This window comes from Scleropages formosus, chromosome 1, assembly GCF_900964775.1.
Source record: "Scleropages formosus chromosome 1, fSclFor1.1, whole genome shotgun sequence".
Taxonomy (NCBI): Eukaryota; Metazoa; Chordata; class Actinopteri; order Osteoglossiformes; family Osteoglossidae; genus Scleropages; species Scleropages formosus.
This window is the reverse complement of record NC_041806.1, coordinates 6033751-6176512: the sequence shown is the minus strand read 5'-3', so window position 1 is coordinate 6176512 and position 142762 is coordinate 6033751. Positions and strand designations below refer to the sequence as shown.

The 142762-nt window shown below is 43.8% G+C and overlaps 1 protein-coding gene and 1 pseudogene across 1 annotated transcript; one reads left to right on the top strand and one right to left on the bottom strand.

Moving 5' to 3' along the window:
* Nucleotides 1–20421: 20421 nt before the first annotated feature.
* LOC108925559 (dual specificity protein phosphatase 7-like) lies at nucleotides 20422–29608 on the bottom strand. The gene is made up of 3 exons (XM_018737593.2): nucleotides 28793–29608; nucleotides 27027–27455; nucleotides 20422–22949 (listed from the first exon to the last, which is right to left on the bottom strand). The coding sequence occupies exons 1-3, from the start codon at nucleotides 29187–29189 to the stop codon at nucleotides 22642–22644; spliced, it is 1134 nt and encodes a 377-aa protein (XP_018593109.1). The 5' UTR covers nucleotides 29190–29608; the 3' UTR covers nucleotides 20422–22641.
* A 24785-nt stretch (nucleotides 29609–54393) lies between these two features.
* Nucleotides 54394–122799, top strand: LOC108925547 (plasma membrane calcium-transporting ATPase 2-like; annotated as a pseudogene).
* The last annotated feature ends 19963 nt before the right edge of the window (nucleotides 122800–142762 follow it).

Below are 142762 nucleotides of genomic sequence, written 5' to 3'. Positions count from 1 at the left end.
GATTACTGAAATCTATTGGAATTCTTGAATTCGCTGCAAAGCGATTCATGCCGAAATAACTAGGCCACCCTCGGTGGTCACCAGCTGGGGAGAAGGTAGACGTTGTTTCCCAATCCTCTGTAATGGACTTCATTACCGTATACTTTGCCACCCGTGCAGCAGGGTTGGTGTTGTGCAGATGGAGGATAGAACTGCGGAGAGATGTATGAGTGGAAGGTGCGCTTAGTGCTGACATGGTGGGCTGAAACTCTTCTCCTTCTGCCCTTGCCAGCTTTCGCAACAAAGACAACGACTGCGTGAACATGAGCACCTTTCCATAGACAGGATTGACATTTCTGGGCCAAGAATAAAATAACCTCGAGCGAGTTTCGCTAGATCGGGTCGACGGCTCGAGACCGACATTTCGCTTCGGAATCTGCTCTCTTTCGTATTTCTACGGCGTGCGCCAGCTTTTCTCGCTGTCGAGCCTTGATGCGATTGCCGTTACCCTGAATTACTTGCGGGAAAAAAAATATTGACAGGTATTTATTTATTTAGTTTACGTGTGAAAATGTCCCAGAGATCTGAAGCTTATGCTTTTAAGTGAGGAGAGCTGGTAGTGTAGTGGTTAGGGTTACCGCTTTCACATCCGAAGGTTGCAGGGTTGATCCCCACCTCCAGCTGTAGTATTCTTGAGCAAGGTACTTACCCTAAAATTGCTTTAGTAAAACTACCCAGCGGCAGCACAGTGAGTACTGCTGTTCTCTCACAGCACCTCTGTGGTATGAGAGAATAGGGGTTCAATCCCTACTCAAGAGTGTGTGGAGTTTGCATGTTCTCCCCCTTTCTGTGTGGGTTTCCTCTGGATGCTCTAGTTTCCTCCCACACTCCAAAGACATGCTGTTCGGATTTTCTCATAATGTGAGTGACCAAGAGCGTGTGTTCCACTGACGTATGGATAAGTGACCCGGTGTAAGTTGTGTATCTAGCAGTGTAAATCACCTTGGTGAATAAGGTGTGTGGGTTGCTAACCCTACATAGAGCTCACTGGAAGTTGCTTTTGCGAGAAGTTTCAGATAAATAAATGCGAACGCTACATAGAGTATGCTAGGACTGTGTTTCGAGTGAGTTCTTCATCAGCTGTCTGTTATATGCAAAATCTCCTACAGGGGGAACCCTTGGCTTTTGGGACCTATTTCCAGAGCAACGCAACCTCCTACATTGTGCACCGGGGAGGCCAAAAACCCAGCAGGTTTTTTTTTTTTTTTCTTAAAAATAGCTGCGTTTCAATCTATGACTGACTGAGACCAAAGACATGGTCACATTTAATGACCCAACTGAGATCTGAGAGACTCAGAAACATCACACCCTGTGGTCTCTCCTGCAAACAGACATCCCTATAAACGTAGGTTTGACACAATGCTTGAATTTCAGAAATTCCTGCGTTCCAAAAACACAAAGAGCATACTAGTCTGACTACTTTAACATATATATATTTAATTTTATTTTTACTGTAGTTGTAACATATTTGAATAATATAGATTCGAATGTTAGTTTGGGGTCATGTTATGAAATACGTTCACAGTTGAATTGCTTTTCCTCCTGTTTGCTTTCCTCTAAAATCACTGAGTGGGCTGTTCATTGGCAGCGGCTGTCTCTCCTCCTACACAGAAACATCCAAAATCCCAGATAAAATTTAAAAGCCATGTATTTTTGCAAAGAAGCCCAAGCTTGTCCCTGAGACCCAATCTGGTTTCTAAGCCCTGTGTAGTTTGGAACATTAAAACTATGATCCAACAACAAAACCCATCTTCAATACCCCACTTAGTGCCTCTGACCTCAACTAGATTCTAAGCAGGGACAGCTGGTAGTGCAGTGGTAACATCTACTGTGGGCCTCAAAGGTTGTAGGTTGTAGTACTGTGGAGCAAGGTACTTACCCTGAATTGCTCCAGTAAAGTTACCCAGCTGTATAAATGGGTAAATAATTATAAGCTTATAACTGTAGTAGTAATTATAACCTTAACATAGTAAATCACTTTGAAGAAAATACTCAGCTAAATGAATAAATGTAAAACCAAGCCAGTGTCCTCAATTGCAAGACATTTTAAAAATCAACTCTACTCCTCATGATCACCTGCTGGGCTCCAAAGTTTAAGGTTTCTGATTTAAGTATGAAATTCGAATTCTAAACCTCATAATATGCTGTATCTATACCTAATATAGAGTGTGGTGGTGCAGCAGGTTTGGTTGGGGCCTGCTGTATGGCCAATGTGGGCTTGAGTCCTGGTGGGCTCACCTTGAGGTGGACTGGCGTCCCTTCCAGGGTGCTTCCTCTCCACTTCAGCCTTGTGCCCTGTGTTGCTGGGCCAGGCTCTGGCTTGCCATGACAGCCCCCCCTCCGGCTCAGGACAAGTGGTTGCACACTATGTGTGTATGTAATATATACACACGATCCAGTGAAGCTTTAAGATTAATACTCACATTATGAAGTCCTAAGAAATCACTATGAATACACAATTACTGTTTAAATACAGAGGAATTAAATGGACAACAGAATCAACAAGGGTAATGATACGAGCCCCAGAAGGCGTCCCCGACAACAAGAGAAGAACTCTGCCTCTGCACATACCAGCTTTGCATCAGCCCATCAAGGAGAACTTGGAAGCTGAAGGACAGGGTCACTGTGGCATATTGCCCAGTGTTCTCTTGCTTACCTAGCTGCATGAGATCTTCGATCTATTTGTGTCTCCTAATGATTCATGAGAGCGGGGGGTGTGGTGGTGCAGCGGGTTTGACCAGCTCCTGTTCTCCGGTGGGTCTGGGGTTTGAGTCCCACTTGGGGTGCCTCGTGATGGACTGGCGTCCTGTCCTGGGTGTGTCCCCTCCAGCCTTATGTCCTGTGTTGCTGGGTTAGGCTCTGGCTCCCCACACCCCCTGCATGGGACAAGCAGTTTCAGACAATGTGTGTGTGATTCGTGATCCCCTTTCTTGTTTTGTGCTTCTTCAGCATCTCACACTGGTCACTTCAAATAAACTCTGCGCTTGAGTTCACCTCAATGAGCTATGTAGCGCAAATTAAATGACGCGAATAAAAGAACTGGTATGAAATTCAGAGAGAAACTAATAGGAGGAATGGAACAATTTATTCATGGGTATGTTTTGGTGTTGCTGACATAAATTTGAAGAGGCCTTTATGCAGTAATGTCAAGATCACGATCATAGAAATGTCTTTTCCTATAGTGTGCTGGAGCTCCGCATGAGGCCGAGGCAACCTCAGTGCATCGGTGATGTGATTTAATGTCAAAGAGCTGAGCAGCAGGGGATCTGTACATGCAAAATAGTCCACCAATATCTGGAGTGCCAGGGAACAGCAGTGTAAGTGGTTAAAGGACCAACTCGTATCACTTCCACTTCAGCATTATGGAAGGCAAAAAGCGAAAGTAATTTGTACGAAAGAAGACGTTATGCGCTAATGTACAGCTGGTTTTATAAGAAATATTTCAGTTGATAAGACTCAAGACTTATTTTTATAATAATACTGCAATTCAGATTCGGGTTACTGGTTTATTATCTGTTTTTAAATTGGAGTACTGAGGGTCATTTTAAAATGTGTAAGGAATTTTAAACATTAAACAGATTTTTAATGTGTGAATGTACTGGAATAAGAGGGATGATTATTTCAAACAAACTTTTCTAAATAGTATGTCTCGAAATTTGGTATTTGAGAGGCAAAGGGTGCGGTTTCATTTCCGAAGGGTGTGCCATTTCGAGCGATGCTGCGGATGAAAGCGTACCCTCCATTCTTGGGGTGCGCTCTCAGTTCCGAGGGCATCTATGTGGTAAGGTTTGCGAAAAACACCGTCACAATACATGACCTCTCTGAGGTTCCCTGGGTGCCTCTGTTTCACATTTACATTTATTTACATTTACCCTGTTTTAAAGACTTATATGTTATCATTAAATATAGAGCCTCTTTGATGAGCCTTTGACTTAACGTGCAACTGTTTGGCTCATTTCTCACTTCCACAGAAGTGCACCTCAGCTGAACAACCGTACCAGGTGGCCTGGGTATGATGAGGTAATTTACGAGAAAGAGCACATCTGCCTTCTTCCCTGCTGGCCTTTCAAAAAACACCCATCATAAGGAAGTTGAGCGGCGCATTGTCCTGTTATGATTGTGGTTCTCTCAGCTCGACACTTTTCCCATCCTTACTGGCAGTTCTCTGGCTCCAGCTTCTATTCAACCTCATTTATTTGGTCTGCAGACACAGAGACTTGGCACACAGTTTCACACAGCTGGAACTTCCCCAAAGCAGTCCAGGTTTGGCACCTTGAGCAAGTCTACTTCCTTGGGGATTTAAACTTGTGACAAGTCATTGCAAGCCTGATGTCTTGGCCACCAGATATTCTGAGTCTGGGATTTTGCAAAAGACCGGCTCAGCCGATTAGCCATGGAATAGTTCTGTGTAATTGCATAGACTAACTCGTTCTCTTTCGTAAATATTAATTTGAGCCTGATTTACACCTGAAACTCTCTGTGATGTTACAATGAATTTATGGTAAATTCTTTAATAATGTAGGTGAAAGCACTGGCAAAGTGTATTTTGTGAATTCCCGTTGCAGAAGTTGGGCCACCCCAAGTAGCACAGACTTAACAACTGCTGAACCTTCTTGCGAGACATAAAGAAATTCTCTATGATGTTAACACTCAGCAACGTCCGAGTTGTCTTCTGCTCACTGATGAACTGAGGTCCGGAGTTAGCGATTCTTTGTAAACGCCATGCACTGCACTCGCTGAGTTCGTTGACCTTCATGTGGAGGAAGGTCTGAAGATCAGAAATGAATGAAAACCATTACTGAGGAAAACAGGAAAGCTATATTATAATTGTACTAGTGGCCTCAGACTGGATCCAAGAAAAACTTCTCTAAATTCCAGATGGCCTTCAGCAATGGGAAGGTCCACACATGAGGAACCAGAAGTTTGACACTATGGAGCAACTACCAGTGATTTTATTCATGAACTTCTATGAGTAACTCTACATAACAGCTGGTAGTGTAGTGGTTAGTACTGTTGCCTTTGGACTCAAAAGTTACAGGTTCAATCCCTACCTCTGGCTGTAGCACCCTTGAGCAAGGTACTTACCCTAAATTGCTCCGGTCAAAATTACCATGTTATTTAAAGGGGTAAATGCTTGTAAGCATGTAAGAGCTATGACCTTAACATTATGAGTCACTTTGGAGAGAAGTGTCAGCTAAATGAATAGAGTCACACTTTGCAAATACATCTTAATTCTGAAAAAATGAAACTGCATCAAAGTCAGTAGTCCAAAGAAGTGTAAAAAAAAATACATTTAAATGTATATAATGGTATTTTTATCTTAGAGAATCGGTAGCATCTGTAACACTTTCTGGGATCTGTGCCCATGGCACTGATCATTGTTTCGGAGTTGTGTGACTTGGCACGAGTAGCTTCACGGCAAACTTGTGGAATTTGTTACATGATTGTACGCCTCACATCCAAGAGTGAGCCATTTTAGGAAATGTCTCAGGAGAAGAGTGTTCAGCTAGAGTCTTACTAAAGCAGATGAAAGAGAGAAATTATTAAATATTGACTGAAAATATGGTTTGACCCCCTACCCTGCAGTCCCTGTGAGTTTGAATTATTCAAGGTGTTTTCACACACGGTTTTACTTAAAATTTTCTATATCTGAAAGTTTATTCTTTACCTTAGGCAGAAGCAACACTGCTTAGGAACCTTTCTCATGAGAGCAGTGGCACAGTCACTTGAAAGACTTGAACGTATCATTTTAATATCTAAAACAATAAACATTGTGATTTTTTCCTTTTACTTCACAGCGATTTCATGATCAGGTATGAGGTGTGTACAAAGTTCCCATTTACTCTCCTTCACTTCCAAGTTGAGTTTCCAAGCCAACATCCCGATTCGCCGAAGGGTTCCAACGAAGAGCACCAAGGCTGTCATATCCTCGGACAGGCAGAATCTGAGACGGGTGACCCAGACCTGGGTCCCTGGCCCAGGAGAAAACATCCTCTTGGTGATGCAACCATCGTCATGTTGCCTAAGCCTGGGTCCCACGGCCTGTGCCAGGGAACCGGAGGAAGCCCCCTTCTCCCTGCATTCTGTCCGCTAACACCATGCGTCAGCGTCCCGCCTAGGATGAGTCTCAGGAAGGGAGTTCACACGGAAACCGCAGACGTGATCCATCTTCACTTAGCTCAAAGGGAAATATCAACGAGCTCTTTTTTGGTCAGCATTACTGGAAAACTAGGACTTGTATGAAGCTGAATAAAAGGATTCACTCACTGAGCAGTTTGATGGCTTTGCGTAAACGAAGTGTTGCGCAGACGTAGCGTTGAGTCGTGCTCATTCCTAAGAAACTGCGGTCTTGAACAACTGGGGAACAGGATAGCATGACCGAATTAGCGGTTGTGCGGTTCATAAGCAACGGACCATTCCTCCAGGCGGTTTCTGCCCTCTTGCAGCTTCCCATGGAACTGGAAAACCAACCAATCCAGGTCCCCAGAGTGTAGCTCTTGTTCATAGGCATAATCTATTTATCCATGACGTGTTGCATTTTCCTGGAAAGGTGCCTTAGATGCCTTAGATGGGATAACCAACATACCAGATATCATCAGCATGAGGGAAGCCAACATCTACATGGGCTGCATTTTATGTTGAGGCCATCATTAGTTTCAGAACACCACAAAAGATAAAGCACGATGAAAACACAAGCAGGATCTTGGATGTGATAGTAAAATGTGATTAGTTGTGTGATTTTATAATCACCAAGTGCTTGGCTGCTTTGAGGAGAACTTCCACAACTTGTTTTAACGGATGTTTACCGTAATTATAGTAGCCTGGGAGTCCCCTAACCACTAAGCGTCAAACTGCTGTCCCTTGTCATCATAGCGATACTCATCAGAGAGTCATGGTAAAATCTGAAAATCCCAAAATGCGCAGAGAAATGAATACAATCTGGTATGGAGAAACAAGAAAATAGGGAAACTGTGCTACAACATCAGTTTCGTCCACAATGAGGGTACATCTCTTGGGGTGGAGATAATAAAACCATTCCGGTGATACATAGTGTGTGGGATTTAGTTCTCGTTTCTTCTTGTCTAATACCTGCTCCCTGTGTTGTATGCTAACTGCGCATGACCACGTCCAGGACTTTCCTGTTCTTCCTTTGAACCTGATTCATGTAAGTGTTGGATCGCGTGCTGCGTGGATTGTCAGAGGCAGAGTTTGATTTTGGGGGTGGAATTTAGGCCTGACGCCCCGAGAGCATCCAGCGAGAAGCTCCACTCAGTCCATGAAGTCGTCCCACTGACCAGTATGCTCCCCTCACGCTGACCTCTGTTCAGAACCACCAGTTAAGGCGTCCTTGACTTAAGGACTTGGTTCTGGTCATCTGGTATACCGATGACTGTTTATATACAATTCGTTCGTTCAGTTTAATCTCCCAGCTGGCCTTTCCATTTCAAATGACGACCATATGGAAGCGGTTCAAGTCTGTTGTGCTGCTCGCCTGTTGCTACCAGTCTTCAGAGATTAATCATCTTGCAACTGAACCTTAAAAAACGAAAACGTTGCCCCGCGATTGCAGTCAGTTCATTCACCGTATTATTTACGGTATGTGTTTACAATGGGCCTTTGTGACAGTAATCGGTTCCCAATGCATCTCAAACCATTGTAAAGGCTGATTGTGTAGAAGTAGCAGAACATGTCTGTGAAATGTGAACAGACCTCACTAGAATGTATGTTTTGTTTAGTTCTGATAATCCTTCCATACTGTGTAGATGGAAATGTCTATATTCACACTTTCCCCAAACTCCTTGGCGCTCGCTGAGAAAACCAATAAAGCATATTTTCAATTACACTGTAACCACAATTTGCACAGTGCCCTTCCAGAGACCTCAAGAAGTGTTTGGTTTCATTATTTATTTGCTTTTCACAGGCCTTTATCCAAAGTAACTTGCGTAGCTTAGACTTTTATAAAGCACTCACTTTTCAGGCTGGTTATTGTTATTATTAACCCTCATTTCTTGTATAATTCAGCTTGTAACATTTATAAACATTTACATTTATTTATTTAGCAGACACTTTTTTCCAAAGCAACTTCCAATGAACTCTATGTAGTGTTACCAACCCACACACCTTATTCACCGTGGTGACTTACACTGCTAGATACACTACTTACACTGGGTCACTCATCCATACATCAGTGGAACACACTCTCTCTCCCTGTCACTCACACACTATGGGGGAACCTGAACAGCATGTCTTTGGACTGTGGGAGGAAACCAGAGCACCCAGATAACATGCAAACTCCATGCAGACTGAAGGGGGATCGAACCCATGTCCTCTTGCACCACCCAGGTGCTGTGAGACAGCAGCGCTACTCGCTGTGCCACCCATCTTATATATTGAGGCTGTACATTAAACTTTACAATGGCTTACCCGTTTAAACACAGGGTATTTTTGCTGTATCAATTCAGGGCATGCACCTTCCTTAAGGTTACTGGAGCTGGAGAGAGGATGTGAGCAGGGGACCATCACATCGCAAGGTCTTAACCGCTGCTCTACAGGGAAAGGCAGTTTTGTAGCACAGCTAACATGAAATTAATTCTCTGCCCATTATGCTTGACCGTTCACATGTAAGGATAAATCGTTTCATATGTCTAACGTTCTTCAAGGGCTGATGCCTCCACGCACTGAGAAACTGGAGAGCTCCAGCGATCCAAGAACAGTCTGCAACAGGAAATAGCACCCTGTCTACTTTGAATGTACACTTTGAATACTCTGGCTATTTTCAGCTTTGGTGGTGCAACATGATCCCTCTTCTCTGCCACGCGCAGGAAACCAGGACGTCCAAGCCGTCCATCTGATACTTGAGGAATTTGTCACTGTGCATATCATAAATAACGTGGTATTAAAGGCCATAGGCCATATTGTTTGCCCTTCTTTGGGAGGGGGCTGAAGGTGGTCTACAGCTGCGATCGTTGGTGGCAGGACTTTCCGGTGCTGAACATACTGTGAAGGTGAATCGGGAGCAATGAGCTCAGTAATGAAGTGTGCTGAAAAGTCAGTGGGTGAGCAAGCCAAAGCTGTGAGCTGCTGGAACCATAGCTACTGTTGCATAATTATGCCTTCGGCTGTGAAAGGGATGTGAGGCAGGCTATGGTCCAAATCATGATTCCAGTCCTGTCCAAAACATGACTCTTTTCTGTACATCTCGGTCTGGATTACAAGCTATTCCCCAAAATATATAACAATAAAATAGATGCTGTACTAAGAAATTGGATAGAAATTGGATGTGGTGGATAGTTCTTGTAGATGTTTCATTTCGGTGAAAGAGCCGCTTGACTAGACGTGGGTTCGGAGACAAAGCAGTATTTCGTTTACAGGGGAAATGGTATTATTGGTTATTGGTCTGAAAGAGGAGAGTTTAGGAACAAAAGGATGTTGACAGTAGACTCACTGAAATATTCCCGTTGGAATATAGTTGGATTGGATTTGTTAGATCCTGCCATAACAACTGGTGGAACCAAATGAAGGGCCTTGTGGGAGGTGGGAGGATGGGGGTGAAGTTCTGTTTCACTCTTTCACTCCATAATAATTTTCAGTGTTTTTTTTTTTTTTTAGGACGGGCAGTTTTGTACACATTAGTTCAGCAATTCGCCCTAGATTTAACAGTGCTGTCATGGGATCAGCGCACCTGCAAGTGCTATGCTCTTAACCACATCACCTGAGGTTGCCTATGATTGAACCTGATTTTTCTTGCTATTCTGGCCTGTAGTTTAGTTAATTTATTCTCATGAGAATGGTGGGGTTGCTGATAGCATAACAGATAGAGTTGTTGGCTTTAATAATTAACCAGGTGCATGAAAGGATAAATCACTGTAAGTCACTTTGGAGAAAGCATGAGTTAAAAGCGAGAAGTAGAATTTGTTTGGAATGCAGTTCTCTTGGCTCATGGCTATAATGCGGGTTTATTACACCTTTTAGTTTGAAACCTAATTGTTAGCCTTGTATGAAGTAAAGGTCATTAAGGTCGTCTGTATGCATATATCAAACGCGAGGATTTGCTTCGGGGGCATACTGTGAATATTGTAGGAGGAGCAAACGCACTTGTACGCATCTTTGCGATTTTCTGAAGCTTTTCGTTGGATGCTAAGCCTCCTCGTTGGGTGTCGAAGGCGTAAATGTAGGTGTCAATTAAGAGTTGTAGCGGTGTGTGTAGTACTATGTAAACGACGTGCCGGGTGAGCGAGCACAAGGGTGTTGCGATTCAGTGACTTGTGCGATAGATCACTGGGAACAGGAGGCTTTCTGAGGCTGAGCTAAATCCATTCAGGCAGCTTTAATGAGGCTTATTAATTATTCACTCTCTCCGTGTCAACCGGTGTGAAAAAAGCCCGTGGTTTAAATTTAGAAATGCTCCCTTTTTTCAGGAGCCAGGGCACATATGTGAATGAAAGAGTGGGGTAAATAGGAAGCAGTATGATTGTAACACCATCACCTTTCAAAAGGATTAAAATTCACATTGATTAGTTCTGGAAGGTGCGGTAGCACAGTGTGTTTGGTCAGGTCCTTCTCTCTGGTGGGTCTGGGGTTTGAGTCCTGCTTGGGGTGCCTTGTGATGGACTGGCATCCTGTCCTGGGTGTGTCCCCTCCAGCCTTGTGTCCTGTGTTGCCAGGTTGGGCTCTGGTTTACTGCGACCCTGTTTAGGACAAGCAGTTTCAGACAGTCTCTGTGTGTGTGTGTGTGTGTGTGTGATTCCTTCCTACTTGCTTGCTATGACAGAGTAGTTGAAAAATTGTAAGAGTTACAGGTTCTTTTCTAAACGGGGGTCAGGGAACATAGCCAGGAGTGTAGTGGTTAGTGCTACTGCCTTTGGATCCAAAGGTTGCAGGTCTGATCCCACCCCTGACTGCCGTACCCTTGATCGAGGTAATTGCTCTAAATGGCTGTGGTAAAATTACCCAGCTGTAGAAATGGGTAAGTAGCTTAATGATGTAAGTTTCTTTGGAGAAAAGTGTTGGCTAAACAAATAAATGTAAATATGTTATTCTATGGTTTTCTAAGAACAGTGCACCATGTTTTTGCGGTCTGCTGTCCATGCCAAGGTGAGGGATGCTGGAATAGTGGGAAGAGTTCCATGGTACAGCACTGCTGTTTCTGAGGAGCCAAGTTCAAAAAGAACTCGGGCTTGGATCCCCTTGCTGATCATGAATATAGGAAAACAGGTCTTACTGGGAGAGGCAAGGAAAACGAAATCCAACCAAATTGGCGACCGTGACTCTTCGACAGGCGGAAAAGTTGACCGATTTTATTTGGACATCATTCGTTTGCCAATTTATCAATTCATTTTGTCGAGTTTCAGGAAACGCACTACATTTGGCTGATGCTTTTCTCCAAAGGAGCTTACGGTGTTGAGGTTACAATTATTTACCAATTTATACAGCTGGGTAATTTTACTGGAGCAATTTAGGGTAAATTCCTTGCTCATGATTACTAGAGGTAGAAGTGAGGCTTTGAACCTGCAACCTTTGAGTCCAAAAGCAGCAGCTGGAGCCACCGTCGATTGTTTGAACTTATCTACCAATCCACACACTAGGCATTTTTTGTTGTATTGATTTTTGGTCTAAACTGACATTCATTACATACATGTAATTTTTAATTTTACTTAAAATAGCCAGTTTATAATAAAGAGGGAAAAACCGCCACATTAAGATTTATGTTGCACAATATTGAAACACTTAGTTATTTCAGTAGAACATCTTTGCAGTATTGTAGAGTACTTATGGTGTTCTTAAGAAGCCAGCCGACATCATTTCCACAAAGGCTTTCATTCTCACAATTGCACAACATTCATAGCCTTTAGCGGCTTATTTTTTCTCTTTAAAATGAGGTTATGCCCACAAGGATATTTTGAGAAACAGGGGAGGCCAAAGTAAAGTGTATTTCTCCCCACTTCACTAGAAGTGACTTTCCAGCAGAATGACTGCATTGGGATGTCCACCCACATCCTGAGCATAGATATGATTGCAACAGATGTGTGTCCTGGAGTAACCTGAATAAAATCTCTTTTTTTTTTTCTCCCTCTCTCTCTGAATTATGCCCAGAAATGAGCCTTCTCTTTCTCTCTCTCTGTTTTCACTCTCTATAGATTTTACGCATTTTACGATTTTATTCTCCATAGAATTTTACGCATTGGAACGAACACAAAACAACATCTTTCATAGACACCAGGTAAGAGGCACAGTTCGCTTCCCTTTAATGCCTCTTCAGCCTTTTCATTGTTGAAAAGAAAATTCAATGTGTCGTTAAAAGGTTTCCCTTCTTCTCGGTTTTCGCGGAGAAAATCACGTATGGCGTTAAATATGACGTTAAAAATGGAATTACTTTTCGACAGACCCTCAAGACTCCCAAGCCTGAACCAGAGGTCTTGAGGGGCTCAGGTTTCAGGTGTGTGACTATCTGAGCTCACAGCCCTCACCTCCCCCTCAACGAGGTCCAACGAGGAAGGAAGTGTTAACTGATAGCTGTGAAAGTATTACTTGACTAAGATATCGTTATTATTATACTTCCTCTTGGTGTACTGGCGAAGAGGCCAAATTTAACCCTCCCACTTCGCTTCTTCTGCAAATTACTCATTGTCACATCTGAGATCATCAGGCCCGGATGGAGAACATCTGCAACAGAGCAGGGTTGGACCAACCTGTCAGCGCCTGCACTTGTAACGGGTGGTTTCTTCTGCCCACTTTCCCACAAAACAGCAGACGCACTAGTAAAAGTGTAGCCCTGGAGCACCATATACATGAATGTACTCACCTTTCTCTTGATTAATATGCAAGGAGTGGATGAAACAATAGAATTCACCTTAGATTTTATTAATTATTAGAAAATTAGCTACTTTACTGGGGGGGGGGGGTCATGCAAAGTTGGGCCCCAATTAGAAAGGTGTAATGTAATGAACAAATTGTATTTTCTATGAGATGTACGTCATTTCGAAGAAAAGTGTCCGCTAAATGGATACATGTAAATGTGAAATGTATTGGTTGTAAAATCACCACAATTTTTTTTTGTTTTTTTTTTTTTTTTTTTTAAGAAACCTACGATACCTGCTTTAAAAGGTTCATTTGCTTCTGACAGAAACATTAATAGATGTTTCCAGATTTAAGGAGTAGATTTCGCAGTTCTTTATTTTTGTATCTTTCTCTTTGCCTACACAACACAAACTTTTATGTGGGAGACAGTTGGTAGCATAGTAGTTAGGTCTACTACCTTTGGCTCAAAAGGTCATAAGTTCAAATCTCATATTTAGCTGTATTACCCATCAGCAAGGTACTTACCCTAAATTGTTCCAGTAAAACTACCCAGCTGTGTAAAGTCGCTTAATGTTGTAAATTACTTTGGCGAAAAGTATCAGGTATATGTAAGTAATGTTATATTTATTATATCTAAATTTTTATTTTATGGGGACGCAGTGGGTTGAACCTTGTCCTGCTCTCCAGTGGATCTGGGGTTCGAGTCTCGCTTCGGGTGCCTTGTGACGGACTGGCATCCTGTCCTGGGTGTGTCCCCTACGCCCTGTGTTGCCGGGTTAGGCTCTGGCTCCCCCCGACCCCGTGTGGGACGAGCGGTTCAGACGATGTATATTTTTATTTTATTTTCCTGTACAGCTTGGCATTACAATGAGGCAACTCAGCTTTTGGATTTCATTGGGCTCTATACCCACTGGGGTGTAACAAGGCTTGGGATGTCTCGTATACAGTGCGAGTCAAAGGTACCCTCGCTGGAGAGTAGTTTTTATTGTGAGATATTTGGTGAAGGAGGTTGGCCAAGGGACCGTCCAGCGTGTCTTCCCAGCAGGACACTTGTGTACTGCTTTACTCACTCTTCCATCCCATTTCGTCCAATAAAAATGCTGCCCGGGTTGTCCATGTGTGCTCACACTTGTCACAGGTACTGGACATAAAGGTGCATTTGCTTTTTATTGTAGAGGTGTACATGTGAAATGCTTTTAAAAAAAAGAAAATGCTTTATGTGGGGAGGTCATGAAAGTACAAGCCATGTTGTACATTACACAATGGATTTACTTCCCCCTCAGCAGCGGGGAACGTGTATTTCTCAAGTTATATTTGGCATGGTCAAACCATGACTTCCTGATGCACGATGAAAAAAGGAGATGTACTTGAAATTTCGCAACTGCCAAGGAAAACTAAGCCATTTTACATTTACATTTATTAATTTAGCGGACGCTTTTCTCTAAAGCAGGGGGCACAGTGGTGCAGTGGGTTGGACCAGGTCCTGCTCTCTGGTGGGGCTGGGGTTCGAGTCCTGCTTGGGGTACCTTGTGACAGACTGGCATGCTGTCCTGGGTGGATCCCCTCCCCTCCCCTCCCCCTCTCGCCTTATGCCCTGTGTTGCCAGGTTAGGCTTGGGCTCCCCGCGACGCTGTAGGGGATGAGCGGTTCAGACGGTGTGTGTTTTCTCCAAAGCAAAGTACATCTCATAGAAAATACAATGTATCCATTACATTAGGAGAAAGAGACACTTAGATGCAGACGTGTGATTCTTAAGTACAGTGAGTTTCTTTCCACCATATGAACCAATGCTCATCACACGAGTCGCTGCGTAAACCTTTATCCGAATGATTTTAGGTGACTTAGATCTGACGAATTTTTGGTCCAAAAGATCTGAGGTGACTTAGATCCATGCTGTGCTGTTGTACCTGTTTGCTTACCATGTTCTCAAGCTTTATGGCGTTAACATTGGATATGCTGTGTAAAGTGGGTTTTAGGCTGTTTTCATGAACGCCACAAAGATCCATGTATCCGTCCATTGTCAACAACCACTTATCCAGTGCAGGGTCACAGTGGTCTGGAGTCTATCCCAGAAGCATATGGTGTGAGACAGGGTATAGCATCTAAAACCACTTGTCCTGGGTGGGTGGTGCGGCAAGCTGGGTCGTAACCCAGCAACACAGAGCATAAGGCTGGAGGGGGAGGGGACACACCGAGGACAGAACGTCAGTCCATCACAAGAGACCCCAAGCAGGACTCGAACCCCGAACCTGCCAGAGAGAAGAACCTAGCCAAACCCGCTGCACAACCACACCCCCTTACTAACATTCACAAAGGGCAATTTAAAGCCTCCAATAAACCTGAAACACTTTCCTTTGGATTGTGGGAGAAGATCAGACCACCTGGAGGAAATTCACAAGAACATGCAAAACTCTGCAAAGACTGAACTGGATGTGATCCCACAACCCAGGACCTACAGGACACCCGGGTTCACCGAGCCACCCCACCGGCTTGATGTCAGCTGATACTTTCCATGTCCAATCACAACATATAAATATCAGTTATCCTTTACGGTCAGCCCGAAAGTACCTACGGAGGACACTTAAAACACGGTATTTATTGTGTGAGGTTTGTATTATTTTTTCTCCCCAGCTCACACCTGTAATTACATGGGTAGAAAATATGAATGAATTTTTTCCAGTATATTTTCAAATTCAAAATTTAAATTCCTCATAATATTGTTATTTCCTATTATATTTTTTCCCTGATCTTACTTCTCGGTCTCCAATGCTGCTGTCTCACAGCGCCTGGGTGGCGCGAGAGGACGCGGGTTCGATATCTGCTCAGCCTGTGTGGAGTTTGCGTGTTCCCCCCATATCTGCATGGGTTTCCTCCGGGTGCTCTGGTTTCCTCCCACACTCCAAAGAGAAGTTGTTCAGATTCCCCCATGGTGTGAGTGACAGAGTGTGTTCCACTGATGTATGGATGAGCGACCCAGTGTAAGTAGTGTATCTAGCAGTGTAAGTCACCACGGTGAATGAGGTGTGTGGGCTGATAACACTACATAGAGTTAATTGGAAGTCACTTTGGAGAAAAGGCATCTGCTAAGTAAATAAATGTAAATGTAACGCCTTCATACTGGTGTGTGTATGTTCAGCAAGTGCATTCCAAAGTGGTGCTTCACAGCAGTGTTTTCTCACAGCCTTTCAGTTGCAATTATGCAAGTACTGTATGTAAGTCATACTAGGACACAGTGATTATATAAGGAGACACCCCCTGAATGGAATCTGACCTTGTTTTTCAGTCATGTCACATCCTGTTAAAAGATAATTGCAGCGAGGCTCGAAAGGCAATTTGACAGGCTGCATCATCGCAGAGAAAAAAAAAAAACTAAACAAAAAAAACAACACATGCCATCAGCCTGAGTGTTTACAGCCTTTTTTTTTTTTTTTACTGTTTTGACTAGAACTGGTAGAAAAGCTGAACGAGAATGTCACCGTAAAACTATATTGCCGTCTCTCCGTTTTTTTTTTTATCGCGTACTGCTGTTAATGTCCCAGTTCGCGTCACGCTTTATTGCTTTACATTTCAGCACACATTCAATTCGTTAGTTTTTTCCCTCCAAAAAACTAGCAAAAAAAAAAAAAAAAGTAATGGTCCAGTGTGAACAGTGTGAGTCTTCCATTGTCTCAATATTATTTCATGTATGGAAGGTTTTTTAACCAAAAAAAAAAAAAAAATCAACAGACGTATAATGTGTCACGATTTAGTGGATACAGCATGAAGGTAATAAAATAAACATTTTAAACAGTCAATTTTACTCGCTTGCTCACTTTCGTTAACCGCTTGTTCTTTTCAGGGTCGTGGTAGTCTGGAGCCTATCTTGAAATCACGGGCCACCTGGTTAGGAGGGCTACACCCTGGACTGGACGCCAAGCCATTGCGGGCTAACACTCAATTTAATCCAGTTACAGAATGATTTAATAAAACAAAATTATGGAAAGCAGCACCGTTTAAATTTTATCTCCAAAAAAAAAAAATGTCCTTTTACTTTTCATAATTCCTCGTACAGTTTAGTTCAAATTATAGCTCAAAACACGTTTAACCTTTGTTGTTGCAACCGCGTTTTTTTCAAGGCTCGACGTTAATGAGTCAATTAAGAGATTCAGGTCCAGATCTCAGGAGGCGTTCGATTAAATGTGTCCGAGAAGCAGCCGCTCTCCTTCCGCCACGAAAATCGGATGCAAAGTCGGACGCCGGGTACCGAACGACGAACAAGATAACCGTGCAAAACGTGTCGCTCGCGTTGAAAGCAGTGCGTTCGTGTGGTTTAAATGCAAACATCTCATTTGAACATGTAAATTGCGGTGCCGATCTCCTGTACGGCTGCCTTTTTCCAGCTGCCGCCTACGCGTGTGGGTGGGTCCGTCATTCGAGAGTTACACTCGGACAAAAGGCCTCACGAGCTGACGTGCCTCCTCCGAAGCCGAAATGTCATTATTATGGCACAAATACCTGCATGCGGTACCGTCCCACGGAGTCGTACTTTGCAGCCGTCTATATAGGGCGAGAGAAGGAGCCGCTTCACGCTTAGAGGCCTGCTGCTGTGAAATCTTTGTCGTTAAATATAAATATATCAGAGAAACCTTCGAAAGCTATCATCATACCTCGCCGTCCACAAACGCACACATTACCGCATGACGATGTTATATTTTGGTTGGCTCGGTTTTAAAGACGGTCCTTAAATAAGCTGCTTTAATTCGGGGCCTTTGGGCCAGATTACGTTTATGGTACGGCAAGCTTGTAATTTAGCAAGAGCTGAGAAAAGAAAAAAAAAAAAATAAAGAAAAATGAAAGAAAAAAATAAAGCACACGCCTCTCTTTGAATAATTGCTGGGTTTATCGGAATCCGCCAGGTAAACGTCAGCGTCGGGGGCAGCCGGGCGACCTTCCGTTTCGACGGCCGCGGCTGGCGGGTTGCGCTTGAGGATGCGAAATTTAACACCTTGACGTGTCATGCGCTGCGAAACGGTCTCTACCTGTTAGAGGAATGCGCTATGTATATATATATATATATATATATATATGACTCTCCGTGAGCCAGGCTCACCCGTCGCCACTTTTGACGGCTTTGCAGGAGCCGAAGTTCGGAGGTGGCTCTCCGTGAGCGTCTTTCATTCAAGGTTTCGGGCGAAGGCCACGGCTCGTAAAAATAGCTGCAATTGGCTGGTTACGATGTCCCAGAGGTGGTTGGCTGCCGTGCCGAACTCACGTCTATGCCACTCGTGGCCAGAGGGAGATACTTTGGGCTATTCATAGAGGGGCTATTTTTAGCTCGCCTGCTGTTTATGGTGGAAATTTTTCTTTACGTCTCCCTTTTTTTCTCGAAAACGCTCAGGGAAACGAATTTATTTTAACATTTTCTTGGTTACTCTTTTGTTTTTTTTTTTTTTTTTTTTTTGAACTGGGAAAAGGTTCAGTCGTCATAATTTAAATAAAAACGTGCCCCACGCAGCTGGAAAATACAAGGGCAAATGCGTTTATCAGCTTAAAATTAAGCAAGTTTGTGCGTTGTAATCGCAGATAGAATTTAAAAAAATAAAAGCAACATGGTCTGCATATTTCTCTATTACAAAGCATACTTTCATTGAATTAAAATAAAACACATTTTTCCTAGTATCACTTGGTTTTTCAGACGAATGCACTACAGGATCAGCCTGTTTCCCAGAACTCTGTGGTGACAGAACAGATATGAAGCATAAAAATGCTCCAGCTCCACTAGTGTTGATGAAAAGGAAATCCTTTTCATTAAACATGTTTCATATTTGGTAAATAGAGAAAATTTTTACATATAAAGTGTTTGGTATCCAATTCTGTATCCGATTACTTGTCCCATGATCAAGTTTGAGTCCACTTTCTGTGAACTTTGCTACATTTACTCATCTAGCTGATACCCGGCTCAAGTGGGATTCGAACCCGCGACCTTGGGGTCCAAAAGGAACAACTCTAATCACCACTTACTCAGACATTTGACTGACACTGTACCTACAGCACAACGCTCCTGAAGTGTACAAATCTCACCGAGCGTCATGATGCATAAGGGCTCGTCTGCAGTTGCACATGCCGAGCAGGAACCTGACTCACGCTTATCGACAGGCTCACCCTTATACACATGACAAACAACCGTACATGTAACATTTCTAAGTCTGCTACTGGAAATGCAGGTAAATACCTCTCTCGCACAGCAGCCTTCACTCCGTTTGGTGTATTATTTGCACCGAAGAGCAGGCCGTGTGCTTTGGAAAGGCATTCTGTGTCATAAGGTTACTGCTGTTGAGAGACACAAAGGAGCCAGTGCTTGTAATCTAACAACAGCGCCATAGGTGCGACATTTAGTGGAATAATCTCCACTTTGCTCATCTTCAGCAACACCCTGTGCCATGTGGTGCGGTTAGATTGGGATGTACAGCCGCTCCGGCCCGAGAGCAATCGGACGTAAAAGTGTCGCATGCCCCCGGTGTCCGCAGAGGAAGCAGGAAGCAGGCCGCGGCGGCAGATAGGGCCGAAGGCTGCAGCGACGGCTCAGCCAGACCGCAGGGGCTGTTTGTGCGGATTGCAAGGAGGACGGGTCGCATCGGTGTCTCATGACAAGCAGAATGGGGCAGGAAGTGGGGTTTGACCTCGCGTGCCAGCTACGCCCACGCCAGCGCAGCGAGGGCTCGGTGCGGTTCCGCAGCCCTTTGTGATTAAATGGCAGGAGGGGAAGGCTGAGTCGGTCGGCTAGTCGGACGGAAGGCCTCTGCAAGATACAAACTGCACGGGTAACCAGCGGCTTCTCTTCTGTGCAACCTTTCACACTGAGAGAATGCGATTTCCTTCTGGTTCTTTGCGTTTTTTTCCGAAACCGCAGGCTCAACTCGAAACATTGTTGAGTTCAGATACCCAGGAAGAACTCTACAACCACATGGGCGCAACAGAACAATTCATTGCGCTTTCAGTAAATACCCTGTATGTTTAAGTTCAATTTATTTTCACCGACTCGAGCGCTGAACGACGTTAGAGAACTAAGCAAGGTTTCTGAGAGGTGCAAAATTGGTTAGAACAGTTATATAGTTCATATACTGTAGGTAGTATATACAGCATTGCTTTGAAGTATGTGAACCCTACAGGAATGGTCATCATCCAAGGTAACCTATCATGATAAGTATACTGCAGTAAACTCGCTGTACTACCTCATTCACCCATCTAAAGATCAGAGCAATTTTAGAATAACTAGTTCACTTTTAATAACTCTTTGGCTGGTGGGAGGAAACAGGAGCATCCAGAGTAAAGTCACACAAACACAGAAAGAACATGAAAACTCTACACAGGATGTACAGAGAAACGAAATTTAAAAAAAAAAAAAAAAAAAAAAAAAAAAAACCTGAAAAGCACTCCTTGTAGGAATTTAGCTGCACTTTGTATTTTTTCTTCACCTACAGACTCAGTCTGAGCTACCAGCTATAATATGGCTATACTATATTTTATATTGATAATATAAATATTAACCTGATATTTATTTTTCACACCACCACCAGTCAAGAACAAAAACCACAAGTGCAGCCATTTCTAAAGAAAAAATAATTCAATATTTATTTGTAATATAAACATGTCTTGTCTTGGTATTAAGATACTATACAATATATTTGAATTCTATATTCAGAAATCAACAAGCATAACTGCCCTGTAACCAAACCCAGTTTACATAATGTTTACAACACATACCAATTAGCCATTTAACATACACTTGAAGGTGATACATTGCTTAAAATGCACTGTCAAAAAATCCCTGAAAATGTCCTTGTGAGGTAAGAATACATTTTTAATCACACATTTTTGGTCACACTTTCTCTTAAAACACATTCTTCCTCACACTGCAATTTACTTGACCGACTCACTCGACACAGAAAGTATAGAGAAAATCTTTCTTGTGCCCCTGCTGTGCGAAAACGTGGTTGTGCATCTCTCAACATTCTTACACCAAACATTTTTCGACTTAAGTTTGAAATCAAAGATTCTCTTAGAATAATGTAATATAAAAGCTTCTTAAAACTATACAATCTTGGGATGTAAGTAACTGATTCTGTAATCATATAACATACTTCAACTGAAGAGCTGGTAGCTTAAGAATGAACTTTTAAAAAAGGCATCAGTAATAGCAAATGATTAAGTGAGAATTTATGTGACAAAGTTTTTTTTTTTTTTTTCCAAGTAGCTAAATGAGAACTAACGCTTTAAGAACAGAAATGGAGGAAAACAACGTTCCAAAGCATTACATACCTTTGCAAATGTATGGGTAGCCCTGTGCTTTATTCATTTATTTTTTTAAACTGCACCTCATGTTAAAAACAGTCCTAGCTGGAGAGGCAGATGGAACTTTCATTCTGGCACAGAGGTTAAGAAGTAGAAAAACCCAAGGTCCTTTATCTACAAAATACCACAAAAAAATCTTTGCATCAGAGAGTAAGAAAGTCAGTAGCACTAGGCCCATTATACATGTGGGCGCAAATTTTTAGAAAGTCTTGCCTTAAAAAGTTACCTTTTAAGCTAACAATGTCTTTAGTGAAATACAAATATAGGATAAAGCATTGAATAAAATGTTTATTGAAGGCAGGTTTAAAAAGAGTCCTTTTTTTGACTCCACACATACTTCCTTCCAGGCTTTTCTTCTGACATTTGCACCACTCCAACCCCCCACCCTCCCCCACCCCAGACTGCACTGTACTTCCTTTGCAGGAGTGATGGACATTTTTAAAAAAAAAAAAAAAAAAAAATTAAAAAGATTAAAATTGTTCTTTCTCGCTCTCGTCCAAACGCTGAATTAATCTGCATCACCTATACCGAACCTCCCCCGCAATCACCAGAGGGGGTGACAAGTATTCCGATAGAGATAATTAAAGATATAAAACGGCAAAAACAAATGTTAAAATACCACAAGTTTGTGTGCGCGCTCGAACCGTCGATCGAGAATGATACTTTCTTTGAGGAAATGGGGGTTTGCCGCAGCGAAGAGCTGCCCTTTGTTTAAGTGGCTCTGTAGCAATGAGCAAATGTTTCCCTTGGCGAGAGGAGGCTGCGCTGCCACTCAAACACAATGTGCTAAGGGTGCTTCTCTGAGCCCAAGGCCTGTCTCTCCTGGATGTCTCAATGAGCCTTTATCTTTCTGAAGTGCCACTCTGAAGTGGTAGGACGTCAAAGGCTTTTCCCACTGTGCAAACTGCATTAGGTTACAATAAACTGGGAAAAAACATCTATTAAAAAAGACACCTGAATTTAAAAATGTAATCTGATATTTGTACGTTATTTTAGGGGGAAAAAGGGGGGGGGGGGGGAAAGACGTATGTACCAGCCTGTGTGTTTTCACATGTACAGATGCTTCCTTGCCCGTAGTTATGCCTCTCTTACAAACTGGCATGTACACTGCAAAGGACGAGGTCACATGCAAACGTGTCCGATATTACGCAGACACCTTCCGAAGCACTGAAGTCACGGCCGCAATACATGAGAAGTGCTACAGCTCGTTTTTTCCTTTTGTGTGAAGCCGTGTTCTTGGTGTCCTCAGTCTATTCTTTACTTTGAGAAGAAAACAAAAATCTACTTGTTCTTCCAAAGGCAAGAGGAGCCACTTAAGGGACTACGTGGCAGCAGAGTGTTCAAAGCTAGCACAGACTCTCTCCACCCCAGCAGTGGACCCAGGTGCCTCATCCTTGCCTCCAACACACCTGTGATGGTTTGGGTAAAGAGAAGAACCCTCTCAGGGAGTTGCGCTTGGCAATGGGCTGCCATTCAAGTGGATTCCAGCGTGTCCAGCTGGAACACGTTGTGGTTGGTTGGTGTGGTGAAGTAGAGCGGACCGCTGGGCGACCGATTGTCACAGGGGCTCTTCAAGCCCAGGGTCCTCTCAAAGTCCAGCAGCTGGCCCATGAAGTTGAAGTTGGGCGAGATGTTGGACTTCTTGCGCTTGACAAAGTCGTAGGCGTCGTTGAGGGAAAGGTGGAGCTCCTGCATCAGGTAGGCCACAGTCACTGTCACCGAGCGGCTGATCCCAGCTAGGCAGTGCACCAGGACACCGCACTTGTTGGAACGAGCCTCGTCTGGGGAACATGGGTTAGAGGAAACAGCAGCCTTAGACACACCAACCAGCAATTACCACAAATATGTGGAAAAGAAGCCCAGCAAGTGCAAAATTTAATGACAATCTTAATAAGATTGTCAATTATGACCATAATACACAGAGTAGTTTTTCCCGGACAACTGAATTGGATGTGCCAATCCTTTAAAGTGATTTAAAAAAACCAGATAGTTTTAAATCAGTAAAAACTTGAACCATTTGCTGCCCACTTATACACAATATGTAAACATTGAACAAGAAACTTATTCTTCACTCATTATGTAATTTTTATCATTCTCCCTCCACATGGAAAGATTTTGCATACTCTGCTTACAAAATGAAAACAGCAAGGCTTATGAGATGCCAGTGGGAACTGCTGTGTCACCATTATTTCCTAAATAAAGAGGATATAAAAGCAGCTCCTGTTTAATCTTTAAACATGGAAGCCAGCTGTCGTCTGTCTCGGAGGCCAGGACAGCCAGGGGGTGTAAAAGGGTATTCTGAAGTTAAAGACCTTAACACAAATACAGGCTTGCTGGATATCTTCAACTCAACTATTTAAGAAATCGAACAGCCAGAGTGAGGAATCCACTTCGTGTCAGCCGAGACAGCGACTTGCTATATAAACACGATGAACGAAAGCAATCCTGACCTTCAATCAAAGCGTAGTGGCGTTAGCACAAAGGGACTAATCAAACAAAGCCTTCAGCATACCAAGACCAAACAATTCGAAATGTAATAAATGGAAAAGATGCTCGCGCAACAAGTGATCCGTACTGTTTAAAAGTACATTTTTTGCATTTTGTTAAATCTTCATAAAAACAGTCAGTGGTTTTCATTAATGGACAGCAAATCTTGCAATAAACAAAGCGTTTGTCTGCAGAACCTAACGGAATCGCCCTTACGTCAAACTGCTGCAGTACTGCAAAATTCAAAGTAGTGGAATGAAGAAAAAAAAAAAAATCCATAGCCTGTAATCAGTTGTCATCAACAAAAAGGATAGTTTACAGCTTTAATTCAGTTTTAAATCAGCCAAGGGTTGGCATGATCTTAATCATATTTATTGTCTCTGTGTGTGGCAGGCCGCCATGCTCACTGACCATAGCACAAAGGACAAAACTGCTGTGGTGTTCTGACCGCTCAAAGGGAGTTGGCCGAACGGGGGAGGGGAATGGAGCGCTCAGCCTCAAACAGGATGTTTTTACACCAACAGGGCGCTTCCGTGTATCTCCCTCCCTCCCTCCTCGTCCCAGCATGAATCTACTGTGCAGCTTCTGCTTTCAGATTGATGTAGCAAGCTGAGCTTTTAAAAAAAAAAAAAAAATTGTCCGGCATCAGCAGGAAAGGAAATCCCCCATTTCCACTCATAACAGGAAGAGCACGGACAGACAGCACAGTAACAGGGCGACACTTTCATCTCCACTCTCTGTGCTGAAAGAGACTATAAGCAAATCATCTTCGATTAACACGGCAAACTATTGTAACACCAAGCTTAGTGCTGTTTCTCATGGCGGGACAACAAAAATCTCTGAATACAGTATCTGGCAAAGGGGGGGGGGAATAAAAATGTGGCTGAAAAAGTATGAAGAATCCCATTCTCCGCCTGCTGGAACAGCATGACTTCTGTAGCTGAAAGCTAAAAATTTCTGTGTGTATGAAAAAATTGTCTTAATGGGAATGGTTGACTAGTGACATAATTTTCAATATATTAATTTTTTGTATTCATTGTACTGCACGTAGTGTGGCACAGTCTTGCCAGCTGGGGTTTACTGCCCCAAATTTATTTGGGCCTTAAAATAAAATACCCTCTTCATCTTTCCCATACCACCATACCAAGTTGGAAACCTTACTTTGACTGCCAAACTAATTAAACAAAAAATATGCAACCATGCTGGAGTAACTGTATATATTATCACAATTTTCCCCATTAAGTCCTAAAGTTAATGTACATGACCTTTCTAGCTACGTACCTACAACTGTGCGACTCTACATGGGCGCTACCTAACCCTTAAGGCTCCAGGAAACAACTTGCCAAACAGTGAATGAAGTTGCCTCAACTTCACAGGCCTGAGCAAAAAATGTGGTATTTCATGTTTCACACACAGTCTTAAGAGCAAACTTCATTTAAAAAAAAAAAAAAAAGTTCCCCCAGAATCTAGAAGTGTAAGAATAATAAGGACAATTCTAAAAGACATGTGGGTTAGTGCCACTGAAAAGTGCTCACACACGCAAGTGGCACTTAAGAGCAGTAGACATCGTTCTCGTGCCTCTTCCCGTCAGGTCTCCTACACAAATTCACACTACAACAGTGACTATGGCACATATTTTCGTTAGAAATCTATAAGTACACAAAGTAAAACGGTACATTTGGTAACACTGTTTTACTACCCAAGCGCCTACGTTTTTTTCAGGCCTCGGCTACTTGGTTTTGTTCTGCCCCTTTACAGTACTACTGTAACGCATGCTACCGTAGAGCTGGTCCACTTCTCAAAACGCTCCTGAGTCCAGTCCGTTCAAACGAATTGATTACATATTTCGGTTAAAAAGACTACTTTTAATTCAGAACTGTTGAGTTTTTGCATCCAGACATACAAGACCTTTAGATCAGCACTGGACCAAAACATCTTGACCCCACATTTCCAGCATTGTAAAATGTAGGTAGTTGTCCAACCAGCCTAACCAAAGGGTTTCCTGGGACACTGCAGCTTTCAAGTGGATTTGCTGCAGAATGGAGTTGGTTAAACCACGGCAGCCACAGAGAACAGAAACTGTTTTTGGCAAAACAGCTCTGTGTAAGCCACAAAACCCACTTGAGATTAAAAAATTGGAGAGACTGACACCATGGTTGCTTTGATTCCACCCCCTTTCCCCACAAAAAAACCTGCCTGTTAAAACAAAAGTGAAACTGTTTTTGGACGAGAGAAACTGAGTTATAATAAATAGCATGTGCTATCACATCATCCACATATGATTCGCTAAATGTGGATTTAACAGCAAAATCTTCAGATACCTTGTGTGGAAGCGATGGTGTAAAAAATTCTGTGACAGATTCAAAAACACCTTAATACTTCATGTTTCAAAACAGTTCTTGTGAAATTATTAAATTACTAGTGGGAAAAACTACTCAACACAATAATTACAAGAAAATTTGGACACAGTGGAAATTTCACAGATACTCTGTGTGCGTCTGTTCGTGTACAAAGTGCACACATCAGTGAAACATTTTACATATTTTAAATACAACAAAATGACCAATTACAAATTGAATCCAATAAAATATTAAACATACTGTTTAAATATTACTTTACTACACTAAAATTACAGCTGTAACACCATGATGTACCAGACTTGTGAAATACATACCTCCGGCATTTTCAATTAGTTTAAATTGCTTTCAGAATATTATTTTAATTACTTTTTTTTTATCCTGCTAGAGATTTTCTAGTCAACTGCTTAGAAATATTTTTAAAAAAGCTTCATATATTTGCAAATGATTCAAATATGTATTTTAATAAATGGATAATGAATGACTAATTTCTAGCCAATGATATACATAATGTAAAGAAATTTCTACTTTATACATTGTGTTAATATAAATGCTACACAATATTTAATATGTTAAGAGATATGTCCTTTATAACAGGTTATTTATAAAATCCTAACATTATTCCAAAGAGAACACCATTTGTAACAATGTTCATATCGCTGTAATTTTTACTCCTGACATTCAAGAAGCCCCTAGTTCCTCACTGCTCTTTTCAGCTGGTATCACCCTCCTGGTTACTACCAGATTATAGATAAAGGATATATCAAGGATTAAACGGCATGCTAAATTACAAATCTGATAGGTAATCCTAATGGTTTAATGTACCCAAACCACAGATTAATTCCGTTAAGTAATACATCCGCATAATGGATGTACAAAAAGCACTTCAATATCATTAAAAACATAAAAGCACTGTTCATCTCTCCCTTGAAAAACAATCTGCATCAAAGGCAGCCGTTACATGCTTTAAAACACGCGCACGTATGACCGCGCTCAATAACGACGACTGCTTACCGATGAACGATATGGCCTCTGGGAAAAACTGAGAGAGGTTCTGGCTCCAGTGATCTGAGATGGGAATCTGCTTGTACTTGAATTTTCTGTCGTGTTCGAACATGTTGGGCAGGTTTGGAGTTACATTCAGGATGTACTTGATGTTGTATTTGCCCAGCACATCCAGGTTGCTGGAGTCTTTGGCACAACCCAGGTAAAGGTAGGGGAGAATCTGAACAGGAAAGGCAGGTTGGTTGTTGGGCATCGGGCTTCCCTCTGACTCAGTGGCGCTGCCCGGCTCTCGGTCCGACTCCCCATCCGAACAGTCGGAGCTGATCCGCAAGCCCCCCAGCCCAAGAACTGACGCTGGGGGCGAGCTGCTGGGGCAGGAGACATCCAGGCTGGTCTCGCAGTGCTCGGGGTACTCTGTCTGAAACCTGCTGAATCCCCCTGGAAACAACAGCAAGCGTTACTATGAAACCCTGGCACAGGATGGAGCAGTCCTGTAGCCACCTAGTTCAACACACCTGGTCTGTTAAAATTAGATGTGAAAACACTGGGGGGGGGGAGAAACACATTTTACTGAATGTGGTAAATATGAGAACACTAGTGTTCCAGATTTTTTTTTATATATATATAAAATTATACACATTATATTGTTTTCCCTTCCTGAAAAAATGTGATTTTTACTGTACTTGAGCCGATTCATTGCTGTCAACATTATTATTAGGGCAATGAAAAACAATCATTCAAAACGGCGTCGTTCGAGGTGCCGCAAGGCCTTCGGGTTCACGTGATCCTCGGCTCGCGCTTCCCAACAGTCGCGGCGGACACGTGCGTCCGCTTCACTCGCGGAAGACGGGACGCCGTTACTACATCAGCCTCAATGTCAACTTCGCTTCGCTCATTTATGCTGCCAAGTCACGGTTTTACCTAATGATCGCGAAGGATAAACACCAGTGTGAAACAAGTAATATTTTTGGTAGCCAACTTTTGTTCATTAGTTTAAAATATTTAAAAAAAAAAAAAAAAAAACCCCAAAAAAAAAACTCTATATGTGTGCTGTCTTTATGTAAATCCGGCTCGACCCTTGTTGTTGATAACGACGGTGATGAGGATGATGATGGAACCGAGCGCGCCTCCGTTCCCCTTCCCGTTCATTCATGAGAAACGCGGCCGCCCTCCTGAAAGGAACTGCACGGCGGAGCCATTTTGGAATGTTAATTGACAACTTTTCCTCCGTCTCCCGTCACATTCTTCAAGCGCGGTTTCGCGTAAAATTTCTCGGTGGCGCGGAGGGAAAAGTGAGGCAAATATTGCAGTTCTGACGTGAAACTAAAACATTCGCTCGACGTCTTTCCGCTGTTCACCAAGTTACTCGCCTCGTACTTTGCTATCGCGCTCGAACGCGTCGACGTTGTTTTAAAACAAAACGAGACGCAAAACCTTGAAAAAAATATAATTAAAAGAACACGTTTCACTAACGCTCACGTAAGAAGTAAAAAGATCATACGGACTAGGGTATTATCAAGGTGTTTAAATACGTGTTTGTAAACTTTGCTTAATTACTTTAAAAAAAAAAAAGTTACAGCCCAGCTATGAGGGAAAAAGGCAGCTGGTTATTTCGAAAGCTCGGAGCTCCGAATCTCGTGCCCTTTTGCCGCCTGTATGTAGGCAGGCCTGCCGACTTTGTAGTTTACAACACTTGCATATGTGCGCAAGAGCTCGGCGCGCGCTACTGCGGCGCCACCGCGTCCGTCTCGCTCCGCGGCGCGCGCTCTGCTCACCCTCGAGGTAATACGCCTTACAGCCGTCATCGCGCAGCTTCTGGAGAAGAAGCGCGAGCACGGAGCCGGGCGCGCCGCTCTCCTGGCAGTCCAGAGTGGCCTCGTCGTACAGAAGCAGCGTGTCCGTCTTGCAGCGCTTCACGAACTTGTCCTTGTCGTCGTTGTTGGGGATAATGGATCGGATGGGCAGGTTGCCCTTCTTGAGCCTCCGCAGCATGAGCCCCGGTATGGCGATGTTGATGGCCGTTTCGATGTGGGACGACTCGAAGAGCTCGTGCGAGCGGCAGTCCAGGAGCAGCAGCGAACTCGCGCCGGATTCGAGCTCGTCCTGCAGCCATTCCACGCTTTTACTCGGCATCATCTTAGTTCCGTCCACAGAACCGCTCCAAATCCTCATGAGGGAAGTGTGCGCCGACTGTTATTTGAAATAAAAATGCAGCGACATTACTGCGCCGAAGGGACACTTCCACCGGAGAACCATGATTTCACCATTTAGACACCGGACCCTTTCCCCCTCCAAAAAAAAGCGTTTCCCTAAACACAACTAATATTTTCGTTAAAATTCCCGCATTTCAACAGAGGAACCGCTCGGAAAATGTTTAGAAGTTACACCACTTAAGTCCATGAGATCAAGAACGCTGAGCGGACTTGGAGGGTGAGGCGCGCGCACGTTCCCGCTCCGCCGGTGCGACGTTCGACGGCCTCGCGCTCGCATTCTGGTACTGAGGCTGGAAAGGCACGACGCGCATAGTTATTTCGGTATGTTCGCCATCCCACCGCGCCTGCCTTCCGCCTGTCATTTCCTGCAAGCGCGCGCTTGACAGTCCCGGCTAGAAGGACCGCGCTGACAGCCGAGTCACGGGGGGGGAGGAGTTTTCTCCTCGCGCTTTAAAGACGCAGGGACGCGGCGCGTGGTGCCGGAGCGGTACGGCTAACTTGGCCTTTAAAAGTGGACGCGGTGGGCGAAGCCGCGAAAACTGGCCGGACGACAGATTCTTGTGTACTTTCTGACACTTTAAAATACTCTAAATGTGCCCAGACTTTACAATTTCTGTCCTATCAGTTCAGAACTCTTTACTGAACCAGCTGAGGTAGGTATTTTTGCAGCGAGGCGGTTACTTAACAGTAATACCGCATTTAATCTAGTTCCTCAACTTCTTTCGACTTCCTAAAAACACAAAATTACAGAAAATACAACCAAAAACTGAGGCATAAAACCCAACACCAATCCCGAGAACCAGCTCGTTCACCATTTTAGGTCTTCTGGTATAGCCTGTGTGTTTAGAATTTAGTATTTTTCATGAACTGACATGTAAGTCCTCGCACTTGTCATGGTGTAACTAATACATTTGTAACCATTAAAGAGAGACGCATAAAATAAAGCCTCGAGCGGCACGTGGCTCTCCAGGTAGCTTTGGAAAATGCATGAATGTGCCGACCGCCACCCCCCCCGGCTCTGGCACGCCGACCTTCCAGAAGACCAGAAACGCTCGCGATCCCATATTAAGGCGGCCGCTGACTTGCGTATCCCCAAAGTGTCTAAATTATAACTCTGCTTTAGCCATGTAGAGTCAAACGCAAGAAGGAGCGGAACCCGGAGAGGTGGGTCTCTCACATTTCATATTTGTTTTGCAGCTGGGAGGCCCTGTATCCAGGAAACGGCATTCTTGAGTGAGCGATGCGGTCCAAGTCACATGATTCAGTGCAGGGCAGGTTTGTTCAAAGCCCTTGTAGAACACAGGGCGAGTTTCATGGAATGTGGAAGTTGTAAATGACAAACATGTGTTTGGACCCCCCCCCCGGTCAGCCACTCTTCTTTTAATGTGGTTCATGGTATAAAAATGCTCTGCTGTTCCATGTAGCGGCCACTTTTGGTCAACTCCCAGTTCTCCAGCACAGGATGAGTATATTTTAGTACGAGGAACCGGCCTCACTAGGTTCGACAGAAATCATCTTGCGTGCTCTGTTCAGAAGACCGGCTTTGTGTCCTTTTATGACCTGATGTTCCTTAATACCCACAGAACAGCCCACGTAAAACTGAAAAATGAAATTCTGCTTTTTCATTTGTCGTTCAACGGTTATGGATTATAGACTATGCAGTAGGGAAAACTGAAAGTAAAGACTCAAGAGTCTTTGACCGAGTTCCCTTCAGGAAATTACACAGTGTATTGGTTAAATTTTACTCCAGGAGTTCTCACAGCAGGTTTTGTAAATATAGAACTGGAGAGTTGAGTAGGTTCAGGAGCTTTGTTTTTGACTCGTGCTGAAGGAGTATCTGGTTTATATGCTTAGGTGACTGCAGTCCTCCTTTAAAATGCATGGATTGGTCACTGGCTGATTCCAGGCAACAGCTTTACTTTGAAAAGACAGAGCATTACTAAAAGTTTTTAAAGGCTCTATTGCTTGGGCATCACTAGATTTAAAAAAAAAATCACAAACACCTGGAAACACATGGATTAAAAAAAAGAAGTACATTTCTGTTGGATTATTGTCAGTGAAAAGATTGTCTTCAGGACTTCAACAGTGGAAAGGCCTGGAGGGGGGGAATTGTGCCCAAGCAAAATATCTAAAAAAAAAAAATGTGTGCACGGCACTGTTAATTTGTGAGGTGTTCATTACAACTTCCTGGAGTACAAAGCAATATTTTTCCTAGTTATCCCAAGCTATGCAACTGTCGTCTTCTGCGGTTGATTGACAAAATGATCAAGTAGTCCAGAGGTAACGGCAGGAGAGCTGTGGAATGTTGTCTGGGTGATTAAGGTGAGACAGATCTGTTGCCTCTTGTCCTTTTGGCTGCTTTGAGAAGGAGGGTCAGGAGATGAGATAAAAGGGCAAAGTGGGATCGCTCAGATATACACAAGCAAGACGCTGGTGGTGAAAGATAGACGCATTTCCCCAAGCAATTCTTTTGCTGAACAAGCAGTGTTTGAGAAAAGACAAAGACACACTCTGACCATAATTATCCTTGATGTGGTGATTTTACATATCTGGTTTTTGTGTTTGTGTGTTTCAGTCACGTAGAGTCCAGTTAATGCCCTATTGGACGTTATGGGGGAGGGTTGCAGTGGATAAGTATGGTTGGATTTCGTCTGGGTAACATCTGACAGCTGTCATACAGCTATGTGACTCCAGAGTGTGACACTCACTGGCTCCAACGTGTGGACAAGTTGAAGACACAAGAACGCAGAGCCCTTCCTGAACATCCTGTCGTGAGGTCAGGTTTCAGTAGCATTTCCCTAGATCAGGAGCCCTGAGAACCATAACATCTGCTGCTCTAATGCCCTGCATTCCCATCCTGGTCACATGGAGCGAGTCCAGCATTCCCTGGCCTACACTTGCTGTAGGACTCAGCTGAATGAGGAGAAGCCACAACACCAAGAGCATTCTTCTATGGTGGTATTTTATTGCACTTTTAAAGAAATTCGAATGGAGACAAAGTCATCTAGAAAGCCTGCCTTGGTGGTCAAAGGTCTTGAAGTTGTTCGTGATGCGTATATAATGTCGGAGCACATTTGTGAATGGTGTCACAATGCAGAGGAGGTGTGTTAAAGAGAGGAAGCATCGAAAGCAGTTCCAAGCCACAGGAGAGGAACGCATGCATGACCTACATTAAGCTTCACCCAAGTGCCATGAAGACAAGCCCCTCAACGCACAACACTGCTCTTCTTGCCTTTAACGATTCAGTATTTTGGAGTATTATACACTCTACATGCATTACATGCTTTTACACATTTATACTGATGGACTGATGTCCCATCTAGGGTGTACCCCCCCTTGCCTTGTGCAGCGTGATTCTGGGATAGGCTCTGGGCCACCAGGACCCTGCGCAGGACGAACGGTTATGAAAGTGACTACAGGCTCCAGTGTTTCGTAATGTACAGTAATAGATTTTCAAGCAACACTTATAGTCCTGAATAGACGTGTGTGTAAATGAAGTGTGAATATCTGTGCTTGCCAGTTGAGGGGGAAAAACTGCATAGATCTTGTGTGAATTATATGCCAAAATGGATTTCTCAAAGACATTTAGAATCTTTCAGAAATGAAAAGAGAAAAGTGAGGAAACGGAGGTGTTCATGAGAGGCAAACTTTTTTTTTGCTGTGGCATGTTGTGTGTGTCTGTGTGTCTCTGTCAGTTTCTCTTGCTCACAGCCAGAAATTACAGATGTTGCACAAATGAGATGTTTTTCCATGTGGAAAATTTAAAACTGCAACTAATTTAACTTTCTCCCGCATGATTCTGTTGAAGGAAGACGGCTCCAGTGTGGAGCGAAGCGTCAGCTGTGGTCATGGACACATTAAGGTAGCGAGAGCCTCGCCAAGCAGGAAATGTACCAAATGGGTTCTTCGCTTTGTTCCTGGTGAATGTGCAGTGGTACCGCAGAGCCATTTTTAGCAGCCAGAAACTGAGGGCGAGAAACGAAGTAAAACCCTAATCGAAGATGCAGTGACACTCAGCTATTATGGGATCTGTTGATTTGCTAAAAATAATCTAAACAAGGTAATAATAGAACATTACAAGTGTAACATTCTTCTGGTCTTTTAATTAACCAGGTTTATGATGCAACTTAGCTGAACCTGTGTGGAATTTACATGCTCTTCCTGTGTTTGCTGTTCTTTTTGGGTGCTCAGGTTTCCTCCCACCATCCAAAGGCATGTTTCAGGTTAATCTGCGACTGTGAATCGCTCTCTGTGTGTTGATATGTGAGTGTGTGTGACTGCCTAGCGATGGGCTAGCATCCTCTCCAGGGTGTACCGTATCTCACGGCCTACACTTCCTGCATTGACTCCGCCCTACACAGGAGAAGCGGCTATTAATAATGAATGAAAGTCTTTAGCTGGTTTGCTGAAGGAGTTTAAACACAATACAAATGCCAAAGTGACACATGTAACTCGCATAGTTGGTCTTTGTCAACCTTGGATCACACTTACATTCGTTGTTTTATTTTCATTAATGTTTGTTGAAGGGGGTATGGTGGCGCGACGGGCTTGGCTGCTCCTGCTCTCTGGCGGGTCTGGGGTTCGAGTCCTGCTTAGGATGTCTTGCGATGGACTGGCGTCCCGTCCTGGGCGTGTCCCCTCCCCCTCCAGCCTTGCGCCCTGTGTTGCCGGGTTAGGCTCTGGCTTGCTGCAACCCCTCTTGGGACAAGCGGTTTCAGACAATGTGTGTGTGTGTTTCTTGTGGTCAGCTCCTGGAGAGCTGTTATAATCCCGTATGGCTGTGCGCGATACAACATGTCAGCGGGCACACATTGCTCCAAGCGGTGGTCTACAGGGACCCACATCTTCCACCTACAGCGCAGCATCGACGGCGAGTGGGGTCCGTAACGACTGAACCGTGGCCAGGAATGTAAACTTAGCGGGACGCTTTGTGTACACCAGAAACACTCTTCAGACAGCTTGCATTCCACACACCGCTCAGGCACACACTCTCACATGTAGCTGTGAAAGACTCGCACACCGTGCATCTACCGAAAAAGTCAAGCACGTTCATGTACATTTTTATGCGCACTTGCGGCCCAAAACGTGAATTCGTTCGTATAACCCTGAGGAGTCTCGCAATGACAAGGTTAGGTGGGAGAAATAAGAATCACGGTCAACGACACCACAGCAAGGAGGCTGAGAGACAGCTACGTGACCAATACTCTTCAATGATCTTCTTTCCTTCGACTGGGGCATGTGGTGGCGTAGTGGTTACAGGTTCAAATCCCACCTCCAGCTGTAGTACCCTTGAGCAAGGTACTTACCCTAAATTGCTCCAGTAAAATTACCCAGATGTATAAGTGGCTAAATAATTGCCAGTTGCATTGGAGAAAAATGTCAGCTAAATAAATGAATGTAAATGTACTGCGATTTGAAAATGTCTCCACAAGGAAGCCCTTTTATGATCAAATGAAATGCACTTTGGCTTAAATGTTGAAACACAAGGTTGAACAAAAATACTACGTACTCTGTAGGTTTTCACACGTTTTGTTGAACGTAGCAGTTGCCCACTTTATGTGTTACATATTTTAATATGTATTATTCCATGGGATGACAGCTGTACGTGGGTATAAGTGCGCAGGTATCTTTTCGGGCGGTGTTTTCGGGGGAATTTTTTCGTGTATCAACGAACGGGGCAGAAACTCCGGTGCTCTGAAGGTTAAAAAGTCAGAGCGAGACGGGCAGGAACAGGTCTGTGCGTGGGATGGAAGGCGGTACAAGGAGACCGTGTGGGTCTGTCTACCGCCTGCCAAAATAGAGCAGGCCTGTAATTACAGTCCCCAGCATGCATTTGTTTGCTGATTTCTCTTACTTTCCTGCCCCCAGGAGCCCCACAGCTCATGGTATCACGTGGTCTTGTTTTCGCCAGCGTTTCTCGCAGTTTACAGAAGCATTAGTCCAAGGTTCGAAGGACATGGCCAAATCCCTGTCCTGCAGGACCCTGAAATGTAGTCGCAGTCAGGCAAGGCTCTTGTAAGTTAGTCGGAAAGATTAATGAATCAGTGAGAATGTGAATGAAGTTATTCATGATCTCACACTCTCTCGCACACACACAGACACACACTCGTGCAGCATTTGTTGTCCCAAATTAAAGAAACGTGCACTTCTCTTGATGAATGAACTGTGCACCACCTGGCTTTTCCTCTGCTGTCTGCCCGAGTGCCGCCGTGCTCCTTCGGGTCATGCCGGAAGACGGCTGCGTGAGTGCTGGAAAAGCATGTCACACACAAGGAAACCTCCCCGAGGGACAGATTACTCACCCGGGCTGCGTTGGCTACGCTCACCAACCGCAGTTGATCTCAGTGACAAGCATGAGTCATAGGACTTACATAACTTCATTGTTCCCAGGCCACTTCACTGACATTGTGACACTGTACAGGATTACTTGAACAGCAGGTATTCTTTTTTAGCACAAAACACCCTGTCACACAACCCAAAAAGGGAAATTCTGTTCAAGTTGTTATAATTAAGTCTCATCGGGGATTTTGTAGCGCACTTGAAAATAAAGGAAAAAATATGTATTTGTACATATATAATATAACGAATCTTATGTAATGTAAATTTTATACATCTTGTACTGCATGTCTACTTAAATTTGAACTTTCCCAGTTCAGTCACCTGGAACTAATTATTAACTGACTGAAAAGCCAATTGTTGTTTTTTCAAGGCTGGCTACTGTTGTCAACATTTCAAAAATATGCATGTGCAAGATATGGTGAACAACACATGGATGCACACATTAAAATATGTATGTATGCGATTAACACAGAAGTGGGTTGAAAGGTGGGTGTTTGGAACAGCGAAGGCAGAGCTGAGCCACTGGTGCCACATCATGGTATTGTAGCTGTAGTGACACATGGTGACAGACTTAAAACGCTAAGTTCACCCCCCCACCCAAAAAAAAAGAAGTGCACTCAAGGTGACGAGGCATCTTTTCACCCTTTCATCTTTTTTAATTACTTTGCGCACATACACATACACACACTGGCTGAAGCTGCTTGTCCCAAGGGGGGTCGTGGCAAGCTGGAGCCTAACCCGGAAACACAGGGTGTGGAGCTGGAGGGGGAGGGGACACACCCAGGATGAGACACCAAGGATGTCACAAGGCACCCCAAGTGGGACTCGAACCCCAGACCCACCAGAGCGCAGGACCCGTCCAAGCCCGCTGCTTAAAATGGCTTTGCAGCGATTCCTAATATTTTTAGACCTACCTATAATTGTTTAGCAATAACTTTTTTCAAGTGCAGGACAGTACTGCATGAAAGATGTTTTATAATTGTGTTGACCATGAAATAAAAAAAAAATAATTGTGTGCTGTGTTTTTTCCTGCTTTGTGGAAGGAGCAGCGTTTGTGGGTTAACACTGCCACCTGGTGGTCGATTCGCTCACTGAAATCCCAGTTTTAATGTGTTTAGGAACAATCAATAATCTAGTGAACCAATTCACTTTCAGTGCATTTTAGGCAGTGATTTTCCAGAGTTATATTTGGCAAAAACTGATTTTTTTAAATGATTTATTTAGGATGTTCAGTTGAACAACAACCTTAGCACTGGGAGTCTGAAATGTTATTAGGAGGCACTATACATTTTTAAGGATAATATGTTCCTAAAGTTCTTGTTCTTAGGCGCTATGGTAAGAATAAGTTAAGTTATAATAAAAAAAAGTTTATTTGAGCATAGAAAAGACTACTGATAATACTCACAGCAGGGGCTTTGACTAACCAGGTTTTTATTATGGGCAAATCTGCAGAGTACAATTGCTGTGGAAAACGGTGCCATTTGCTCTACTCTACACTTTCATGTTGCGATTCTACAAGCCGACCTGGTGAGTGTCTGAAAACTATGATTTATGGAACAAGGTTTAGAGCGCAGCCTTCATGACACAAAATGCCTGAGAAAGTCCCTGGATGCACATTTGGGGTTCTTCTGGACCTGTCACCTCTGAGCGCCTCTGACCTTTTCAACCAAAGCTCCACACGGTGGAACAAGCGTGTGGTCTTATCAAGACGCTTTCACCTCTTCTTAGTAATATTTTTTTCTTCTGGAAATACATCAGCTGTCACCTCGATCGAAACGTGATTTGCGTTTTGATGTTAAGGCAGCGAGCACCGAGCTGAAAGAGGAGTATAATTTCGTACTTAATTTAACAAACCCTGAATGTCGACCCTAATTATCAGCCTGTTTCTTAGAAATGAACGCCGTCCACCCGCAAGTGTAACGTTCACAGCGGTGAATATTAGCAGGCCACAGAATTCAGGACTGTGGTGCAGCAGTTAGGGACGGGGGGGCTTGTATCCCGGAGGTTGCTGGTTCAAGCCCCATTTCTTCATGTAAAGTACTCTGAGCTGTTGTTGTTACTACACCTGGTGATATAACTGGATCAACCACTGCATTATATTTAGTTTTTGTGCGACGGCAACATTGAGAATGACTAATGCGTTGGCTCACGCAAGGCCTTTCAGGTTTCTTCATGCCCCACATGCAGCAAGAGGTTGGTTTGCTCTCCGTCGCTCGGCTCGCGCAGTCCGCGCAACGAAATGTGATCCCGACATCCATCCGACGTGGCTGGAGTCGGCAGCCAGGTGAACCGCGTCTACCGTGTCATTCGCCACCGCCGGTGATGGATTTTCTCTACCGCGGCATCGTGTTCAGTGTTGCCGTCGTTCTCCTCGTCTAACTTCGCCGTTGGCTCTTCCACGCCGTCCCTGCCGAAGTCTCCGCGTCCGTTTCACGCCTTCCTGCACAGTTACACGAGGTGGGGCTCAACGGTCTATCACGTGGGTCATTTTGGTTTGTCCAGCACTCCAGAGAGCTCAGGCCTTCCTCAGACACGGCTTCCCTCTCGTCCTTGTACCATCTTTTTACAGCTCCTCAGGTGTGCCCTTCCGGTGCGGGGTACAGCAGAGTACGGCACCATGTCGCCCCGGTCCCAGGAGCTGACGGGATACCCCTCCAAGGCTTCTTGGAATGCGATACGGTACAGAGCGCAGCCACGGGCCCCTTGTGTAATGGCTCTGACCCTAGAGATCGCCGACAACCTCAACACCCTCAAGATGTCGCTGGCCTTAGGTCTGTGGTTTCACAGGAGTGCCGGACTCCATCAGTCACGTGTCAGTGGGGAAGCGGAGCTCTCGTTGCTTTCCGGACTAGGGAAGAGCTCTCCGCAGCCCGTTCGCGTAGAACGAAGGTGCCGAAGAACATGATCGTAGCTGCCGGGGAATCGTCGTCGTCGTGTGCCGGCGTCAAACAGCAGCAGGGAGTCATCGCACAGCCCTGCCACACCAGGTCTCTGTGGGGTTCAAAAATAGCCCACGTTGCTGACAGCCCCCGTTCGCAGCGATGGCACGTACCATTTTTCTCCTCCTCTGTCAGCATCTTTGGCTGGAAAAGAGAGACGTGAAGAAAGGGCTGGAAGCGGCGGCTGCTCTCAGGCTCCGGCGCTGGCGCGGGAAAGTTTCGCGTGCTTTCCCGCGAGCGCCGGAGAACATGAAGAGCAGTCCGACCACCGGCAGCGATTGTCCCAGAGGTCAACCCGCCTGCCCGCGAGTCACGGTTCTCCGCGCCGCCGAAAAGCCGCGTCTCCGCAATGGAACTTCGATCGAGGGGCTTGTGAGAGATAAGAATAAATTGCACTGCTCGTGAAGTGCATGCAAAATACAACAATAGGAAGCACTTTTAATTAGCGGAGCTCTGGATCTGGGGCCGCAGCGGAGGTATGATGGAAAATTTCCTCGCGGTGAAAGGGGGGAAACTGGCCGACCGTGGAGGAACGACTGATTAAAACACACATTGTGCTGTCGTGAATCATTACGTTTGATCAGTGGTGCGTACAGAAGCGCCGGCGCGGAGGTCCCGTCTCAGAAGTTCTCCACAGTTCCCGCCGTCGCTGGACCTGCAGGAGTACTGCTGTGGTTTTGCAGAACAGAGGCCTGTGAGCACCATCATCCGTCTCACTCGGTATTTTCATCTGAAAGTGAAACCGGATCCATCATATTGAAAAAGTGACAAACAGTGCTGCTTGACAGTACGAGAACCCCTTGTGTCCAGTACTTTTACCATAAAATGGTTATTTGATGTGGGGGGGTACGGTGGCGCAGTGGGTCGGACCTCGTCCTGCTCTCCGGTGGGCCTGGGGTTCGAGTCCCGCTTGGGGTGCCTTGCAATGGACTGGCGTCCCGTCCTGGGTGTGTCCCCTCCGCCTTACGCCCTGCATTGCCGGGTTAGGCTCCGGCTCCCCGCGACCCCGTATGGGACAAGCGGTTCAGACAGTGTGTGTGTGTGTGTGTGTGTGTGTGGATCTAATTGGCACTATTGTCTCTTCTCCGAATACATCAAGTTGATGGTGGCAGGGTCGGTGACTGGTGTTGGGGTCCGTTGAAGCTGTGCTTGAACACAACATGCCCAGGTGCACCCTGGGATGTTCTCTCGCTGTGCGCTGTTTTGGTGCTCAAATGTGACCCAGTTGTCTCCTGCGTGCCGATGGAGGGACCACACATAGCCTTACACTTGTTTTTCATTATTCAGCTATGACAGCTGCTTTGCACAGCGATGCTCCTGCAGTATTTTCTAATCTTTTCAGATGTACCCTCAGAGGAGCGCTTCTGAACTTCGCTTCAGAGCTCCAGGACCGAAAGCCCTCATCATTACCTCTCTTCCCCCGGAAGAGACCTGTCAGAGTCCTGGTGCTAAAAGAGCGTTCGCTCATTCCGCCCGGGAACTCTGGGTTGTTGCAATGACAGCGTTCACGAAACGGTCCTTGATCCGCGTATTTCGGAAAACAGCTCAGTGCATCCTGTTGCGACTTGTCCGTGGAAATAATTTCCAGACTATGAAAATAAACCTTTAATCATTTCATGGTATGGAGAAAAAACCTGTTTCACTTATATTATTAATCAAGAACCTCAGATATTATGATTGGATGGAGAAGGATGTATTTTAGTAGACCCTTTATTCCATTTCATTCACTGTTGCTTGTTGTCATCAAGCTGATCGAAGTTTGCTTTTGTATTTAAATTCATTTCTTTCCCTGATCTTTTTTTTCTACAGTTATTTACCCAGGTGGGCAATTTCACTACAGCAGTTTAGGGTAAGTACCTTGTTCAAGGGTACTGCAACTGGGAATCAAACCTGCAACCCTTGGGTCTAATAACAGAAGCTCTAACCACTTTGCTACCAGCTGTTTATGTTGAGCGTGCTGGTTGTTTGAATATCAGAGTTTGAACATGAGCGTAAGAGGGTCACTGGAGGGTTTGAGTACTTCCCTTCCAGTCCAGCAGGTGGCAGCACTGCTATGAGCTGGCTATTTGCATGCGGGGGGGGGGCATGCTGCAGGGAGAGCGGTGGAGAATACAAATGTGCTCGTTTGTGCGCCTGCCTTGTGTCGATGTCATCATCGCCCACCCTGCGGTGCCATCTCTTATGTGGGGGGGGGTAGGTGCTGCTCACCTGCGAATACGCGCCCTGTCATTCACAGCTAATTGTGGCCAATTATCCTACTTATGCCCCAAATCTTTCACCTCCCAACGTGGCGGATGATTTTTTTTTTTTTTTCCACTAGTTTCTCAGATGCTTAGAAATGCCGATGTCCCTCAAAAGAGAGGCTGTTCTGAGGACCCAAAAATGTTAGTGTTTGGGGCTTCAAAGCTCTGCCCTACCTGGTCCCAGCCTCCACTCATAGACAATGTGAGTAATAGTGCTTGTCTTGGCCTGATGTTTTGTTTCAGGGTTTTTCACCGAATACAGGTGGTCCCCAATTTACGATGGGGTTACGTTCTCCGAAACCCATCATAAGTCAAAAATATCGTAAGTCGAAAATGCATTTAATACACCTAATACACACCTCTGCGTGACAGACTGGAAGATGCAGATCACTGCCACTGCCCAGCATCGCGAGAGAGTATCGCACCACGTATCGCACCACGTATCGCACCACGTATCGCACCACGTATCGCTTGCCTGGAAAAAGCGAAAATTCAAAATTCGAAGTACGGTTTCTATTGAATGTCTTATTGCCAGCTCAACATTGTAAAGTCAAAAAAATTGCAAGCCGAACCATCGTAAATCAGGGACCACCTGTATTCCATGTGGCCGTGTACTTTCCTAGTCTGGTTCCGGATTCACACGTCTCCAGGATTTGGGTCGTGCACTCCGGACGTTTGTTTATTGTTCCCCCAGAAGACCCTTCCATAACATTATGGAAAAATAGTGAGAGTGTAATGTGCTCAGCACCATTAGCACAGTCATCCAGAAGTCTGAATCCTCAACTTTTTTTTGTTTGTTTTTTACGGCAAAGAGTTCAACTTGGTGCGTGTGTGTTTGCCCTGCGATCAAAGAGTATACTCTGCCTCATGTGCTATGTTCCTGGGATAGGCTCCGGATCTCCTTGGCCTTGAACTAGGCAAGTGGCTATGGTTTATGGGTTGCTGGGTGGGTCTTATTTATTTTGTTGGTCTTACACCAACAACTACACTCTCTGCAAGGAAACTGAAAGCCAGGACACCATATATAATTTCTCTGTGGATTCTGCATTTAGGTTATGCACTCAAAACTGATCAAACATGTCATTTATAATCTCTTTATTAAGGCAATTATTTGGGGCTGAAGGTGGTGTAATGGTTAGCGTTGCCTTCTTTGGAACTGAAGGTCTCAGGTTTAAATCCCACCTCCTGCTGTAGTATTTTTGAGCAATGTAAGAATTTTCCCTAGGAGTCTCTTTTCTCCATATGATCTTATTTTTCATCCGACAACATAGCGAGTGAAGAAATATAAACCTCCTTTTCACCTCATTCCCAAGGTGCGGACAGCTAAAAGAAAAAGTGATGATGAAAGACTAAAACAAACTGTCTCTTCAGAATAGAAGATATGTCCCATGCCCTACATGTGCTGCTTTACGTCCCCTAATCTTACTTAATGCACCTAATCTCACAGACACAAAGAGCAGACTTTTAGTGTAGTGATAAATACTCAGAGGCCTGTGCACGAAACTTCTTACTCTCAAGCAGGAGGTTTGGATCTACGCGATGCTGTTGGCGGGACGCTGTTCGGTTCTGGACACGTCTGGACACTGTACTCATAACACGTGCTTTGTGTTGAAAGAAGAAACTGGAAAACGTGAAGGGGCGCACACTTTGATCAGTGCCTTGTTGACTATTTTGAATTCATTGGCTTACTTACCTTCTTCACAAACCGTTGTCCATCCTCGTTGAGCACCTGGCTTAACAGATGATTCCGAAATTCTGGCAAATTTGTGTCTTAACCGTACCTTTTTGCCCATCTAAGCATGCCACACCAAATCATTCAGGACAAATGGCTCAGCTGTGGTGATGGTCCTTTCCAGGTGGACGGGTGTCCTTGGAGATGAGCGAGTTTCAACGATCCTTCAAACGTATGTGCAGGAATAGGATGGAGGCTGTCAGCAGGAATGCATCGGCAGATGCCTGCATGCAGCAGGTACAAGATGCAGCAGCTGCACTAACAGGTGTTCTTTGAACCTTTGCACACCTTCCAGTTCTGGTTTATACCCCGAAGATACAAAAAACATTGCAGAACGAAAAATCGAGAGTCCTGAATGGAATTGACCAAAAAAAATCTGTGGCTTCAATATAGGAGAGTGTCCTGGATTAAGCTCTGAGAAAACAGGTGTGATGAGTAAATGTCAGATTGATGGGCAAGCACGTAGGTGATCCAAAGTGAATAGGCGGCTATACATGAGTCCTGTTGTCCTGTTTGGTGCGGATCCATACTGGTGGATCTATACTACACTGGTGAGTTACAGCTGGTGCCCCTGCAGGCTGTAGAGCTATGGATAAATCTCTTCATAGACAGGTGTCTCCATGGTATCAGCCAGTTAGCCAACCCTTGAGTTACTTCACAAAAGACGCCAGTGGTGTTTTCTGCCCAAACTGGGTGATTCCCGTTAATACTCCAGTGGTATTATCGGTATATTCTAGGCAGAACATCAATGAAAGCTCTCGATAAGGTGTTCAAAAGCAAAGACATAAGAATCCAGACCAAGATTAGTATTGTTCAGGCGCTTGTATTCTCAATGGTAAACTACAGGCGTGAAAGTTGGACGGTGCAGAAACAAGGCAGAAGGAAGATAGATTCATTCGAACTTCGGTGTTGGAGAAGTATATTGCGTGTTCCATGGACAGCTGGAAGAACAAACAAGTCGATTGTAGAAGATATAAAGCCGACCATGTCACTCGAAGCTCAGTAAATGAAATTGCGCCTATCATGCTTTGGCCATACGAATAAAAGAGAACGATCATTAGAGAAGCACGTCATGTCCGGATAGACTGAGGGAACAAGGAGAAGAGGAAGACCCCCAACGAGATGGCTCACGGACAACAGCGGAAGAGCTCACCCAACTAGCACAAAACTGATTTCTTTTTAGATCTTTAATTCATCAAGTCACCATGACTTGAACCCAAGTCGATGGCACTTAAATAACTATGATCGGTATTCCTTTGGCATTGTTTTCTTGTAGCCTCTTAAGTCTCTCTACCACTAAAGGTATTCTTTCCAAGTCAAGGCTGAGTCAGGTAGCGTTAGCTCCTGCACAGGTATGACAGAAAGCGTTAACATTCTATAACGGTATAAAACTAGCAGTATCACACTGCCAGAAAGGGAAGAGGTTCACCTGTCCAGTGGATCACAGCTGTCTTCACTGTAAGTGCCCTCTAGCGGGTGCGTTGACCATCTACAGGTTTCCAATCCCTTGTGCTCAGCAAAACGGTTTCCCTGGTCTTGCATACCTCTGCGGCATGAACGTAACCGACAGCCAAGGGCTCTCGGTATGTTTCAGGGCGGAATACTTTCTGGAACATACACCGGAGAGCTGCCTGTACGAGGGACAGCAAGATCAGTTAACTGGCATGAAAAATAGGGTGGAAAAGAATAAAAAAGCTATTTGTGCCATTTAAAGACTCACAAAAATCAGCTGGAACAGCTAAAAAACGAGAAAAGTGAGAAAGAAAATTTGGAGCAACACAAGGACAGGATTATACTTTTGTGCTGGTGCAACATTTGAACTTGTCTTCTAAATACTTGTCTTTACTGGAGGGCAGCTGGAAAGATAGCGGATAGTGCTGCTGCCTTGGGCTACAGAGGTTGTAGGTTTGAGTCCTCCCTCCAGCTGTAGTACCCTTGAGCAAGGCCCTCACCCTAAACTGCTCCACTACAACTACCTAAGTGGATACATTATTGTATGTAACTTAAAACTGAAGGTGGTTTCTAGAAAAGCATTAAGTTTTCAAGGTTTATTGTCACAGGTACAAGTACCATGAAACTCTTATTTGAATGCTTCTCCATCAGCTAAATGAGTCAAAGTGAAATAAAGAAAGAAGTCTTTTTTTCATATAATTTATCCCTTTAATTATTGAATCCTTTATTTTACCTTTTGAACAGTCATATGATCAAATTTTATTATTGAGTAGAAACAGGTGCAAATTTTACTCAGGTGGAAACTCTTGATATCCAGCTTCTGGTCTATGACCTGAACACCCAATTCCATGCCACCACTTCCATGGGGTCATTCACTAAAACAGGGTTCCTGTGTATGCTGCGCTCAGCCGCATTATGCGTGTTGTCAATATATATAATAAAAAGGCAACAATCTAGATCTTAAGATGTACAAATGTTGGCTGAACTGGACGTACAGGCACAGAGAAAACTCAGGGCCGCACTCAGATATCAGCATGTGGGGCCAAAAGATTTTCTCCAGCAGTAGTGTTGTAGTTTTTCTTTTTTTTTATATTTCCATTAGCAAAATTTAAATGGTGAAATGAAGGGTTAAGAAACACAGCAGAACAGCCATGGTGGGGTTTATGTGAGACTTTCCTCTAGGACAATAATAACAACACAGTGTGCTAAATAAAGAACTAATGTGTTGTTTGTGCAAAATAAATGCCCATATGCTGTTGATGCAGATGAAATATTCAGTATATATATGTGTGTACTGGATATTTCATCTGCATCTCCATATATACACACATACATTGCCTGAACCGCTTGTCCCATACGGGGTCACGGGGAGCCAGAGCCTAACCCGGCAATACAGGGCGTAAGGCCGGAGGAGGAGGGACACACCCAGGAAGGGACGCCAGGCCGTCGCAAGGCACCCCAAGCGGGACTCGAACCCCAGACCCACCAGAGAGCAGGACGCGGTCCGCACCACCGCACCCCCCTTCTGCATATATATACTGTATATATATATATATATATATAAGATATTGTGTATTCTTCATGAGCTTTATGCTAGAATTTGGGTCTTGAAAGTATTTTCCAATTAGCATTTCACAGAGCACCGCTTAAAAAATAAGAAATATTTGATATTGCCACATAGTGTACTGTGTGTAAAAAATTTTCTCGATAAATCTGATAATCGTTTGTAAATGCTTTTAATTGTTTCAGGCTATCAGCCGTTTCATCGTTATGCGCATCTGCGACTGGATAGCGGCAGTCCTGTGTTTCGGTTAATTTATCTGAAACGTTTTAACTTCGCTCCTTCGGATTTTAACGGGTTTTGCTTTTAACGGCAGCTAAATCGGGCGCGCGAAAGAACGAGAAAAATACGTCGGTTCTCGTTAAGTTTTTCAGCTTAGTTCATCCGCTATCCGCCTCGTGTACAGAATATACTAGAAGCACTTTCTCGAGTTTTAAGACACGGTGTAGGTGACTGCGTCTCGTGTCCGGTGTGCTATTTTTAGGCTTGCGCAGTGTAAAAGACTAATTGCTTTGGCACCGGGGGACATCTCCGCAGCCCTCCATTAAGGCTGTGCTGAATTTATGATTGACAGTGCACTCGGAAATCAAGCTGCTTACAAAGAGCTACAGTCCGGTGGCCCTTCCCTCTTCCCTCCCAATTAATCAGTGACATTTCGCTTGGTTGTGCGTTAATCCGGCCCTGTCCCGGAGCTGTCAAACTACCCTAATAACACGGCAAAGAGCACCAAGTGCCATTGTTTTCCAGGTGGTCTCTTTCTCAGACGTTCGGCTTCCGTTTAGCGATGCTAAGTAACCGCCGGAAGGCTAGAGGAATATCTAGGAGAGTTGCGCTCCCGCCAAGGACTCCAAGCCCTTTGATACTTGCCGAAAATAGCTCGCCTCGCCTGTTGTCGTCCGAGACACTCCGAAGGACGGAGGGGTTCGGCAGTGTCGCCGCTCTCGCCGCTCACGGCCATGTCGTTCCGATTCTCGTTTCTTTCTTCTTTCTTCTCTTTCCCGGAGAAGCTGTCCAGCCCTACTCTACGGCTCAAAGTCACCTTGCGGATGGAGCCTGTCGAAGGAGACTCCTGCCGTGGGGTTTGCTGGGTCTCTCGTCGCAGGTAACAGAAGGCTCGCTGTTTCAGCCACCCCCTACCCTTGTTCCAGCTGTAGAACGGCCTTCCTGTTTCTACCAAGGTCTCCGCTTGAAAGCTCAGTGCAATTTTGCACCGGCTGAAACGATATTCCACGCCTTAGATCCCCGCCGAGGAGTAGCTGCAAGGCATCGGGGAGGTTTCGTTCTGTGTGGGCAGCGATGCCGTGGCAGGGGGGCCTGTGCATTCAATGTGCATTCGACGCAGAGGCGCTCGGCTACTCATCGGCTTAGCGTTTACCTTAGAACCTGGCTTCTACCTGGTGATGCTGAAAGTCATGGAATGTAATCATCCTGATTAAAATGAATTTTGCTGGCTGTTCACTCCGGCTGCAGTTATTCTCTTTTATCGGTGTGGCTGTACAAGTAATCCTTTTTAATACAGATGTAACTTGGCTATTTTCCTTCACTAATTCCTATTCAGCTGTCTTCCCAGCTGTTGACTGGAAACAACTGCCAACAGGATTGGATACTCCTGCACTCCGGTGTCAAAAAGAAAAAAAAAAAAAGAAAAAATGTCCACTTTAAGCAACGCTCATCTCATCTGCTTACCTGTATGATCTACTGGTGTTTGAGAAAGTCTCCTGTAAATCCTTATATTTTTTTTTTTAAATAAAAATCATTTAAAACACTTGGCTTGACTGCAAAACATGGCGTTATTGTGCAATTGGTGTGAGAATTGAGATTTGCACGCCTTTTAATACAGACACTTAGGTATCTATGATTATTAGGGCGGCACGGTGGTACAGCAAATAGCACTGCTGGTACAACCGGACATGGGTTTGATCCCTGCTCAGTCTGTGTGGAGTTTCCTCTGGGTGCTCTGGTTTCCTCCCACAGTCCAAAGACATGCCGTTCAGGTTCACTCAGAGTGTGTGTTCCACTGATGTATGGATGAGTGACCCATGGTAAGTAGTGTATCTAGCAGTGTAAATCACCACAGTGAATAAGGTGTGTGGGCTCATAACACCACATAGAGTTCAGTAGAAGTCACTTTGGAGTAAAGTGTTAAACAAATGAATGCAAATGTATCAGGCTCTTCAACACACTCCTGGTTCCATGAGACTGGACAATGTGAGAATTGTGTGGTAGCTGATGAAAAAACAAACATTCATCATGCAGGTTCATGCTTCACACTGGACCAGCTGTCCTTCCTGCTTTGTGTTTGTATGGGTAAATATGAGTGGAAATCATAATTTCCTACACTATTTCCTCAGTCAGGATTGAACAGTTGACTATTTTATGTTGCTTGCATTTGGAATTTTGCCTTTGTGTGCATCTTTATATTGAAAATATCAATGGGTTGATGGGCTTATGTGAAGAAATGGGATTTTGTGACGACCAAGTGGGTTGTCATGCCTTTGGTTTGGTTTTCGGAGCAAGGTTTTTCTCACAGCTCACATGGCTGTTGCCACCTTCAATACCTTACAGCTGATTCTCACATGCAAGGCAAACTGACAACAGACGTGTGGTAAGTTAGCTTTCTAAAACAGGCAGTGATGGGGGGATGGAAAAAGCTAAATGTGTTATGCTGCTGTTCTATGATTGTTGTTATAAAGTTGTTATGCAACAAAAAAGCAGCAGCAAATTCTCCAAGAGGGAAAAGGCACGGCAAACGCTGGCATTTTCAGCCTGACATGAAAACTCTATGTGTACTCTCATAATTCAAAATATCTTCAACAACTGGCCGCATCCAGGTTATTTTTTTATGATTGGTCCACTGCGGTTTTCGATTTAAAATACAGGAGACCATTTTTCGTTCATCCACTGATAAGAGGAGTGGTTTGGACGGAGATACTGTATTCTCCAATTGTTGGCTGAGCAGAAAAAGTATTGAGTTTTTTTTTTTTTTTTTTTTTTTCCATAATTGAAAATCCTTGATTCCCTGGTTGTTGGTTCCCTTGATTCTCTTGACCCACTTCTTGGAACGGTGCTGGAGTCAAGAAATTCAAATGAAATTCAAGATTTCTCCCTTCGGTTGAGGAATTTAGTTGATTTATTGGCGAGCGTGGTGAATTTCATGCTTTGCGTAATACAGGTGGTCCCCGATTTACGATGGGGTTACGTTCCGCAAAGCCCATCCTAAATCGAAAATATCGTAAGTCGAAAATGCATTTAATACACCAAAAACACACCTCTGCGTGACAGACTGGGAGATGCGGACCGCTGCCCCTGCCCACCATCACGAGACAGTATCACGATCAAAATTCAAAGTTCGAAGTACGGTTTCTACTGAATGTCTATCGCCAGCTCAGCATAGTAAAGTCGGAAAAATCGTAAGTCGAATCGTCATAAGTCGGGGCCCACCTGTACACTTGCAGCTTCACCTGACCAAGACCGTAGAGCAAAAATTAACACTCTTAAAGGTGAATGAGATTAGGCCTTTCTCGGCAGCGGTCCTGCCACCATTCTCTAGTCACGAAGATGCTGATGCTTGATGACTTTGTGCTGACAGAGAGAACGAATGAACCCTGTAGCTACTGAGTTCTACCCCAAGTCTGGCAGAAGTAGGGACAGTACAAATGTTACAGTAGATTGCCTCCACTGCTTCCTCCCACACTTGTATGATGAGAGATATATTCAGAGGCATAAGTTATTGGAACCTATGCGGGAATTCTAGTCTGACAGCTTGAAGTGAAATGATGGGCTTCTGTTGGCCAATGTGTCCCAAGGCTTTGGAGGAAATATTTGAACAGTAAAAAACCTTCCCTAGAATCATTTCATACGCCGTCATTAATTATCCCATCCCCTCCTATGTCAAAAGGCTTTTATCCACAAGAATTTTAATGATGTACTTATTTCATAGATGGTCAGTTGCCTTATTTAATCAATAAAAGAAGGAGTCTTTAGAAGAACCAATGAGCCAGTGAGACTGCATGTTTTATTCAGACTGTTTATCCTCAGCAAAATGCGATTTCATTCATTCAGATATGAATGAAACACACCAGTGGAATGAAGATGAGGATGTTTAAATCATGACTGTCCTCGGAAAACGCTGGCATCATGACACCATATACCATCATTTGTATGATTATACGCATTTCTCATAGTTATAGTCCCATCTGTACTTTCGGTGTGGTTTTAAAAGCCATTTGAAAGCTAAATGATCCTTTTTTCCTTCCTGTTTCATATTTATATGGTTAAAAATGAAGGGATATTTCAGTATGGTGGTTGGCTGGGTCCTACTTTCTGGTGGGTGGGTCTGGGATTCGAGTCTTGCTTGGAGTGCTTTGTGAGGGAGTGGAATCCCATCGTCGGTGTGTCCCCATCCCCCTCGAGCATTGCACCCTGTGGTGCTGGGTTAGGCTCCGGTTCACCGTGACCCCACTCAGCTCAGTAGCACTGTGTTTACCACACTGAAATAACCTTACTAGCAAGGTAAATAAGTATTGCCTGAGGGTGGCTTTTTGAAAAAGGAATGTGTTTCTTTATCAATGTATACTGACAATAAAAGATGTAGGTTTTTTGTAAACGACAACTGAATAAATGTGATTTTCACAATAATCAGAATTGATTACCAGTCTAGTTTTTTGCATTTAGTTGTTTGTGAGTAAAGCTCCCAGTGGTATCATATAAAAGCTATCTCACGTAGAGGCAGATTAATAGTGCCTGAGGGAGAAATCAATCACAATAAAGCTTCAAAATATTTTTTTTTCTCTCTACAGGTGGACGTGTTCTGTGCTCCGTTTTTTTCTTCTACCTCTGACTGTTTTTGCTTTTGGTGGGTAGAGAAAATTTGCACACAAGAAGAGTTTAACCAGATCTTTAAGAAACTGCATCTGTTATCAGGTCTTGCTCTGCAAGAATTTCTCCTCCTGAGGGGTGGTTATATTCTCATTTGCTAAATCCTGTTATTTGTGTATCTTCCATAAGACAGGACAGGTTATGGGTGCAATGCAGTGGGTTTTTGTAGCTTAATTGATTAAATCTCAAAAGTCTAACACAAGAAAGGCAACCCAAGGTTACCCAAGAAATGCCCCGGTTGGAAGCATCTGTCTCAAGGTTCCGTGAGCCCGTTATCCCCCGTAGAGCTCATCTGTCAGCAAAAAGAGTCACCTTTGATACCACCGACGTTGTTTGCTACGCTTTGCAACAGCCAAGCCATAGAATAATCGGTTCTGTCACACAGTTCTATCTGTTTTCAGGTTGATCATTAAGCTTTTACTTAGCAGTCACTTGGGGGAAACAAATGCAGCCTGTTCCGAGTTTCTCGTTCATCTCAGGTCTTTGGGGGGTGTTCTGCACCGAGAGCAATTTATGACAAAGCCAAGTGGCACGGAAGAGAAATTAATTACACTGTAAAGAGATGAATTTATTTTAATTATTGAGAAACAAAGCATTTAGCTGAAGAGAGAATGAAGTGAACAGTTACATACAGTACATTGCCATGGTAATTAGTGAGGTTTCCTTGGAATTTATATTCCTTGTTGGAATATAAATTATATAATGTGACAGTTTAAATTGCAACAAGATAATGTCAAATGTGCATTTAAAAAAAAAAAAATAATAATCAAAAGTACTTTTTATGAGTTAAAATGCAGCATTAGCCAGACGCACAATATCCGTAAGCCTTTAATGTGATACAAAACAATAAAAGGTACTGCTCTGCTGTCAGATTAAATTTAATTGACAATAAAATATAACTTCTATTATCTGAATAATCAGAGATTAATAATTTGAATGAGAGGGTCTGTTAAGTGGGGGTGCAATGGTGCAGCAGGTTTGGCCAGGACCTGCTTTCTGGCGGAGGGGGATGTGGTGGTGCAGTGGCGCGGTGGGTTGAACCAGGTCCTGCTCTTTGGTGGGTCTGGGGTTTGAGTCCTGCTTGGGGTGCCTTGCGATGGACTGGTGTCCTGTCCTGGGTGTGTCCCCTCCACCTCTGGCCTTATGCTCTGTGTTGCTGGGTTAGGCTCTGGCTCCCTGTGACTCCGCATGGGGTGAAAGGTTCAGAAAGTGTGTGTGTGTGCTTTCTGGTGGGTCTAAGGTTTGAGTTCCATTTAGGGTGCCTTGTGATGGACTGATGTTCCATCTAAGGTGTGTCCCCTCCAGCCTTGTGCCCTGTGTTGCTGGGTTAGGCTCCGGCTTGCCGCAGCCCTGCTCAGGACAAGTGGTTTCAGACAATGTGTGTGCGTGGGAGCTGTTAAGTGAACATCATGCAGGAAAAAAAAAAGTGTAAATGTCACAAAATTCTCACCGCAAGCGGTAACAGTGGCCGTAATAGCGGACCAGTAACGGCTGTTTGTGAATGGGGATAAAATGCTGCTTACAACTGCTCTTGAGTATGCAAATATGTCCTATTGCATTATTATAATATCACCTCACAGACTGTCATTCTACATTCACTTAGACATCTTTCCTCGGTAGCTGAACTGTCTTAGAAACAATACTTTTTAATAAAGAGACATTCAAAATACTCAGCAGGCTTAATAAGGCACGTGATGTTGTTTTTCCCTTTAATCATGTTGCCATAACTGCATTCTTGTCTCTGATCGGTGTCCTCAACCTTCCGCAGTCGGCCGGAGATCAGCCCCTCACCGCACTTCTGTTTTCTACTCAAATTGAGGACTCGGGTGCCTTTTTGGAGGTTATGCTGGACAATGACTATAATGACTGTCAGGTGTCACAGAATTTTATTTAGCGCACCTCCATATGATTTGTCTTTGTATGCATATTCCGATGGAATTGTGTATGTTCAGGTCTCTAAAATCATCAACATTTAGTTTCTACACCCAACCAGACTGCTACACTCTTCCACATCTGCCCACTTGGTGGTTCCACGCATGAAAGGTAAAGCAAAAAGGTTCTCGGTTCTGGCTCCGTTATGGTGGAATGACCTCCCCCTCTCACTCAGAACTGCTGAATCCTTGACCACATTTAAAAGGGGTCTTAAAACTCACCTCTTCTAGACTCACTTCGCCCATGAGCTCTTAAATTCATGTAAGGTGCAAATGTTTACGCACCGTAACTTTAAGATCACGTACGTCAATGTGACGTAAATGTTTATATGTATCTAAAAAAAAAATTACGAGGAAGGCGGTCAGGTGTGCTCATATGGTGAAAGAAACAAGCTTAACTGTACTTAGGAATCGCACGTCTGTATCTAAGTCTCTCGTTCTCCTAATGTAACGAACGCATTGTACTTTCTATGAGATGTACGTCGTTTTGGAAAAAAGCCTCCGCTAAATGAATAAATGTAAATGTAAATTAAACTGTACAAAACAATCACGTGCTGGTTTTCCATCTCCTGCTGTAATTCAGTGTGGCGGCACTGTAGATTCTTGGCAAGGTGAGACACTTTAGGTTAGTTGCGCTAAAGGTCTCCTCCACCATTGTCTTGGGCTCCTCCGTTGTGACAGCTTGTGTGTCCTTCATTCCAGCAGTTTCTGTCTATGCTGAACAGATTCAACCACCAGCCCATATTTCTTTGATACTCTAGCTGCTGCCAACGGTACATGCCAACCCTGGACTCAAGATGAGCCATCCTGCCTTAAAGGAATTACACAACTCCATCCTGCACTGAATGGGAGGAGCCCTCAATGATTGATACCTGTTCCGGTCCATAGGGGTCTAGAAGAAGTATTACATTAAACTTTGTAGAGTCTGGCCTCTCGGGACTGTCTGCCGCGCTTCTAAAAAACGGGCTTTAATATTTTATATGCAGATGACATTGATCAAGTGGCCTGAATATTTATGAGGTCCCTGTTGGATGGAACATGTATGAATATTGAATATCAGCTGTTTTTAGGGCTTATTATAAGTAGAACCTTTCCACCACTCATGTGGAGAGTTCACAGGGGTGGAGCAGTGCATCATAAATGTTTCTGAGTTTTTTTTTTTTTTTTTAAATACATGTGCTGTGTATATGTCCACACAGACATTCTCCAGTTTGTCTGGACCTGCTGCCACTCTTTGCTGAGACACATTGAGTATTCCACATCGGGAATTCCAGATTGCGCTCCTGCATGAATTTTCCGCCTTTGAATCTGGAACGGAAAACGAATTATAGCTCTTCGCCAGTCCGTTAAGAGGACAAATCTCCTCTTCTTGCAAAGTCATTGATGTTGCTGGGTCTTCAGTCCCGGGACGTCGATGTGGACGGACCGCATCCTTGGTTTGCTGTTCTTGTGTTCCGATGTCCTCCCGTTCTGCTCCTTGTCCCACGAACCACCGTTCCGTTTCTTCCTGTATCATCTGCAACAGCAGTCACACTGGGTCACAGCACTCCATCCCACCGCCGCCGTCTGGGAGCCTCGAGACTCCCGGGGCAGTCCCGAGCGCCTTCGTCTCTCTAAGAAAATGGACGTGCGATTGGATTCATGGACCGGAAGACCAACAAAATGGACGAATAGACATTGCTTCAATGCGACCAATATCTGGTCTGATTGACAGACAAACCTCAGCCTGCCGAAACGCAACATCTCATTCTCATGGACACCCAATCTGACTCGGTGAAAATGTCTGCCACCTGATCAGCATCGGTCCCTGGAGGAGCAGCAGGTAAAGCGCGACGGAGCATGTGACGGCCTTGGTCCTCAACCCCTGGGGGTGCCCTGCCGATCTCCATCCACCGCCCCCCCCCCCCGCAGAAACTGCTTCGCCTGTCTGTGAAGCATCATCCATCTGACTTTGTGCTTTTTCCCCTCCAGCCGGCAGGCGTGTTGCTGTGCGTCTGTGGGAGAAATGCTATCAGCAGGCAGCATTCCTCCATTTGGCTGTGCTTCCTGCTCCTCCTCCTCCTCCTCCTCCTCCTCCCCCCCCGACACGACTCCTTAGATGGTACAGGCTGTGCAGCTCTGCTGTAATGTAGCTTCACTTAGCAGATGCACAGATGCTGAGCAGCCATCGCACCACCATGCTACTGATATCATTCTGGATGTGAGATGAGATCTCGCACACGCCAGGTGAGTTAACAGTGCTCGGTGCATGAGATCCAAACGCGTGCGTGCCTGCCTCCGTCCTGCCTGTTTTTCCTGCTTTAGCATCCCCTGTCACCTGCCTCCTTCACACTCAAATGGTGAGAGGGGATGCTTCCGTGCACTTGGTGCGCTGGCGTGTTTATTCGGAGAGGTCAGGAGCTGAGGTAGCGCGAGAGCGAGGCAAGCGCCTCTTTGAGCCTCCTGTCGCTTCCGCGGATGGCTGTCAGCCCCGTCACTTGTGGCTCCCTGAAGAGAGACGTACGCAGACAGGCACACGCGTCCACCGTGAGGCGAGATTCGGACTGTTGGCTCCCAGCAGGATCTGGACCCGGAGCTCTCTCAGCCATCTAACCCAGAAGTCAGGGTGGCCTCTCTGTCGGCGGAGAACGGACTGCAGCGGGATTAGGTGGACGTCGGTCCTCCGATCGCGTTTGCCCGTGCCTTGTTGAGCAGGTCCGCACTGGAGCTTGGAAACGAACGCAGCGCTGTGACACCTCGGAGGAACTTCCTCCTCTCCGCACATGATTTCAATCTTCCCGTTTCATTCCCGGCTGCCGGATCACCTTGATTATTCCCTCAAGGTGTTGATGTGACCTCTGTTTCCGTCTGCCTACGCTGCGTCAGGAGTTGCATGAATGAGTGTCACAACCTTCCAGCGTTGGGAAGGTGGCTGCTAAGACCTTTCTGGTGACAATTATGGCATTAGTGCTGCAGTTACAGCGTAATCCCTGTGACAGTAACAAAGATGGGTGCTCTGGAGTTCAGCACAGAGTGACTTTGAGCTCTGAAGGCATCATGCCGGGCAGGGGAAGCGGGACTGACCGTCTGCAGTGAGCAACCTGGTGCGCTGGCTCCAACCCTTCTCTTTTCATATTTCTGGCTTGGTTTCTATTATAATAAAACATATAGGTAGACAAGATGCAGCAATTTCTCAAAATGTTTTTTTTTTTTTTTTTTTTTTTTTTAATTTTAACCGAACAGATTTGTTTTGAACTGCCGTCATAATTCACATTTTGCTAGTGAAAACAGAATCTGTTGGATTCCATTTGTCGTGATCAAAGGGTACGCTACTAAATAAATCTGAACACCCCATTAAAGGTTGACATAACGACTTCGTCTCGTTGTCAGTATCTGACTTGAAGTTTTCTGTTGTCATGTCTAGCTGACATAGATTAAATGTGTTTAGATCTTATCTTTTCCTGCAAAAGCCCAGTGGAACTGAGGCTCCTTAAGCTGCAGTCCCTCGGTGGAGTGTTTTTTTGGAAGATGGCTGATTGGTTGACATTGGGTCATGAGGCCCGTTCAGGTGGCTCAGTCTTGCTCATCCGTGCGTCGAGTGCCGAGATCGTTTATTTAGTTTACTTGCCCATTAACAGCCACCCTACGGAATGGTAGCCTGACTGGTTCATCAGGTGGCTTCAGTTAATTTCCATCATGTGGGGCATCAAGACTTTGGAAATAATTTACAGAAAAATATCTTTTTGTATTTACTATGCATCAAGAGTTCAGGCTCGGGAAAGATCATACCAATGATAACTTGGCAATAGCGCTAGGTAATTATAGCAAACAGCCACAATGGGGCCCTCTTTCTGTGCAGTGTTCCCCAGGCTGTTAGCCTGTCGCTGGGGGGTGTGTGCCGTCACCGCCAGGGAGGGAGACAAAAGGGCTGGAGCACAGCGTGAGAGCGTAGTGCTCTTTTCAGATATGCAGCACCATCAAAGGCTGCGGAGGTGCCGGGACTCCATAGATGTCACAGCGTAGCGGCCTTCAACAAGTCAGGAGACGTGGAGTAGGGGTTCCCTATTACGTCTTCTACTGTCTGCCTGTGATGGGACAGCATTCCCCAACATGATTTGAGGGGTTTGTTTAATTCACTTCATGGACTCTAACTTAATTATCTTGGTCTTGTAAGGACTGTCAAGATGGCACCGTGGGTGCCTCACTGCTCCTGCACTGTGCTTTGGGATGTGGGTTTGAATGCAGCTTAGTCTGTGAGGAGTCTTCGAGTTTTCTTCGAGCCCCGGTTCCAGACGACGCTAACTGGGGGGCGGGCAGGCGTTTACTTGGATCATGAAAGACTGGACTTGGGGGGAGAGTGAAAATCTCGGGGGGGAGGGGTCAATGCCCACATCAGCTCCCTTCGAATGGTGGCCTTGTTCTCCCCATGTTTTCGTGGAATTCCTCCAGGTGCTCCCACAGTCCAAAAACATGTGTCTCAGGTGAACTGGTAACTCTAAATTACCCTTAATGTGTCCGTAAGGGAATGAGTGTGTGATCACAATGCAATAGACTGGCGTCCAGTCCAGGGTGTACCCTTCATCATGCTCTTTGTTTTTGGGGTGGGCTCAAGTCCACAGCAACCTTGCATTGGGCAAGCGGTTGCTGATATTGAATCAATGCATGAATGGACCTAAAAGACCTGAAGGCTGTTGTTTTTGGGATTCAGAGGTTGATTGTTGCTAGCAGCGGCGAGGACGAAAGGTTTAGGGCACTGGGGTTGTTTGAATCCTCAACACTTTCAATGCAGGCTGGGAATCTACATAGCTTCAATAAGCAACATAATCATTTTTCATGAATAGATCCTTCTCAAAATTAAATATATGCAAGTTTCTCCCGATAATTGATCTATAAATGCGAAAGACAGCAGGGCCACGTTTGACAGATTGGATCTAGGATTGGGAATTATAATGGGATCACTGGATTTCAGAAGAGAAGGGGAGATCTTCATACCTAAATTTAGTTTCAGCCCAGCTCTGTGGATTTACACTACGAGCTTACAGTGAATTACAGGATCTCAGTTACTCAGAACTGTTCCTTTCAATGTGAAAATTTGGGTTTAATGTTAGAGTGGCTATGCTGTCTTTAAAAAGAGAATTTATGCATGAATATCAGGCTACAACCAGCAGAAGGGTGCTGTGAAACACCGAGAAAGATTTACACAGACCGCTTCCACCAGTTATGATTACCATTCCTACATTAACAACAAATACTAACATGCAAAGCGTCAGAAACACTTCTTTTTGTGCGCTCCAGGGAAATTAAGCTGCTTTTTAAATGACCAGTCTAAAGCCAACCGAAGTGAAATAAATCTACGGGAGCTGGATTGGTGCAAGTCTTCAGAGAATTGCGTATGAGTCACCAGTGTTGCCATTTCTTGCAGACTGGGGACCTTAATTTAGATGTGACACTTTAAGGATCGGTGGAAAACCCTGAACGGTGTCGTCATTTCACACCCAAGGGATGCTTGTGACCGCGCGCAACGGAACCGCGCTCGTTCGCAATAGCCGCCTTTGCACTTTGCGTTCATTCTAACGCGTGCTTCGGGGACTCCGTGCGCCGTGATCGCGCAGTCGTAATCGTGGATGGGGTACTCCGACGGGGTAGTGTCCGCGCGGAAGTTCTCAGCTCGTAGGCCTGCTGCGTATGGTGTCGTAGCACCGCGCTACAGCACTGTAGTAGCTGTAGTTGAGCGCTCCAGCAGAGGTAGGGCTACTGCGCTCCGGCGTACGTTATTACGCTCCTCTAATGAGGACACCCACGCGGTGACAAGCCCTGGCTCTACAGCGAAGATGGAGGTCACAGTCTGTTCCGTGCAGGAGACAGGCTTGACGCGGTGGCTGCGATCAGTTCTCTCGCTGTTAGCTAATTATCAAGTGTCCTCGGCAACTGCTGAGCACACAGAGCTGCAGGCGGCGGGCGAAGGAGCTGGACCGATGCCCTCGGGGTTGCGGCTCTGAGTGGCAGGCAGCTGTTACGGTGCAGCTGCGGAGCCGAGCTCTCCCGGCGTTATAGCGTATTCCTTCCCAAATCGACTCTTACCCGAATCTGTCAAAGAGACCTGAGCGAAAATACACGTGCAGTCCACGTCCCCGAGGATATTGCTCTTCTATTCACTTGTTTGAACGTTTTTAGCTCGTGCTAAAACACCTCAAAAGCATAACTTTGGGTGCGGGTTTCGTGCTCGTCGTACGTGGCTGTTGTCGAGGAGAAGCTTAAGATGGAGTTTTTCGGTGGCAGTCTGTGTTAGCAGCCAGTCTTGGGTGTGATGTTTTTATTATTGCTGGAAGCAGATGAATCATGCGGTTTGCTAGTGCACTTCGCAAGTTTTATGTAATACAAAGAACCGTGGGGGGGAAAAAAAAAAAAAGTAGGCACTTTAAACGTTTTAATTATTTTAGGCTTCACCTCTGTCCCCTGGGGCCTTGAGGAAGAAAATATAAATACCCTGTGGTGGATCGATGCACTTGCTGCCCTGGCTGGCTAACCAGAAGGTTGTAGGCTTAAATGCCAGGGTGAGACACACAGAGTTCTTACAAAGTGTCTGTAATGTGCTGCATGATTCATCCACTTGCAACAGTGACTAAAAACACCCTAGACTGGATGCTTATCCAGATCCTCAGTGAAAATCACAGCTCCGCACAAGTCACCATCGGCATATACGCAGCTCATATATTACCGAACCCATTGCCTCACTGCTGCGCAACAAACTCTTAAATAATGCACTACATGGTAAAATGTTCTCTCAAATATTTTGCACGGCGCGTCTTCAGTTCTTTATTATCTCACGTTAGCCAAAGAGTTGACGGATCGAAAAGTGCGTTGCTGCCGTTTCAAATTCTTTCAGGGCTTTCGTATATTTTAACAGGGCTTCCAGATGTTCAAACATGTTTCAAAAACTCACAGGCGCTGCAGAATTGAAGCTTTTCAAGAAACGGAAACATCTTTGTACCTTTTATGACACGTTTGTTTTGTGTCCTCTCTTTCTTGGGAAACCTTTTCTTTTTTCCAGTCAACTCCGAAGCCAGTTTAATTATAAGCGTATTTCTGGGAAAGAAAAAAAAAAGGAAATGCCTAGTATTCTTATCATACTTTTTAAAGGAAAAACTCTTTACAAGACGAAAACTATAATTTAAAGACTGATAGTATTCATGCTTATATTTTAATCCAACTCATATTGTCCATATCTCAACAGTCAGCGGATAGCGCAAAAATGACAGCTATTAACTTGTAACCTGAAGGATGCTAGGTCAAGTCCCACCGCTTGCTACTGCTGCAACACTCCTGAGCAGTTTGCGCACCCTGAGCTGCTCTAGCAATTACCATACTGCTTAAATGATTCAAATATTGTAAGTTGCTTTGTGCAAACGCATCGTAAGCAATATATACTGTAAGTAAGAGTATATACTATGTGCTGGAGCAGCACTGAAAGTCACATTTTTGGCTGATGGAGTGTGGCAGACAAATATTAAGATTAGCGGTATGTACTACAGTATAGTAAGTACATTTTTTAAAAAGGAGCCGGTTGTGTCACTTGTGCAAGTTACTTGTTTTGGTGCATTTTACCGCAGTAAAGTACTCACAACAATGTCAGCAACGGAGGGAAACTGTAAACCCCCTGAACGGTGTGCCTGTGTTGTAAGTGGCACACAGTACAAAAGCACTTGTGCTGCCGCATGCCCGCACCGGGGACTGGCAGGCATGCAGGCGTGGGAGTGAGTGGGCATGGCTGAACCCTGAGCTGGCGCTCAATCCAGCAGATGTTTTATTCATGACTAAGTCTAAGTGTTACACGTTCTGAGCGCCCGAACGGAGGGGTCCCTGCCACCCACAATGCTACATGATCCCACGTCTCAGACCTGAAAGGACACAAAAATAAAACGCTGTTCAGACATATTGGCTTCGAGTAAAAATAGGAACACCGGGCCTTTCGAATGCAGGAGGAACAAGTTTTGTTTATTTATCGAAAACCACGTAATTCTCTCTCTAATACTATAAGAAGCAAATGAACAGCAGGCAGGATACTTGGGCGTGTTTTATAAAAGGCATGTTTTAGTTCTGAATTACGTGGTAAATGCAGCAGAGCATACAAACTGGAGTAAATGTATTGCATCACAAACCCAAGAAGGTCCGCAAATGACTAATGAGCTTGGACCAGGGCTTGGCAACCCTAGTGCTGCAGGGTAAGCAGGTTTTTTTTCCCCCCAGCTGAGCTCTTAATTACTCATCCTTGACTGCAATTTTGATTTAATCCATTGCTCTACTCCAATCATCTTAAACTGAATGCACTAGCTGGGAATGTGCTGTGATTTTTTTCACTTGCGGAAAGTATTCCCAGACTTTGCCAAGCACCATAACGGGCCTTAATAAATCAACTTCTTTCAGGCATTTTTTGCCTGGGTGTCTTCCTTATTAGCCATCTACATATCAATTATACAAGTTACGGGAAGTGGGAATTACAGATACCTTACTGTAGTAGAGACACAGACCTTGTGCGTTCCGCCATTAAATCAGTTATTTGTTAAATCAGTTATTTTTATATATGGATCAATTGCAATAGCTGCTCCTAAGTAATGTAATATCTTTTGTAGGATTTTGTTGCACTGAAAACAAAAATAAAATCCGTCAAGTAAAGGTTGCAGAAGAGAACCTTTAAACACCTACCTTTTTCTACTATACTTATCATCAGTAGCCGTTGCTAAAAATACAGTGTGAAAAAGGAACGGGGAGGACGGAGCCTCTTTTAGGCTATTTCCACATCGTCGCGCTATGGGCCTGACAGGCACGGCAGCTCGACACACGCACCACCCTCCACTCCATGCTCCCAGGCCCAGGCGGTGTGTCAGATGTCCAGGGTGCCAGGCTGCACTTCGACTTTGTCTCATGTCATCATCAAGACTACTGGTCAACGTTGATGTCCGTCAATCCGTCAGTTGGCTTTCACCAAGGGTTATGCATCTTTGAGAATCCCCTGTCATAATGAGCTGTGAGGGGAATTTCTTGAAGGAGGAGAAGATGGAAACAAGGAAATTATTCATTTCCCTTTTGGGAATAATGGTATGATTCCACCAATTTCTTTTCAGAAAATATATTTGTTTCACAAAGTTTATATAGAGAAGTTCATGATATACTCTCCGGCCACGTAGGCACACCTAGCTAGTACCAGGTGAGAACCTCTTTTGCTTCCAGAACTGCATAAACTCAGCAAAAGGTGCTGGACACATTGCACTGGGTTCTTGGTCTATGCCATCTTGACAGTTTCATATGGTTTCTGCAGAATTTTGGCGGCACATTCAGCCTGCTAACATCGCATTCCTCCTCGTCCCAAAGATGCCCTATTGGTTTAAGAGGTGGGGATTCTGCAGGCCATTGGAGTAAAGGGATTGTCACGTTGGAATCATACTGAGATGATGTGTGCTTCGTGACACGGCACACTTTCCTGTTGAAAGTACCCATTTTATCAAGGCTAGAATTGCTACGAATGCACATCCCTGGTCAGCAACAATGTGTTGGTACTCTGGCTTTCAGCTGATGCTCGGTAGATACTAAACGATCTAGTGTACACCAAGAAAATACTCCCCACACCACTACCAGTCGGGATTATTGATTCCAGGCAGGATGTGTCCATGGATTTAATCTTTCAACACTAATTTCTGATCTTTTCGTTACCATGTCGTAACAGAAACCTTGATTTGACAAACCAGGCAAGATTTTTTTCCGCTCTTCAGCCATCTGTTTAGATGGCGGTATGTCCACTGGAACTTCATCTTCTTGTTCTGGGCTTATACAAGTTGGCATGGTTCCCCACTGGTTTCGCCTGTCCACTTCAAGATTTGACTGAGTTGTGCATTGTGGGGTGCCATTCTCTGCACAAATGCACTATACTGAGCTGTTATTGTTGCACTTGTGACCTTCTGGTTAGCTTTAACAAGCTTGTCCATTTTTGTCTGACCTCTCATTAAAAGTGTGTTTTTACCCACAGAAGTGCTGCTGAGACTTTTAGCGGTTCTTGTTTATTTCACGATTCTCTGTCAACTGCTTAGACTGCAGTGTGCACTATTTTATGGAGGGTGGCTGCTTCTAAAATGCTAGATCTGATGTAGCTGGCACCGCATAATGTCCGTGTTCAAAGTCAATTAGGTCACATATCTGGTCAATTTTAATGTTCTTTTGAACAGTACCTAGACATCTGGACCTCATCCGAATGCTTTATATATTGAATCCCAAACATATGACTCACTAATTATAGGGGGCATGCTGTATGCGCAAACAGCCCGGTGTACCTAATAAAGTGGCTGGTAAGTCTACGCATCTATACTGGTTAAGAAAAGATTGTGAAAGTTGGAGTCTAAGGGCTATTATAAGATGATACAGTTATTGCAGGCAGTACATGTGCAAGAAGGTTAGATATAGGAAGCTAAAATGTTGGACCAAGTCTCTGTGTAGTACGTTGTCCGGAAGCAGACTTCTGGGCCGACCAGCCCATGAGTTCTTGGCCAGATGCTACTTAATCTGTGGCAGAAAACAAAAACGAGACCAATGGAGTATTATTTATTTACTCTTTATGCATCTATACACTTGAGGGGAATAACATCAGGGGACTAAGTTATGGCAAAGCATGCTCCCAGTTGGTGGGAAAGTCCAGAACAGTGAAAGTGGGCATAGCATGGTACTTAACGGGAATGTTAAAATGCAAGGGTAGGTTGAGAGCACTTACACCTCAGTTAGCTAGACAGATCTGTGTTTGAAGTCTAGATTTAACTGCAGTACTGGTGGAATATGCTTGTTTTCTCAGGCTGGATTCAATGTGCTTGAATATTGAATTTGAGCAAATTATTTCTGTGAGAGCAAAGACCTCAGCATTTGCTGATTCTATGAAAATTAATGTCCTCTATTCACTTACGAGTTGGCCAGTCCACCCCCTTCCCCTGCAAAACAACAGCTTTGATCACTTGTTTTCGCAATTTTTAAAACATATCAGTTTCATGACAAGTACATTGATTTGCAATGCAAGCTTGAATTAAACTGCTGTGTTCCAGGCTGGAGCATCCTACAACGTGAGCCGCAGCGATGGCTACAAACCTTAAGGGACAAAAAAGCTTGGCTTAGTTTAGACATAGTTTACTGGGCCTCTTTGAGTCCAGAGGTGCTTTCTATGTAATCCGTGTGATTTTTTTCATGCTCTTTTTTTTCTGAAATACACCTATAAAGCTTTTTTTTTTTTTTATCCAGAGCTTCTCCACTGTCTACAAATAGTACCTAGGTAAAGCAAAATAAATAAAAGTATAAATACCCATTCATTTTGTTTTTTATGACCTTGTGTGTGGGCCACAGGTGATCAGACTGGGCAGGACAAATGCATAGGACATTAGGTTTTACCAACAAAACATGTTTCATTCTTTAACAGAACAAAAACAGGGACATGGGCACTGAGGGAGAACAAAACCAATAAACTGATACAGACCAAAAGTCACAGGAAGACGACCTGCACAAAGCAAACCTAGGTTAGTTCCAGGCAGCTCTCCTGCTCCCTCCCAAAACTTCCCCAAAATGGTCCCTTCTGCCGTCAGACCAGCTGCTTCAAATTCCTTATTAATTCCCTCCCAATTGTGAGCAACTGGTCTTCATTATTTTGTTTATTCAGGGGCAGCCAGTAAGGAAATGTCCACTGGGAAAATCCTACCCTCCTAGATGGCTGCACTGTCCCCAAGCTCAGCGTTCGTGTCGTGTCCTTCCCAGAAAGTTGCTGTAACTATTGAATACAAATACAAAAATCATAGACATTTAGCAACATTTAATTACACACAACAATTACCATTAATAGAAGCAACCAAAATTCAAAGACTAGCTTTTGACATTTCAGAAAAAACTAGAACGTGGATAGCTGCGTGTCATTTTCCCCGTTCAACTTTCATTAAATCCTGCTTTGCTCCCAGACTCGATTACATTCTTGAAATACATGCTTAGTCCTGTATAACGAAAACCCGCTACAGCACCTCGTGAAAGTATAACGCTGGAAATCACTGACATCTCTCAAAATTTTGTACATATTTTAAACACGTAAGCCAGTTTGATTCTCACCTATTTTTTAGATTTTTCATATGCCAACCAGAGATCCGTATCAGAGATTCAAAATTACAGTTACAGTAGCTCAGAAAGCATTCAAAACAAAAGACCTCGTTTATAAGTGCTGTTACGTTATCACTTTAACCTCCAAAAACTTTTTTCACTCTGCTTTCGGGGTTGGTGACTGCAATAGTTTAATGTGACAGGAACACACTAAATATTCATTAGATACATGAAAATAGAGCGGGCTGACTTTCGTCGCGGCTGCTTAGAAATGCGCATTGCGAGCGGGGCACTTAAGGTCACCGGTGTTCACTTTCGTGCAAATTCGACTGCACAGTGTTTGCTTGTGACTGCACACAAGGGAGCAGTCCCAAAATCAGTGCAGCCATCTGCACTGATGGTCCTATGGGATAGGGATGATAAACAATGCTTTTGACAGAAGTAGATCCTACACAGTGGGCAGGTCCCTGGTCCTCCGGTGTCCCAGCTCTGCCTCCAGCAAAATGAGCAGGCAGTTGAGGCAAAACCATCAGTTATCATGTCGCAAAACAAAGCCTCCCAAATCACAGCGTGGTAAGAGTCATACAAACAGCACTTTACAGAGTGAATCAGAGACATAATGCAGCCACCGCTATTTGAAGGAGAAATCCGTGAGCACGTTGAACAGAGACGAAGAATAAATTCCTATATTTGAAAAGGGATAAGAGCAGGAAACAAACAACAAAAAAAAAAATGCGTTAGATGATACACTTTTCAAAAGTTTCAGAAAAAGCGCTATGAATTATAATTGCAAAACAATTGGCATGTAAGCCACATGTGAACAAAAAACACTATCGGATATATTTTGATGTACTAAAACATAAAGGATCACTGTGTATATTGATCAGATATTTATTGAATAATTGTTGGGAAATTTCACTTCAGGTCAATCTCTCTGTTAATTGATTTTTTTGAGCAGATTCCATTATTTTTCAAGAAATCTTACGATCGAATCTTAGACGTTTTGGTGCAATTAAGCAATTTCAGTTAAGAATCTTAGTTAAATACTGAACCTTTTTTTTTGTCTAGAAATTGAACCAGCAACCCTGTGTCTTTTTTATTTAAAGACCCCTCTGTTTTTTGGCTCTATTATTGGGAATTAGAGTAGAAGTACGCACTGCTGTGGATCCCAACCGGAGTTTGGTAGGTTCCACGGGATCCGTAGATGAGGTGGATCTGCCGAAACGTTTGTCACTCCTCGAACTGTCATTTATTCTGAGTCATTAGGCACGTGTAGCCCAGGGGCTGCAGTAGGATCCAGTCCTGTTAGATAGCAGAAAGTGTGTCCGACATCCCTGACATCAAGTCAGCCGCCCACCCGGCACTGGCCTTGGTTCTGTTGTCTGGATGCTGCGGGATAAATTCGTCTTGACAGCGCAGTGTAAGGCACGGTCTCGGTGCCGTGCAGAGAGCTCTCCTTGGGCACAGCTGTTAAGGTGCGCTGCTGAAAGTGGCTGCATCGGTTTTGGTGACAATTTCGCAAAGCCGAAGTTCTGGACTTTTTAACCCTTTGCTCGCGACTGTCGTTGAAAACGCTACAGCTCAGAAGTGAACGTTATCTGTGCGTAACAGATGTTGAGGCAGGAGACATCAACACCTCAGATGTGACATGGCTTTCAGAATAAGTTAAGCCACAGTATCCATTGTACGGCGTTCAAGGGACACCTGCATACGGAACCGCAGACCTCATCACTTGCTGCGACACACATGACTTCTGAAGAATAGTGGCAACGTTACTGTATCATGTATAATTTCTTGGGTAAGTTCTCTGGCCCATTACCTATTGATGAGATGCTGCAAATTGCTGCTGTGTTCTGCGTAAGAGATGTCCTCATTCTTGAGTGGGGGCTATGGGAACTGCCTACACTCTGGTGATCCTCACAGAATAATACTTCGGCCGCTTTAGATGCTGAACCAAACACCCCTCTCGACTATGAAAATCAAAAGCTGCCACTGAATGCACAGCGTCACAAGGGCACTGTACCGAAAAGGCTGAGTAGGCCAGCATGTGACAGGTACCTGCACATTTGTCATGATTTACGTTTTTTTCATTTAGAAGACGCTTTTCTCCAAAGCGACATCCAATTAACTCTATGTAGTGTTATCAGCCCACACACCTTATTCACCGTGGTGACTTACACTGCTTGATACGCTACTTCCACTGGGTCACTCATCCATACATGAGTGGAAAACACGCTCTCTGTCACTCACACACTACGGGGGAACCTGAACAGCATGTCTTTGGAGTGTGGGAGGAAACCAGGGCACCCGGAGGAAACCCACGCAGACACAGGAGAACATGCAAACTCCACAGACTGAGCGGGGATCAAACCCACGTTCTCTAGCACCACTCAGGCGCTCTGAGACAGCAGACAAATTTCAAAGTTCCTACTGTAATAAACCTTCGTTCCTCACCTGTACCTTGATCGGGTGATAGGTTGCCGTTGAAAATGGTATGTTTCCTGTTTACAGGTGGGTAATGTCTATGGGTATGTCCAGGGTCTATTTACTGTGCCCCTAGTAAATGATTAATTTCTGATTACATGAGAGTAAATGGAAAATGTTAAACATTTGATCATCAGGATCATGAACTTGGCTAAAGATTATGTCCGGTCAGTCAGGATAGTCTGCCTTAGCTGGACTGACGCACTAGTGATGTCAGGAAAAACAGAGGGATGGATTAGGACAGCCAGATGGACCAGAATATGACTTATTCTTTTCTGATTGTTTTTCTTTAATGTGTGAGGGAACCACAATATTAGTCATTTACAGTCTGCTGGAAGAGAATACTTGGAGAGCTGAACTTATTATCTATCATTTTTCTTAAATGGCATTATTTAGTTATACCGTAAATAGACTGGTGAGACATGCAGACTATAAATGCAAGCGCTTGGCTCCTTCCAGGTGATAATTTGAATGTCATGTGATGTGGTACATATTGTCTTTCTCCAAAACAAATTTCACGTCAGAAGTTTCTCCAAACTGATTTAGCTTTGCAGTCCTCTTGTGCGAGAAAAAAAAAAAAAAAAGAAAAAGAAAAAAAAAAACAAGTTAATTATGTTCCCGTTGACTCTAGTATTATAGCTCGGTCTCCACGGAACCTAATTATTTCATGTTACATTTGAGTTTGTACAGGAACTTTATTTAAAAAAATACAGTTCAAAACGGTAACCGTCCTAAATAATTTACAATGTTTTCCCCTTCATGCAAATGCAGTGTGAAAACCATGCTACTCTCTTGGCTGTGAGTCATGATTCCTACTGGATGTTCATTCTCTCAGCTTCCTACCATGATGGGCAAGATCATCATGCTGCTTTCTTCTGTGAGTCACCACACTTCCTGGGTGTGGATTCTCACTGGTTTTCAATGAAGACCATTTGAGAGACATGGGACCAAACAGCGGATGGTAAAAAGGAGGCTGCCATCCCTGGAGAGGGTGTCGTTCGTTTCTTTCGTAGGTACGCACCAGGTCCATTAAATCCATCCCTAATGACTGATTTGGGCGATAATAGATTTGCCTGCACTGCTCTATTAAAAGACTGATTCTAGTGTCTTCGTGCTGTGTTGAGGTTGAAAAATCAAGAATTATCTGTTAAGGCATCCTACAGTTCATTTAGTAGAAGGTTATGGGATTCCATTTTTGAATTGCTTATTTATGACACAACTGAGCTTCATAGGCAGCTTGTGACAAAGAGTAAACTGTTCTGGAAACAATAGCAGAACCCTAGTTTTTGCTTGTCATTTGAGCAATCTTCTAGGCACTCTCAGTGGTGGCCACTTTGGCACACTTACTACTCTTCTTCCTATTAATGGAAGTTCTGCTATGCCAGTACTCCTCTTGCTTGTCCTTGTGCCACCTTTCTTTGACCTTCATGCAACTCTTCTTGACCATCCATGCCTGTATCTTTATTTCTGAAGCCTACATATCACTCTCCCCATCACCTACCTACACTGTACTCACTGCATCCATTAACCCTCAACACTCTTCCTTTTATGTTTATCTCATGCTTTTTTCCCCCAGAGTGATTTGTAATGTTAAGGTTACAATTGTTTACCCATTTAGACAGATGGGTAATTTACTGGAGCAATTTAGGGTAAGTACCTTGCTCACAGGTACTACAGCCAGAGGTAAGGATTGAACATGCAACCTTCAGAGCCAAAGGCAGTTGTGCTAGCTACCATGCTACCCCTTTCCTTTTTCCTATGCAACCTTCACCTATCTGCACTCCTTTCTCCACACCACCTCTGTCCACCTTCTACAGCACCTCCTCCTAAATCATCACTTTATTTCCCCACTCTCCAAATCACTGCACTTTCTCCACATAACCTCTCGCTGCCCTCTACGCCACCCCTCTCTAACGTCCCCATTATCTGTCCACCTGACACATCACTGCTCTTCTGTCACTGTCATTCAGTGTCACGTTTGACCTGAATCAGGGTTAAAACCCATGGTAATTGCCCAGACTACCTCTCTTAATGGTTATATACCTTCTGTTCTGCATGGATCACACCAAGTATTGTCAAATCCAACGACAGTGGACTCTTTTGTCATTCTTCTACTGTTATTTGGCTATTAATATCATTTATGGTCTAATGTTTATCAGTGGTGGACCGACAGACCCTGAACAACCAAAGTACCATAAAGTGAAAGAGCCATTTCTTGCAGTCGTCTTCAGAAGCATTTGACTGCGATCCGTTCTGTGCCACAGGTTGTCGTGCATCTTGCCTAACTTTGCTGAATGATGATGGCTTTGGAGAACGATACTGATGTAGTGTCACGTGGGATTCTGCTACTGAGGTTTGCCGCACCGAATGTCCATGTAGAGCTTTTCACTGGATTTACTTTCTCAGTTCAAGGTGGTGCTCTGGATCGCAATGTTTGTTAAATAAATAAACATTTTATCGACTCTGTTCTTTCAGCGGAAAAGGGGGATGGATCCTGCGGTCCGGGCATGGTTTGAAAGGTTCTGCCCTTTCTCTTTACAGCTCATCCAATTAGTTTAAAGTGTTCCCGTTTCTTCTCCCACTCCTTCAGCCACTCCACTGGCTCTGTTATTACAGAGCATTAAGCTGGTGGGTTTACTGTTTATGCGGTGCATTTATTCTAATGATGCCTGTGGCGACGCCACCTATTCATCTGTGTGCAGATAAGCATCCACGCGAAGATGGGCTCTAGGGTAAATTATCTCCTCTGCTGAGGGACTCGCTGCTTTGCTCTGTGTAATGGCACTTGTGTATGTATGTTGCAGAGGCAAAAAGGTTAAATACTGTTAAATTGCCTTTCTGCTGCTGGGGTGGACGCTAATAAAATCAGGCATGCACAGGTGTCAAAGTGATTGAAATCAGCCAGCTCAGCAACATGTGGACAGTCACCTCTGGGACAAATACGCTCGGTCTCTGCCCTTCTCCCAGACTTCTGGATTTCGGAGTCTTCAATGAAAAGAATGCTGAAAAGGAGATTAGTTCGTTTTACCTACACTAATGGGAACTGGTTGAGTTCCATTTCAATTTATTTAGGGATTGAAAACAGAGATGCTGCTAGCGGGCCAGTTGGTAGCGTAGTGGTTGGAGCTACGGCCTTTGGATCCAAAGGGCATAGGTTTAATCCCTCCCTCTAGCTGTAGTACCCTTGAGTGGGGTACTTACCGTAAGTTGCTCCAGTAAAATTACTTGGCTGTTTAAATGGGTGACTAAGTGTAACCTTAACATTGTAAGTTGCTTTAAAGGAACGAGTGGAATAAATGTTAATGTTTTTTGATGCAATCGGATGATCACAAGAAGGTTGATGGGGTCGAGTCTGGTAAAATAGTGGGTGGAGCAAGCAGGCAAACGTGCAGGCAGTTCTGGGCGGTGAATCCAAGCAGTTTTGCGTGTGGCGAGCTGCAGATTATCATCACCGATCTCTGGATGTGAAGCCGCAATTGTATTTCATCCATCAAGATAGCGGACTGCTCCTATTATCAAGTTTTTCTGTGCCATCTTCTGGTCAAGTAAGAATATTGCCTCAGTCTTGATATGCTTGATGGACTGAAAGAAAATGTAATCATACAGTCATGCTTCTCCCGGTCATTTCAGTTTTCCTATACATTTCAAGAACATGTCGAACTGGGTCGGAGATTAATGTCTGCCGCGCTGGAAATTGTGTCACGGCTGGGCTGAAGGAAACGCGGGTGATGTTTTTCAGAAAAATGTCAATATTTTTACAGGAAAGTATTGCTGGTGTTAGCAGAGGATTTCAGCACTGTGAATGTGCTAGCTGTAAATTAAGTAACTGCAGTGGTCGCTATTAAGCATCACTTATTATAATTATATAGGCTAGATCCCAAATTAAAATATTGTGGCAATACAGAGAAGAAGATGGGAAAAAAATAGACGGACCATGTGATTAGTTAAAAGAGGACAGGGTTGGACCGAGATGCTGTATTGCCTTTCAGAATCGTGAACGCTGCTTCTTCTAGCTGACAGCCGGCACCTCCTACCCGGTGGCCTGTTTTGTCTGGGGTGTTTACTGCATTTTTTTTTTTTCTCAGTCGAATTCTTCACAGTTCACACTGCAGGTCCTTCCGCAGCTCCACTTGTTCGCGATCACAAAGAAAGACTTGTCATTCCATCCAACAGCGAGCCGCACTGACTAAGTACCTAATTAACTAAGGTAATTAAGAGCTTAGTTGCCGCATAAAACCAAACATCCACCGGTTCCCTCCAGTCCGGGGAATATCTTCGCTTTGCTGCTTCAATGCAGAGGAGCAGTGGTTAAAACATTTAAACCGCACATGCTCAGTTTTCACACTAAAAATAAAATAAAACATGTATGACTCACTGTTGCCAAAATCACATGCAATGAAGCCGATTTCCCGAGGTTTTAATTCTTCATCCAGGAGGAGGCTGAGCTTACGTATGACCTTTTTGTTGCTGTATTATGTAGGGGCAGCTGGTAGCATAGCCGCTGCCTTTGGATGCAAAGGTCACAGGTTTGAATCCCGCCTCCAGCTGTAGTACCCTTGAGTAAGGTATTTACCCCAAAACTGCTCCAGTAAAATGACACAGCTGTGTAAATGGACAATTCACTATATATAGATTAACATTATAAGTTGCTTTGGAGAAAACCATCAGCTAAATGTATCTCATCAAACAGTTACCAAAGCCGAGTAGCCCCCACCTGAACTGCAATCACGTTTTTCACCATACGTCTACCGTAAGCAGTGTTTGGGCGTACGACGTCGATTCCCTTTGATCCACGTTTCAGCCCAAAACTCACATAACGTCTGAACCAGAGTAACATTTTCTGCTGAGAGGCACAAATGGTTACTGCGCCGATTAGTATTCATGAGCTGCCTTGTTAAGCATCCCCCGGGCTGATCGAAGCGTGTAGGCCGCGGTGGCGTTCGCCGGAGCCGAACGGGACCCACCGCCCATGTGGCTTTGTCAACGGCAGGACCATGCTGTGCCACAGGTTACCGGCTCTCCCGCAGAGGCGATTGCTGCGTTGCAGTGGAGCTTCAAATGCCCTACCCCCTGCACCGGTGCGTGTGAGATTTCCTCTGCGACTGACTCTGCCTCCATCTCTCCCTTCTCTCTATCTCTCTCTCTCTGAAGGAGTGATGGAGACGACTACCATGTAGGCAGCAGCGGCACCAGACCAGCAGAATGGGAAGCTGCGAGAGGAGCAGTGCTGGACCGCAACCCTGAGAACAGGAGTCCTGTGCAGCTCGGCTGGACGGGTTCAGCGTACCTGTGCCGTCTTATGCGTTTCGCTCCTAAACCAGGGGGACTCCTCTGAGCTCCTCCAGATCCTTGACTGGACAGCACTCTTCATTTTGCCCTCAATCTGGATTAAGGATTTCGCACGGATCGCACCGGAACGATTTGTTTTTTGGTGTTTTTCTTCGACAGCCCTCAAGCCCCAGTCCAGCACTGACTGTCCTTGAAAGCAATACCAGTCACTATGGGAGAAATGACAAATAGTGACTTCCACACAAAGAACCAAAGAAATGAGGCCAACCATGCAGGTGAATTTGGCTGCTCCTTGCAGGAGCTACGCTCCCTCATGGAGCTGCGTGGGCCTGAGGCTGTTAGCAAAATCCAGGAGGACTATGGGAGTACGGAGGGGCTCTGCAGGCGTCTGAAGACCTCTCCTACAGAGGGTGAGTCGAGACGTTCAGCGGCTTCTCTCTCTCTGCATAGATATCGTTCAGTGCTGCAACTGTTTACACTGTGACTTTCGTTGGATTGGTGCAATTTGCACTTTGGGCTGCATATTTTCTTAAACTCAAAAAAAAAAAAACACTTATGCTGTTGTCTTTTATGCAACATAACACTCAGCTGACACTTTTTTCCAAAGCGACTTAGAGCGTGACATTGCTGTCCATTATTAACCCATTTATACAGTTGGGTCATTTTTACTGGAGGAATTTAGGATAAGCACCACACTCGAGGGTACTACAGCTGGAGATGGGAATTGAACCTGCGACCTTTGGGTCTGAAGGAAGTAGCTCTAACCGCTACACTACCAGCCCCAAAATTTTTGCAACAAAAATGCTAAAATTGCTTCGAAATGTTTTCTAATGAAATATTTAAGTGCACAAAATGGAAACGTTACGTAGCAATGTCTAAATAATAAGTACAATCGTAGCGTAAGCAAAGCAATCTGTATTAAAGGAGGCTGATTACAGAAAAAGAAATAAAAGGGCATTGGAACAAGCAAAGAGGAACCACCCTGACTGGAGTCTGTCCTTTCGGACTTCACAGAGTAATTCAAAACCATGGGTAACTTGGAGGTCAAGTGGCTGATCTGGAGGCAATAATGGAGTTTATGGGGTTTACTGTGCTGACAAAACAGTCACTCCATCGGCAGAAGCAGAGATGAGAAGCGGCGAGATGCGCCGTGTAGTTGCGGAGTTGAGAAAACCGACAGATGGCTGGAGTCAGAGGACAGAGTGGGAAGCTCTTGTTTAAGAGAGTGTCGAAGTATGAGGTCAGATTAACATTTACGATCAGAGGATAGTGAGATATACAAATATTATTATAGCGGCGTGTTAAAACAGAATGAAACATACAACCGATACATGAAAACGCTGTTAAAATGAAACAGGGTAAAGCATCGCACATACAAGAATACTTCAGCTGCTCTCGATGAGGGATTGGGAAGTCGATACGAAGTCGAAACGGAAGCTTCTGCAGACCTGACAGAAGGAGCATCGCAGGAGAATTTATGGAGTCTACTATCTGAGACACCTCCAGACCAATAGCGACTGAAGCAGGAGCTGTTTCAGGAGAGCTTCGCGGTGCAGTTTACACTCTTTTTTTTTAAAAAAAGAGAAGCACCGTTTACATATTCAGCACAAAGTTGTGAGACGAAACAAAAAAAATCTGAGCAGTAAATAATGGTAATGCTCGTGTTTAGCAGAAATAAGGGCGACCGAGTCGAAGATTGCGCGAATGACCGTTAATCTCAAGTAGACGACTGGGAATTATTCTATGTGCTGTGAATTCATAATAATAGGTAGAGCTTTGGCAGAGCTAGACTGTGGTGCACGTTGATACCACGAGTTTCTTTCGAACTGATCGGCGATGACAGGCATCAGCCAGTTATTTAAGCCTTCGGGGCCGAGACCGCGAGAGAGATGAGGTGCGAACAAATGGAAGAGTGAGGGAGTAGGCGGGTGAGATCGTGTGCGAGTGGATGAGTGAAGGAGTGGGTGAGCGGGGGGGAAAAGGGGCGCAAGTCGGTGGATGACTGAGTGGGAGAGAACGGACGGGCCCGTGCGTGAGCGAGCGAGCCGATGTGTCGCTGCCACCTCTGTGTAGCTTCAACCGTGAGCCGCACATAGAGGTTCTACCCTCTGTTTCCTGCAGCGGAGGCTAAATCTCCAGGCGTAAAGGGTTAAGTGAAAGTTATGCTGGCGGATCTGTTGCAGCAAACCAGCAGTAGTGTGACTGAGAATTGAAACTGTCACCAGATGTTCTGCGATCAACCAAAATGAGTACACGTGTTACATTTCAGGCTCCTTCGACTCATGTAGGTCCATCTGCCCGTTATGAACTATGCATCGAGGAGCATTAAAAAGCAAAGATCCACGAATGGCCAGGTTGACACAACACTGTCCAGCTGTCCTTATTTGAAAGTGATGCTCACGTAAGCGCACGCATGACCTCCTCTGGCCATACGGACGTGCTGAAGGATGGGCTCTCCGCCTTCTGTTTGCTCAGCGCTGTTACTCTCAGTTACTCCCAGCCTCTCCATACTGCAAGCAGGTCAGCTGCTGAATGGTGGGGGAAGGTAAATCTCCCAGGAGTCCATGAATCTACACCACGAGAACAGTGTCGTCTTCCCACACACGACCCGGTCTATATTTAGGCGGGTGTCGACCCAACTAAGTGGTACAGCTACAGTACGGCGACGCTGCACCTAAGGAATGAATCGCTACGTTTGAGCTTTCCTATGTCTAATTATTCTGCCGCGGCCTTCAAAACATTGTAAAATGTTCGGTGTTTTAACACGATTTTACCGAGCCTTAATCTTCGCACCCTCAAGCTGCCTTGTTTGTTGACATGCTAATCACTGCTTATGACTTCAGCTTCAGGGTGCAAACGTAAAACATATAATGAAAACCCTATTAAATCTCTGTTGCTTTTATTGAGTAAAGAATGACTGTTAGATACAACTCGGTGTGCAACGAAAGGCTGCAGAAATTATATCAGGGGAGATTTTAAATATACACACATACATATGGTGTGTGTGTGTATATAAATACATACATGTATCTGTATATATATGAATAATTGCTGTGTTTCAGGGGGTTTAGCAGCACACTGGGTTTGGCTGGGCCCTGCTCTCTGGTGGGTCTGGGGTTTGAGTCCCACTTGGGGTGCCTTGTGACGGCCTGGCGTCCCCTCCCCTTCCAGCCCGGTCCAGTCCAGCTCGCTGCGACCCCCTGCTTGGGAAAAGCGGCTTCAGCCAGCGTGCGCGTGCTTTGTTTCACGCTGTACACGTGATCATTTTCGGTGCCTAAAATCGCTGCGGTAACAAAGAAATCAGTGGCCAGGTGGATTTAGGAATGAAGTCAATTCTGGAATAGTAAAAAAATGAAAGAGGAAGATGCTGGGATGAGGAAGATGTGTTATACACCACTGTTTACTGTAGTAACCATGGGCCTGCGCCTTAGATCAACACAGGGTGTAACCCTTAATGATGTGATGAGAGGACATATTTCAGGTTTGTGGCAGGTGGTCCTGTCACTGCTACTGAGAGGTACAACACCACAATAAATTGCAATAAAGTCATTTTGCTCCTATTATGCTCCATGTCTCAGCGCACCTGCGGGTCACTTTCGCCCTAAGCTAACAAGGCGGTGGTCCGTGAGAGTGTTTTCCCCGCCGAGTTTTACCGGGATTGCAGAACCGCAGATGCACCCAATTCCCGATAAGAAAAAAAAAACATGCTTCAGAAATACAAATCTTTAAAATATGTACACAGAATGCTCCGGCACACAATGACTTTCATCATCATCTTTGAATACCGCGATCGATATTCTGTGTTCTTTCCCACGTTTCCACGGAAACCACATTTTGGCACCTTCTCGGTATGATGTAAAACCCACTCAGCTTGACATTTTTAGGCCAGGAGATCTAACTTTTGCTCTCCAGACAAATTGCCGTGTTTCTGGTGCAAACGCTGTCATTTTTGCCGTGTAAACTTGACTGCGCGTACCGCACCTGTCACTGGATGATGCCGATGAAGCACACCTGAGGACCCAGCGGTCCCGGTCCTCATCGCGGTGCAGCACGAGGCTTGTCCTCGCGCACCTCCCCACCCCCAAGTGCGGCTCATTGCGGAAGCCACTTACATGAGCATTTCTGCGAAAGGACTTGCTCCACAACCCTGGGCAGTGATCTGTCAAACAACGGCTCCGTTTCGCTCACGGGGAGCATTATTTTTGCTCCGGGCACCGACACAAACAGGATAACGTGTCGATCTTTCTCCGCAACCTCCTTTCCCCGCCTCGCTCGTAGCAGAAACCACGGTGCCGAGCGCACGGGCTGCTCTCGAGAGCCTCCGCCATGCCAGTGCCATACTTTCCGTTTCCATGGCGATCTATTTTTAGGTACAAAAAACAAGTGTCAATATATGCAGAATTTTGCAGTGGGACAACAATGTCAACTGGCCTTGTAATGTGTCAGCTTATAAAAATCATTTGCGAATCACATATCTGTTTATTTTAAAAGGTGTGCCTTGGGCTTGTTTAAAATGTGTCATTTTCTTTAGCCTTTGAGAGTGACATTGCAGGACTCCTGTCTAAATGTCCTGGTTCTGCACACTGATTAATGAGAATATTGCTATTGTACTCGAGATCCTTTGGGACTTCACGCACCACTCTCTCCAAGAGAAACTGGGTCACGGGGGTGTGCCAGATGACAATATGACCTTTTTTTATAGCCCTCCTTCCGGATTTTGTCCTTGGAAAAGGAAGGCCCACCTACAGAAAGTCTCGCTCGGGAACCTGAGCCCGATAGATTCCCGCAAAGGCTTGCGATTTGTCTAATGAGCTTCCTGCGAAATGTTTTTAGAAGGATATTACTTTTTTCAGTCCTGGTGCAAAGATGTTCTCTTGGCTCGCTATCGAAATGCTTTCCTGTAATAATTTAGAAGAAAAATGCTAAGGCACTATTTTTAACCGCATGTCTTAATGTGTGCAATCTTTGGCCAAAAAGAAAAAAAAAAAAAAAAATATTCAAGTCTTATATTTAGATGTTCTTGTTATACCACAACGTTTTTCCTGAAAATGAAAGAAAAAATGTAGGCACCTCTTACATTTTGCTCTTTAGTGGATCCTCAATTCATGCCTAACCCTCATTTGTTAAGAACAGGGTATGTGGCGCAGGGGCCTTTGAGAGGTTTGCGTGATGCACTGACGATATACCCTAAGGTTAGGGTTAGGGCTAACCTACCTTAATCTTTACCCTATTACTGCATTTCAATAATCTCAGAAATAAAATGGATCTGTTCTTGTATTATAAGTGCTTAATGGAATAATGCACAAGTACATAAGCAACCACTTAAAATCTCAAGGTGAGCTGTACTGCAAAATTGGATGGACAATTGCCCGGGATCCACCCCTACCGATTTTAAGTTGTTACTGACGACCAGCTGTCTTTAACTGGACAATTATGACTCGTGTGAAAGAGGTTCTGTCAGTGTCGCTGTTTCATTCCTGTGTCGTGTTGTTGGTTTGTGCTTTTTGAAAAGGTCATTTTTCCCCATTTTTGGTTGAATCCCTGCTGTCCTGCGCCTCTTGCTCGCTCATGTGGCTGATTTCAACCCACGGTGACTACAGATATGAAAAAAAAATAAAAGAAGTCACAGTAGAAGCTGATGCTGATGAGCAAGTGGCCTTTTGTTGCCAAAACATGTTTCCATTTTATATTCCTCCTTTAATGCACATAATGCTTGAAAATAAAGGTGTGGTCCAGATTGAAAAGCAGAATTCCTCTCGTCTAGCAGTCATAAGTATATCCGCATGGTTAAGATGCGTTGTATATTTGAATATTGCTGAAAATTAAGCAAAATTTTAAAAAAGTACAATTGAAATTTTTGTGTTAATGAGTTGTTTAATCGCAAAAAGTCATGATTAAGCACAAAAATCACTTGCGTTACCTTGATAACTGATATTACATGTTATTTCTTTCATTTTAAGTAAGACGATTATAATATTGATGCTGATATGTAAAAAATACCACTGATAACAGCTGGATTTAACATACTTTCACTGAGAGAGTCCTCTGCTAAGGTGTTCATTTCAAAACAGTGTTGGGCTCAATCAACAGCACAGTCCGGCTTGATTAAAACTTCGGCTGAAATAATTCCGGGGTTATGGTCGAAAAAGCAGATTGGAAGAAATGAAAAGAAATGGTTAGAAGTTATCTAGTACAACGCTGTAAAATTAGACTTCCAGTTTCAGTAAATGTGTATTTTATGAACACACCTTGTGTTGGAAAAAAGGATTTAAATGGTCTTTTTTCTTTCCTTGTAGTATGTGTCAATGCTACGTTTTTTATTTAATTGGAGAACAATTTAAATGACAATTTTAAATCGTCGTTTCATATGCTGTTTGACGGTGCTACTTATCCGTAGGTCGCTTTCGAGTCCAGGCCTCATCAAAAAGCCCGGTAGTGCTCCACGGTGTTCATTATTGCACAAACAGCAGGTTCTCCTGTAGCTCCTTTCCACGAAAGTGCTCCGAGCTCTCCTGGCACTGCCGCGCAAACCCCGTGAAGCGGTAGCTTCACTAATAAGGCTCTTTGCACTTAATTCAGCCATGAAATGTATTTACTGTTTCCACTTACTCGTGTTTTTCTCAGCGGAGGTCAGTGAGGCTCTTTCAAAGAGCTGAACCCTAAACCATGGTTGCATCTACAGTGGAGCTATTACACCTTATTTACCCCCTCCGGGGACGTACAGGATGGTGCTATCATATTATTTAAGACCATGTTGTAAATTCTGTGCAGTTAAAATCGAACGTTTGCTCTAATTAATCTATAGTGCTAACTCTGGTATGTTCGCATTTGTTCGTTTAGCTGACGCATGTTACCGGAGCAGTTCACGATAAGTGCGTTGCTCGAGGGTAGAACAGCCAGAGGTGGGGCTCAAACATACGACATTTGGATCCAGTAACTACTACACGACCAACCACCCCATATCTGAGGCATCTATAATTTTTCCATCTCAAAAAGAGTCTTATATCCATCCAATTTCAATAGGCGCTTGTCTTGAGCAGGGCTGCGATGAATTGGAGCCTAGGAGGCATTTATTGGTGCTGAGTTCACTGTTGACAAATTAACCTCCTTCAAGTATTTCAATTCATTTTATAATGGACTGCTTCCCCACGCCCACTCAATCACTCACTATTGATAAACGCTTGGTCCCTATGGTCCAAGGCCTGCCCCCGAAGCATAGGGCACTGGCCTAGGCAGGGTACACCTCGTTTATTTATCTATCCCAATAACGAAAATACTGCACTTTTGCTGAAATATCCCTATGAACTCATTACCTGATACATATGACGCTAAATTTGCGTTTTAATTTCCATCATTACCATTTTAACTGAATGACATGTTTTAAAATAAGTGTCAATGCTGTATAATTAAGAAGCAATTAATTTGATTTGAAGGTCGCAGGTAGGAACTTGAATTTCTTTGGAAGAACCGGAATCAGCTCACGATGCATAACATTTGGTTTTTGGATGGGTTTTCAGTTTGGTTTTGAGTGTAATGCATCATTGCATAAGGTATAGGTGCATCTAGTAGTGTAGGGGTTAGGGCTACAGCCTTTAGATCCCAAGGTTACTGGTTTGATCCCCACCTTTGGTTGCAATACCCTTGATCAAGGTACTTATCCCAAGTTCCCCCTGTAAGATTGTACAGATGGGTAAATCATTGTAACTGTAAATTGTTTTGGAGAAAAGTGTAGTTCAGGAGACCTAAAATATGCATCAGCCCTTTTCTTCAGAAACCGTTTATTGTACTCAGGACTCATGGAAAATGTGTGTGGTGTCAGGTGGCATCAGACATAGTGTCATAAGGGCCATTTAGAGACACCTCTGTTGGGGAAGGAAACTCACGTGAACACGGTGAGAACGTGCAAACTCTCCATGGAGAGCACCGGATTGGAACCTAAGAGCCGTGGGGTACCACAAGAACCAAAGCCTTAACTCAAAGAGTACGGGCAACTGATTCAGCTCATTTTACTTCATTAATTCAAGTCACGTGCTTTTATTGTTTTTATTTGCTGAACAGCTACTTATATTTAGCCAAACAGCTTGTGGCTTTATACTTTACCCATTTATTAACTTGGATATTATTGCAGTGCATCACACAAATGCGCACCGAAGTTAATTTTGCTCTCAAAGAAATTTGACGGGGGGGGGGGGGTAAAAAAAGTTGAATTTTATTCTTTTAAAAGTTTACTCTGTTGTTTTTCCTAGGAAGGCTCTTCGGAAGCCCATGACATACAATAACAGCAGCTGAGCACCTCTCTGTTAACCTTCGTATTCATCACTTACTTTTACTGGGACGAACAATGTCAGTAACGCCCTTCCTGTCCACTGTTCCTCCGTTTCTCTGGCACAAACCTCTCTTCATTTGAAAGTCCACTTTTCTGTCACAACTGCAGCCTTTCTGAGCTTCCCATCAATTAGATGCAACGGGGCTGTTTGCTGAACCGCCTTTTCACGGCCGTACCCTGCAATGCACTAACGGCAGCTCGCGGCGGAATCGAAGCTTACCGGGAACAGGCGTTGGATCCTGTGCCAAGCCGGGCCGGGTCTTGCTTTACAGTATCTGTGTATCGGTCACGCACCACTGGACTGCTGCAACAGCTGAAACAACAGCAACCACAGTTGTGTTTATCCGTGCCTCGGGCAAATAAGCAGCATGGCCCTTCTGGTTTGTCCAGCTGCTGGTGAGACCTCATCGGGTCCGGCGACACACCTGGTCCCCCTGGCAACGCTGGCTCTGGCTTTCTGTACGAGTTGTCGTGTTTTCCATAACCTTGTCCGTCTATTGTCGTCGATGCACGTGATAGAGTATCTGAAACCATATGTAGCCACAGTGCTTAGTACATAACTGAATTCTGATGTCCTGTATATTTGACAAGTAGTATTAGTCTTGACATGTAACATTTTACATTTACTTATTTAGCAGACACTTTTCTCCAAAGCAGTGTTATGAGCCCACACCCCTTATTCACCGCGGTGACTTACACTGCTAGGTACACTACTTACACTGGGTCACTCATCCATACATCATTGGAACACACTCTCTGTCACTTGTACGCTATGGGTGAACCTGAACAGTATGTCTTTGGACTGTGGGAGGAAACCAGAGCACCCAGAGGAAACCCACACTGACACAGGGAGAACATGCAAACTCCACAAAGGCTGAGCAGGGATCAAACCCATCACCTCTCCCGCCACCCAGGCGCTGTGAGACAGCAGCGCTACTCACTGTGCCACCATTGCATTCACCTTTAGTAAGAGAAATGACTCTGCACAAAGTCCAGGTGAAAGAAACCTGGAATCAGAAATGCTTTATTCTCGGTAGGGTACAGATGATAGATGGATTTGCAATGGCTAGAACTCGATTGATGTGAGATCCCCCACACGAGTTTGAGGAGACTGGCTGTATTACAGGAGCAGTGACTGATTTAGAAGTTCTCCACCTTATGCTAGTAGCGGAACAAAACGTACAGAGGGGGCTGGATACCGGGCTCATTTCAGACTCTGGAAATGCTACTGCCTTCTTACATTTGGTAGGAAAGGCATCCAGTGTGTGAATCTGTGGGATTTGTCCCTTACAGTAGATGATGTTTTTTTAGTTGTGTGCTCGGGTGAGCGATGGTTAAGGACATATGTTTGATGTTTTGGAGTGACCTTTCCTAACCCCAGGACACACAGGGTTGGACATGCTGAAAAAGAATGGAATGAATATAAAGTGTCTGTACAGGCTGCCCTTGAAAAGACAGGAGAAAACGGAAGAGGAGAAAACATTTCCGGGTCTTTTCTCCACGGAAAGGAGCCGATCCTACCAGTGTTAAATACGATGTCGTATTTTTATTTAGCTGATGCCTTTGTCCAAGGAAACTTAAAATGTGCCGGTATATTCCTATGGTGTTGGTGGTGACTGTGGTGATCTTGAAAATCGTTTGTTTTTGTTTTGTATACTGTTCGTAATCTTGTCCTCAAACAAAGCACAGATTGCGCCTTATAAATTATCCAAAATTTAGAATAGTGCTTGGATCCCAAAATAACTGTCCTGTGGGTCATTTGTTTCAAGCCACTGTAGCCTTCTGTTTTTATATTGTAAAACACTCTTCCAGGCAGACACTCTCTTGTTCTTATCTTAATTGTAATTACTATAATAAACTATTCCCCTGGTAAAATGATGTTGTACGAAGCAGCAAATTAAATTTGGCTAAGTCATGTTGCATTCTGATCTTAACACCTCTCAATGCCAATTATTATCGATTTTCTTACAATGTTACTAAGCCATGCAAATATGTAAAAGTCTGTCACAGTATCACTTGGGTTTACAGTCTCATTAATCTTTATGCCACATCACAGTTCAAAACGACATAACAGACAACCTAAACAGCATACTGAAAAAGGATGAGAAGCATCTTGAGAACACATCACTTTTTTTTTTTTTCTTTCGTTTTGCTGTAAATTAAGTTTTTGGACCTTGCTTGACAAAAGAATGATCCTAAGTAGATATGAGGCTTTAAAGCCTCAATGTCTCATAATTGTCATTGCACAGTTAACCACTTTCAATTTCATTGCGGGTTTCTTCAGTTTATCCAACTAGCTGGATATTTACTGATGCATTTCCTTTCAAATTTTCTGTAGGCTTATCCGGAGCTGCTGCAGATATCGAGAAAAGGAAATGGATTTATGGAGAAAACTTCATCCCTCCAAAGAAGCCAAAAACCTTCCTACAGTTAGTATGGGAGGCACTCCAGGATGTCACTCTCATCATCCTAGAAGTGGCGGCCTTGATCTCCTTGGGTCTTTCCTTCTACCAGCCTCCAGGGGAGGGTAGTGAATGTGAGTATCTCCTTCTGCTCCACCTTGCTTCTTGTCTTGGGTTAAGTCTTCGTCTTTCAATAATGAAGTAGCAGAGCAGGAACAAGGATAAAGTCAGGTGACATCATCAAGAACCCAGTTTATGCTCGCTGTGTGCTCAGCCAGATACGAATTGAATGTGACTATACAACTATCTTCTGTGCAAATATGGACTGGCCCTCAGCACAAAAGGAACCCTACTTGACACAGTGCTTCCTCCTTCCTTCTCTGTGCATCTATATGAGCTCTGGAGAAGGTCTCAAAGGAGAAAACCTTAAGGTGATGAGTGTCTGAAGTCCCTTTTAATGGCCTGTTAGCAAAATTACAGGAGGTTTTTACACACCAGAAAACCACTGCCTTGTGTAGTTTTTAACGACTCCAGGGTCCCCCATTATCTCAGTGTCATACATCAGACTGTCCTGCTATCGAACATTCATAACAGCACAGGCACACAGAATGTATGAAACATCACATACATACTGTCACAGTGTTCCCTGACCATGGTAAGGTGCTCTTTCTCCACAATACGAGTGGTAAGAGTATAGGTGGTCCCCGATTTACGGTTGGGTCACGTATTTTGAAACCCACGGTAAAGTCGAAAAAAATGACTCAAAAACGTGGAATCGTCGTAAATCGGCGACCGCCTGTACTGTTTTCCTTGTCCGATCAGCAGGAACGTATTATAACAAGAGGTCAAAGGGTCAACGAGCGAAACTGCACTCACTGCAAAAATAACACCTGAAAAAGAACATCTAAGTTTAGTCATTTGGAAGCTCGACAAGAATCGGTCTAAAAAAACACTATATCTAAAGGCAGGACTTCAAGAAAGTGTTGCATGCCTGGATTATGTTTTAAATTCCCTAAAAGCCCAGAAATAACTGAAAACAGAATGCTTTTCATACCGCAAGCCATATTGTGAGTCACAGAAAGGAATTCAAAGAGACGAGCTTCATTCTAATAGGTTTAATATATTCCACGTAGAATTTGGCCGATCACCTTTAATTCATTGCAGCACGTGTTCTGAGATATTCCGTCGTAATTACGAGAAGTGGAAAATGGAAGAACATAAATGCAAAAAAAAAAAAACAACCGTATTTCGGAAAGGGGTATTGATTTGAATTATGAAGTGTGCTTACAGATGATAATTAGATTCTCAACGGTTGTTTTTAGGAGGACTAGCCTCTGGTGGCCTGTAAATCCCATCAGTTTTCCAGCGCTAACTGACATCTGCAATACAGACTGCACCCTTACGCCTAACACAACTGTTTTGGCTCATTACTATTTATATATTTACGTGACTCGCGGTGTCGAGCTACTTGCAGAGATTTATACAGCGAGGTCATTTTTACCGCAGCAATTCAGGACAAGTACAGTGCTCAAGGGTACTAGAGCAGGAGCAGGATTTGAACAGGGGTCCTTCGAATGGATGGTAGCAGCCCTAACTATTGCGCCACCTGGTGCCTGCGCCCCACTCTAGTACCCTTGATTCAGTTCAATTTTTTAAAAGGGTTCTTCTCGACAAAATTAACACAGAGTGCCGAACAACTGAGCACACACAGTGACATATACTGTAAGTGACGAAAAAAGAAACAGACAATAAACAGAAAGCAGCATGTTAATGCGCTGATCTGAAACAAGCCATCTGTTAAGCGAGGAAAGGAACAAAAAAGTCCCAGGCCAAGGAAATGGGAGAAAATTAAATCTCTGCGGAGTCCAAGTTTGCGTGTTTTACAGGGGGTCTATATGGGGTGCATCTGTAGCTCTAAGTTTCATCGAGGGGATCAACATACTTACGTTGAATTGCTTCAGTAAAAATTACCCTGCTTTATAAATATGATAATCACAAGTAGACGTTTTTACAAAACTACCTGATGAAAACTAAACTTATTATTATAACATTTCGCAAAATAGTTTTGAGTTTACATTTTGCTAGGCCCAAGGTGGAGCAGTGGCTCGTTGAAAAACACGATTTTATCACAGATTTAATTGGAGGGTTAAAATGCAGGCTGAGCTCCGTCTACGTCCTCGTAGTTTCTGCGAGCTTCCGCTGGGTGCTCCTGTTTTCTCCCACAATTCACAGCCATGCCCCTTTGGCCACATGATAATTAAAAACGGGATACAGTGTTTGACATTTACATTTATTCTTTTAGCAGGCGTTTTTCTCCAAAGCGACGTACATCTCAGCAAAAATACAATTTGTGCATTACATTAAGAGAGAAAGACATGTGACTCTCAAAAATATACTTTGTAATGATGTACACTTACCTTACACTCCTTCTCCAAAGCCACTTACAATTACATACTAATTTCTGTGGGTGGGTAATTTTGCTGAAGCTATTTAAGGGTAAGTACCTTTCTCAAAGGCAACTGCAGCTAGAAGTGGGATTCAAACCTACAACCTTTGTGCCTAAAGACAGCACCTCTAACCATTACACTACCAGCTATCCCATAAGCAAGCAGGTGCTCTAATGCATGGATTTGTTGTTTTATTACTCCTTGTGTGGGACTTTGACCGGCAACACTGCAGTCTTACTGAAAACATACTGTCAGTTGTGGTGATGTTCAAGGAAAAGCCAGTCAAACACTCCATAAGGAAAAAAAAGGTTTTGCGCTTCTCATGAAAAAACAGTGATGGAAATTTTGCCTGAACACCACCTACCGAGGATAATTGAATTTTTCTTGTTTAAATACCATTAGTTAATAAAAAGGCATAATAACTTGGTTGGGATGATCAGGAGTCTCCTTAATGACAAAGCAATTTGTTCAATTGTGTTTCGCACTGAAACATTGCTGCCGGCTTTAAAAATGTGGCTCCCCGTCGTTAAGAACACAGAAACACTGTTTCGTACAGCGGGTACGCAGCTCACACTGTTCAGTCCAAGAGCCTCCCGATCAGCGAGTTCCCTGTTAAGGGATGGAGTCGATCTGCCCCGTAGAGCCTCGGAAGCGAGTCCTCTGGGGCGCCGTTCCCATTGTGCGACGCTGCATTCTGAGCAGAGAACTGCACCTCACCGGAGCAGACGTATCGCAGTTTTAGGTCTGAAGGGCGAGTTAATTAGTTCCCAACTTATCTTAATTTTTGATTGCGAGCTTCTCCGCAGAATGGATTTTTAAATGCAAATGTCGCTACCTAAACCGCCGAAGCTACACAGTATGCCTTTGCTCACCGGTTCAGATCCCACCTCCTGTAGAACCCTGCCGCAAGCGATTGGCCTAAATCGCTCCGGAAAAATGACCTGGATCTGTTTTAAGTAGCTTAACATTGTGAGTCACTTTGCAGGAAAGCGTCATATAAAAAGTTTTTCTCTCAATGCCCGAGTGTGGCGTTCATGAGTGTGGACACGAGCGAGTTTGTGTGTGACGTTATGTTTATGAGTGCCTGTATCGGCATGAGGGGGCGCGGTGGTGTGGCGAGTTTGGCCGGGTCCCGCTCTCTCGTGAGTCTGTGGTTCGAGTCCTACTTGGGGCACCTTGCGATGGACTGGCGTCCCGTCCTGGGTGTGTCCCCTCCCCCTCCAGCCTTGTTCCCTACGTTGCCGGGTTAGGCTTCAGCTTGCCACGACCCGACTTAGGACCTGCGGTTTCGGGCTGTGTATGTGTGAACCTATGCTGCCATGGGTGAAAATGCACAAATGTATATATTCATGGAAATGTTCATATTCACATGTGTGTCTCTGTTCATGAAGAGTGTGCGTTTTTGCGTGTATCCACACGCGAGTCTGCGACTGCGCTTGTGTTTATTTGTGACTGTGCTGCGTGCGTTCCCTCTAACATCTCTTTCTTCGCGTGTGTCCAGCATGCGGATCCGTGGCCGGGGGCGCCGAGGACGAGGGGGAGGCGGAGGCAGGCTGGATCGAAGGAGCCGCTATTTTGCTGTCTGTGGTGTGCGTTGTCCTTGTCACTGCCTTCAACGACTGGAGCAAAGAGAAGCAGTTCAGGGGCTTACAAAGTCGCATCGAACAGGAGCAGAAGTTCACTGTCATTCGATGCGGGACTGTCATACAGATCCCCATTGCAGAGATTTTGGTTGGCGATATTGCACAAGTCAAGTATGGTGGGTATCTTCGTCGGAAATATACACTTTGCCCCTGTTTTCCCTTATCATTTTACCTCTCTCTCTTTTTACCTCTCTTTACCCCTACAACCAAAGTCACTCCCTTCCTTTTGGAATTTGTGCCGTACCCGGGTCAAGGTCAGAGCTGCCATTGAGGTGCCGTCCCTGTACGAAGGGGCTGGAGATGCACTCGTCACAAACACACCGCACCGCTTGACGTTCCCTGCCTGGTAGAAAGAGCTCGCTGTGATTTATTAACTCTCCAGCCGAACGGAGCGAAAATGTTCTTACCATATGAGTAATATCCTGGTGAGAAAAAAGTATCTTGTGTCTACCATCTCCAGACACATTAAGTCACTGTTGAATTCAGACGGTATCACCTCATAGGATCCGTTCTCGACATTTGCAGGAGAAAAATGCGCAGATAGCACAGCAAATGTGATTTTCTTCATGTCGATGATTACATAATTACATTGTGGATGCCATTTTATTATCTCGGTGATGAATTCGCTGCTCACGCCGGCTCTTCGGGTCGGTTCTAAACAGGTTAAAAATCCTTTGTCGCCTTGCATGTTGTACCGAAGGTGACCTACTTCCAGCCGACGGAGTCTTGATACAAGGGAACGACCTGAAGATCGATGAAAGTTCCTTGACTGGGGAATCGGACCATGTACGGAAATCGGTGGACAAAGACCCCATGCTGCTCTCCGGTACGTGAACATTTCACAGCTCATTTCTTCTACTTCTACGGCCTAGAAAGGTGCTTCTCTTTTCTTAACTGTGTTTTTGACACCATCTTCAGATAATGTAGAAGTAACGTCCCACCAACTGACCACCACCGCGCGCGCACTTGCATATGTGTACAATCCCCCATTCATTAACATTTGATGCAGAGAATTTGCACAGAGACATCTAAAAACAGACCTTCTGACTGATTTACTGTTACTTCTAAGGTACTAACTGTGGGAACACCAACGGAGAAACGTCTCTGCTGTGAACATACGTATGTCACACTTTTTTCGGTGGGCTAGTGTTTTGTAGTCTTCGTCTGCCAATTTATCTGCTGTAATCGGTCCAGTTCGTCTATTATTTTACCGCTGATATTTATTTTCATTCTCAGCCAGATATGTCGGCTTCCAAGAATATTGCAACACTGTATTATGAATTAGTTTTTTAAATTTAAAAAACATACGTATACATATCATCATCTGAAACCGCTTGTCCCACGTGGGGTTGCGGGGAGCCGGAGCCTAACCTGGCAGCACAGGGCGTAGGGATGGAGAGGGAGGGGACACACCCAGGGCAGGACGCAGGGCCGTCGCAAGGCACCCCCAGAGGGACTCGAACCCCAGACCCACGGGAGAGCAGGACCCGGTCAAGCCCACTGTGCCCCTGCACCCCCCCCATATAAATATATATATTTAATATTTTCTATACTGATGAATTGGTATCAGTAATACACACACACACTTTCAGAGCCGCTTGTCCCATACGGGGTCACGGGGAACCGGAGCCTACCCGGCAACACAGGGCGTAAGGCCGGAGGGGGAAGGGGACACACCCAGGACGGGACGCCAGTCCGCCGCAAGGCACCCCAAGCAGGATTCGAACCCCAGACCCACTGGAGAGCAGGACTGTGGTCCAACCCACTGCGCCACCGCACCCCCTGGTATCAGTAATACTTAAATCAAATGTGTAAAAGTTCACTCGAAAGACTGCAACGCCAACCGAACCAGACTCCAGTCCAGAATTCACTTGCTGACCTTCACTGCTGAGAGCATACATAGTGATCCCACCATCTGAGCCTCTGTAGATACCGACATCCCACCATCTGACCTCTGTTGCTGAAAACATAACTATAGAATGTGCTCAGCATGTTAGAGTCATGGGGTTTCGGTTGCTGCTGCCCCAGTGCAGGCATCCCAGTAACCCCAATCACTGCTCTCTCCCACAGGCACTCATGTAATGGAAGGCTCCGGAAGAATGGTGGTCACAGCCGTCGGGGTCAATTCCCAGACGGGGATCATCTTCACGCTGCTAGGAGCCGGTGGGGAGGAAGAAGAGAAGAAGGAGAAGAAAGGTATGTTTTCTGAAGGTGTCATTTCATCCCTTCCGGTTCCTCCCTACTTTTTCCAAAGGTGTGGAAAGAGACATTGAGAAGTTAGAGCTGCTCATTCATCCCTTTTCTATGTATCTGTAGAAAATACCAGGAGATCCTCCTGCCGATCCTCCCTCACAGTTTCCTTCGGATTTACGGAGGACTTTGTCCACATAGAGTATTTGCTCAGAAATTCAATTTAAACTCTATTTCTCTTTCAAATGGTACCAAGCTGTAACAGAGGCCCAAGCAATATTTGTTGTCTTGTAGTTCTAAAGAAACCTTCGTTGACTTACGTGATGTAACTGAAGTTCATTCCTGCAGTGCCATAGTTGTCTGCTACCTAAATGCAGAAGGCAAGACATGACTAGAAAATGCAGATTTCAATATATTCATTAGTTTAAGTGAAACGGTCATCAAGTGTTATGTTCTCTGAAGATACATGTTCTGTGTATTTTCACTGTATTTTCACTCTTACGCTGCTCACTTCATGCAGAATTCTTTACGAGTAAAATATAAAGCATCAACAATAAGGCCCCTTTTATTCCCACTAGTAACTTCTTTCATTCCTCAGCAGTGATTCTAGAGCTGTTTTACTTTATTTTGTTTCGGAATAATTGTGAAACTGCATTTCAACAAAACGGACAAGCGAGTGTAACGGAAATGTGTACTAATGTTTAGATTAACAAGTAGGTCTGGATTTTTAAAAATACATAAATAGGGGACTGCTTAGTAATGTATACCGATCCAGTAAAAATAGCGGGAAATCTTCACACCGGTTTGTTATTTCAACGTTCATAGCAAAACACAATTTTTATCATTAAATAGTCTTATGAACATAATAGCTTTTCATGAGGGGGGTGTGGTGACGCAGTGGGTTGGACCGGGTCCCGCTCTCCCTTAGGTATGGGGTTCGAGTCTTGCTTCGGGTGCTTTGCGATGGACTGGTGTCCTGTCCTGGATGTGTCCCCACCCCCCTCCAGTCTTATGCCCTGTGTTGCCGGGTTAGTCTCCAGCTCCCCGTGACCCTGTATGGGACAAGTGATGTCAGATGATGTGTGTGTGTATAGATTCTCATGAATGTTTGCATTTGCTCACTTACACACCTACTTTCAATGACTGCTTCTCCTGGTCGGGGTCACAGTGGATAGGAGCCCATCCTGAAATCAATTGGTGCAAGGCTTGAGGAGTACACACTGGATGGGATACCAGTCCATCACAAGGTAGCTACCCACACATACACTCACCCATTCACACACTAAAGGTAATCTAGAATGAACAAATCACCTGAAATGCATGTCTGTGGAAAGTGGGAGGAAACCAGAGCACCCATAGGAAACCCATACAGACATGGGGAGAACATGCAAACTACACATGGACTGAGCTGGAGTCAATCCTAGTCCCAAACAGCCCAGGCCCTAGGAAGTGGCTGCACTACCCGCTGCGACACCGTGCCGCCTGCTTGCATTTATTATTATTTACGGTTCCATGATGTATTAAAGAAACACTCTTTTACACGTTACTTCTTGTTACATACAAGACTCCTGCAGTTTTTTTCTAAAGCATCTTCCATTTGTTCACCCATTTCTACAGCTAGGTAATTATACTGGAGCAGTTCAGAGTAAGCACCTTGCTCAAGGGTACTACAGGTAGAGGTGGGATTTGAACCTGCAACCTTTTAATCTAAAGGCAGCGGCTCCAGTCACTACACTATTACCTGTCCCTCAGGTTATAAAGAGACGGGTGGGAGGTTATGATCAAAGGTGAGGCACAAGGGCAGATGATTTTTTTTTTTTTTTTAACAAAACTCCACTTTATACTCCATTATTCATTGTAGCAGTACCGTGAACAGCCGTCATTGGTTCCGCTGTGCTGAGCGGAGCTACATTCTCAGAGGCGGAATGTCGTTCTGATACGTACCAATGTGCGAGTACACAGTCACAGCCAGTCTAACACTGCTGCGCTGGCAAACGATCCCAGTTTAGAAGCGTACCACATCTAGAATTAGAAATCTGCCACGGAGGTATGGAGGGGGATGGTATGACTGGTTGGCGCCGTCAAGGGCGTAAATGGGTGTGGCCTTCGCCTGTTGTCTCAACGTCTATAAACTGATGCAGAAGCCTCCGATTCCCTCCGTAAACACAATTAACATTCGGCTGCAAGGATAAGACTGATGGCTCAGCGTGCAGTATGGAGGTATGGGTGGATGATTTAGTCCCCGCGCACAGTGTGCCACCGGCTGTCACAAAGCCGTCCTCAATTCTGATCTCCCTGGTCCACTTCTTTGAGTCTGTTCCATGCAACCTTGTGGAAGTGCAGCCTGCTCAGGGTGTTATTTTAGCTCCTCCAGGGGGAGACGGTACACAACACACTTCTTACAGCTCCGATTTCTCGGCTCTGCTATTTTCGTCCAGTCTTTTCTCCATCCCCTTTCTCTATCTTTTTTTTTTTTTTTTTTTTTATCTATTATCACCTGCCAAACTGCTGCTGCGCCTCCTCTATCTCGGTCTTACACCCCTGTCTCCGGAACGCTCTCTCTCTCGTAGGCCCATCCTAAATGGCGCTGCTTTGCCTCAACCGGATCTTCCGAGACGAGCGAGAAGCGCGTTTCTGATGAGTGGGATCTCCTTTAGATTGCGTCGCGGCGACATTACGAGGTGGGACGCTTGCGTTGCGCGGAAAATGCCGTGCGAGCATCCTTCAAACGCTCGGCGACGTGCAGAAGATGTTGTGACGCGGTGGTTCGAGAAGCACGCTGGTGGCGCGTCAAGGCTCATTAGCGCAAATGCGAGATCCATTTTAATTATGGAAGGAAGGCATGCTGTGCGTATACAGACTGCGACACAATGAAGGTAACCCCAAGGTCCTTTGTGCACCTCTCCATCATAAATTCATTCCAGAAGGGGCCGTCATTAAAGTAAGCAGAATGAAGATGCACACGAGTGAGTACTGAGACCGAGGTCCAATAAGGTTCCGAGACGCCGTTCTACCATTAACAACACGATATGTGGTCCGAGCATTGCAGCATGGGAGTATACCATTTTTACTGGATCTGCGTGAAGTATCTACATTCAGCAGTTTTGATGCCTCCCACGATTCAAGACCCTTCGGGGAGGAGGATCTACGATCAGTTCCTAAACCTGTAAGATGAGTCAACGTTTACGGTTCTGTTCTTGCATCCCTACGATGACCTCTGTTGCTCTTGGGTTCCTGTCCTGTCGATCGGAACGCAGCTTTGAGTCAAGCTAATTCTCGGTGGAGCTCACATGTTCTCTTCATGCGAGTTTTTCTCCTTGTGCTCTGGTTTCCTCCCACAGTCAAAAAACATGTGTTTCAGGTGAAGTTGCCCTTCGTGAGTATGTGTGAGTGAAGAAATGTGCATGATAGCCCTGCAGCCATCCAGAGTGTACACTGCTTCATACCTTATGCTTCACCAAGACCACCAGGACCCTACATTGGACCAACAGTCGCTTATAATGGATGGATGGGTGTATTCTTCTGTTCTGTTTTTATTGTAATTCTTTAAATTTCTGACATCATTTTGTTTTTCTATTTAGTTGATCTTCCATTGGGGTGATGTAGTGGCATGGCAGCTGGTGTGGAGGATCTGGGGTTCAAGCCCTGCTTGGGTCGCCTTGCGGGACTGGAGTCCCGTCACGGGTGTGTTCCCTCCCCCTTCGGCCTTGCGCTCTGTGTTGCCGGGTTAGGCTCTGGCTCGCCGTGACCCCCCAGGGACAAGTGGTTGTTGCTGTTGGTTGGTTGCTCTTCCATTTCTGAAGGCTTTTAAATAGTAGTGTAAATTCGAGAAATTGCTTCTAAGCTGCTATATAAAATGAACACATGAACACACACACGCACTTTTAGAACCGCTTGTCCCATACGGGGTTGCGGGGAACCGGAGCCTACCCGGTAACACAGGGCGTAAGGCCGGAGGGGGAGGGGACACACCCAGGACGGGATGCCAGTCCGTCGCAAGGCATCCCCAGCAGGACTCGAACCCCAGACCCACCAGAGAGCAGGACTGTGGTCCAACCCACTGCACCACCGCACGCCCCTATAAAATAAACATTATTATTGTTATTAGAGCACAATCTAAATATCGTAACTATACCTGTTACTCTCACAACAGGGTTTATCTATTCTATAAATCACCCCAATAGGTTGATTCCTACTGTGAGTGACTTACACTGGCTCCTCTTGTTATGAAAGCTCAAGCTACGAATATTTAAAGATTCAAACATTCTCTACTTACTTATTTATCTCTAATGAAATATTCTTCATTTGCTCGTACGTTCTCGAAAGTTGCATGTTGCAGACCACAGGCAAGACCTTTTGCACTTTCTTTTCAGCTATTAAAGGGGGCATTTAGATAATTGGATTGACTAACATTTATGATATAAAGTTTGCGAGATCACTAGTTTGACACTAGGTGATAACTAGGTGAAGGCTTTATGTGGAACGGTCAGTAAGGTGTAAGTCTGACAATGTGGCACAAGCCATCTCTCCTGTTTTAAGAGTAGTTATGTTGTAAAAGCTGTTGTAAGAGATGAAGCAGGAGACAGAAGATGCAGTTGCCCGGAGCTGTGGGCTTTTATTTGCTAGACAGCGGAGAAGGACGGAGATGGGAAAGGGGGAGCAGGGAACAGGTAGGGAAGGGCTTCATGCAGGCTGGGAGAGTAGGGTCGATCGGGGCGAGGGTTTCGTGTCAGGGAACGGGTCGGCGGTCGTCTCGGTGTGGTTCTCCTCCTTGGTCTCTTCTCTCTACTGCCAGGCACCGGGGAAGAAACAGGGGATGAAATCGGGGATGAAATTAACCCCAGCTGTGGCTGCTTTAATCCCGTCTCCGCGCCCTCCCCAGGCAGCCTTGACGTGCTACAACTGTTTATATTAAATTTACATGTTTTAATTTATTTCTAAATATTAGAAAAAACAGTTAGCTGTGATTTATACTGACCTAAATGGATGTGATTGGACTGTGATTGACAATGTAACGGAGAGGAAGCAGGAAGTATACCGTTTTCTTTTTTTTTTTTTTTGAAGGAAAATGTGTGAACATTTATATTTAATAATTCACCAAAGCCGCTTACAGTGTGAACCTATTAACAATTATTTAGCTATTTATACAGTTGGGAATTTTTTTCTGTGCTGGAGCAATTTAGGATAAGGACCTTGCTCAAGGGTACTACAGCTGGTCGTGGGATTCAAACCTGTGACCCTTGGGTCAAAATACTCCAACAAACAAGATTATTTTCCATCCAGTGCCCATATTAAAAGACTTGTTCCACTATTACCATTCGAACCCTCCTTGTACATTAGCAGGTATCGTTCCCAGGGTGACATATAGACTCAGATCAATGCACTAAACTCCGAACTAAACATCTGAGTTACAGTTTTCTAAAGCTGCACTTCACAGTTCAATTGTTTACTGTTGACAGCATTTCCTGCACCGTTCCATTTCCTACAGCTTCTCTTTGTTGCAGAGCAAGAAATGACCCGCGTGTCCTCTTGGCATCATTAATTGACAGCAACGGGCACTCGGAGTAGAAACACAGTAGGGGTCATTCCAGTGTCTACAGCTCCTGTCTGGGGTTTCTTGGCGTCAGGAAGAATCGTGAGAAATCCATCGTTCGGCTACCGGCATTCAGTTGCACAGCAGATGAGTCAGGGAGCCGGAGTTTATTCTGGTCTTTTAGTCGAGCACCTCGACTAAAAGAAAGCACAGCACCGGCACAAAACCTTTAGTTCTTCCCACGAAGGACAGACAAAGCGAAGGGCAACTTGAAATTCAACAAGAGACGTACTGGAGAGAGCAACAAAAGGCACATAAACAATAAACTACCCCAGGAACCAAATCACACTTAATATAAGAGAAATAAGGCAATTCACCAAAATACTCACTCAAATATAGTTAAAACTCAAGTACTCTACGCAGCAAGGGATGATGGGAAGGGTCCCACCTCCTCACCGCCACGGTATTCTTGTTTTCGGTCATTTAAAATTTGTTTTAATGCACCTTGAAGTTAATAAAAATGTCAGAATGAAAAGTCTTTAAAAGTATTTTTATATTCTGTAGGTATTGGTCTGTTTTTTTAAGCTTTTATTGATTGCATGGATGATAAAGCTGAAAGTCATCCGTGGCTGAGAAACATCGGACATGTTTATGCGATGAACTGATGAAGAGCGTTGAACTGGAGGTTGTGGGTATGATGTATTTTTGTTTTTAGTTATTTTTCATTTTAAGATATTTTTGCTGTTTAATTAAAAGGAGTAAAATAGAGGTGCTACATAGCAGTGCAGGGGCATCACACTAGAGGCGAATCCTGGATATCAGTGCACCGTATCCCCAGCTGAGTTGTTACAGAGTACTTTTAAACGTAGTATCGCTTTGTCTGGAGTTTGAACTTCTAACCTGTTCAAAAGTGGGCGGGTGTGTGTATTATTCAGGTCTAATCGATTGCAGTAAATGGAACTCTTACATTTATTTAGCAGACACTTTTATCCAAAGTGACTTTTAATGAACTCTATGTAGTGTTACGAGCCCACACACCTTATTCACCGTGGTGACTTACACTACTTACACCGGGTCACTCATCCATACATCAGTGGAACACACACTCTCTCTGTCACTCTCACGCTATGGGTGAACCTGAACTGCATGTCTTTGGAGTGTGGGAGGAAACCAGAGCACCCAAAGGCTTCCCCTCCTAGATACACTACTTACACCGGGTCACTCATCCATACATCAGTGGAACACACTCTCTCTGTCACTCACACACTCTGGGTGAACCTGAACAGCATGTCTTTGGACTGTGGAAGGAAACCAGAGCACCCCGAGGAAACCCACACAGACACGGGGAGAACACGCAAACTCCACACGGACTGAACGGGGAAATCGAATCCACGTTCTCTTGCACCTCTCAGGCGCTGTGAGACAGCAGCGCTACTCGCTGTGCCACCGTGCCGCCAACTTTATAGTCCAACATATTTCCACAAGCTTTTTCAGTGGGTCTTCACGGTACGGGAGCCCGTTAAATGAGGGCAGTATATTCAATTCATTAGGTGGGTCATTCAGGAGGTGGGGTGTAAAGTGTGGCCAGCAGTAACTGCAACGACCTGATGGGATGCAGAAAAACGAGTAACAACCACTGCTATTGTTAACGACATGAAAGGAGCGTTCCGCCACTTTATTTCATAAAGGTAAGGAGCGCAACAAGGATGCTTTTCGAGATAGTGAGCTCCCACCCAACGAGTCCTCATGGATCATTAGCGCGCTCCAGCCACGCTGCGATCGGAACTGAGCAGCCAGGGGTTTGTCATCAGCCGGCTGCCTTGCCTTGCCTTGCCTAGCCTCTGCCTGACCCCCACCACCCCCCCTCCGACCCGTATTTTCTCCCTCCTTATGAGCGCGGAGTAATGAACACAAGGGCCTGCAGCTGTGGCCTCTTCGCTGCGGGGACCAGCTCCGGAGCGACGCCGTGTGCGATCGCCTTGCGATCATCCACATCACGCGTTTGTCAACTGCTGAAATGGCAAATAATTTTCTTAGCAGAAGTTTGTGTGTCCATTATTAACCTTTCCCTGCTCATACATCAGACCTACATGTACCTTTCCATTTTACGCCACGAAAACGTCTCCGTGACCAACGTTCGAGCGTCTTACTTCTGTAATTTCCGTCTCGTTGTGACCCGCATGTGTCTGTGTCTCATGTGTCTTCATCCCAGGTAAAATGCAAGATGGCAATGTGGAGAACAACCAAACCAAAGGTATTTATCTGTTTAATCTGCATCTCTGTCGTTAAATCGCTGTTTACTTTCTGTGTTTGTATATCATGCTGGTATTTTTCACATGGGCATGTCCTCCAGCATTTACATTGTAATTGTTTGCTCTCGCTGCTTGGCTTCCCTTGGGATTATTAACGTCTCTTTGCGAACATGGTTATGACCTTTGATCTCGTTTGCAGCGGAACATAGCACCGTACGTAAAGTTCAAATGATGAGATCTGCTATATATCCAGACACCCCTCTACACGCGTAAATTTGACTTGCGTAAATCCGGATTTGCGTAAAAAAAAAATTCGGCATACACGTTATTTGTGCACTTGTGCAAAACATTTGAAATATGTTAAGTGCAAGTCGGCGTAACCAGACAAGGCAGGAAGCTGCATCTTCCCAGTTCCCGCGTGTTTTGAGTCGTGAACCCATCTCCTCTTGGTAGCGTAATGCTTTTTTCGCATATTTTTTTATCCATTTCATTAGTCACCATGCCTGGTGGTAAATGTGCACTTGAAGGAAAACAAGAACTGTCTTGCAAGCACACAGCAGTTGATTTGGAGACGAAATTGAAAATTATAAGGAAGCGGACAAAGATTATCGTCCACAGCACGACAACCGAGTTTAGCCGTATCGACTGTGAATACGATAGTGAGGGAGGCTGCACGTGTAAAGGAGCACGTGAAAGGAGCAGCTAGCATGAAAACAATAGTAACAATGAAGAAATATCAAGGCGCAATGACTGAGATGGAAAAATTAATGATGTTATTATGTTGAATAGTGGTGCAGGTGGGGGAATCCATTCCGACATACAGTATGTACATTTTGACTAATGTAAGGGGTTTAAGAATGGTCTATTTGCGTAAGTCGAGGGATGTCTGTGTTTTGTTATGAGCTTTTTGCCTCATTGGGGGCTCGTCCATAAAAGGTAACGCATTTGGCATGAATTCGGAAATTGGCGTCATCCTGAGCCATAGGCTATACTGTAGATATTTAAAGTGTGGTTCACTCATGTCTTGAGAGCGACTTTGGACCTTTAAGAACTTCAGATAATTGTTGAAGACACGTCTTGAACTTCATATCAATGAAATTAGGAAATTGTTGGCTTTGGAAAACAGCCAACATATGCTGAAATCACTCAGACAGCTGATTGCTTACTGGCAGATATTAATTTGGCTTATTTAAAGCATGAGCGACTACTATGATTTTCAAACGGAGACTCATTGGATGCAAATTTCTGATAAGCCATTGTTGTGATAAAAGCAGGTATTTTATGCAAAATAATAATAATAATAATAATAATAATAATAATAATCGGTGTGCCCCCGCGGACGCCTGGTCCTTGAAGGGACTTCGAAAATTTCTGAGCGGCCTCCACAGACGCCTGGTCCCCGACGGGACTTTGACAGCATTGCGGACGGTGCGCCCTTCGCTCGCAGGCCCGCAGTGCCTGGCCTTACTTAAGCCCCCTCTCACCAATAAGAATATTATTATTATTATTATTATTATTATTATTATTTATTTGTACATCCTTTGATACCTTTGTTTTTGTATATGGCAGCAGATTTTAGACCAGTTACAATGTTTGCTGCAGAAATGGTTTTCAGTGTTCCTGACCAACTGTTCTGTGATTCTCAATATAGTAATGACTTCATATGTTTATGTGTATGAGTTTTTGTGACTGAAATGTGTCACGGGCTTATTTCTGTAACATTTATACACGGATTAGTTGAAGAGAAAACATAACGTTGCATTCCTCTCAGTGCATATGTTGAGGACTCACAGGTTACAGGAACATATGTTTCAGGCCAGACATTGAGGGCACAGTTTCGGTGTCAGTGCTGCCGTGATTTTCAGCTGATCGGAATTAGATGAGCCGTCAGATGTATTATTTAACAGTAACGCCAATTGCTCCAACTGGGACAGAAGCCAGTTCGATTAAATAGGTCAGGCTTTTTTACAGGGGCGCCAGTTCACTGCAAGCTGTGTGACGGTCACAATAGCTACGTACCCGAAAACGACGAGTAAAATGTGCCTGTATGCAGATCAAGTACCCTCTAGACAGCAGATACCCTGGCAGAATACTGATACAGTTTAGGACCACTAACAATGTTAATTTGAAGTGAGCTAAGAATTTTTATTTGCACGTGAATAATTGCATATGCAATAATTATTTTCCTAGTTATGTGTAAAATGAAGGTCTCAATACAACTTATATATACCATTTATAGTGTTAATGTACTGTTTTCTAGAGTGCAATGAAAAGGCAGGTGTTTTGGTGGCAAGAGTATTTGTAAGTTAATTGTTGTTGGCTTATATCCCTGGGGCTGTAGTTCAAGTAAGCTGTCACGGATACATTTTTATTTTATTTCAATGATTTCGCTAGCAAAAATAATATTTCTTGAGCTCGCTTCTGTTGACAGGTGACATGATATTCGTGGTTCCCTGCTGCATGCATGCATGCCGAAATAAATAAGTAAAATAAACAAACAAGGACAGTGCCATGTAGGAGCTGGAAGAAATGTTGTATGTTCAGTCTATTACTTAACGTTTTTTGCTTCCCTGCAAATTTAGTGGGGCTGACCATACTTATAGAAATTAAAATATATATTTACGTCCAGCATTTGCGTGAGCATTACTGACATTTCATGGTCAGTTGACCTTAGTCTGGAATATTTATCAAGCTTGAGGGTAGCTCTTAAAATATTTATTCATTTTTTTTTTTTGCGTTTTTTTTTTTTTTTAACAAATGATACGTTTTTTGTTATATATATATAACATTTGTACACACAACGTTGTTTCCCACTGGGGTTTCTTACCCCATGTTACCCTGATTACTAATGCAGTAATTCTATTTATATATGCATGAGGGCTAAGGCGGAGTGAGAAGTGATATTTGCATAAGACACGCAAATACCATTGCACAGGGTGAGTAAATATCCCAGCACACATGTTTGAGCTAATTTAGGGTTATGGCTAAGGTTAGATCTTCAGAGAACAGTTAGCAAATATGGACAGTTTTTGCAATGGCACAATTCAAATTTTTGCTCTTCGATACAGAAAAAATTCCTCTTAGCCAGAAAACTAAACACACACACACACATATAAAAAACCCTTTGATATAATATATTATACAGCATACCGCACTGGAAACATGTCTTAGGGAGGTCTTAAGATTTGTCCTCAACTGGCTCTAATGATCAGTAAGGATAATACTTCAGAAATGAGCTCCAAACTGTAGGCTGTGGAATATCTGTCATGAAACAAGATGCAAGCAGAAGCTGGGGTGGTGATGCAGGTTTGATAAAAGCTCAGATCTCATACTACTCGATCAAATGCAAAATATGTGGATCCTTTCAGCCAAGAAGCAAGATGGAGCTGCAGCCATGGAAATGCAGCCCCTGAAGAGTGCAGATGGGGAAGATGCAGATGAGAAGGAGAAGAAGAAGGCTAGCGTGTCTAAGAAGGAGAAATCGGTCCTTCAGGGAAAACTGACCAAGCTGGCTGTCCAGATTGGCAAAGCAGGTACCATATAGACCATATTGACCACATTGGCCATGTAGACCATATAGTGATTCTATTTCCTCAATATTCAGACTGCTCACTTACCTACAGTAACGCAAAACTTTGTATAACATTATCTACAGCAATTGTGTCTCGTGAAAGTTGCTTTTCAGAAAATTTGCGCCATCTCACTGTGTCTCATTTGGCAATTCATGTTTTAAATATCCTACTCCAGCATCTCCAGAGCGAGTGAACGATTGTTCTGCTCTACATTTGTACAGGTCTGGTGATGTCTGCCATCACGGTCATCATCTTGGTGCTGTACTTTGCCATTGATAACTTTGTCATCGATAAGAGGCCATGGATGCCAGAATGCACACCTGTGTACATCCAGTATTTTGTCAAATTCTTCATTATCGGAGTCACGGTCCTGGTGGTGGCTGTCCCCGAGGGCCTTCCTCTGGCGGTCACTATCTCTTTGGCCTATTCTGTCAAGGTACTGTCGCCGTGCACCTACATGCTACCGTGTTCTGGATTCTCTCCGTGCTCTCCTTCATTTGGTCACATCAAAATTTTGATACTATGATGCGATTGTGCTAAACATACTGCAAAATACCAAAGTTTTATTTACTTCAACAGAAAATGATGAAGGACAATAACCTGGTGCGGCACTTAGATGCTTGCGAGACAATGGGAAATGCCACTGCCATCTGTTCCGACAAGACCGGCACGCTGACCACCAATAGGATGACCGTGGTGCAGGCCTACGTCGGAGACATGTACTACAAGGAGGTTCCCGACCCTGACGCCTTGCCATCCAAAACCCTGGATATCTTGGTCAATGCGATTGCCATAAACAGTGCCTACACCTCCAAGATACTGGTAAATTCCTCCACCTGGCTACCTTTTGTACAAAAGTGTGGAGCAGTTGCTGAGGACAACGACATATAAGGCTATGAAGGGTGATTCAAGGACCAGAGAAGGATGACTAAAACACTTGAAGAATCAATGTGGTTCATATTAAATGGCCACATAGAGTACAGTAAAGTAGCCTTAACAAATGCACTTAATTGATTCAACTTCCACATCTATTACATTTCAATGTAATCATAAAATAGTGAAAAGTGGAACTTGCTTATATTAGGACCAATGAAGCACAAAGTCAGTTTCATTAAATTTAGACCAGTGTTTTTGGGTTGCATTACACTGACCAACATAAAACAACTGGGTTGGGTAATTGGGAGGCTTGTAATAATATTCTTTAATAAAGAGCCTCTATTTGAATGCCTGAAGGCATGAACACTGGTGCAAAAATGAACTGGCTAATTTCAACCACCATCCCATGATATATTGTGTATTAAGTTGTGCATTAATTAAACCTTTCCCTTTTGGAATCACATTATAAATCAATACGTATGCATTCCAAATTAGTCAAGGGCCCAAAGCACAGTATTTTAAAATAGTAACAACCAAAGGTACTAAAAGTTAATTAAAACACACTTAAAGAGTGCACACCATGGGACATGTCCTCAATTCTGTTCTTTATGGTGAAAGAATCTTTTTTTTTTTTTTTTTTTTATAATTTACGGAAGTGCGTCCATCGCATCAAAAGTCCTTAAAGGCGAAACATTTCCCGCGTGTTTGAGTTATTGTTAGATTTGCTGTGTTGATTTTTGATGAGTTTTTCTTGCGTGACCGATTACGCTATGTCTCCATCAAGGCTGTGTATGCCAAAAAGGAGCTCTCTGCAAGTGTGTGTCACTGCTTTGAGGAATATCATGGAGGTTTTGTGAGCCTTGGCCTCAGTCAGGCTATCTTGCAGGGGGGTTTATGCAGTGTGGAAAAATGCTTTAGAAAGCATGACGGTCTCTCTGCTTAGGCAGCACTAATGGCCTAGGGAGTAATCTTTCCATGGCACGGAGACTTACCGGAGCCGTCTCTGCTGCATCGCTCATGGTAGGGGCCTGAATAAATCTTCAAGGCCAGAGCTATTTGCCATGAGCGAGCAGCGGTTTAATCACCGCTCTCATGCATCTTTCAGCTGCAGCGGTTCACAATAGCAGGCTGTGGAGAAGCAGCACCGGCTAATGCTCTTCTGAAAGTGAAAAATTAATCCTTTCAGTATCTACCCAGGCAGGGTGGCCTGTTTACCTGTGCTGCGGAGATGTTTCAGAAATAAGGTAATTATGAAAGTGTTAAAAAAAAAAAAATCAAGATCCACTGAAGTTATTTTTGGAGAATCATATCAGGCAAAGTTCTCAAGGTTTAATGAAAGGATGTGTCATTTTAATTTGCATCACTATGCAAACCAGGCCCTCTAATCCCAGTTCATAGGCGGAATTCTCTTGAGGGTATCCAAAGCAGGAAGCATGCCGCCCCACGCAAATGTCACCCACTTATTTCCAGGCAAGTAAGAACATACGAACATGTAATATTCTAGCAAGAGACAAGTCACACAAGGTTAACAGTTCCATTACTTGGGGGTTATGAATTTTTCAGGGTATCACCTTATGTATGTGTCTCTTAAGTGAACGAGGGCTGCCCAGGGGAATCGATAATCAATCAAGCCGTATCTAAAACAAACGACTAAACGTCTCCGCCGCAGAATGGATTCTCGAGCTGCTTCCTTTCACTAAGAGCTTAGGTGAAATGATGTTTAGCTTTGTTCTCTCTAGCAACGATCTGAACAAGCCTCGAAGTAGAGTGGTGGCACGGAAGCATGTTTAGATCGCCACGAGAACAAGCTGACATTAACATGTATTTTAAACCAATACTAACCGTGTACACTTAGAACCGAAAGAGGACAAGCAGAAGGAAGCTGACTAATTTACCAAGTAATGGGAATTATTAGATACATTGAATCATGCAGACGATTCTCACCGAACTGTTAAATCAACTTAATTGACTAAATTGCTCATCCTGCCAAAGTCACCTTAAAAACCTATGAGAATCAGGCTTCATTTACATGCCAATCAAAGCGACGGCATGTTTTGCACGCATGCGCCTCATGCAAGTGAACATTGAGGGTCCACGTTCATCCGTGAAACGAACCTGATTTCCTCCACACGTTAACAGCAAAGTTTGACACGTTGCTTCCTTCCGAAGAACGTAAACCATCCCGCAAAATACGATTTTCACCGCACCCTATTTTACAATATGACATGACTCTGTTACGTTACCTTTGTGACACTTAAGTAACTTATGAACGTCTACATGAAAGGCATCTTTAAAACATATGCGACGGAAAGATAGATTTAAGTTCAATTTTCACACCTAAAAAATAACACCATTAAGCAAAATCTCACGGCAACCGGTTGATGCGACCGGACACGAGACAAAAGCGATGGTTTTCTACACATGAGTGACGTGCGCCGTTGTACGGTGCCGTAGGAAATCCATTTTATTTTTGATGATGCACTTTATTGAAGCCACAAAAAAGGACTGAGTCACCGGGGTATAAATAGCAGGCTCCACAGCCGTGACACTAGATGTCGCAGGGCTCCTCTGAAGTGACACGATGACAACCTTTAGTCTCCCTTTTGAAAGCAGGTGGCCCCCTTTTATTGTGGACCCTGTGTTGTCAGCAGAGCGCCGTCGATCGCTCCCAGACTTCCCAGGTGGGCACCTCTCAGTTCTCCCGTCTGCACCGGAGGCAAATTAAAGAGTTAATGCGGAAACGACCTTTCTGGGGACGCAGTCAGAGCCTGGGACGGCCCGCAGCTCCAGGAATGCAGGAGAGGGTGCGTCAAGGAACAGATTTGGTTGCGATGACAGCGAGCTGAAAAGGAAGTGTGCCTGCCAGGCCGCTCCCCGCCATATGCTGCACCATGGCAGCGTGCGCGTTGACCGTCGAGAGGGCAGCTGCTCCTCGGCTCTTCCGTGCGCTGCAGTGCACGTGGGGGACATCGAAGGTGTCTGTCTGCTTCTTCCACACGAGCCTTTAGCTCCTCTGCGGTTTCTATCACTAACCTGTCAGCATTTACCAGCATTGTATGGAGTATTTAATGCTTCATATATCAAGCTTCCCTTGTCTCAAGAGCAACACCCTCTAGTGTGATCTCACCCAGCGGGGGCGCAGCGAGCTGCAATCCCATACAAACAAAATAAATCGTCATCGTTAACATATTTCTAGCACTATAAACTACGTAAACTATAGTTCTATAAATTCATTTTGCGTAAAATATTGAGAATGCGGGGGTGCGGTGGCGCAGTGGGTTGGACCACAGTCCTGCTCTTCGGTGGGTCTGGGGTTCAAGCCCCACTTGGGGTGCCTTGTGATGGACTGGCGTCCCGTCCTTGGTGTGTCTCCTCCCCCTCCGGCCTTACGCCCTGTGTTGCCGGGTTAGGCTCCGGTTCCCTTGTGACCCCGTATGGGGACAAGCGGTTCTGAAAATGTGTGTGTGTGTGTGTGTGTGTGTGGTGTGTATTGAGAATGCTTTCGGAAAGCCTGGAATCTGAAGTCAACAAATTTACTTAGTAACGACGTGTATGCTCTCCTGTTCAGCTGAGCAAAGCAGCTTCGCCCCAAACCCAAGTTCCTTGTCCTTAACAAGCTACTTTTGAAGATAACATTGAAACGATGCAGTGCAAAATGAATTATTTAAATATGATTTAATTGTGCATATTTTGAGTCGCAAAAACTGTTCGTTCTAGTTGCAGAAGTGGGTTTGGTAGCGCTACTTGGTTTGGTGTGCGGGTTCATTTGCGCACGCCAGTTTTTTAGCAGTAGAACCAAAATGTTTAGTGCTGACCTCTGTCGGTTTTCTGTCTCACGTTTATATCCACTTACAGCAGACCGAGATGGTTACAATTCCATTTCCGTGTTTTTTCTTCCCTCCTTCTGTGAATCTTATGCTGAAAAGAAAGGTGTTTTGTTAAATTACTGCTAAGTTGCAGTAATGGTTAGGATAGACCAGAGGTATAAATAATTGTTTTAAATAGCGTTTTTGTTTTAGAAATGTCATTTTGAGAGGTTTTCATATATATTTGTAACTTACTGGCATTCAAGGTTTCAACCTTGACTGGTAGGATGGGCAACTCGACAAAAAACAAAAGAAGAAGTGCCAGCGGTTAAGAAAGGGAAGAGACTCATCAAATGAAACCCGGTTGGTCCACAAAGGTCCAAGATGGCATGTAATTTCTCAACGGGACGTGACAGGTCTGTGTAATCCCCATGCCTCATGGGATGCTTAGAAAACTGCCTTTTCTGTCATACGTTCTAAAGCAAAGAGAGTTCATGATATCGCACTGAGACAAAGGTATCTGCATGGTTTCATAGTAGGTAATCAAGTCCTTTGGATAGTGCTTTTGTTCTGGATATATTGCTGGAAGCCAAAAAAAGTAGTCCAGGCTCAGTTGGTGAGTGAAAACCTGCAATGGCACTGGGCCCCATGAGTCATAGAAGCTGTATCTGGATTACTTTCAGCTGGCAGTATGGCAAAATGGCTTGCCCCAGAGAACCATGGCAATTCGGCTGGTTATGATGCAGATGCAGATGAACTTTGGTCCAGATCAGCCCTGAAAATACGTTGCCCTGCACACTGTTACAGAAGCAGTGGTTTGGCAGACCAGACGAAGAGAAGGTTCTATAGGCAGAATCTGGCAGGTTTCTGGTGGGGTGACAACAATATCAGAAAACTGGCAATTGATTTCTAATGCTGATCTTGATGAACCTACCCATGATAATTGACAATTTCCCAAGAAATCATGGCTCAACAAACACTTCTCCAAATTTTCGGCCAAAGGCACAAACAGCATATCAGAGGCCTTCTTCAGTGGATGATAACGCCCTTGTCCGATGTTATGACCCAAGGTATTAGAGTCGACAGATTTAGCACAAGATGTCAGTCAGAAACATCCAGGGCTCACGACTCCAGCTGAGTATGGCAGAGGTCCTACCTGGCACCAGTTTTTTGGAGCTTCAGCAAGACAACCGTGAAGATGAAGAAATGTGTCTCTAACAACACGCACAAGTCAAAGACCCCCCCCCCACCAGTGATAAACTCCAGGATGCAATAAAAAAGTATAAGTGGGAAAATGGAAAACCTGTCCCAAATCCATGTGAAGTCATCGCAAGTGAGAAACCTTGGCAGAGACACAACCGGAGACGGAGCCAAAGGACACAGCTGCAGATTAGCAGTTAAAAACATTGCTGGACAGGATGAGGACCATGTACCAGCAAACTGTCTATCTTGCCACTGAATGGCCCCAGGCACAAATAGCCATATGCAACGCGGAATGACAAGTGCAATCCCTTGAGCGGGTCCTCTGGGCTTTCTTCTAACTTGAATTTTCCTGGAAGCGCAGTGGCCAACCTCAGCGACACAGAGTGAGAATATTTGCTGCATTTTGAGGTTCTGCAGTGCTTAGGTGGAATATACAGGCAGTTTCTAATATGCACCAAAATGATGATGTTTACAAAGCATGACAAGTGCTTACTGTAATTCATATGTAGGGCAGAGACAGAATAATGATCAGAACTGTCATCTTACATCTATCTATTTAGCAGACACTTTTCTCCAAAGTAACTTCCAATGAACTCTACGTAGTGTTATCAGCTCGTACACCTTATTCGCCGTGGTGACTTACACTGCTAGATACACGACTTACACTGGGTCCATTCATCCATACATCACTGGAACACTCTCTCTGTCATTCACACACTATGGGGTAAACCTGAACAGCATGTCTTTGGAGTGTGGGAGGAAACCAGAGCACCCAAATGAAACCCATCCAGATACAGGAGAACATGCAGACTCTACACAGACTGGGCAGGATTAAACCCACATCCTCTCGCACCACCCAGGTGCTTTGAGACAGGAGCACTTCTCGCTGTGCCACTGTGCTTTTGCAATTTAAAGGTCCCTAGTTCAAAACTCACTTCTGCTATAATACCCTCGAACAGTGTGCTTGTCCTGAATTGACACAGTAAGAATACTCGCTCACACACGTACACACACACACACACACACACACACACTCACAAACCACTTGTCCCGAGCAGGGTTGCAGCAAGCCAGCGCCTAACCTGGCAACACAGGGCACAAGGCTGGAGGGGGAGGGGACACACCCAGGATGGGACACCAGTCTGTCACAAGGCACCCCAGGTGGGACTCGAACCCCAGACCCGCCAGAAAGCAGGCACAGGCCGCACCCCCCAGACCCCCAGACCCCTGCGCCTCCTCCAGTAAGAATACCCTGCTTTATAATTTGGTTAAATCATCATAATGTTAATTATGCAACACTGTAAGTCACCTTAGACAAAGGTATCACATAAATGAATTTTAATAACACTACGTAACTTGTCACAGAGAGCGACGTACTTTGCTATTTGATTAAAACATAGTAAAAGTGTAGCTCTGAGAATCTGATGAGGACTGTCGTGAAGTTTACTTTGCAATACCGTTCCACTGACTGCTGGGATTTATAAAGAATGCGTCATGGGTTAGGTGAAGAGTATCCTCAACATCTCATTTGAGGTTGGTGATTAGACCGAATAAGTCTGACTTATTCCCCTTGCGACTTCTCATTTCTGGTAGCATCAACGAGTCCTGTAAAATCATTTTGCATTAGCAGTCTGAAAGAACAAATCAATATGCATGCTTGAAGCGTGGTAAGGTGTCCTTTTTCATTTTTTTATTCATTTAAATTAAGCCCATGCCTGCGCTCTCCTTGCGTCTGGGATGTGGGAGATGAAATTGCCTTCTGAAACCTTCTCAAGTAATGTTTGATTTCTTTCCTGACAATTTGCCCAGGGTTCTCTCCTGACCCATTAATGTTTTGAGCTGCCATTTATGTAATCCCCGGTGCTGTCTCCTCTTATTTTGGAGAGCGGACCTCAGACAGGTGTGTGTGTGCGCGTCCATGCATGTGTGTGCTCGTGTGTTTGTAAAAAAAAAAAAAAGAGTTACTCACTCACACAATGTTCCAACAGTTGTTAACCCTGTGTGCACCATAAGCCCAATTTAAACATGTGAGACCTTTCCCCACTGATTTTTTTTTGTTTTTTTTTTTTTTTTTTTGGGGTAAATTTTGTTTTAACAAATTTCTTCTTTTGAAGAAGCAAAGCATGTTCACGCCACATTTTCTGCGCACGCTGCAATTAAGCAGGTTGCTGAAAACAAATGTGAACGTATTGCAATGCATCTCGCCGGAGGAAGCTACGAACAACATTTGGCTCCCGGTCCCCAGATGTAAAGGACAGAAAATTCTGGAAGCGCACCTTTTTCTGTAGATACTGGAGGAGCTGATGTAGGCTCACCAGCACTTATCAAGATCCGAGGTGTACCTCCGCAGGTACTTCTGGCGATCCAAAATCATTTTGTGCCTTTTTTTTTTGTGACGCTCATAAATAACTTATTTACCATAAATTTAAAGCCCGCCACAGTTGATTTTCTCAGTCTCTTTCGTTTTTGAAGTTAATGTATAAAGACCTTTTTCATTTACGTGAAGTGCTTTTCAAATGACAACATGCATTCAGGAACAACTAAGTAAAGAAGCAAAACATATATGACAGTGTATATAGATAACAACTATGAAATTATCATTTTTAAAACTGTGCATGTAAATATATTATGGAAATTAATAATAAAAAAAACCCTATAGATAGGGCACCAAAGGTACATTTTTGACTTGATTCTGTCTATGATTTCAGACTTGCATCAGTCTTTCTATCAAAATGCAGATGACTCCAGGCATTAAAATTAAACAAGTATTCCCCCCGATGTGTTTCTTTTCCAGTTTTGTAAAGTAAATGGATGAGTGGATGGCTGAAATGGATTTAAATGGGATTTGAAATATGAAAGAAAAATGAAAATCTAAAACTGACATCCCGGAAATACCGAAATGAATGTGATAAATGCACGAGCAGTGTGAGAGTTTCCGTTATTATGATGGACAGAGCCTATGTGAAGGGAGAATAACGGACTGAGATGGTCCACGCTCATATATCAGCTGCAGATATGCATTCCGGCTCCATGTGTGTTTCTACGCACATCCGTGCTTGACTGCTCTGCACTTTTTTCACATTGTTTGCAGGAATTATGGATTTCAAGTGAAGGACAGCTCTGTCAAAAGCTAACATGTATCCCTTTACCTCCCAAAAAATATGTCACTGAGTTCGGTTTGGTAATACATATAGTTATAGTTGCATTGAAAAGAAGGTATTTCAAGGGCTTCAAGCGAATCCTTTGTGCTTTGAAAAAGGAAGGCGATGTCACGCAGTAGTAAGGTTTGGAGTAAAGTGAAAAAAAAACTAAATTAGACACCATTTGTGTGTATTCTTACCATAGTACGGATGCTCCTCGACTTACGATTGTTCGACTTACGATTTTTTTTCACTTTACGATGGAGAGCTGGTGATAGACCTTCAGTGGAAACCGTACTTCTAATTTTGAACTTAGAATTTTTTCCCGGGTAAGCGATATGCGGAGCGATACTCTCTCGCGATTCTGGGCGGCGGCAGCGATCCGCATCTCCCAGTCAGCCACGCAGAGGTGTGTATTAAATGCATGTTCGACTTACGATATTTTCAACTCATGATGGGTTTCGTCTAACGTAACCCCGTCGTAAGTCTGGGACCGCCTGTAGAGCGTGCAAAATAAAAGATATGTCACCTGAATGGACTGCGGTGGGTTTTTTCTTATTTGTCCCTGAGAACAAGTGCTGCTTAGCATATTAACCCTCCCAGATTGGAATCTTGCCGTGATCATGAACTGTAGGGAAAATAATGTATGTAATAATAATGTATATAATAGTAAATGTAATAATAAATAATAATGTCGGTTTCCTCCCAGAGAAGTTAGTTCTGCAAAAGTCTGTGATGCATTGTGTCCCCTCTGTTTGTCGCCCCAGCCTCCCGACAAGGAAGGGGGTCTCCCAAAGCAGGTGGGCAACAAGACCGAATGCGCCCTCCTGGGCTTTGTCCTGGACCTGAAGCAAGACTACCAGCCGGTCCGCAATTTGATCCCAGAGGACAAGCTGTACAAGGTGTACACCTTCAACTCTGTGAGGAAGTCCATGAGCACGGTGATCAAACTGGCCGGTGGTGGCTTCAGGTTGTACAGCAAGGGAGCCTCTGAGATCATGCTCAAGAAGTAAGTCCATCCCTAAAGAGGACTGACTGAGTGTTCCAGAGTACAGAATTGCTCAACCACAGCTGCTGATTATTACCGTCATCTGTTTATGCGGCACATCCGAGGGCAGCGCTGAAGCACGGCGGGTAGCGCAGGTGCCTCAGTGCCTAGGCTGCGTGATCGGACGCGGGTTCAATCCCGAGTCGGCCTGTGTGGAGCTTCCATGTTGTCCCACATTTGCACGGTTCCCTCCAAAAGATGCGTGTTTGAGGTGGGTCGACAATTAGAGATCGCCCCTAGCGTGTGACTGCGGATGAGTGCGCGCGGTTACGCTGCAACGAACTCTGCCCGTCTCGGGAGTACCCTGCTTACCCTGCCCCTTGTTCTTCTGGGACAGTCTCTGGATCACCGCGACCCTGCCTTAAGATGTTAAGTGCCATTTATGGCAGCATTTTAATCCACGAGTGTACACAACTGCAGTTTGAAAGTGCACTGGTGCCCTGGCTGAGGAGCAAAGACCTCTTTTGAGACCAACCAAGCAACCAATGTCAAACAACTGCTTGTCCCAAGCTGGGTCGCAGCAAGCCAGAGCCTTTACTGGCAACACAGGGCACAAGGCCGAAGGGGGAGGGGACACACCCTGGAACGGGACACCAGTCCGTCGCAAGGCACCCCAAGCAGGACTCGAACCCCACATCCGCCACACACCGGGCTATTTTGAGACCTGAACTGGCAATTTTTCCTTAAAAGTTTATGTTCTTACCAACCATAGATTCTGCAGCCTCTTTTAGATGAGATGCCACTGCTGGATTAGAAAACATTGTCCTTTTGCTGCAGTGCTAACTACTGTTTTTGAGTTGCAGGATGTTTCTGGAATTATCATGTGGATGACACCTCCCTGTGCCCGTTCAGGTGCTCACACATCCTGAATGGGGCAGGTGAGCCACGAGTCTTCCGGCCTCGGGACCGAGATGAAATGGTGAAGAAGGTTATTGAGCCCATGGCCTGTGACGGACTGAGGACCATCTGCGTGGCGTACCGCGACTTCTCTGCCGACTCTGAGCCAGACTGGGATGAAGAAAACAACATTGTCACGGACCTGACGGCCATCTGCGTGGTTGGCATTGAAGATCCGGTTAGACCCGAGGTCCGGTCCTCCAAGCTCTTTCTGTCTCATTAGCTTAATGAGAATTTCATTTTTGAATTTTGCGATATTTCATTAAAATAAATAAATAAATAAATAAACTCATAGAAATCATCTTCCAACCTTCTGAATGTTTTTGAGGATAAAGTGGGAATATGAAGAAATATTCCAAGACTCACACAGACAGGTGTATGATATTTGACCAAAGATCTGTTGGATTTCAAGGCATCTGCTGCTTTTCTTAGCAGTGTCATTACACACTGTTGATATCATGGAAATAGAGGTTTTTTTTTTTTAGAAACAAAATCACGTGGAAATCTTGTTAGAGTCCTAATTAATTGTCAGAAAAACGTGAAGTCAGGGAACGCTACTAAGCACAGCCGAACAAAGCGCTTGTATCCGGGATTATCGTATCGTGCGGAAGTGTGAACGAAACAAGAGGCACAAACTGAAGACCCATTAGTTAAAGGCCCTCAAAGGCTCGTAATGCAAGTTTACACTGGTCGTGGAATACACGCATGTAGTTATAAGAGCGCGAGCTCCAAAGGCAGAGGAATTTCAAGAATAAAACGAAAAAGCAATGAGGCTAAAAGGGGAGCGATGAATTCGGTCCCACTTTGGCATCGCGGCAAGTCTCCGAAAAGCTGGATGCTTGACAGCTTGTCCCCAGCAGCTCGTCGGCACCAATAAGGCAATTAGAGGCTTGTCTGCATTATTCAGTCAGCCCGTCTTATCGCTTTGTTTCCTCTCCAGTCTCCCTCGGCGTCTGAGGCCACTGTCTCTGTAGCTGTCAACATGCAGAAAGTTCCTACAACAACGCAGTGAATCATGTGCGATGTTTTATTGATAAACCACCCACCAACGGGGAGCACAAGGAACGCTGGTGATCCCGCTCCCTGGCGGAACAATACCGAGCGCTTCTATTCAATGTTGATGCTTCCCACAACTGTCCTGTAATTACCAGAAACGGTTGCCATGGAAACAAATGTCAGAAAGGCGCACGAGAGAAGGATACTGACAAGTGTCTCACGTCGTGAATGACATTTTGGGAGCGTGTTGTCTGTTTTAGCTTGGAATCCGTTCCGTGAACGGTCGAGCGGAGACGAGCGCAATCGCTGTAAAACGCACAAATGCAGATTTTTTGGGGATATCTTCCTGTCCCGCAGGTGCCTGAAGCCATCCGGAAGTGCCAGAGAGCAGGCATCACGGTGCGCATGGTGACGGGGGACAACATCAACACAGCACGCGCCATCGCCATCAAGTGCGGCATCATACACCCTGGGGAAGACTTCCTGTGCATCGACGGGAAAGAGTTCAACAGGAGAATCCGTAACGTCAAGGGTGAGGTGTGTATGATGCCGTTCTGCGCTCTGACAACATTCATTTGCATTTTTCCCTCGACATTACTGACACTCACAGCTATTCATGCACTGCATGTGTTCAGTAACTTTGTTTATTCCCCCCCCCAACTGCAAAAAGGTGTTTTTTTTATTTTTTTTTTTTAATCATAACTTTCTATTTGTAATCGTTGATTAACATCATTTCAAAATGGTACTGATGTTTCGGCTCACAACAAATAATAAACATGATGTGTATATTGCATAATATGTGAACAGTAACATTATGTATGATTTAACAACGTTGTGTTATGTTATTTACGAATGGAATCATCGACTAATTACGCAAAAGATTTTTTTTCAAAGTTCTTAGTTCTTAGTTATGTCGATCTTTGCATTGAGTGTGATTTGTTTAAATTTACTGATTACAAAAATATTACTAGTTCTTCTACAGTGTCAGATTTAGTTTGGTATTTTACACCCACTGGAAGATTGTAGAAAGTACCAAAACATTCCAGAAAGCATCAGATCCTTAAAGGCACTGGAATGTTCGGTGCTTGGAACCGGGTGCCAAAATTCGCCAAATTTGCTCATTTCAAGAATGTGGAATATTTTTCCAAAAACTGACAGGTAGCACCAACTAACACCAAAAGTGTGTTTCATCTAACAAAACTGAATGGAAAATGCAAAAAAAAAAAAAAAATTGGCATAATAAAATTTCTGTTACATTGTGTTATTTGGATCCTGTTCAGATTTGTAATTGCTAAAATGTCGCGCTAATGTTTTTGATGTTTCGTATGTGTGCTTGTCTTTAATGATAACAATTTTGGGATTGTACAAATGTAATATTTGGTTTAGTTTCATCACATTTTGTTTGTCGTACACATCGGTTCCCTTACAGCGCTAAGCGATGCTCAGTATTGGCTCAGGCTCTTCACCGCGTGGTTTCCTCCACAGGTAGAACAGGAGCGCATCGACAAAATCTGGCCCAGGCTGAGAGTGCTGGCAAGGTCTTCTCCGACAGACAAGCACACTTTGGTGAAGGGTATGGCTCATCGGGGGGGGTTTACCAGAGTTTACCTCAGCTCTTGGGGCGGAGCTTGCGAATTTTGGGATTTCTGAGGATTTCAGGAGATGTCAACGTGCGCAGACCCATTGGTTACGGTGGCCGTGGAGCAGATGTGTGTTGTAGGTGTGTGCGGAAGATCTGAAAACAATGTGCCCTTGCCTGCAGGCATCATTGACAGCACACTGGTCGATCAGAGGCAGGTGGTGGCCGTGACCGGTGACGGTACCAACGATGGTCCGGCTTTGAAGAAAGCCGACGTCGGCTTTGCGATGGTAAGATCTGGGCCCCTGCTCCTCGCGTCTTGTCCTCCAGAGTGATCCGACAGTCGAGTCAAGGTTGCACGTAGATTTACTGAACCCTTGTCATAGTGCCACCTGTTACCTCAAATACAAGTGTAAACTGAGTACACCTGGGCAAATATCCATTTTGGATGAACTGGGAGAAGTTTGTCCATATTCAGCAGTTAAGATCTCAAAGTTATAGAGCATGAACATTTACACGTTACATGAACTTAAGAGATCCTGGTAGAGGTGAGTTTTAAGACCGTTCTTAAATGTAGACAGGGATTCAGCAGTTCTGAGTGACACTGGGAGGTCGTTCCACCGCATCGGAGCCAGGTGGCACCTATCTAGTGCTGAGGACTTGCAGGTCCCGAGTCCCTTTATAAACATTATCATAAAACTGGTCCAAGTTATAGGCCATCAACAGTTACATCATCCCGTACTCTTTTCTTATTTTAGACAGCAGAGATTTGCCCGTCACCTGTCAGATTACTGTGATTATCTGGCTGCTTCCCACGTTCTCCAGTTGACATATGCAACCAGAGGCCCACGCCACTCCATTTTAAGCACCACTATGTTATTCGTAAGGCTGGCCTACACAATGAAATCATCCCTCTGCCCGTGCTCTCGTAACACATGTAAAGCCCATCTCTTCGTGAACAGGAAAGAACTGGAGCTCCCCTTACTGTTCGCGTTGGGTATGCACCCATTCCGAGGGTCGTCCTCAGCATGTCGCAAGCTGCACTTGGTTTTATTACATAACTATGCCATTTGGAAGCAAAAATCCTCAGCTGAATGAGTCATACTAAAAATAATAAATTCATCATCATACGTCTCTAAAATAAATCTCGTACAGCGGCATGCTTTCGTGTCCGATGCAGCTCAGACCAAATCAGCAGCATTGCGCTCGTTCTATAGGAGGGAAATTGCTCGTTGCTGTTCTTCTCCCTTCAGTCTCTGGTGAAACTGCAAAGGATGCAGTCATCTCATGGGAAAGGTCTCTCAAGGGTTTACTCAGGCCAGTATGCAAACCAATCGTGATACACAGAACACATGAGCAGAAATGGTAGACCTTCTCACAACCCCGAATGTACTCTCTGTAACTCAGTTTGTAGTAAACAAGCTTAATCTGACTATGTTGTGCACTATTTCCACATATTAGCTTGGTTAAAAACACATATTAGCATTCTGCCTGCAGACTTCAGTTGAATAATTACATTTTTTCATTTAACTGGGGCTTTTCAACGAAGCAGCTCAGAATGTTAAGGTGCCTACGATTATTTACCCGTTCATATGGCTGCGTAATTTTTTTATTAAAGTCACTGACAATAAGTACGTTGCTCAAGTCTAGGCGGGATGTTGGCACAGCGAGTACCGTGCTGCCTTGTGGCGCCTGGGTGGTGCAAGAGGACATGGGGTTTGATCCTCACTCTGTCTGTGTGGAGTTTGCGTGTTCTCCCTGTATCTGGATGGGTTTCATTTGGGTGCTCTGGTTTCCTCCCACACTCCAAAGACATGCTGTTCAGGTTACCCATAGTGTGGTGAATGAGAGAGAGAGTGTGGTTCCACTGATGTATGGATTGAGTGACCCATTGTAAGTAGTGTATCTAGCAGTGTAAGTCACCGTGGTGAATAAGGTGTGTGGGCTGATAACACTACATAGAGTTCATTGGAAGTTGCTTTGGAGAAAAGCCTCTGCTAAATAATTAAAATGTGCTATAGCTGGAGATGGGATTGAATCTGCACCTTTAGGTTCAAAAGCAACAGCTATAAATGCTCGCTACACTACCAGGTATCCTGCATTGATTGATCAAGTTATTGAGTTTAGCAAGGTTTAAAGCACTCCTTTCATTGCAATCCACCGGACAGGGTATTGCTGGGACCGACGTAGCCAAGGAGGCCTCTGACATCATCCTGACCGACGACAACCTTTTCCAGCATCGTGAAGGCTGTGATGTGGGGAAGGAATGTGTACGACAGCATCTCCAAGTTCCTGCAGTTCCAGCTGACGGTTTAATGTGGTGGCTGTGATTGTGGCTTTCACTGGGGCCTGCATCACACAGGTGTGTGTTAACATCCATGCCAGTGAGTGGGGTTCGAGCTCATTTAGCCCAGGTTTCACTGATCTGTGGGCACACACCAGAAATTATACTTGAAACGTGTGCATTTGCTTTGCGGTATATACTACATAAAAGTTTCCTATGTAATGACAAAGTAAAGAAAGAGTTTTTTTTTTAAATATTTAAATTTAAGAACCTGGACTGACTTCTGTGACAGGGCTTGAGTTTTCTTCAATTGTTTGTGATACTGCTCTATATCCTTGTGGTTTTTCCAAGCAAATATTTTGGCATTATTGTAAAAGTCTTCAGAAGCTGAAATTCATACCCTGCTCGGTTTATTAAATTTCATGTACGGTTCTTTCCAGCCGATCAGGAATATACAGCCCCATCTGAGACCGGCAGCTGATTTTTTATTTATTTATTAATTTTTTTTTTGTAGAAAAACCTGTACTTTTTGCTATTTTCTGTTTTTGACCTGTATCTTCCATGCATTGCTCCAGGATCCCCACTGAAAGCAGTTCAGATGCTGTGGGTGAACTGATCATGGGACACTTTTGCGTCGCTGGCCCTGGCCACTGAACCGCCTACGGAGTCTCTGCTGATGAGGAAACCATACGGCCGAAACAAGCCACTCATTTCTACCACCATGATGAAGAACATCCTGGGCCACGCTATCTATCAGCTCACCATCATCTTCACCCTTCTCTTTGTGGGTAAGCATTTCAAGACTCAGGAAGAGATATCACTGACTTATATGACTGAGATATGGACTGAGCTAATTTATATATGTTTTCAGCTGTAGTACCCTTGAGCAAAGTACTTACCATAAACCGCTGTAGTAAAAATTACCCAGCTGTTTAAATGGTGAATACTTCTAAGTAGATTGACATTACAAGTTGCTTTGGAGGAAAGAATCAGCTAAACGAACACATGTAAATGTTTAATTTCTTCACAACTAATGGGTAACGGTTTTGCCGATTCCTCCGTAGGTCTCTGAAATTTCAGAACAAGTTTTCTTAGCATGATGGCGATCTTGCATGCATGGTACCCGCCTTCCTACTTAGCAAATGATAAGTGAAACACCAAACTTCTCTCTACTGCTGTATGTGTACGGTGATGAGTGAAAAAGTATGTGCAATAATTTGCATTTGTTAGTACTGCGCATACTTTTTGACTCACTTTGCAAAAGACAATCAGAGTGTCAGTGAAGTTCTCGACTGAACGGCAGACTGTGATCTGAAAGTGTCATTCTACGCTGCCACTCTGCATCTTAGGTGAAGAAATGTTTAATATTGACAGTGGAAGGAATGCACCGCTCCATTCCCCACCCTCAGAGCATTACACTATCATCTTCAACACCTTCGTCATGATGCAAGCTCTTCAACGAGATCAACGCGCGCAAGATCCACGGGGAACGAAATGTTTTCCGATGGCATCTTCAGGAATCCCATCTTCTGTTCCATTGTGCTGGGAACATTTGGTATTCAGGTAGTACAACCCAGTCATCACCCCGAAAGAAAATGCTTCTAGAGGGATCCTTAAGTGGTAGCCGTAAAGTAGACGTGTGCCAGGTCTTAGCTTCTGTCCAAAATGGAATGTTCTTGCGGAGAATCGACTTGTCACCGTTCGCTTCTTCTACCCCCAGATTGTGATTGTGCAGTTTGGAGGTAAACCCTTCAGCTGCATGCCTCTGGAGCTGGATAAGTGGATGTGGTGCATCTTCTTGGGCATGAGCGAGCTAGTCTGGGGACAGGTTAGTTCTCACTCCCTATAGTATCAGTCCCAGGTGTTTTTGCCGTTGTGTCTAACCCTACCACCTCCTGCGTGGTAAATCTAATAAATGCAGTGCACCTCCGAGGTTCTTCTTGACTCATTGTGTCTACTGATGTACCATAATAATTGCATTTGTCTCCCTATATCAGATAATAGCGACGATTCCCACCAGTAGACTAAAGTTTCTTAAAGGAGCAGGCCGCCTTACTTACAAGGAAGAGGTGCCTGAGGAGGACTTGAATGAAGACAATGAGGAGATAGATCATGCCGAGAGAGAGTTACGCAGAGGGCAAATTCTTTGGTTCCGTGGTCTGAACAGGATTCAGACTCAGGTAACGACAGCTTCGTGAAAAACACGTGCAGTCTTCGTTCACAACCCTCACACCCATACATGCTGGCGTATGTTCTGCTGTTTTTTTCAGCTGCCTGTACGGGGGATGCAGCGGTTCCTCTTTTTAGAGAAAATCACTTGTTTTGTCTGTTGTTCTTTTGTTTACAGAAAGTCTGTTCCTTGTTCTATGCAATTATTTTCACATAACTGTGTTCTTACGAGCCACTAGTCTGATTCGTGAAGTGCAAGAAAGTTGAACGAACCGTTTATCACTGTTTACATGCTAGGCGATAGGCACAGGCACTTATGTACTATGTATCCTGCTCCACTCTGCTCTCTGCTGTCGAGTAAAGTCCCACTGCCGGCAGAAGCGTCCAGAGGGGACATGCGAAGACCCACGGACCGAGCCGTCCCATCGATCTCGCAATATTTTGCAGCGTCAGGTTCTGGAAGAACACCTTGAGGATTGATGTGGACTGTCAAGCTGATATTTCACATGAAGTTGTTTGCTCAGTACTGTTGAAACAGAAAACCATCTCCATGTTCCTACTGTATGTTATTCAGAGCTTAGACCGCACAAGGTCTCCCTACCAACTTAGTTCCATGGCCTTGACTGGTTTTTGACTGGTCATGAGTGGTACTGGTGTTTGACTCTTAAAAAGAGTGAGAGCGTGGTGTCATCCCATCTGAGCCACCTGTCTCGCTCTGTCCTCCGTTGCAGATGGAAGTCATGAACTCCTTCAAGAGCAGCACCTCCTTTCAGGGGGTCCTGAGTCGCCAGTCGTCCACAGCCAGCCAGAGCCAGGATGTAGTCCATGTGTCTAGCCCGAGTCATGTGTCCTTGTCCAATGCCGTTTCCTCCCCTGGTAGCCCCGCCGCTGCCCCCGCTGGCCGTGAGTCAGAGCTCTCCGAGTGTGCACCAGGGATGCCCCCTGTCCTTGAGACCGCAGACCTCCACCACGGAGGATAAACTCTTTTAGTGTCACGCTCTTCTCGTCCTCACAGAAGGCATAGTTTGCATACCGCTGCCTTCGTGTCCGTTAACAGAGGATGTACCTAAATACACTTTCCTCTTTATTTATGGGTGTCACAGCCTGGCCCAACTTTGAATCAGTTAGTTGTTGGCAAACACCTAAGACTGAGATCGGTGGCATCTCTATTACAGCTAATTGTTTGTTTGTGTGTGCGTGTGTTTCAGCACATGGTTGTCCATGATCCCACCCGTGTGTTTGGCGTTCGGCTCCCCCAGGGAAAGCTCGGTTTTGTCTGAGTGCTGAATGTGTTAACCCTCCCCCCCCCAGAGCGTTGAAGAGCTCTGGATTAAAAAGTATCGGCTGCACCTTGAATCTCAGGTTGTGAGTCCTTCCATTTTCTCTCAGTCTCCCAGCAACACCCTCACCAGGCTGGGTAAACATTCAAGTAAACGCCAACACCAGCGGTCCATGCATCACTTAGACTCCACGGAGGTTTCGCCAGTCGTGGCTTGTGGCGGTAGAGTCAAGGTGTTTTTCACTGATAAAGCATAGTCTCATTTCCAGGGGAAAAGCCAAGGACTGTGCTCCTCAGACAGCCAAGAAGATCCAGGAGGAGAGCAGGACACTTGAACACCTGTCCTCTGTTTCATTTGTACTGTGTAAAACAGAACCACAGGGGTCTGTGGCAGTCCACCATGTCTTCTGCTTCACATACTTAGTCATCGGTCCATTCTGTCTAGCGCTGACCACACCTGTGCGTGCGGCCGGCTAGATCTGTGTAATTCGTCTTGACAGTTTTGGTCATCTGTAGCAATTGCATTTTCAGCTTTACTCATTTGTGCAGTCCTGTGCTCAGATTACCTTGCGTCCTTTGGGACAACATTTAAGTCATATATTTATTCGGTTACCGATGTGATGCGGTTAACGCAGCAGCGACATAACATATTCCAAACCACAAGATCAAAAGGCACAATTTATTGAAAACAACTGCTATCTTATGCTTAAGATCTAAAATTTGACCTTGATAATGGCCATTAGCCAGTTGGTACTCGCATGAATTTGGAAGTTGTTGAGAGTTGCATTATCTGGCATTGGTCTTACACACATGGTTCTCGATCTTAGTCACACAGCGGTTCAAGTTTTGTAAAACACAAACCAGGTAAATGGGCAATACTTGAGTGTTCGAGGGGTTTGTTGGAAGGACACCTCCAGGCTTCATTGATCCACCGTCTGTGTTTCTGTGTTCATCAGTGGTGTGACCTTACAGCATCTTGTCCAGCAAGGGCCACCAAATGAAAATCACGATTTGACATGTGGTCACTCCCCGTACAAAATGCTGATGTTTGTTCTTCTGCTGTACACCTTCTCAAATCTGGAATTCCTTTGACCACGACTTCCACTCTGGATTACAATTTGCGCCGAAGACATCGTGTTTGCCGTCAGCCAGCAGATCTAGCAGCTGGAGACCACATATCAAGTCACGTTTTTTCAGTGCAAAGCCCCTTCAAGATACTTGTCCGGTGTGTTGTTTTGTGTGTTCATTTTTTTTTTTAGCTTGTAGTCCACCGCCATTGTATTTGTGAGTTTTTAGATGGCTTTCAAACTCCAGTTTCCTCACGCATCCCATCTTCTGTGTTCCACACTGTTCTCATGCAGAGTCTTGGTGGACAATCTTGTTTCCTCCCTCCAAATATTTTCAATGAGTGTGAAATCTCATTTTTTCCTCCAACTTACTCACTTAGCTCAGGAATCTCTCGGCATGCATGGGTTTTACATCTTCTGGCATTCTTGCTAACATGGCTTGTCTCTAGGTATTCACCAAGTTGGACCTTATTATTAGGCCTACAATGTCGGTGATGCCTGTGGTGTCTTTTGTTGCCTATCGAGAGTTCTTTTTGCTTTTGTTTTATTTAACTTCAGTTTATACTCCTCACCAAAGCCCAGTGCTTCCTCGCACAATGATTAAATATTGTGTGGATCTTATGACTATGGACCCTTTTCTGCATCACCTTTGCCAAAAACCCTCTCTCTCTCTCTCTCTCTCTCTCTCTCTCTCTCTCTCTCTTCCCAGCCTCACGGTCTAGTTTTGTCGTCCTCCGTTTCTAAACGTGTCATGTTTTTATTTCCTGCAGATACGCGTCGTAAATGCATTCCGCAGCTCTCTATATGACGGCCTGGAGAAGCCAGAGTCGAGGACGTCCATCCACAGTTTTATGACCCACCCCGACTTCAGAACACCCGACTCCCAGCCAAGCATCTCCCTGGTTGATACCTCGCCGGGGAAGAGGATCTGACGCTGCGACACAGCTCCAGCCAGCTGTCGTTGCCCAACAAGAAATCAACCCCTTGGACAGTGGGTATCTACCTGACCATCGACACCAGCCGCTCTCTGGCCTCCTCCAGCCCCGGCAGCCCCCTCCACAGCTTAGAGACCTCCCTCTAGCCCTAGCCGCCATAGCAAAAATAAACTGCACGCGTGTGCGTGTGACCAAGCCAACGAGCGTGTCAGACACGTATGAAGGTTGGGCTGGAGCAATCCTTCACAGATGACTTTTTTGTGCGGATGGAGGGGAGCGACGGAATTGTGGCGGAGCGATGTGAAAGCTGATTAACCCAGCCGTACCCTTCTTCCCGGGAATAAAATGACTGTACGAATAAGAGATGTATTCTCATTACTGCTCATGCATGAATGTACATTACCATGTTTTCTTTAATTGTGTTAGAGTTTAGTTAGGATTTAAATATTTTAGTTTGTTTCAGTGGGAAGTACCCTGGACTGCACGTTTAAAGGCAGCTTATCCAACTTTTCCGTTGTCTGTTAGTTTCGGAGGGTCTCGTGTGGCATGGGCTTCACTGCAGTAATTTATTTAATTAATACACTGAAAAGTGTATTAAAGTTGCAGGGCTCGACTTTCTCAATGGATTCGCATCAGTCGGAGAAGAGACATTTACAAATGACATTGCTGAAAATAATGAGTTCCATAAAGAGTTTATCTTCATCAGTTCTTGGCATGTTGCCTTGTTTCTGCTTCCGCAGTTGTTACTACTTTAACCTTTAACCTTTGTCCGGAAGAGGATGTCGTTTGTTTACAGACCTGTAGGTACTTCCAGGTGTAGGTGTTTAGGGGCACGGCAACGTGCCGCAGATGTAGCTGGAATGGCTCAAGGTGTCGCATACCTTTGTAACATTGGGAGTGTAGGTGTTTTATTAAAAAATGTGTACTGAAATTGCCTGCTACTGTAGATATTCATAGATGATAAAGAAGCCAATTATAATGGGATATATTAATTAATGTGACATTTTAATATTACTTCATTGTCAGAATCAATTTTCAGTGGCTTTCATTATTTGCAGATAGCAATGTAAAGCTTCTATTTATTTCTTTTGCTTCTTTTGATTTTGTTTGTTCATTTATTTACATGTTTATTTTTTACTCAGTGCTTTACAAACATTGAGATTAGCCTCAAAATCCGGAGTTGGGTTTTGAGTGCCGTTCAAGAGTGATTTTACTGAAATGTTTACTAAATAAATACTGCTTGTTTAAGATCACTATTATTTATTAAATTATATGTAACTTTCAAAGCCTACAATGGATTTATAATAGAAACACATGCAAAAAAAAAAAAAAAAACAAAAAAAACAAAAACCTAAATTATTATTAGCCTTTATGTATGGAAATCAAAAGTTGTGTTTAAATCTTGTGATTCATTGTGTTGAGTATTTTATTATTTATCTATTTTTTTAGATTTCAGTTTCACTGGAAAAAAATCATAATGGAATGTCGTTAACTGAGTAAAAAAAAAAAAATGCACTTTCTGGATATGAATGAAACTCTTTTTGATGTAAAATTTGATGTGCTACTGTATGGGTCTGACCCCAGCTTGTCTTCCTGCAGTCACTACATATCTCAAGAGCGTCGTCGTGGGCCGTGACCACTTTTGTGCATTTCAGCTCACGGAGTTCAGGAGAATCACCTCGGAAGGCAGACCTATGGCGTTTGCACCAAGACTCAAGACGCACAACGATAAACGGCCGTGTCAGCGAGAAAGAGTGGAGAATTACACTAAATTTGCAAGTCAAATCAGTCCTGTTTTCTGTTCCTAAACCCAATGCCTTGGCTTGTGAGCAGGTTTGTTTGTCAGCTTTTAAGAGCAGTCCCAGGAGAGGAATAACACGTTTTTATGTTGCCCGACGGGATCGAGTGAACCAGCGATCCATTTAAACAGGGAGAAAAAAAGGATGAATTGCTGGACTTGTCTTCTCTTTGTCAATCTCGCTCAAATGTCTTTATCCAATGTTCAGATTTTTCTTATTTTTGTTATATTGTCAAACAACTTTGAGTGACACTTTGAAACCATCTGTACATCATTAAAAATCAGCTTTGAAATAAATGCTATTAGTTAAATCATGTATTTTTCTGGAAATAGAAAATGTGCGGCCCGTCATAAGGAATGCTCACCGTGCGCGCTTGCATGAGTCGAGATGAACGAAGGCACTGCACCTCAACAATTACCCCACCGATGCAAAAAAAAAAAAAAAAAACAGCACATACAGTCACCTTTACAGTACATTTAAGACCACATTTACAATTAGTGAACTGATGTCAAGATACGTAAGGAAAATGTATTTCTGTAACATCTGCACATCCCTTAATATGATGCCAGAGGTCTAAACTCCAGAAAAATTCCAGCTTGTTGATCATTTTGTAAACTTATCGCCTCTTGGGAATCTACCTCTTATTGGTTCTATGTATATGTACCGAGCGATTTTGCATTTTGTGACATGAAGAACAATCGGACAGATGCATGTATTCTGGGCATGACTGCTGCCGGTCCATCTTGTTATATATATCGTATATATATTTTAAAATTGACAGAAGAACTGTAAATAAAGAGCCCTGTCTCTGCTAATCTATCACCATGCAATAGTCATGCTTTCCAACTGTTATCCACAAACTGCAAAGTGTCTCACTGGAGCACATACACTTTCACATCAGTAAACATGTGAAATTACATATATATATTCTTATCCATTTTTCATTTAAAACATTTTTTTTTTCCCCAGTTTTTACAGTTTTTTTTTTTTTTTTTTTCCTCTGGAATAGACTGTTGGTATTTTTTATATATACAATTTCCCTGCTCAGCACAAGCAGCAACAAATGAGAATGTAAATCCTGACTGAGTCTGACTCGGAGCAGCAAGAGCCTGAATTTTCCCCTGCAAAGAGCAGAGTGTTTTTGCGATGCTTCTCCTGCTGAATGGTAAGTTCGATTTTCCAGCACAGAGTTACTTCCTTCAAAAGAAAGACACTTTATTTTAAAATTGTTGAACTGAAACTGGCGACAGTGGGCAAAGCGCTCTATTTAACAGTCTTTACCGGGTGCTGGAATCGCAACTGTGAGTCAGCAGTAGAGATCCAGAGCTCCATCCATTTAGTCCAAGGCACACGTGCATTTAAAGAGTTAAATCTGATCACTTTAAGGCAAATTCTTCCTGACAGTCCGGGAAGCAGGAGACTCATTAGAATGCTTTCGTCAGCTGCACACATGCAGAGGTGTAGGACTTGTTATTAAGTGTTTATGCTTCATAATATGTGGTTTAGCATCCTCTGCCTGCAAATCACAGGGCTGGAATTACCAGTTCCTAATCTGCTGTAGTGCAATTTACGTTGCGCATGACAATAATTACTGCAGAAAGCGTACAGTCATGACAACAATAATTGGAAATTAATTAAAGGCTTCTGGTAATTTCAGAGAATCAGAACTGGAATGGAAAGCAGTAGCGCTGTTTAGCAAAGCTCATCAAAAACATAATTATTTTCCTTTTCTTTTCTTTTTTTTTCTTTTCTTTTCTTTTCTTTTCTTTTCTTTTCTCTGTGTACCGTGCTTTAGCCTTCACATCAATTAAACAGCAGGGGAAACCGGAAACGCGTGAACATGATTCTGCTGCAGACGCCTGCCTTTTGATTGCTCGACATTTGCCGATCATGGTTTAGAACCTCGACATTTTCGGTCGCTTTATTATAGGAGTTCGACACACTGCTTTGTCTGAATGAAAAGGGCAGTTTGTGTCTTTTTCTCAGTGAAGCCAGTTTTCTTCGCCAGCAAGTCAAAGAGCACTGAGGCCTGATTGTGTGTAGAAAGGCAGGGAAGTACAGTATATACCGACAGCCACAGAGCTACCTCATATTTGCTGAGGACTGCAGTTAAAGAATTGTGTTAGACACAGCACTTTCTGTTTTTGGTGCAAGAAATGAGGAGAAGTGAAGCAGTGCTCTGGAGCTCTGCACTCAGCTGAAGAAAACAGCGTCACTCGTAGATGATCCCGGGGGAAGCGGCAGGACGAAGGCGTCACCCAAGGCACCGGCGCAGTGACAGCTGGATCTACACTGCAGAACCCTTGGTGCCATTGCTGTTCGTAGCCCCACTGAGCCATTATAAATAAGCAAAAAAAATTCTGTAAAATATACCTCTGTTAACCAGCGTAACGTACATTACAATTAATTAGATAGCTACAACTTAAAAATATTGAACGGAGCCTTTGTGTGGGAACATACTGTATTATAACGCATTCTGTACACCTGGGACATCTATGGCATTAAGCACTGATGTATATACTGTAAAATGCATATGATAAAGTGGATTGCATTACAATATTGTAAATATTGTAAATGTTGTAATGGTTCACGGTCCACGGAAGGAAAGCAATGGTCCAAAGGAGCTTTCTGATTATCTTCAAAATAAATAAATGGGTAATATCTCCTAAAGCACACGTGAGACTGACTGACCCACTTTAACTCGCCCGCCTTTTTTTCGTATTCGTCCAATGAGACATGGACCTTTCGATGTAGCTTCCCTTCCAAATGTCGGGTTTGGGGACCAAATCATTGTGCATTTAAACAGTAGAGGGCAGCAAGTTCACATTTGATACAATTTTTAGTGGAAAAGAATAATTTTCTGCCATGCTGATTGAGACTGAGTATCATGAAAACAATACATGCTTTTCCAACTTATCTGGGCACTTCCTGCATTTCATCCCGGCACTTGCTAACAAACATCCTTTTGCACCGCTCAGTTCGAAAGTCCGGAGACCATTCAAAAAAAAAAAAAAAAAAATGTAGCACAATATTCTGAATGCCAGGAACGGTTGCTATAGAAACAGTACTCTGTAGTAGCAGGTAGAAATGCTGATGGAAGCTATTTCATCTCTAAACAGGTCAGAAAGATTTTGGGAATATATTTGAGCACTTTTAATATTCTTCATAACTTCATTTTCATATTAGGTTAGCAGTCTTTCTTCTCAATATATTCCAGTTTAAAGAAATACTTGAGTTGGTAACACTGGGTAATATATATAAATTACACATGTCTATATCTATATCCATATATACATACATTATATATATATATGTCTGTTGGAAATCACTTCTCTGATATGGAGATAAATCCAGGAAAGGACTCATTCAACCCTAACAAAATGAGGTCAGGTGGAACAAAAGCTGCCAGAAAAAGTGGGTTTCCAGGACCAGGAAGCAGAAACCTGTCATTCTGTTTTCAGTGATAGTTTATTTGATAAATGTCCAATGCACTGATTTATTTTTAACACTTGCACCATTCAAAATCAGTTGTGTTTTGTGTGTTTACTATATTGTTTTCGCATGGCTGCACCATTGGTTTCTATGGAAACCTCTTGAGAAAAGCCACCGAGAGAATCTGCCATTCTGTTTTTTATATTATAATAATATAGTAATCAAAGGAGATCCTGGTTACACAATGACAATGGGAATATGAAACAGCTGAAGTGCTCTGGAGTCCAACGTTACAATGGTGCTGTAAATAAAAAGTCTGGAGTCCAAATACCTCACTAGACTTATGTAGCCTGATTTTACAGTCTTCTCAGCTGCAGATCCTGTTGCCTTGAAGCCCTTATTCACTGGCACCAATATCTCAATCAGTGACCAACAAACTCCTCCCAGTAACCCAGATAAGTTAAGCAACGAGTAGTGTAAAAAAAAAAAAGAATGCTCGAAAATACTGAATAGCAATATAGTTTACATCATTCCACAAGAGAGGCATCTTGGAACACTACAGAAAGCATTCTTACAAACTCAGGTTCCCTTAAGTCATTCACTGCACACTGAGTCACAATTTTTCATTCATTTTGTCAGTAGCTACACTGATAATGAAAGCCTGTACCTGCTGAACTGTATTTCTCCCAACACAATGTTCTGTAAGCTAAATGTTGACACACATGATGATGTTACAATTTTACATTTATTCATTCAGCTGATGCTTCTCTCCAAAGCAGCTTACAGTATTAAGGTTACAATTGCTACAGTTACGAGAGAGGTTAAATTCAAAATTATGGGAAAATAATCGTAAGTAACTTAACGCTAAGTCACTTTGGAGAAAAGCATCAGCAAGATGAATAAATTATTTACCCATTTACACAGGTGGGTAATTTTACTGGAACAATTTAGTGTAAGTACCTTGCTCAAGGGTACTACAACCAGAGGTGGGGATCACACCTGCGACCTTTCGATCCAAAGGCAGTAGCGGGAAACATTGGTACTTGTATGCAATCAGACTTGTTCCCTGATCAGGGTGACGAGAGATGTATAAGTGATACACCCTTCTGCCTTGCCTGGAGCTGAAAATGTTTGCCTAAGAATCAGGGGCCATTGCATTTGCATCTGTGTTTTTTTTTTTTTTCTTCCTTTCCCCACATGGCAACTGTAGAGTCTCCTAGTGCTTATATTCTGCACCGGGGGGCATGATTTGCATTATTCATTCAGCTGATGCTTTTGTCCAAAGTGACTTACAATTATTTACCCATTTATACAGCTAAGTAAGTACCTTGCTCAAGGGTACTGCAGCTAGAGGTGGAACTTGAACCTGTGGGTCCAAAGGCAGCAACTCCGACCACTATGTTACCAGCTGTCCAATGATGATCGAAAATATTGCTGTTGTACAAGTTTAAGCCCCTTATACTTCAGCGGGTCCTGCTGTTGGATTACTGAGAAAGACGTGTTTCGCATATTGTTGCGCCGATCAGAAAAACCGCAAAGAATAAAAGTGTTTCGGTGAAAGATGAGAATTAACCGCTTGCTCGTGTGCCCACTGAGATCGGTTGCTCAGCTAATACTGGTTTATTTAAACCACACTTGCTGATGACGTGATCTCTCCTCATTGAGTGGACCTCCTCCAAGGCCGCAGAACCGTGCAACGTGACCTGAGTGACAGTTGATGCGGGCGGAAGACATCAGCCGAGCGCAATGCCAGACCGGCGACGGAGCCACGGCTGTCGACACACACACAGTGCGCGTGTCACGGAGCTTGCTGGGTAACGGCACTCCTGGCTACGGGCCGGGCTGTCACAAGCAATAAGGGCTCCCCAGCAGTAAGGAGGACCGAGGCACGGACGTGCATGTTCATGAGGGAGGCTGCGGGCGATGCTTTGTGAAGACTGCATGCATCATCCGGTGCATGTGACTCATGGACGCGGAGGAAGATGAGCATTTCTCCAGCGGCGCGGATGAGCCGTGGAGACGCAGGCTTGGTGCACGCTGTCAGAAAGCACTGGGGAGGGTCCGGACCTACGGACACCTACCCAGTCCCGCAAGGCCTTAAAGGACCGTTAATCGAACGTAATTTTATAAATGCGAATGTACCCTGAATTCCGGCTCTCGGACATTCTTCTGAACCCTGAGCGTCACAAAGTGATAATGCGTTCGGGAAGGAGGCGTCATTCTGGGAAGGCACGGTGTCGTCCGCTTCTGCTGACCGCTGCCGTCATCATGCCCCGTCCGCATCTGAGCACGGATCTGATGCTTAGAAACACACTCGGTGCTGTCAGGGATACGCTATGTTAGCGCTGCACATCTCTATATATCACAGTGGAAGAATAACGGTCCCCAGTATGGATCACTGGTCAAGTAGGACGCTGCCTTTATCGTCATTTCGAGATCTGTCCGATCACCATAGCTGTGATAATATGAGAAAATTACCTTTTAAAGCCGCATTTTTTCAACTACGAATCTGTTCTACATCTTTGTGCTTGATTTTTTAAGTTTTTTTTCTTTTAATAATTATTTTGGCGACATTCCTCACATCTACTCAAGTGTTATTCAGTTCTGTGGCCCTAGTCTTATCATTTTCATTGCCTGGGGGGGGGGAGGTCTTCCAAAAAATAAATGTGGTTAATTTTTTTGCTCAGAGTACTAAGGCAGGACCACAATTATATCCCAGAGGTCTTTCTGCTATACATTACATTTTTTTTCTCCTCTCTCCGGTTGAAATTGGAACTATTATTGGGAGGAAAAGTAAACACTTTGACGCTTATGATTTGTTCAGCTGACGCTTTTCTCTAGAGACTTACAAGCATTAGGTTTGTAAACCAGTCTACTTTCGATTATTATTTACATCATTTATACAAGTGGAGCAATTCAAAGCAAGTACTTTGCTAGAGAGTACCGCATCAGGAACAGAGTTTGAACCCAGGTCCTTCAAGTGCAAGGAGAAGCACCTTAACCATCCACCCATCATGGTCCAGCTAGACTAATATTTTTGCAACTTTCATTTATTGCAATGTCTTTTATTTCAGTTATTGAATCTATCTTTCATTTTGAACACTCCTATACTTCCGTCATGGTAACTGGTAGCATAGTAGTTGCAGGTTCGAATCTCACCTTCAGCTGTAGTACCCTTGAGCAAGATACTTACCCTAAATTGCTCCAGTAAAATTACCCAGCTGTATAAATGTTACAGTGTTAGTCCACTTACAGTAATTTTAAATACATGAACATCGTAGTTGCTTTGGGAGAAGTATCAGCTGAATGAATAAATATTTACATTTATTTATTTATCAGATACTTTTCTCCAAAGCAACTTCCAATGAGCTCTGTGTAGTGTTATCAGCCCACGCACCTTATTCACCGCGGTGACTTACACTGCAGGATACACTAATTACAGTGGGTCATGCATCACACTATGGGGGAACCTGAACAGCATGTCTTTGGACTGTGGGAGGAAACCAGAGCACACAGAGGGAACCCACATAGACACGGGGAGAACATGCAAACTCCACACAGACTGAGCAGGGATCAAACCCACATCCTCTTGTACCACCCAGTCACTGTGAAACAGCAGCGCCACAACAGCGATGTGCCACCGTACCGCCAAATATAAAAACATAGCTTAAATCAATAGATTCCCCCCCCCCCCCCAAAAAAAAATAAGACATCTGCCAATTCTGTTTCCTGACTTTTTAGGTCAGGTGGGATGACAGTGAGCTGCAATTCTAATGATGAGTAATGATAAAAGTCCATGTGATCAGCGGTTATTGATTTAATTAAAAAATTTACAATGGAGGTACAGTAACACGACTGAAGGGGGCGCTGGGAGCGGATTCCGAACACGGTACGGATTTCTCCTTTCCAAGATGGCACTCATCTCAAGACATTAACGTGCGAGAGGGGAGGTTATCGCTCGGCAGGGAACGTGCTGGAACTCCGTGACCAATGTCGTGAAAACCCGAGGAGGCTGGAGCCACATCGTTCCACAGATTGCTCTTGTCTCATCCGGTAGGCTCATCAGCTGATCCTCAGGAAAAAGGCACGACGCTGATAGGCGTTCCGGCTGCCCTCCAATAATCTACGTGCTCAAGAAACCATAATTAGGCATCATTAACAGTTAAAAAACACCGAAAAGGCTTTGGGGCTTCCTGCAAGATGAGATTCCGCTCAACTAGTTCATTGAAATGCCGGCCTAGCTCCGGGCAGTTGTATGAGAAGATTCAAGGTGACAGCATCAAAGAGAAAGAAGATTGCTTTTTTCGAATGTCTTCTTTCCATCTATTTTTGTAACTTTCATTTTGAAAACCATGAATCAGTCGGTACACTCATGAAGCCTTTAAGGATATTTGCTTTCTCTGCCTGACTGCTAGAGAAGTATAATGACTGTCTGACAATTCTCTCATTATGCCGCTAATGAATGGAATTGCCTGGTTTTTTTTGAGAAATCGTGGTTTCGGGGGGAGGAGAACATGACAACAGACTCATCAGACCGACGTGCTGTTGCGCAAACATGTTTTGTTCTGTCGGTCTGAACGCTTTGGGATCCTTAAGGGCTTCTTTGCCACCTTGAATTTTATCGTTACGGGCAATAACAACAGGCACAAAATAGTCCCAAAAATGGTGAAAGCAGTGACCCAACAGCACAAGGTTAATGGAAATTTTTGTAACTGTCAAGCTGTTATTGCCGTGATTTTCCAAAACGCTCTAGTAATGCATGCAAATATATTGACTGGACATTTAAATACAGAAAATTAATAGCTATTCCGTAGGCACATTGTCAAGTTTCGGCTTTGAGTGCTTCAGTGTTTCCAAAATACATAAGCCACAGAGCCTGCAGAAAGCATTTTCCCTAAACATTTTGCGAATGTTACACTTAACTGTTGCGATCATGTACTCATTTATTATTTCATATTCTATTAATATTTTATTAATACGGAGCATTACATTCATAAAGATGAAGTGCTAAATGTGTCAGTTGTAGATATACAAATTGGATACAAATAGACTTTTAAATGCTTTTTTTAATATCTGAATTACCCTCCAGAATGAGAATCCAATTCATTTGGCCAAGTATGCACACGCATACAATTAATTTGGTTTCGGTTCACAATGGCTCATAGTGTAGAGTAGACAAGACAGATATACACATATAAACATACATAGATACGTACAACCAGTGCAAAGATGCGTTGACAGTAGAACAGGAGAAAATAACGAGGGATGGATTAAATAGCGATGAGGGATCGAATAAATAATGAGGAAGGGAATGAGTATGAGGGAGGAAGTATTGCGCAGAAAAAAATGACGAGTGTGAACACGAGCAAACCAGACTTAGTAAGCAAATTAAAGCATTGTTTCAGTTTCTACAGGTGAAGGGCAGTTGCTTGGGTGTGTTCATACATAGAGGAAGTTACGTGCCAGCTCTGTTTTTATTTTTCAGCCTTAATTTGACTGGGAACATCTATTGACAGCCACGTTCGGCCTTCATTACATTCTCATTTTCGTTTCAGTGACGATCCCACCCCCCAGCTACAGCTGCAGATGACTTTCCGTTCCTTTCAACAGCTTCAGCTACTCTCTGTCGGGCATTTTCTCAGTGAGTCCTACACAAACGGGGGGGGTGGAAGGAAAAGAGAGGGGGCAGTTCTTTTTCGGGGTGATAGTTTATGTTAAACGGTGTAACTGCCCCTCTGCCTGCCTAATGCAAACCCCAAAAATGAAGGTGCAGCTGCAAAACGATATTCCGCCCTTTGTCTGAGAGGATCATGTGCTATGAATAAGAGACTATAGAAGGAGCCCCCATTCGCTTTGAAGCTCCTAAACCTCTTAGAACCATGACGGATATTTTTCTTGTGATTTCACTGGAGGGAGGCAGAGAAATAAGGAAAAAAAAAGTCAGCAACGCACAACAATTACTATTTGCTTTACTCTGCAACACATTCATAATATTAACCTACAATGAGCGTGATAAAATTCGGAATTATTTCAGATTCGGAAGAGACATTAGAAAGAAATGATCTTGCTGGGTGTTTTGCTGTACTTTGTGCTATAAATACATTGCAGTATAGCAATATTACATCATCATACACTGAGTAAGTATGCTTTAAACTTTTATTATAAACAGCCTTTATATTATATATTTTAACTCACTTTATTTCAGATCAGTTGATTAATATGTCAGCTGTGTTTCATTACACTCTGTATCAGCAGCGAAATACCTAAGGACAGACAACAGACCCCAACAGATGCTCTAAACAAACCAGAAATAAATAATAAATGTACTGTAATTATTGCAGGTTTTCTACTTCGGCAAAAAAAAAAATAAATTATATGTAGTGATACAAGCTTTGCTGACTGGCTAACTGTGCTCCCCATTCCAAACATCGAAAGTGAGCTATTTCTGTGAATTACTCTTCCGTGATATTTGCAATTTTTATACTTATTTATTTAAATATTAATTCCTCCTCGCAATTCTATATATATATATATATATTCACAAAGGGCTTATGGTGCAAACCATGCTTATGAACGAGACTAGTTGACAGTTTGCTTTCCCTAAATTCCAATGTATGTATTTATTTTCCATTGATTTTTATTCCCAAATGATGAACTGGCGCCTCACTTTGTGGCAGTATTTCCACCCCATATTTCTGTGCTGAGACATAATCTACATTTTGTTAAAATACCCCTCTGAATTTGTGCTCGCTATCAATATCTGGCAGCGAAACACACTGAAATATAACAGAAACACAGTATTAGTGCGGTACAGCCTTGGTTCCATTCCCTTGTAATGGTGCTTATGGAGTGTAGAGCTGATGTCTGGTGTTCCTCGATTCTATGATCAGTAACAAGAATCTATAAATACACGAGGAACGCTGCACTTGTTCATGGACAATAATCAGCAGTGAACAGGAGTTTGTGGAGCAAAACCTCTCCATGCATTTTGTTACTTTTATTCTGGGCTGTGATATCATGCGAGGTTGCTGGAACGGGCTTCACACAAGCACTCAAAAAATGTTTAGTTAAAAGCTTGATTTGTATCCATCTATTTTCTTGGTAAATCACAACCCAGATTCTTTTTTTTGGTACCTACACTGATTACTCTTCCATACATGCAAGGAAATTTTAAAGTTGTGGTCTAAACCAGAAGCTCCCTCAGTAAATATGTACAAATACAGAGGGAACCTCTGATGTTTAAGTTTCTTCCACTTGAAGAATTAACTTTTCTGAGCTGCTGGGCAATGCAGCCCAAGGCAGGAAGAGGGATCTTCCTGATGGACGGCTCCCAATGACCCCTACAATGAGCATGAGAAAATTCCAAATTATTTCAAACTTGGAACAGACATTAGAAAGAAATGGCTTTGTCCCTACAATAATAGAATAATGAAGGCTAGCTGCTGCCAATCCAAATGAAATCATGGAAGACTTTAAAGAAGGCAAGGAATTCTGTGAGGTCTGAACACCCTTTTGGAATTCCTCAGCAAGTGCTAAATGTTTGTACATATGATATGTTGTGGGCTTTTGACCTTGAGCCCTTGCTCTCTGCATGTGGACCTATTTGCTTTTGTGTGGTATATTGTGTCTACCTGTATGTTACTGTGACCTTGTGCTTGGTTTTAAAAACTAATGTTTAAAAAAGTTTGTGGCGAAGCTGTATTTTTTTCTTTCAGTTAAATTACTTTTAGGATGGGTTTGTGGGAGGGTGTGGTGATGCAGTGGGCTGGGCTGAGTCCTGCTATCTGGTGGGTCTGGGGTTCGAGCCCTGCTTGGGGTGCCTTTTGATGGACTGGCGTCCCGTCCTGGGTGTGTCCCCCCTAGCCTTATGCCCTGTGTTGCCGCTACCCTGCTTGGGATAAGCACTTTCAGACAGTGTGTGTGTTGTTAATACAAATGGTAAAACAAATCTTTCAAAGCAGTTTTAATTATGTGACACGGAGTGGGTAGAAAAACATGCTGAGCACAAGGCGTTGTTCTCCAATAATGTACCCGCTAGCAATTTTCTCACCAGGGAAGAGATACAGATGCATGAGGAATGCATTGGAGGAGTTGGCACACAAAACAAGCTGCTGAACAAAAATTGTTTTCCTTCTTTGCAGGTTGCCAGTGGCTGCCAATCCAAGTGGAACCCTTAAAGTCACTGCAGCAAGAGCGACAGTGGAGAGACTAACAACAATGATGAAAGAAGTTGGATTCTGTGAACAATTGCTGTGGTTGTGGGTTCCCAAGTGATGCTAGTGAGAGAAAATGGCCAGTGTGGGCCCCATGTGGCTGGGAGGTCAGGGTGTGGTGAAGGGGTGTAAAAGTGTCCAGATCTCACAGCCCAATGAGGCTACAGTGATGATACTCATTTAGAAGCTTCACAAGCTTGGGCAGTTTCCCATGCCGGTTGCTTGTTCTCCCTCTTCTTTTCCACTCAGCTCCAGTAGAGGAAAGGTCCATCTGGGTGACTCGTTCCAGACCGTACCCTACTCTACCACAGAGGTAGACAGCGGTCTACTGTCATTGAAGCAGCCTCTTGAAAATCAACCTATCCCTGCACCTGTGCCCAAGTCGGGTGCAGAGATTGCTCCTGAGTGAGGCTCGGAGGAGGCTGCAAGAGCTGCCCAAGGGGAGCCCTGGATTGAGTCCCAAAACCATGGACTGGAACCTGAGAGGACAGAAGGAAGAAGAGGAGGTCCTTACAGACTGTGACCATGAGTGGCATTGCTCCTACATGTATATTTATTTTCTCAAGATATTTTAATTTAACACAGTAATATTCCTTACCTATTACTCTTGCCGAGGGGCTTTTCATCAGTTCTATATGCAACTACTTGTGTAATATATGGCAACAAAACAGAAGTACTAGACTAAAGTGACTGTACTTAAAGAATTGTGTATGGGCATCTACAACTTGTCTGTTGATGAAACACTCTTTTGTTTACACTGGCCTATATGTTGCCTTGGAGACATGTCTGCTAAATGAATACATGAACACATAAATGTCAACCCAGAGAGTTCTGTAAGGGGGGGTGGCAACAACAGGATTTTTTTGTATGGGAACATAGTTTAACCACAGATTGTCTCCCTTTCCCATTGAGTAGGTTCCAGCAGCAAGAAGGAAGACAGCCACAGTTCAACTTCGGGCAGTGCTGAACATTCACCATTTTTAAGTGCATCAGGTGAAGCTTTGGAACACCATTTGGACTGATGTGCTAGCTTTCTTTCATATATAAAAATACTAAATACTTACCAGTAAAAAATTGTGTCACTGAAAATTTACTCAAGAGTTTGTAAGTCAGGGACTAACTGTACATATCTAATATACTAACACTGAGACACTGAACTCCCTGACTTAATGCTGAAACATTAGCCAAGATGTGCATCATGCCAGCATGTCTTTTTTAGAATCATTCCCTCTTGAACTCATGGCCATCCCCTTCCCTCCCCACAGCCCTGTACACTGAATCCAAGTTTTAATAACGCCACTTCTTAAAAATCCTTCTTTAATCCGCTCACAGCATAAAGTTACTGCCCTATCGCCCTTCTTCCTAGCCAAGACTAAGGGATATGCTATTCACCATCATCTGTCCTCTTTCCTCGTCAGTCATATTCTCTTCCATCCTCATAAATTTGGCTTTTGCTCTGGTCATGGCTAATAAAAAGCCTGCCTTTTTCAGTATATCACAATGCAAACAAGCATCAGAATGCATTTTTTTTCTGATACTACGGAATATTAGCTCTTTGTTTCTGAAAACTGTGGAGCATTAGTTACACCAAAAGGTATGACTTTTAACTTGTATTGGTAATGACAAAGCAGGTTTCACAGTTTTCTCTGATATCTGATTTTAACTACTTTGCAGGATCAGTTTGGCAGTGACATCTAACTACACTATCAGACAGTACAAGGTTTGGAATAATCTTTTGTATTTGTTTATATGGTGACTGAGAAGGATTGTATGCCCCTTCTTAGAACAGCAGGTTATTTTCAACGTGTGAGTAATTTAACAAATATAATACATGTAAGGGGAGGAACAGTGGAGCAGATGGTTGCAGTTGTACTCCACAGCTCTTGAGCTGTAATTTGCATGTGTTCAGGTTTGAAATAGATTCCTCGTGGTGTTCCAATTTTCTCTCACAGTTAAAATATACCTTTTATATTAATTTTCTGTGTCCTTGGCGTGTATTTGTGTATGTCTGTGTGTGTGTGTGTGTGTGTGAGACTGCCCTCTTCTGAACTGGCATCTCATTCAAGGTGTACACTGCTCCCTTTGGTATTTCAGACTGACTATAGACCAGTGTAATTCTGCAGTGTGTAAGCAATTTCATTTTCGTCTGAAAAATGTAATTTGTTTGTAAAACTGTGGCAACAGAAAATATACATTTTGATATGATATTTTACTCAATAGGGGTGGCTGGTAGCATTGTGGTTGGAGCAGCTGCCTTTGGCTCCGAAGGTTACCAGTTTGAACCCTGCCTCCAACTGTAGTGCCCTGTGATTGTTCCAGTAGCTTTGTCCAGTTGTGTGCCTCAGTGACTAGTTGTGGCCCTGCGATGGACTGGCACCCCGTCCAAGGTGTGCCCACTTTCAGCCTTGTCTCTGGGATAGGCTCCGGCTCACCGCGACTCCGCTCAGGATTAGCGGTTATTGAAATCTCTCGGTTGGTTCGCTTACAAATGCATCAATATACAAATACCACTCAGCATAATTACTTTCAGGTAGTCACTCTTGTTTCCTGTAAAAGCGACGGTAATGCTCAGGTGATTACACCTCAGTAGTTCATTCCAAATGTACATTACCCAAGGCAAGCTCCTGCATCAATAGCTCACATCAATGGAATGGTCAAATTTATACTGTTATCCCTCACTGTGTAAGAAAGCTGTCATGTGAACATGAATGCACCATCATTAGTAGTTAAATAGTAGTGAAAGCTTTAGTCTTTTGAACACAAATGAAGGCTTAGTTAATATTACTTAGGAGGTATTTACTTATCTGCAGGCTTACTGTTTTACACCATTCATTTTTTTAAACTGGGGATTTTTTACTAACATAAGAAAAACATTACAGCATGTTGTGCATTTCTTTCTTGTTTTAAAAATTCTTGTTTTTTCACTCCTGTATGATGGTAACTAGACAAAGCAGTGCACTGTTACGGTGACTTTGTTAAGCAAAGGTGGCACCTTCTCTGAAAGGTCAAAATGTCTAGCAAGCATTTGTATACCAATGATGAATTGAATTAATTGTTCTGGCACCACAACAGTCATAATTTTTTAATGCTGTAATGGTTTATACAAAGGGGGTGCGGTGGCGCAGTGGGTTGGACCACAGTCCTGCTCTCCGGTGGGTCTGGGGTTCGAGTCCCGCTTGGGGTGCCTTGCGACGGACTGGCGTCCCGTCCTGGGTGTGTCCCCTCCCCCTCTGGCCTTACGCCCTGTGTTACCGGGTTAGGCTCCGGTTCCCCACGACCCCGTATGGGGCAAGCGGTTCTGAAAATGTGTGTGTGTGTGTGTGTGTGTGTGTGTGTGTGTGTGTGTGTGTGTGTGTGGTTTATACAACAATTGATGCTAGTGAAGCATCTCATCTTAATACCACATTATATATTTTTTATTGTATGTATTATTATATCCATACTACATCTGTTTTTATTCAAGAGATTGCCATGCCCTGCATGAGGAATAAAACATTGATCACTCCTGCCTTTTCATAGGGTGAAAGTTGTAAAGTTGTATATGCATATTTTTAAGGTATTGTAGGTTTTTTTGCAAGATTTCACCGAAAAATTTGCATATTTTTGGCATAAATATAAATATTCAACTTTGTTTTATCTCCCGCGTTAGATAAAATATCCAATAGCAAATTTAATCATGAGATAGAAAAGTAAACAAACATATAAATCTTAAATCTAACCAAATACATCAGAAAACACATTCACTAACTCACTGTGAGACTGGGAAATCCATGGAAAACACGATATTTGACTTAAATAGGAAAATATTTCATTTAAACAGGCACAAAGAAACACAGGCAGCTGATCATTGACCTGAGGGAGGTAGCTAAAGTTTACCGATCTCATCACAAAGTGTGTCAAGCGATCCCATTCGGGATTTGCATGACTCCATCTGCAGGGTTTCAAATCTCACAAGGTTTCATAAGATGAGGCCATCAAATCAACACACGCTTATGGATCGAAAGGAGTGGACGTTTTCATTTACATTTTATTTTGTTGCTTTATTTTATTTTTATTTTGTTTTATTTTATTTTATTGACATAATGCCACTAATTAATGTTGGCTGTATTATGAGGTTATTCAGTGCTGAAAAATACTAAAAACCTCATTGCTGTAGGCTATGCCACAGATTTAATTTTCAGCTACATATGACATGTCCGAAGATTAAGTTGTGGCTACCCGCAAAGAAACAAGAAAGAAGCGCCATGTTACCAGACCAATTAACAAAGAAAACAGCTGTCAGTGTGCAGCCAAAGGACAATTTTACTCATAGACTGCACAGTTAATATATCATTACTACTCTGACCTTCATAACTGGTTTAGTGTGAGGTGGTAAACGAGGTTAAGAAATAAATGGAAAATGCATTAGTTGAACAATTTTGCGCTCCTGTTTCCAGAAATTTCGCACTACAACAAAGCAGAGACCTCGTTAGTCTTTTACACGTGAGTGAATTTAATTTGCTGAATTATTCGGTCCAGTTTCATCATGTGTGCAGAGTTTTTTTTTTTTAAAGTTCTGCGAATCAGAGCATAACTTGAATTATGTATTTTATCTCCAGTGTGTTAAGATAAGACCACTGCAAGTCTTTGATGGAGAAATGCACGACAGATGAAGTAGATAATATTACGCTGGCAACCTTTAGAGCCTTACATTTATTTTGATGTAGCTAATCTATTCATCTATTTTCTTTTCCACTTAGTTGTTCAGGGCGTAAATTTATCTTACGTAACAGAAACATCGCACAAAAATAACTCAGCAAAGACAACGATAATAACGGTCACGGCACTAATATTACACTAAAGGAAATCTGTGACACGTCATTGGTTCATAGTAACAGGCAAAGAATTGAGTGGGTCGGACTAGGAAGTGAAATGTTATGAGTTCAAGTCTCAAAATGGCCTATGATATCATATTCTTAAAGAACTTAAATATAGTTGCTGTGTGACTGGTAACACTCACGTGAAAGTGGCTTCAAAAGAAAATATTTAAAAGCAAATTATGTAATTATCTCTGTATAATGGTGTCCACAAAATTAATAAAGTGTACAGTGATCCACTGAGCAATAATGCGTTTAATGTAAAAAGTGAACTGCATAGCTGAAATATTATGAAAATTGTTGCTTTAATAAACAATGAAGATACTTTAATTCTTCGTTGTGTATTCATGTCACTTTGGTTATGCAAATAGAGTTGAATTTAAAAGATAATCCAGTGACAGACTATACAGAGTATTTTTAGAATTGTCCGAGTGAAGCCATCATTAAAAACGAATAAGACAGAGGGCATTACTGCGATAAAAAAGTATTAAAAATCTCTGTTTTGTGGAAGTAAAATATTTCTCAGTTGCTGTTTCTGCTTTTATCAAGATTCAGATAATCATGTTATATGGTGCATTATCCGTGTGTGTCGCTTGCCACTTTTGCCTCTTGCCTCTGGGTTCAAAGACTAAATATTCTCTTTATTTGAACTTTCTTGGTCCTGATCCGGAGGGAATTGTTTTTTTTGGATGAGAATTCTGAATTGACACCTTTAAACAGAGATCACAATCTTTCCTTTGCCTTATCAAGACAGAAACACATTTTAGGGAAGAACTCATTAATATTAACAACAAAGAGGCAGGATATTCGTTCTGATTGTCGCCTCATTGGTTCATTATTTCCTAGCCTCACTGGCTGTTCTCTAAATGGTGGCATGGCAAAAATTGGGCTGCGGGCCATCCGCTTGGTTACCATAGTGATCACGGTGACTGCAGGGATTAGTAGGGACAATATTGGAGGTGAGACTGCAGGCAACTGCACCCCTCGTGCTGCATTACACAAGTCATCAAACGTTTTTCCTTAACCGTCTCAGTGTCACGTCTAACAACTCGTAATCACATAGTATGCAAATTGACGGCAGTCTTATAGCCGAGGCAGTACATTTTTATTTACTCTCTCAGCTATAAAAAAGCGCTTTTATCCTTATACCTTATAATGTGATAATTAAAAAATACATTGATGCAATGAAACAATGAACGATACAATGAAAATTATGGTATACATTCTTTGATGAGATTTTTCCCCAGTGGGCTTATTCCCACTAATTTCATCCAGCTGGTGTTTTTACTGCAGCATCTGAATTAAGTGCCTTACTAAAGGATACAATGAGGAGTCTTCTGGGACTTTAAAAGAATGCATTCTTAACCAGTACATCAACTACTGCTTCAAACTATTAATAATAAGGGGACAAACCTAAAGAAATTAAACATCACATTAAAGTCTGTCACAGCACTTTCAAAACGTTTGTAATGATCTGATTTTCTTAGGGATCAAGGAATATCGGGATGGTGTGTTTCAGGGTTGACCATCTCTTTTCTTTGAGGGCTGCTGCAAAAATCTTTCTACAGTATTCACCTTTAAAATGAATAATTTCCCAAATGAATTTTAAATAGAGTACTCAGTGTCAAACATGGATAATTATTATTTTATTGTATCAGTTTTTTTTTAACAATTATCAAGTCAAGTTTAAACATTACTTTTTACTTTTTCAGATTGTAGGTTGTGCTTTAAGCAAAATGAATTGAATCATTCGATTTGTACAACGCTGTTTGTGTAAAATGTTATAATAGACTTCCGAATGTGCCGAATGTACAGTAGATACCAGATACTAGAACCACACATCAATGTAAATACCAGCACTGGTGATCTTCGCACAGAACCCCGTAAATTCTGCAATGTAATTTATCTCCAAAAACTCTGGATAATTAGGATCATCTGAAAATGTGAAAAATTAGCTAGATTAATCTTTGTATACTACAAGACCTTAGACACGAAGTGCAGCAGAGCTTCAATGTACGGTAAAAGCACTGGAAATTTTTTAGGGATTAAATTAATCTTAATTAACCTTAGAACTCTAATCTGAACCCTAATCACAACCCTTAATGGAGTTTCTGTAAAACTTAATGAATCCTTTTCAATGGCTGCCATAGAGCCATCCCGCAGGGGCGAGAGACGGGAACAACAGAGCTGAGTCTGACTTTGCTGTTGCCTAGCAACACATTGATAAATTTTACAGCTATGTAAATCCCCATACTCTAGCCCTATCACTTTGTAGTTTGCTTCCGGAACATTCCAGGTGAAGGAGAAACGTGTTACCCATCCAGCGTAGCACTGGAAACTTAAGGGAAATTTCAAATGAAGACTCATTTAAAGCACCAACCTTTTTTGATACCAACCTCTCAACCTCATGTTGACATCAACGACGTGTACGGTTCCATGTCTTTGACATATTTTGATATTAAACAAGGTGCAGTATGGTCAGATGTTATGCTGTCCATCCAGTTATATCATCATAAAAGTGGCTGACTTGAAATTAGTACAGAATTTTTTTTAAAATTGAGCAATAAGATGAAAATATTGAGCTGAATATATTTCGCTGGTCATATGTTTTGCTGACAAAGCTCATTACTACTGGGTTTTATTCTTTTAGTTC

Coding starts and splice junctions, on each gene's coding strand:
- LOC108925559 (XM_018737593.2), bottom strand. CDS start 29,189: ATGAGGATTTGGAGCGGTTCTGTGGACGGAACTAAGATGATGCCGAGT. Junction 27,456..28,792: donor TAAGGCGTATTACCTCGAGG/GTGAGCAGAGCG, acceptor TGTTGTTTCCAG/GGGGATTCAGCAGGTTTCAG. Junction 22,950..27,026: donor AGAGGCCATATCGTTCATCG/GTAAGCAGTCGT, acceptor CATGTTCCCCAG/ACGAGGCTCGTTCCAACAAG.